This window comes from Homarus americanus, unplaced genomic scaffold (assembly GCF_018991925.1).
Source record: "Homarus americanus isolate GMGI-L3 unplaced genomic scaffold, GMGI_Hamer_2.0 scaffold47177, whole genome shotgun sequence".
Taxonomy (NCBI): Eukaryota; Metazoa; Arthropoda; class Malacostraca; order Decapoda; family Nephropidae; genus Homarus; species Homarus americanus.
Genome location: NW_024723484.1, coordinates 960,573 through 1,104,751, shown reverse-complemented (window position 1 = coordinate 1,104,751; position 144,179 = coordinate 960,573). Strand labels below are relative to the sequence as shown.

At 39.4% G+C, this 144,179-nt stretch overlaps 1 protein-coding gene across 2 annotated transcripts; it reads right to left on the bottom strand.

Moving 5' to 3' along the window:
* Positions 1-31,282: 31,282 nt before the first annotated feature.
* Positions 31,283-119,759, bottom strand: LOC121863482 (insulin-like growth factor-binding protein complex acid labile subunit). Of its 2 annotated transcripts, XM_042362156.1 has the most exons (3): positions 119,256-119,759; positions 60,078-60,225; positions 31,283-34,847 (listed from the first exon to the last, which is right to left on the bottom strand). In XM_042362156.1, the coding sequence occupies exon 3, from the start codon at positions 34,696-34,698 to the stop codon at positions 32,587-32,589; it is 2,112 nt and encodes a 703-aa protein (XP_042218090.1). In that variant the 5' UTR covers positions 34,699-34,847; positions 60,078-60,225; positions 119,256-119,759; the 3' UTR covers positions 31,283-32,586. The 2 variants fall into 2 exon arrangements, with proteins under 2 accessions (XP_042218090.1, XP_042218089.1); XM_042362155.1 differs by lacking the exon at positions 60,078-60,225.
* Between the last annotated feature and the right edge of the window lie 24,420 nt (positions 119,760-144,179).

The window sequence follows — 144,179 nt, the reverse complement described above, 5'->3', positions numbered from 1 at the left end:
ATGTTGAATTAATTTTTGTGGTAATGTTGAATCTATTTTAACTTAGATTATTGAGTTCTTTAAATCCTCTGTATCTCTTATCTTTCTGTATATAGATAAGAACAGACAAATATGATAATAAAAGTAAAATGTCCTGACGTCATAGAGGATTTATCGCAAGGTTGTTTTACTGTGGTCTTAAAACAACAGTCAAACGCGGTAATGAAATTAGTAGAGCAGAAAGCAAACTCACCACCGACCACAGTCCTGGCAGCTACTATTATTAAAACCTTTAAACCATTTCGTGATGCGAGAGAAAAGTGACGTAGTGTTGGTTTATTTTTATCTACAATGAAACAATGATGTCATACATGAGTGTAAGGAATAAAATCTAAGAAAAACATGATTTTTTAACAAAGATTTCTAATTAAAGTGTTATTAAGATTATTTTTTTTAGCACAACATAACACTAATTAATATGTCATATTTTTAACCATCTTTATTCATCTGTTGACTTTAATGTATTTGTTTTTCTGTATTTTTTGTAGTACTTAAAAATATATCATTTAACAAACACAGTAAACGGAAATTTATTGAACTTGATGCTGTTTACGTTTATTTATCTATTTATTTATTAATTTTCTCACGAATGGTAAAAGTTGTTGTGGAATGCGACTGTGTGTGTGACCTGTTTTTGTGTAGTCTGGTATGGAGGTTTAGTAAAGGGGCGTAAGATTTTGTAGATTAAGTAAGCTTATCAGCGACCTGGAAGGATGGATCTATAGCACCTGTTGAATTTCCCAAGGCTTGTTATTTTTTGTACGACCCAGACGGCTCTGAAGAGTACAATTATTTTTTTTCCATTTTTTTTCTGTTTGCATGATTCTAAAATTTTTGTATGGCTTTTTTTTAGTGGTCTATCGTAATTTTGTTTTCTGCCATAAGGCTTTTTATGGTATCTGTGGTTGATATGCCCCAGTACGTTTTCTATAACCCCTGTGAGGCTATTACGGTGCTAGACAGTGCACAATTTAATGTGGAGTGCTTGAAAGTAATGACCGAGGTCTTGGTGTGGCTCTCCTATACACGGTAAAGCAAAATAGTGTCTCCTCGAGCAGTCAGCAGCTGTCGACGTTCCGTTCCGCCACGGAATAAGATGCTTATGGAAGAAACGAACTTTCGCCTTACAAATGCTAGAAGTCGAGCTTTTTTTTATGTTAAGAAGGTAAGTGGTGAGGGGGAGGTGTGGGAGGTGTAGACGGCCCGCCACTTCTTAGTCCTGGCTGAGGCACCCAACCATTACGCACTCACCCTTTACCTGCCATCAGTTAAAAGCCTCTCCTCGGAGTAAGTTCGTCTGTCCGAATTTTTTGGGGGATTGTCTAGCCTCATACTGTACAATGTTTATCTGGGTAATTTGTTATCTTAAAATGTAGTTTTCTATCAATAAATAAATAAAACAAATATCCACTGAAATATAAACAGAAAAACCTTACCCCTCCTAAACCTTATTCCAAATTCCCATACCCTCCTACTCCTTACCCCTCTACCCCTTACCCCCACCAAAAAACAAAAGAAAAAAAAATCCACCGCCAGCAAGAGTTACGTTATGTCAGGCTAAAACCCTTGTCGACCTACTTCTGTAGAAAAGAATTAATGTCGCCGAGAGAATGATTTCTACAGAGAATTTAATATTTTATGGTAGATGCATTTTAATATCGTCAACTTTGGTTCTCGTCGACAACTCTGGGGCGTAAGTTGGCGGGACACATCACACTGATATTCGGGAAGCAAGTTGGGACGGAGTTGAGATCTGATTTGGCAGTGCGAAGCTTAGGATGAAGTTTGTCGGGACCTTCGCCTGCCTCCGTCCCTCTGTGTCCCACACGGCTGGGTGTACACGTGTGAGTATATCCCGTCCGTGTTAAGGTGCCTGGGTGTACTGTAGACGCGTGTACGTATCTCCTCCTTGTCCAAGATACACCTGGGTGTAGACGTGCGGTCGTGTCCTCACAGTTTTCTTCTCCGTAACTCAACTGTATTTGTTCACGACATGTACTTGATGAGTCATCAACTGGATAAACTTGTTACTTATTGAGAAGTTGTTTGTAAATTTTATTAGACTTCTTCAATTTCTCTTTTTTCAGGAGAGAGAATTATGAGTCTAATAGTCTTATACTGATGAGCCTTCGCTGTACTAGACAAAGAATTCATTTGTTCTTTAAAAGGAAAAATGCTTCAAGTTTATGCATGTTATAATTTCTTTACCTTTCTTAAAAGGAGAATGACAGTCATAACATCAACTCTTACATAACTTCTGTCTTTTTGTAACGGATTTATGGTCGCAGCGCCTCAGCCTCAGGACGAGATCACGTAAATATTACTCAGTGATTTCATGATTGCTCTTTTCTGTCAATAAGAGCAGTAGGTGTGTGTAGGTGGGTGAGAGAGACATGTGACCTGAGGGAGATAGAAAGCTCTTGAATATTGATTATGTGCAGCATCCTTGGTCGTGGCCTCTGAGTGGCGAGGAGCAGAGCCAAGACGTTCTTCTCACCTGTCCCTTACCTCACCTCACCTGAGCAAAACTCCCGAGGTATATTTTCGGCCTCGTTACACTAATGGGGTTTCTGAGACATAATCTTCTTGTCTTAGCATGATCTTAATCGCCTTAGATAGAGACTTTAAATATCTTTAGCAGGTTCATGAAGGCAATTATTATCTAGCTGTCTATGAGATCTTTACATAACATGTCACTATCTATGGCTATTTTTTTTTTTAATAATTTGTCTTGTGGTCGACTCCAAACTTATTCCCATACATGTCTTCCTTCAGAACTGATTCCTTACGAGCTGTTTCAGAAGTATTAGTGGTCTTATATGTGTTAGCTATACAGTACTGCACCATGAAGTTTAAGCTTCTGTATGATCTTGCCGCCAGAGTGATATTTAGATCCCTCATACGTAATTCCCTTTGGGTAATCACCAACTCAGTCGAGCTCCGAGAAGGAACATCAAAAGGCTTTACAGATTTTGACATTTTGAGTGACTAGTTAATTGGCACAAGTCGTCAACATCAGACTCCATTTAAACATAATTTTCCTTCTCTGAAAAGTGTTCTGTTCAGGCACAGTAGCTTCTAAGAAGTGTTTGCTGGATGTGGTAAAATACAATTTTTCCTCTCTTCATAAAAGTGTTATAAATAAATTATACTGGCAACCTCACGGAGATTCACTGTACTAAGGTAAGTGCCAGTATTACTTACATGGGGAGGCAAGTATCTCAATACCTGCAACAGGTCATGGTTTCTCGTTTGTTAATAAACTCTTTAAAACCAAACTGAAAGACATTACTTATACTTTGTTTACCGGGCACCAGGTCACAAGTCATACACCTTTAACAGTTGATAATAAATAGGTTAAAACAATGTACTAACGACAATAATATCGTCTACCTCAGGAGTTTCTTTTTGTCTTGTTCCATTTACTCGTCACCACTGATGAAAAATAAAGCAAACGTCGCCGGTGAATCATATGTGAGTCTTATTAGTGCCTCTTGTCCCACGCAATAAAAATAAATCCTATTAAGAAAAGCTGTTGTTTTTGTGTTTCTCGTCAGCAGTTCTCATAACTACTCTCGCAGCTCACCGCTGTTATAGTCACTGTCAAGTAATTGTTGTTTAATATCCAACAACATTCACTACCACAACGTTTTAATATTTACTCATCAAACATATTCTCTACCATCATCGTTTTATTTTCCAGTTGTTTCTTGTAATAACTTTGATGTCTCGCTTGTTGATGTTGCTTGTAAAGATGACTGATCCAAAACAAATACTCTGATACTGAATATGCTCGAGTCTGTAAATGTATATATGTATATGTATGTTTTAGAATGGAGATGCTGTATGTACCGGGTATATGTTGGTTGTTTTGTAGGCAATTTCAGGGTAAACAACAACAAATCCTGTTCACTTTAAAGGTTCAATAACACTAGGCATTACTAATTTACCTTTCCATCCTAGCGTTTGTATTTTGATCAACAGGAATCTATATTCAGTTACCCCGATGTCCTCTAACATTGCCATCAACATCAGAGAGCGAATACCTTACGATTATGTGCTTCATGACGTCATTTTTAGCGTCGGTGACTGGTGTATGTGTGATCTAGACTAAGCGCTGAAAGACTAAGCTGTTAGAGGCAGTCGTACATTTTAACATCAATATATCGGTTATTGTTCTCGCTGGTCATGGCTGGAAGTGCTGTAGGTGTTGCTACTGCAAGCAACACAGCTAGAACATCAGATTTCTTAACGTGGACTCTTCTTTCATCATGTTTGCATTGCAGTATATACCTGTGTCCTGATTTTTAGGTTCATTTGTTATTCTGTTTTTCCCTAACTAAGGATAAATGTTCGAGTTTAGTTCTGGTAGAGTCCTCGTGCAGTTCTCATGTTATTTGTGCTGTATGAAATTTTCGGTTTGTACAACACGTAACCTGTATTGCACAGAACACACACTTCCGATGATATGCCCAGCTCCGGATATGAGCGGCCTTCTCGGTAAATAATCGCACGTGTACTTGCTTATCCTGCAGGCACGCTAGTTTGAAACACGAATTAATATCACTAAACATTCGATATCAAACTAAAACATTGCTGAAAACGAGTTTGAAAGATAAAATCATCCAACGTTCATTTTTATAATTCAGCAACCTGTTAAGAAAAGACTTTTACAAGCCGGGGAAGCCTATTGGAGAGATCTTGTACAGAAATAGCGGTTTTTAGCTATTCATAAAGTCTAATAAGAAATGCGGAGAAGAGATGATGGTATAAGCAGGTGAGGGAGGCGGCGCTCATCACGCCATAACGAGCGTGTATTCAAGAAGAAATTTGTTAACGATCAAGGAACGAGGTTTGGAATGAGTTCCATTCTTTCATCTCAGTAAGATAATTGCTGCTTTCTCTTTTCTCGGGTTTTATCGGGTATGCGCGCTTTTATACTATTCAGTATATATATATATATATATATATATATATATATATATATATATATATATATATATATATATATATATATATATATAGATAGATAGATAGTTAGATAGATAGATAGATAGATAGATAGATAGATAGATAGATAGATAGATAGATAAATTCATGGTCTGTTTGGTGTTGATGACATATAGTGTGAAAATCTCCCGTGGCCATGAGGATCGTCCCAATTTAAATTGGCAATCTGATGTATCTGTTTGTTTGTTGGTTTGTCCGTTCACCTATGCATGTTTACAGTTTTTTAAGATAGAGCTGAAATTTGGCGTGCACAAAAACATCAGATGTGTCCAAAAAGTTTAATTTTGTTGGGTTGACGGGGGGGGGTAATCCATAGAGTAAGATAACATTTCCCTCGCCCTCAACAATGGCTACTGGCCTAGCAGACATAGGAACACCCACCAACTCCACAATTTATGTAACACAAAAACTACTTCCCTAGCAAACCCTAGTGTTCGCAAACCTCAGTATAATTCAAAACATTCATAACATAACCCAAAAACGATTAGAAAATTTAATTACCCTGAAAATTAAAGAAAACAGAAAAAAATAGAAGTTATCGTACATGAAGCCAACAGTCAAACATCGTTCACTTAATACCAGACAAAATCATTTGAAAATTATGTTTGCGTTTTACCTTAAGTCAAACAGTTAAGTGCGTTCTTATATCTTCAGTTACGATTAATATTCACTGTATAAACCTTTAAGAATTATTACACTGAGTCACATGTCGTAACTCCCCCAGAAGTGTTAAGAAGGAATGTTGTGGTCTTGGCCCCCTGTGGGTGGTGTCCTCCCTACCCCCCTCAATAAAACACATGACTGGTTTTGCTATACGGCCAAGGTTTTTAAGATAAAGAGCGGAATTTTTATATGCTTATGTAAATAGCCAACAAAATACTCACAAACGCCTAAATTGGAAGGAGGGGGATCCATTCCGCAGGGGCCGACCCCCACCTACAAGTGTGGCCAATGGGCACCACCACAGTTTTTATCGTAAAAGCTGAAATTTGGTATGATAATTTTTTTCAATTGCGCTTAATTTTGGCCAAGGATAGGCCTGAGCTACCCCTCTAATTCTAGGACCCGGGAAACGCCGGGTACTTTAGTTAGTGTATATATATATATATATATATATATATATATATATATATATATATATATATATATATATATATATATATATATATATATTATAAGGCCTGAATTTTTACTCCAGTGACCTGGACCTTCCCTACTTCTGCCCTATTCATTAGTGAGAGTGTGCGCCTAGACACTGCCTATTGATGTGAAACTTGGGAATATTTTAGATTTCTCCCTTTCTCGAATGTAGAAGAATATAAATTTCAAAGAAACAAACTTCATTCTTGATATTTGCTTTGATTTATTTAGAGGTGGAAACCGCTTGGCTATCCTCGTGAGACATCTTCCATTTTGGAGAAAGAATCATTCATTTGTCTCATGACGTAACGCTGGGGCAGAAAATAGTCGTATACTCAGGCAGTCTTTTACACAACTGCAGTGTCACTGTAAATATCACATGTAAATTTACGATCCCGGAATTTCTCTTTTTTTTTTACTTCGAAAATATATAAAACTCAAACAAATTGACGATTTCCAAAACTGTAAAGTTTAGAATATTTCACCATTATTGTAAACTCGAAAGAACATGAGAGTAAAAGATAATATCACTAGATTATTGGACGTGCTGGAGGTATTCAGTATTATGCCCAAATACCTGTGAATATAGTTATCACATACACCCGAAGTAAAATCTATGTGTGTGTGTGTGTGTGTAGAGAGAGAGAGAAAGAGAGAGAGAGAGAGAGAGAGAGAGAGAGAGAGAGAGATTTTCCATTACTATTATCCACGTCTGTGAACTCTTCAATAAGTCATTGTGCTCTGTTCTTCCATTGTCGATCTTAACTCACCCAGAAGACACACACATAAAACTCCTGGAACATCTAACATAACCCCTTTATTATTGTCCTTTGTTGTGGGAGGGTTGATTTACCCCCACATTTAACTTTAACCACCCCTGTCTTGAGTTAATCAGCTGGCATTTTTCATCACGAGCGGCTCTTAGAAAACAGTCTTCCGCTCCAGTGCTCTACCCCTGAACCGCTCTATTACTACACACTAAGTCCATTCATCTCTCTCAACTATTTCTTCAATCATATTTTTGTTGTGTATATTCCTACGAAATATTCATCATAAAAATGAAAATCTCACAAAGGAAATAACATTCAACAAGAAGGAATTACTCATTTATCTAAGTTGAGTCATGGAACACACAGATGAAATGAAATCGAGGTGACTAACAACATTCAGATGACCTGGAATATAAGCCGACGTCATTCATCTTTACCAAATTTATAAAAAAAAAGGAATTCCTTACACATGGGGCCATATTAGTCCCATAGGATTTTGAAGGACCTTGACAAATTCCATGAAAAGGATGGTAGGATGGTAGGTCATGGAAAATAATACCATATGTGTGAACGATTCTTTACTTTCACCTCTGAGACGAAGGGCCTCGTAAACAAAATCAACCAGTTGTTCCCCTTGTGCGTGTGTGCTTTGCTTATAATTTCTAAAACAAAAGATTCTCTCTCAAGATCTGTGCAGGAAATTATAGTAAATAAGAAAAAAGTTAAATATGTCACAATGAAGAGGAATAAGCATACCGTTCACATAATAGAGACTAAAAGTAAGAAAAGGGAAGTAGGATAAGGAAGAAGAGACAGGAAATAGATTCAAGAAAAAAAAGTTGTACCCCGAGTGAGAGATATGTGGAGTCATGTTCCTGGCACGACCGAAGACGATATTTTGATAGTCTGTTGAGTTAATGTTTTTTTTATCATTCAACACCTGTTTTATCGTTCATGTTTTGAAATGTGTGTGTGTGTGTGTGTGTGTGTGTGTGTGTGTGTGTGTGTGTGTGTGTGTGTGTGTGTGTGTTTTGCCTTCGTCCATTTACCTTCTGTTATGTACAGTACGTACATGCGTGGGGAAATATACATCATGAATAAAACGAAAAAAAATAAAAAGTACATTCATAAACGAAACACTCATTAAAAGATCATTATGTCGTAAAGAGGATGATAACTCATAACGACCTCAACCATAAAAATGAGAACAACGAAACACGAAAACAAGGATCAGTTTGTGTGTGGGAGGTCAATAATATGAAGAAGAATCAGTAGCAGTAAGGAGACGCCGGGAGTCTTAGTCGGATTGACGTTCATGGATTCCAGTCGTTGGAGCTCACGGAGATCTAGCCGGATTGTGTTAGGCGAACTCTTGTTGACAATCCCTCCCCGTCAAGCAACACTGCTCTCACTTCTCTCTCTCTCTTGATCCGTAATGTTGAAAGATATAAGACTTTATGGGCGTCTCACGGCTCAGGGGGTGAAGAGGTACTGAAATGTTGTCACGTTTGCGGTTGTTTATCTTGCACTTTATCATTATTATTATTATTATTATTATTATTATTATTATTATTATTATTATTATTATTATTATCATTATTATTATTATTATTATTATTATTATTATTATTATTATTATTAGTAGTAGTAAATAAATGGTGGCGAAGGTGTGGCTATTGGGGGAGGCTGGAGGCCACGTAGTAGTAGTAGTAGTAGTAGTAGTAGTAACAGCAGTAGTAGTAGTAGTAGTAGTAGTAGTATAAATACAGACTTTGAATGCTCCCAATTTTTCAGGTATCATAGTTACTGACATCTACGGTATTTGTCTTTAAATCAATGCATTTTTCTGAGTTTCTAAGCCTATTGTTAGGTATTCTTGTGTGTGTGTGTGTGTGTGTGTGTGGCAAACTTTAATGTCTGAAAATTTCAATATGTTACCGTGAAATAAATAATTGGCAGTTACCCCAGTTCATAATAGCAGTTGGTAGTAAATTCTTGCACAAAATTTACACCTTAAAGGTTATTGTAGTAATGATATAACCCAGAATCTGATATATTGCCTACGTCTGTTTGGGAACGATTTTACTGATATATACAGCACATATTGCGAGCTATTTGAGTTGGTGTTCATAGTCGAGGATGAAAATTCTTTGAAATTTATAGAGTATTTGTAAACAGTAATGAACAGTTTTCTGCTATAATTGTAATTCAGAAGTCTACAAATACATGCATAGGTATTTACACACACACACACACACACACACACACACACACACACACACACACACTAAGCTAGTTGAAACCCTTCAAATAAATCTTTTTTTTTAATATTTTATATAAAGACATTTTCCTCTAATATAATACTGTTAGAAATGTACACGACTTTTAATAAACTCAGTATCATAGAATTATTTAGTTGACAGTGTTGACCATGAAAAAGTTCAACTATAACAACAAACAGAGAGGTTAGTTTCTTCCAACATCATTTCTTCCTCGTGTTGTATTACGCTCCTTGATGTTCTTTTAAAACCGGCGAGGCATTTTTTTTTTCACACTCTTCTGACTATCTACAAAACTAATATTTTTCGACTCTGCCCCAGGCCGGCGGCGCAGTTCTTCATTCTTTTTATCACACAAAAATTCTCTTCTCGCGCAAACTGCCCAAGTTTTTGACAATCCTTTGTTCCAGCCGCTCGTGTACGTGCACAGTCCGCCCCATTAGGGTAATTGCTCCTTGCTTCAGTTTTTATTTTTATTTTTAGTTACTGAAATTTTTTATGTTTATTCTTCAATCGCCGGAGACATGACTAACTGTGCGGTTATGAGAGATGATTAATACTTCTTCAGTGTGAGCGTTTTGAAATTTCCAAGTCAAAAGTTTTCTGTTGAAGATGTTAAGAGTGAACAGCTCCATGATAAAATGAGGAAAATAAAGCTCCTGTTTTTATCCCCTTTTCAACATTAACATTATTCATTTGATAAAGAATGACAACCTGAGAGGAATCAAGTTACAGAGACAGCTCGAGATAATCTATGATTATTAGGCCATGAAATAATCAGTCATCAATTATATTATCATCAGATGTGATAATAATCTTAAATGTCAAAGTTAATTAACATCTTGAAATATAAAAATACCAAATTATCAGATTATCGCGATAAAACTCTGTTATAATTCGCCCATTACGTTGATTACATGAATGCTATTTATTTGAACCCCCTAAAAATTTTATATTTGTATAATGAAAAACGCTACGGGTAAACAATTGATAACACCAGTAGTCCACACAGGAAGCTGGCAACAATATTTTTTATATTTAAGTGACTTGCCATCATGTAGGGTTGATTACTGTATACTGTAATAGTGGTGTGGGTTACATGTTCCTCGTATATCTATGTTGCTATCTAAGTATAATAACGTGATCTTGTGAATATTATTAAACACAAGAATAGTAATAGGGTTTTTTTTGTGAGATGGAAACAAATAACATAAAGGGGGTGTCATAGCCTAGGAAGACAGGGCATTCATTCAGAGCATCATCAATATTAACTACACAATATATGTCCCGTTATGGTCTCCGTCAGAAGGCTGTGTGGTGGCGGGTCAACAGACGTCATAGAAGCATGATATATATACATACTTGATTATGTACCTTCACTAGACATGATGCTTCTATATCAATAAGTAAAAGAGTGAGCAGGTTCTCTCTAGCTGCTGGTCAGGTGTCCATTGAAGTATGCCTCTCTGATATCTTGCTGGTTTATTGTTAAAGGCTTCCCTGCTTATAGTAAGTCTTAACATCAGTCCTCCGTCTTACATCCTTACTCCTCTTTACCATTAGTCTAGACAGTTGCTTCTCTTCTTCCTTCACGTGGATCTACTTTGTCTCGTTTACGACTTTCTTTTTTTCCTGACCTTGATGTATGGAAGAGTCTGTATTGTTTCCTGGGCGGCTCATCTTTTTCCCTTTACAAAACAAGTGACCGTCTCCACGACCTGTCTCTTCTTGCTGCCAGAGTAAGTTACGTCGTACAGTGTTGGTCCCGTTAAAGTGATCCTTCCTCATCCTTCCATCATTTTTTTACCTTATATTTTTTGTCTCTCGAGGATGGACGGTCACAAAGAGGAGGAGTATAAGGAGAATAATCTCAGTGCTATGATACAAGTAAAAAACTGATGAGAGATTTATTTATTTTTTTATAAAAGTGACATTATTTTCCAGCACATTCCAAAAATGTAATATTGTAAGATAAAGATTATTTGTTGATTATTAACCACATAAATTATAGGAAAAGTAAGTATCTTTCTCTGTTGATGGAATTATAATCAAAAGACAATAGTTTTTGTATTATTATTAATTCTTCGTATTATTAATTGAAACAGTGTAAAACATTAGGCACATAAATTAATTTGCTCACACACACACACACACACACGCTCGCTACCTTCAGCCTTCATAGGGTAAGGACGTGTGTAGTCGGCGCTGCCCTCTAACGCGGCCGTGGTCTCTTGACCATGGCGACAGCTGCCAGCCTGGTCTGTAGGGCCCTCCCCTTACCCATCTCCTCCTTCCAATCTGGATTTATCAACATCCTCACACCAACAGTACAATGCAAAGATTGACCATCAACCCACAACTGATATACGAAAGTGACATTTTCAACTCGAAAGAAAGAAACAAATGTTAGTGACAATTGGGCTTAGCGGTCAGTGTTGACCTGACCCTTGACGTGACACACCCAGCCCGCGGTACACTCGCCACCACCAACACTAGATGAGTACCCAAGAAACACTCCAAACTACACCAGGAGAAAAGTGAGGACTCCCTACTCCACCCAGGTGGGGAACTATGAATTACCAATTTTGATATTTTTGGAATAAATTTAAAGGATCTAAACTAGCTGTTGTTGACCAAGTGAACGACCAGCGAGAGGGTAATAGTCTTTTGTACATCAAGTAACTATTGTATATACCTAACAACCTTCAAGAGTAGAGTACACCCCCCCCCCCTCCACATCGTTCCCTCTGGGCCTGTCATTATGTAGCATAATGTTGCAGGATTTAATTAATTTATATCCATCTAAAGGCTGTTTTCTCTAAGCCATCCCACACACACACACACTCACACTCTCTCTCTCACCGAACGGGCTCAGCTTACATTCACTTTGCAGGGAAACATGCTCTAAATTATATACACACGATGCAACGGTTTTTTACTATCCCGAAAAATATTTCATGAACATAATAAGTGTATGATGTCTACAACTTGGGATATTATTAATTTTCTTAAAAGTTATATATATATATATATATATATATATATATATATATATATATATATATATATATATATATATATATATATATATATATATATATACACCAAAGGGCCAAAATGTGTAGTCCCATAACGCTTAATAATAACAGACCGTCTCATCACACTGCAAAAGAAAGATTAAGTCATTGTGTTCCTCTCATAGTGTTATTGTCATGCCAGTTTATCATTACTTCAACATATTATTAAACACAAGCGATAGTATGTTGCTCGTGTGTCGTGTGAGCCTGAGATAGTACCAAGCACTTTCAATAAACTAACAGTGAAAAAGGTATTATCCATGTTTAGCAGTCTGCCGCTCACTTGCCATAGTCATATAGCAGTGCGTCACGAGCGTATATTAGAGCGTAATGCCATCATCAGTAAACGCCGTACGTATTATGACACTCGTATCTTAAAACTGCGCAATAACACCGCATGTCACTTACGTTATTGCATCATATTCAGCGCACAGGATAACGTTTGCGCCATATTTCCATAATCTCATTTGAGTCTCGGTAGTTTTGCGTCGGTTAGGCGTATATTGCGTCCATTTACACAGGGAATTTACGCTGTCAATTACGCTAGTCCGTGGCAGCTGAGAGAAGACGACACCAAGAGCCGGATTCTCAAAGGCTCCTGCGAGGAATTATTATTCCCCCACTAACGGGAAAAAGAAAAAATGGCGTCGAAATAACACTCAGACTGTAACGCACCTCTGTACACTCTTGCAGTCTTATTTTCGGAGGGAAAATTAATCTTACGAACCATTGTGTGTGTGTGTGTGTGTGCCGGGGGGAGAGGGTATTAGCGTCCTCCCTAAGCTAATTATGTTAAGGTATACAGAGGTCTCTCCGTCCTTACATCACCAGCCTAACCACACGCACACACACACACACACACTCGCACTCACACACACACACACACACACACACACACACACACACACACACACACACACACACACAGAGTAGATACAAAGCCAAGACACAAACATGAAAGAATAAAGAAAGAACCAGAGAGAAACGCGACTAAAAATGTTCACCTCACCAGACAGAGGAGCCATCGTGGTGATAAATGTTAGCCATATAAACAGACTTGCCTTAAAAACGACAACATTTTCAGGGAGACGGTGTGAGGGAGCCAGACATCGTTCATGGGTTTCGAGGAGCACAAACCTGACCATTGCACTCGCTCGGTAACGATTTTCCTTCCACCTGACCTTTCTCTCGTCCTTCCACCTGACCTTCCTCTCGTTCTTCCACCTGACCTTCCTCTCGTCGTTCCACCTGACTTTCCTCTCGTCCTTCCACCTGACCTTCCTCTCGTCCTTCCACCTGATCTTCCTCTCGTCCTTCCAAGACCTTCCTTCACACCTTACTTACCTAACAACCTGTCTTCCAACCTTCTCTTTATTGAGCCTACCTGTGCTCTCCCCTCTCACCTTGTGTGAACTGTATCTCACCTTTGTCTACCTTATCTCTCCCTTTCACCTCATATACCTGTCCCTTCCCCTCACCCTATCTACCTATTTCTCTCCTTCACCCCATATAGCTGTCCTTTCTCCCTCACCCTATCTACCTGCCATTTTCCTCACCCCTACAGTTGGGTGAGAGGGGTGTAGGTAGGGTGGAGGGAAGAGGCAGACTCCCCAGGGGCTTGTCGTCGTTGAGGGTGGAATTTGGACCATAAAGCAAAGTGATGGCTCCTTATGGACCAGCGGGACGGTGAGGCGAATTATTGGGAGGGGGACGTACCAATATCTTGAGGCCTCTCTCTTGATTTATATAAATGCCTCCCCATCGGAGCCACAAATAACATCCTCTCTGCTCGACCGTAGAACACATAAACTGATTATCTGTGAGAACGAAACCAACGTTTAAAGACCTAATTTTGGATTTGGTGTTACTGTAACTAGTTAATAGCTCTGTAAGGCGGCACAAACAAGCCCTATTTTTCTTGATGTATAACTAGTTAATAGTTCTGAAACACGACCCAAATAAAAAAAATTGACCCATAACCTGATAGTAATAGTAAAAAGCAAAAATAAAATCTAATATCTAAAGAATTACAGAGGAAAAATAAGCACATCAAGGTTAAGTGTATCTGATTTCGGTTTTGTCTGCTTAAACTACCATCTAAGATGTAAAAAATAAAATTCAGACAAATTATTCATCTATATTTATCGTAATTTTTTTCATTTTAATTCGTCGTTGCCTTGACCTTCACACTGAGGTTAAGCTATACCTATAGCCCGGGAGCTTGACGTCTTCTAACAGATAAACACGCAGTGCATCAAACAGTGTTACTTATATACACCAAGATTCATGTTAATCACCCAATCAGGTTTTCGTCAATACGATTTTCCTAAATGTTGTTTATTAAATGAAAATTCGAAAGAGGGAAGCAATTTATCAATGCATTTTAATGGCTCTAAATTCCATTAGACTTTAGTAAATGCGAGGCGACGTTGAGCATATTTACCTCACCTGGTGAGAAAAAGTAGTTTCCTCACCTGCTGAGAGAAAGATTGAACCCGGCGGGAGATCTGAGACGTCTAGCAACCCGGGTGTTGCAAAAGACTCGCCAAGTTTGTCTTAAAATTTCCCTAATTTTCGTCAAGATCTCTTAATTACGGTGGATTTTAAACATCAGCCGATGACGCATACACAACTCAGTCACTCACAGCTACAGGCATACACACGTCTGTACACGTGCATTAATGTATTCTAGTAATGAAAGAAAAACTTCCATAAACTAATGGAATATATAAATCAGCTTCTCTTCCTCCTTCTTGTACCAATTGCGGTACGGGACCGTTTTGTTCTTAACCAGAGGTGATGGAGTCTACGGCACCACACTGATCCACGTCTCACCTCAGTCTAGGCCAGGGACTTACACGGTAATCACCTTATATTTCCCATTGAATATTCCATTAGTTTACGTCGTATGTTACCCGATTATATTAATGAATTGCTATGAAAATCTTAAACTCGCTTATATCTATACTGTATCCATTACTAGTACTGATTACATCCTTCCGTTTTGCAGTGTTCAATAGGTGTGTCTTAAGTGCCTGTTAAACTGCATGGTAGGGATATTAAACTGTGTAGAAATAGACCAAACCTTTAAATATTGTCAATAATTTTATAGAACACTGCATTTTATTCTTCCTTGATGCAGATAATAGAGTGAGTACATTATAAACTTTTAACGTTGATTTACTGCACCTGAGTTATAGGAGGCTCTCACGAACATCTGTGTAGTGGGTCATTCACTTACGCTCCTCGCTGCGGTGTTCGAATGTTGAGATAAACTGACATAATCAATACATTTTTTCTCTGCCCTGACAGCATGAACCTTGACGCTACATTATGAGAGTCGTTGGGGGTCTGCTCATATTCTCCACAAAGATATACTTCAATATCTTCTCTGTAATAATATATCAGTGTATCTTATTTATGAAAGGAAATAATTTATATCTGGCAAAGTTTATGTTTACTTGGTCAAGGGATAAGATTCTGGTATGAGCCTTATAAGGGATTTTATAAACCTTTATTTCATACGTATTGTTATCATTGTTAGATGACAGAAAGTTAGCCAGTGGTGTGTGTGGGTGTGTGTGTTTGTGTGTGTGTGTGTTGGGTGGATGAGAGTTGTCACCTCCACACACGGGAGCTATAAGAGGTCGTGACTCTCAGCCAGCAGAGAAATGTCGCTTGGCTGTTCCCAGAAAGAAAGATATATTTTTTCCTGGAAATATGAGACACTGAGGAAAATTAATATAATTCCGCCAGCGTCGTATTTGAGACCAGGAACGACATGTTGCCCTTATTGCATATTACTGTTCAAATGAATTGCTTCCCTAAGGAACAACGATCCTTACAAACACGGTCACACGTGTATATATATATATATATATATATATATATATATATATATATATATATATATATATATATATATATATATATATATATATATATATATATATATATATATATATATATATATATATATATATATGAAGTCGACTTCCCTTGGGGGACGCGTTTACGTAAATAAATAACCTCACCAATGTATGGATATATAATTAATAAGCACTATATTTATTTGCTAACGTAAGTATAACGCACGTATATTACTATAAAAACTAATATTCTAAAACTGAACATTGTACTAACTCAAGAAATAAATATTACTAAAATTAATTCATTAATATACAGATTAAAATTGCTTTTAATGAACAAAAACACAGAACGTAAATGTACCTGTATACTGTACACGGATGATCAAATGCGTTACATACCAGGGTAAAACAAGAGAGAAGTCAGAGGTGCTGAGGACTGCATGGCTGGACTTTGTAGGTTATGAGTCCGCTGTGACCAGTGTCATGTCGTCTGGGTTAGTTATTGAGATAATTTGTTTCACAACTTTCTTTACGAGTTGTATTAAAACATAAAACATTGCGTAGAAAAGGTTTAAACACATAGATCGAATCCCTAATATTCTGTAGTCCTCAATTGTTTATTTGTCAAGTGTAGTTGGTGTAATCATCTGTAATGCGACGTGTGTTGATCAACCAAACGACAAGTGAGGGTTAGAAATACTATACATCAAGATCACTCGTTATAGATCGGATGAATTATTGTCCAAACCATTATATTCAGCTATCAGACACCACAGCCAAGCATGCGACCACTCTGGTGGATATTTTGATAGTGAATTATGAGAGGAACAGACCACAGTAAACCACATCTATTATAGTAACAATCACAGAAATTAATGACGTCGTACATTTTTCTTTTCTCACTCAACACGTATCACCAGTACCTCCATATATATATATATATATATATTGTGGCCTTCCTATTTGTCAGACTTCACAATCCTTACAACTTTCCCCTACGACATCACACGAGTCAGATCAGAGTTGCTCCTCACACAACACTGGTTTACACTCTTTTTAATAATTGATATGTAATGTATTTGCTCGCCATGTATATTTGTCTTTAGTATATGGTTCTGAGTCTTCGTTCTAGTAATTTTGCTGTTTTGTTAATTCTATGTTTTTTTAGTTATTGGCATTTTCTTGGTTTATAATTCAATTTTAACGCATTATTTTATCGTTTTTATAATTACTGTATCTTTTGATGTAATTATATACCTGTAAACTGTACATGCGTGTCTGTGTAAATCCTCTTTAGTCATCGTGAGCAAAATTCAGGGTAAAATGAATCGATGAATTCAATAAAAGGTAAATTCATCATAGTTGTGCATATGTTAGTATGAATACTGATTTTTATTATCGTGAATCAGACTGGTGTAGGACGTGTAGCCCAGGACCCATCATGTGCTGTTGACGGCTGCCTGACGACCTGGTGTACGAGGGCAACAATAATAACCCGGGAAAAGCAAATAAAGAGAAACAGAAACGGGGGGGGGGGAGATGGTATAGGAAGGGGAAACAGGATGTGAAGAGATAGGGAGAAGTGGAATGGGAAGAGACGAGGGGAGATTAGGAGAAGAGGGAAGAGAAAAGGGGAAGGGGAGATTGAGGAAATTAGAAAGTACAAATAGGAAGACTAGAGAATATTTATAAATATATTTATGTGGACGTGATGCTGGTGAGTGATGTTGGATTGATAAAAAAAACGATACACTGTCATTAATGATTTGTAATTGTGTTAATAGATATGGTCTAGTATGTGTGTGTGTGTGTGTGTGTGTGTGTGTGTGTGTGTGTGTGTGTGTGTGTGTGTGTGTGTGTGTGTGTGTGTGTGTGTGTGTGTGTGTGTCCCTTTCACTGTACACTATCAAGTTATCCAAATCATTTTATCACTATAGATTCACACAATTTAGCCTCTCCCTTCACCATCACCATCATCCTCCCGGTGTAAATCACCATCACCATTACTACCACCCCTTCCATCAGTCACCAATACCTCACACTCTTTCACCAACGGCTTCACCAAAACATTAAACGCTCCTTATAACTTCCCCATCCACGCCTCCTCCTCCTCCTCCTCCCCCCCCCCCTGCTGCTCCTCCTCTTGTCTTACGGGATTGTCGATGATTTATATATTTATTTATTTTTCACTTTAGAAGTCAAGAATAAGTCGTTGTGCGAGAGCTACAAGAGGGATATCCGGCCATAAATCTTTATAAAGAGTTCCTTGTGGGGCCGTCGACGCTAGGTTGTGATATCTGACGACAATGACAGCAAAGAATATTGTCGCGTCAGACGTTTTTCTTTTGTCTCTGTGTGTTGGCACCGAGCCCAGAGTGTCAGACCCACCGATTGTGGAGAATTTTACTGCAGTCAACCCAGCGCTTCAACTGTCCTTTGTCATATAAAATTCACCATTGTGGTCCAGAGAGGATCTTCAGTGTGTATGAAGAGTGGCATTGTTAAGTACACAACACGGATATATTTGTGTTATCATGGATAAGTCGTTTGTATTCCTTCGAGAGTTTGTTTACATTTTGTATGGTCATCGTGGACTAAGTCTGCCTATGGTAATCTGCTTCGTCACTTACTGAGTTCCCTCTTAAGGAACCTTTAATCTTTTTTCTAATAATCTCTATTTTTTTAAGAAAAAATCCTCAAGACATTCCATCTTCCACACTCAGGGGGTGAGTCAATTTAAACTGGAAATTTACCTTTGGATGCGACTCTCCTGCATGAATCAGCTTCCATAAACATTTTATCTTTTACGACGGAACAAAGATATTCTGCGAACACAATAAATTTCAATATCAAGACGAAGCGTGAAATTTCAGAAGATTTTAGGCAAGACAGCGCTGTGTGAGACTGCTCGACACTAGTGGATAGATATACTTTTTTTTTACCTGAGTTCCTCGTATATACAATATAACAGGTCAGATGGGTTCCGGTGTTTATAGAGCCCAAACTATCTAATACTTAAACATTAGGGTTGAGGAGGAGCCTTAAGAACCCCAAACATATTGGATTCCGGTCCTAATGGGTCCCACCATAAATGATTAGTGTAAGTTTGGTTAGGTTAGGTTGGGGCCTACTGTACATGAGGAGCGTCCTTCCTCGTACATCACGTCAAACTCTCATCACATTTTAGGCTGTAGGGGAGGAGCGTCACAACCCTTCCTGCTGTTATTGATGGTCACCTGATTTTTCTTTCATGTGACAAAATTAATTTGTTCTCTCTGTGTAATTAACCAGGAAGAAAAATTCCCGTGTCGACGTCAGGAAAGGTAATGAAAAACATATCTAACATAAAAAAAAAAAAAATATATATATGTTTTTATGAAAAATTATTGCCACCGGCCTTACGAGTATATATTTTTTAATTGAGAAACTATTTTTCTGTGACTAATTGGAAGTTTATAAGATAAGTATTCCCATGTATGATGAATCAGGCAGTATGAGGATGAACATTTGTGAAAATCTGTCTTTTTTTTCCGTGAAAATCATCAAAGATATATTATACGCCATTATCATCTCACTACAGATCACGTTACACAACGGAAACACCACAAGATCATCACAACCAAATTTAACCACTAAACTATACTGCTTCCTGGCGACGACGAGTGTTGAATTTTACCACAGTTATGACCTTGACCTTTGGCTCCAAAAACAAGAACCACCTTCACTGACTGTCGTGGTAATTCCATGTACAGTAAACAGATATTGTAGATGCTGCCTCCGCTCCAGTCACGGTGCCTTCAGTGCTTTCCTCTCATGGCTCCGTTGACATGAGACGCACTTGTTGAAGAAGCCTCTGTGATAAGCGTGGCCTCACTGTTCCCAAGTACCTGTCTGTCTTCTTCGATGTTGTGCCTCTGAAAGCTATCGCAAATTTTAAGAGCAGTCTCACGCTTTTTTATGGATTGGCTTCTGACATATATAGACTGCGAGAGAGCAAGTTATGTGAGTGTGTGTGTGTGTGTGTGTTGTTATTCCACTGGCATGAGTAATACAAAACGTCTTCACTATCTTCAAACGAATTTTTCAAACCAATCACTTTCATTGTCTTTATACTTATGTCTTCAATAATTCCTGGGAAGGTATATGTGGTTTCCGATAATCTCCCAAAAGCGGGGAAAACTTATAAACTCTCATGTATATCGCTTCAGTGACCCTCATTCATAGTCGTAATGGAAGGGGGAGAAGAAATTAATAACACAGCGGGCCTTCCTGGGCTATATATTCCTATGATATATGTACCCATAACACAATGGCCCAACAGTAGTGAATTCTCTGGTATTACACTTCATGCCAGTCCACAATTTGCTATAACAAGTCTGAAAATAATAAGTTAAACTGAATGTTCATCTTAATAACAACAATGATGTGAGGTATTGAGGTTTACCCTGATTTAAATGTCAACTTTGAATGTTTGCTTACTTCAGGTATAGTCATTTGCATATAAAGGTAATTTAGGTGGATAAATACAATGGATTGGTATCTGCTGGGCTACGTACAAGTACTCTAAAACTGCGTGTGTTGAGTACATTATCCACTTCTCATTTATTCCTTGACATAGAGGTCTTCTGTGGCATATAACGAGTCGGGGATAATTGATATAGTTTCTTAAGGAAAGAAGAATTTCATTGAATATAAGATTCTATATAAACCAAATTTACAACATTTAGCTCTCATTCCAGCCCTCATAGCTCACCCTGATACCTGCCCCCTCACCCCTAGTCCACCACCCACCACCCAAATCACTCGCTCTTATTCTGTCACCCTTCACCCCAAACATATTTTTATGATGTAAGATAATTAATGAACTAATGATATATCTTTAAATCATTTACGTTTAACGTGTTTGATGTGTGTAATACTATGTTTGGTAGATGGAATTATTTCCTCTCTCTCTTTTTCTCCCTCTCTCTACACACACACACACACACACACACACACACACACACACACACACAGATAAACCAGGTTAATGGCACACACACACACACACACACACACACAGATAAACCAGGTTAATGGTTAGACTTCATGACCTTCACCGCGGCTAGTGAATACAAATCCTGTAGTAATAATAAGTAAACAGACGCCCCCGTATTCCTGGACCACCACAATACTCACCTTTGTTACGGCCTTAATTAACCACTTCTCGTCAATACCTGGAGAAGACCGAGACCGGAGAATCATGGGTGTTAGCAGGTTATCAATTGGTGGAAGATCACTTGGTGCAGAGATATTACTAAATGCTCTAGTGATTGGGAGATTAGACGGCACTAGGATATCGTCCTTTATGGGTCGGATTACCTTCAGCTCTGATGCAAGTAACCAAAAGGTAAACAAACAGTGTACCATTCACTCATATCGGAATTAGTCTTAACTATTATGTCATAGAGAGAAACAAATTGACTCGTATACAGTATATGTAATGTTAGGACTTGGAGAACCAGATCCCTATTAGGATTCTTGTCACGGCCAAGTTCTAATATTGTGGATCGATAATTTATGGAGAGGTACAGTGGAGTTGCAGTAAGACTATTAGGACATAGAGACAAATAGGACACGTGTCTTTTACTAACACTTGACGATTCGGACATGGTAAGAGAAGAATTGGTAATAGGGAGTCTGTTGATATAATTGTTGGAAGATAGGATGGGAATTTGATAGGATGGTGAAGGAAAATCGTGAACAAATATCAAACTATCATTTCTCTCTTTCGTAACAGCTTAAACGTTTGATGACAGGAAAGTTTAAATGGTTTTACGTTACTTAATATAGATGGAATCATGAAAGAGTAAACTGCTATCTATTTTTCACACATTTACACTCAAGTTGTTTAGTAAGAAATATCAGTATAAGTACAAATTTAGCTGCACAGATCAGAGATTGTAATTGATACACTAATTAGTATCTTTAAATGTGGTAAATTAGTCCACCACTTTCTGAAATATTATCCACGGTGGTGAAGTTAGCCGCCCAGCTCTCCCGATCATTACATATTTCACGCCTATTACTTTCATTGACTCAGTTATCGGCGGTGGTGGAGTAGATTAATTATAACGTGTTGTGAGAAGCCATCCAGCATGATTAAGGGTTACAAGTTTTGGTGATAAGGTAGAAGATGTTTGATTAATTGAATTAGTAGAGGTGGAAGTCTGGTGTAGATTGATTAAATGATGGTGGATTCAGTTGTTCTCGATGGGTATAGTCTCTCTCTCTCTAAAATTACCTATGCGAGTGACTATATATATCTACCTGTGTCTCGTGTCTTTTATTAAGGGTAAGACTAAGTCATTCATTATCCTCCTGAAGTGGCACATATTGTACCACTTAATAAAAGAACTTAAGCTCAACATGATACTATAACTAATTTATAACCCCATAACAAAACCTATTTAGAACTTTCCTGAAAATATGTAAAGAACAAAAATTAATTTTCGTAAACTGATATAAATTTATTTTCCGTCACCTTCCTAACACATTCATAAGGTCTGCTGTGTTGTTCCTTCCTTTACTCAGAGAAATAAACAAAGCGATGTGCTGTATTAGAGTAATTATTATTCTTTCAGTTTTCTATTGTGTAAAGACTGAATTCGTCATCTCTCACATCGTTAAACCCAGAAGACAGTAAGGTAAATTTGTCACCCGGAAAATAATCACCGTTCCAGAGCGGCTCATGACCACCAAATGTGTCCCGACGTCTGAAAAAGTAGCGTGCTATTTTCCTTGACCTTCGCTCATAAGTCAGTGTTATGATGTGGGCAATGTAAACAAACTGGTGCCTCGTGTTGATACTGGGAGCTACTCGCTTCACTCACCCCAACCCCCTTTTCATTCACTCCCACAATGCAACGCGTGGGGAAGTATGTTTACAATCGTGACGTCACGAACGGCGAGGTCTCCTTCTTTGGTTTTGGTATGTGTGCTGCTTTTGAAACACATAATGGAGTGTATTGTGGGACGTGATTCAGATATAAGAGAGAAACTGAAAGCACGACACCTGCTTATAATCCAGAGTAGGCCTACAATGCTGACGAGATGGTCACGAGTAACACAAATGTAGTATTTAATTATAACCCTTTAGTCTGACTATCATACTGGACGATAAATAAGACATTTCTTAACAGTGTTGACAAATGCCAACACGTTGACGTAATCTTTCGGTTAAAATCCATGAAAAGATGTTGAATATAGAATTATCACAATTTAAAATGCCACGACAAGCTTATTTTGTTACCTATTATCATGTATTTTCTGGTTTTTAGTTCCCATAACCAACTTCCCAGGTTCCCTTAACAGTGTGATGAGGGGTTTATGGCTTAAGTCTAGTGATCTATGGCCCCAGAGACTTGAATTTAATGCTCTGAGTCCAAGGTCCAATATGTAGGGTGAAGAGTATATAGGCCAGGTCCCACAACACAACTCCCTGGAGATCCTCGGGGTGGCCATTGTGGTGATTTACACAGGCTGAGGAGCACTACGCTGGCATTGTCCAGGTGCCACGTTAGTCTACGGTGTGGGAGAATTATGGTGGGTGGTGGGCTGTGCTAGAGGAGTGATGGTAGTGGGACTTACCTCTCACAACCTTACTGCCTCATTTCCCCTTACTGTTGTTCACTCTACATTTACAATTGGTAATATCTGTAGTAATATTACCTTTAAGGGCTTCTTTACGCTTGTATATATCACATTACATCACATGACTCAGTTTTTCATTGATGTAGAATTATGTTTAGGTGATAATGCGATAAATATTGAACCACGGGAGTAAAGTCGAGGTTCATTACAATCTAATTACGGTCTTAATGGCTTTAAGCAAATTGTATTGTGCATAAGTCCTGGATTATCCTTTATATATTTTCTATGTTTTTTTTACTTCTTTCACTAATTTTCTTTCTGTCTTTCTTTTCACTTTCTTCTTTATTTATTTCTTCATTCTCCCTTCGTTTGTACTTCTTCATCCATCTCTTCTTTCCTTTCATTTTCTTTCCCCTCTCTCTCTCTCTCTCTCTCTCTCTCTCTCTCTCTCTCTCTCTCTCTCTCTCTCTCCTTTCCCTGTGTCTACTTTCAATAATTATTCACCACACAAATAATATTAAAGAGGAGTGCATTAACCCCCAAACTATATTAACACGACAAAGTCCATCACCATCATCTAGTCGTCTTCTGGGTGTGTGTGTGTGTTGGTTCCCTGGCGGGGCCGCTCATGCACACACCATCCTCCTCTCTTCTCCCCCCCCCTCTTTCCTCTCCCCCCCTCACACCTCCCACTTGCCTCCTGCCTTAGATAACGTTATTTTTCCTCAAGTTGTCGTTGGTTATTGCGTGCGTTTGAGTTTAATTAAAGCGCGTGCTACTCTGTGCTGAAATGTTTGTGTTGTGAATCTGTAATTGGATTTACTCGTAGGCAGATGAATCTTTTTTTTTTAATCTTTTTTTTCGTTTTCTTGCAGTGTTTTGTCTTTAATGTTTTCTTTAATGTTCGTTCTCTTTCTCTCTGTTTTTATTTTATTTGTTTATTCATTTGTTTTGCCTAATTAATGTGTCCATCTATCTATCTATTGGTATTTCTGTCTATTCATGTCTATTTTTTCATTGTTTCTTTTATCTGTCTATTTCTCTGTCCGTCTCTCTCTATCTCTGTCCTTCTGTCTGTCTGTCTGTCTCTCTGTCCTGACTGTCTCTGGTATCTGTCTGTCTCTGTCCTGATTATCTGTCTCTTTGTCTCTCTCTGTCCTGTCTGTCTGTCTGTCTCTTTGTCTCTCCCTGTCCTTCTGTCCCTTATGTCTCTCCGTCTCTGTCTGTCTGTCTCTCTCTCACATAAAAATCCCCAAGAATAGAGAAATGGTTTCTCGTTGGTTAAGTCATTCATATTTAAGACTTTTAAGACTCTTATGTTGATTATTATCAACTACGCTTTACAACACAGACAGATTCTTTATCCATTTATATCACGAATATTTCTCTTTTTTAAAGTTGTCCCTTCCTTTCTCTTCTTCACACTCATCGTTCTCATTATTTTCACTTTTATTCAACTCTTTTCTCCGGTATAATCTTTTATCATGTTTCTTTTATTCTTCTTTTGTTTTTGTTTTCGTTTTTTTTTCTACTTCTTTATTTCATGTCTATTTTTTCATTGTTTCGAGTGGCTGTCTATATGAATCTGTCTCTCCGTCTCTCTCTACCCCTCTGTCTATCTTTCTGTCCCGTCTGTCCCGTCTGCCTGTCTGCCTGTCTTTATTTTATCAACTGGGATCTTTCCCCTCATTTTTGTTCTTTTGTTTATTATATTTAACTATTTTTCAGGGTATTTACTGTATATTCACACGTACATCTCATTTATGGCATCCAACTCCCATTTATACAGCATTAAGTGTTACTCTAATACCAGGTGAAAATATAGAGTGTCCCCAAAAAGTATTCTCATTTTTGTCCAATTCTGTCCTACAGCATTGCATCACAGCCAGTCCTTTGTAAGCGTGGCTTCAGTGACACGAACAAATAATTAATCTGTAATGTATTTATGTAGAGTTGTTGTTTTTTATAGTCCTCTTATACAATACAATTTTATGGTATATATAATTACACTGTCAACTTTGATCGTAAATTACTGGACAATACGAAATTCACCATTACCATTATTCTAAACCAATAGGATATTTATATTTTAATACGGTTCACTTCTACGTCACCAAATGTGTTTATGATTTACCTCCAGCAGATGTATGTTAATTTTTTTTTATTCATTATCAGTAACATTCACTACAATCATTATTATAAGTACCATCATTCACCACCACTACCACTATTACCACCATCATGTGTTAGTATCATTTACCACTACCACCACCATCATGTGTTACTATCATTCACCACGATCAACAATTGTATCGTGGTGTCATAATTTATGCTGTACTACTGCAATCACTATAGCAGCCATTATTACAGGCACACACACACACACACACACACACACACACACACACATACTTTACCTTATATCACTCTCAGATACTTGAACCTCTCCTCCTGTCATCATTAAATTGACAAAATTCTTGTTTACAGGAAATCCTCACTAGACTGTACTAGGACGAGTCTTATTCATCTTCAGCATCAATAAAAAGGTGAGTATATCATAGAGCCTTCAAGCTCAATGAGATGTGTGTGTGTGTGTGTGTGTGTGTGTGTGTGTGTGTGTGTGTGTGTGTGTGTGTGTAATAAACGTGAACTATCATCCTTCAAGGGTTTCATACCATCATTCTGAAAGGGTTAATCTATCATTCTTAAGGTACTAGACTATACCATCATCCTCAAATGGTTAAACTATCGTCATTAGAAACTTAACAACATCTATACATCATAAGTAACATCAAAATGTCTATAAATCTATACATGAAAATCAGAATTACCTCAATGATTAACTCTTCTGGGTAAAGGTGTGTAAAGACCCTACAGGTAATACACACTCACTAAGCTTAATTAATATTCCAAAAGAGATTGAAGTTAAGAACATTGATTCATAATCCTGGAATTACATAGAACGGCCATTACTTGATTAAACTTACCAATGTCGTTATATTATCGATGGTGTGAAGTGAGAATGACATTTAATCGAATAATATTTGGTTTGTTTTAACTTTATAGGAAGTTGAACCAAATTTAGTCTTGGTTTATTTATTTATTTATTTATTTATTTATTTTGTTATAATAAGGTGATGTATGGAAGGTTAGGAAGTAATGTTGTAAGCTATATTCATCTAATGATTATTATTTACCTGGATGGACCGGGAAAAACCTAACCTAACCTAACCTAAAGTTAATATTTTGGAAGAAGAGGAATATTTCTTAACTTCATCAAAGCAGAGAAAGAGAGAAGAGATGAGACATGGAGTGAGACGGAAGGAAGTTGAAAGGATACTAGAAAATAATGGAAGAGGAAAAGGAAAGACATACTGAGACACATTGACTGGAAAAAAATATATAATGAGTAAAAAAGGAAATAGAAGATGAGAAGAAAAAGAGAACGAGAAAAGGGAAAAAAAGAAGAATTGGAGGGAAAAGAAGAATAGCAGGGAAAGTTAAAACAAAAAGATGAAAAGACAAAGAAAAGACCCAAAAAATGTAATCGTAAGGTTAAATAAGTTAGGGTGCCTAATCTTAAGATGCTCATAATCTGGATGGAGTGAACCTACCGTACTCATTTAATAGGTCTTCTTACTAACAATACCAAAATATTACTACTGTCATCTCTAATCCACTTAAGAGAGCAACATTATTACCAATCTGCGAGCTGTGAAATGCTGTTGGTGTCCTTGTCAGCATTCGCACTAACCAAGACACCTGATGATTAATGCTAAATTACCTCTATTGCAGTTGTGCATAAGAGCGTTATTAGGGGACGATTCCTGACTGTGGGGACAGTCTCTAACTATCTCTTGTGTTAATTGTATGTCAGAGAGAGAGAGAGAGAGAGAGAGAGAGAGAGAGAGAGAGAGAGAGAGAACAATTACAAATAAAAAGGAAAAAAAACGAAGTAGAAGATGATGAAGAAGAAAGAAGAGAGTGAAGTAGAAAAAAAAATTAGCTCCGAAATTAATGCAAACAACCACCTTGTTACATTGCGTGAAATATTAAGTTCTAATTTGCATGATATTTGACAAGGACTTTGATATGCAAATTTAATTTCTCCTACACACAACGCCTGGTGCGGCCGCTGAAGAAAGTCGTTTTAAATATTTGCTTCACATTAAAGACACAGTCAGGGTACATTTTTTATTTTTTATTTATTTATTTTTGGGGGCGGGGAAGGGAGGGGAGAGGGAAAGGGAGGAGAGGGAGGAAGAGAGGGGAGAGGGAAGGTAGGCGAGAGGGAAAGGGAGGAGAGGGAGCAAGAGAGGGGAGGGGGAAGGGAGGGGAGAGGTTGCATGAAAGGAGAGGGGGAGAAGAGAGGAGGGTGCATGAAAGGGGATAGGGAAGGAAGGGGAAAAGCAAGAGAGGGGAGTGAGCAAGAGAAGGGAGGGGGAAGGAAGGGGAGGGGAGGGTGCATGAGTGGGGAAGGGAAAAGAAGGGAGAGGGAAGGGAAGGGGTAGGGTAGACAGTGGGTATTGGGGCTGCAGGAGGAATGCTAATCATGTATTGTGCAGCATATCTTTCTTCATTTATACCATTATGAAGATTGTATTCGAGGTAAGAAGGAGAGTTTTGTTGAAGGCAATTACTCCGCTGGAAACAAGTGTGTCTCCCAGGATATAAATCTCGAACAAGAAATTATATTAATGCTGTAATCTTTCTCAGTTTTGAAATGTGTGTGTTGGGGATGAAAGTGTGGGGGTGTAGGTGTGTTTGTGTGGGGTGTAGGTCTGGTGTGAAGGGTGTAGATGTGTGTGTGGGGTGTGTTGGTTGGTGTGGGGGTGTAGATGTTTGTGGGGGGGGGTGTAGGTGTAATAATAATAATAATAATAATAAACGGTTTATTAATAGACTTGCAGCCGGTGGCTGAAAATATACACTTACATTAGATTTAGACATAATGATATAATATGCATTGAATACATTTACAGGGCTGTGCAGTACATAAATCAGGAGTTGTGTATGTGTGTGTGTTTAGGAATGGAGCTATGTGTGTGTGTGGGGGGGGGGTGTAGGTGGAGTCATCACGGTGTAAACGAAATAATTCCTCTTGCCGTTGTTTTGACATCCCACCCCTAACCGCGCGTGATTACCTGTATTGAAAAAAAAAATCACCTTGGGCTGAGGCGATGTATGCAACAGTTGACTGCACGACTTGACGCTCATCAGACTAAACGGTTCCACCTTCCGTCAATTTGTAGTTAGTTGTGTTGAATATTTGCATCATTACAATACGGCTTTGGTTATCGACTTGATAGAGATCTTTTATTTGCTGAAGAGAGTTTATCGGAAATATGCTTTTTTGGTTTAATAATATACGCAAGAGGCGATTTGGTCTCTCTCTCTCTCTCTCTCTCTCTTTCTCTCTCTCAAAAATGTTATCACAATTCTATATCTAACATATGAAACCAATTGTAATTGTAATTATGATCTGAAGTGGCTAGTGGCACTCGAACATGAGCTCGAGTTGTTCCTTCTCTCCCCCTCGGCATCTTTCTCCCGGGTAATTGGCGATCTGTGACCCTCACTGAACGTTTTTGTCTTTTTTCTTGTTGTTTTTCATATAATCTTTTACTGACTATTTCGGTCACCTTTGCCATATATCTTGTAATAATTAATACTGTAAATCTTTCACTATTATTATTATTATTATTATTGCTGTTGTTGTTGTTGTTGTTGTTGTTGTTGTTGTTGTTGCTGTTGTTATTATTTTAGTTATTAATATTATTATAATTATTATTATTATTATTATTTTATTATTATTATTATTATTATTATCATTATTATTTATAATTATTATCATTTATTATTATTATTATTATTAATATTATTATTATTATTATAATTAATATTAATATTATTATTATTATTATTATTGTTATTATTATTATTATTATTATTATTTTTATTATTATTATTATTATTAGTAGTAGTAGTAGTATTATTATTAATATTATTATTATCATTATTATTATTTATTATTATTATTATTATTATTATTAGTAGTAGTAGTAGTAGTAGTAGTATATATTATTATTATTATTTATTATTATTATTATTATTATTATTATTATTTATTAATATTATTATTAGTAGTAGTAGTAGTAGTATATATTATTATTGTTATTTTAATTATTATTATTATTATTATTATTATTATTATTATTATTATTATTATTATTATTATTATTATTATTATCTTATAGATATAATACAAAAACAATATTTTATCTTTCTATAATATCCTTTATACAGAATATCAACACTAGATTATCCTTTTTAATATGAAGCCCCTTCCCCAAAAAAAAATAAATCAATATAAAAAAAAGGTAAATCCCTTTTGATCCCAACCAGAAAACAGAGGACTTAGTCCCTTTACAGAGGTTCATCTCCCAGGTATTCTTGGAGTGGGTGTTTCTCCTCCTCCTGCCAGTATTAATTGTTTTCCTGGAACTCCTCATTACTCAGCAATGCAGATTCACCTTATGGTCCTGATTCTCTGGGAAACACCAAATGCCAGAGCCCCCCCACGCACATGCTACCTGCCTGTACGACTACACACATTCTTTGTCCTCGACAGGTATAAACATTGTATATGTTCTTTGCTCGGGCGCTGTGTACAAAACACTCATACAGATATTCACACACACACACACACCGAAGTGGTGAGCAATTCATCACCCGAGAATGGTGGTGATGGTGTGCGATGTTTGTGTTACTGTCTTCACCCTTATCTTAGGAGAGTCTCCCTAAGCCTCCAAACTAAATAGCCAGAGAGAGAGAGGAGGGGGGTCACATACAGTATATATATCATTTGAATGTAAGAGAAAATTATACTCTCATTATACAAACCTAAATTGCCCATTTCCCTCCTTTTAGTGATCAAAGTGAACGTCTATTACTTAATTACCTCTTTCAAGACAATGGATACAGAGTTCTTAAGCATGTTAATACATTTCATTCTCCTTATATTACATAGACAACATCTTTTTCTATGTAGATGTTTTGTAGTTTATCATTTTAATCCTCAACATTGTATTTCAGTAGATCACTGTTCTTATGCGCACAGTAGCTAAAACAACTATCTGTGCATACTTTGTGGGAAACAATATGACACCATGGACGATAAATATTGGTATATGAGGGCTGTCACTAGTCACACGTAAAATTTCGGAGCATGTCGACCCCCACCTGCACAAATAGTTGTTTTAGATACTGGGTACAAAATCCAACTTACTTTAATGCGTAAGATCTGTGTAGTATCCATATATACACTTCTTGCTAATCACGTATAATTCAACGTGCTGTGAGTGTAGGTGTGACATATAATCTTGTTTAGTTTTCCAGTTTCAACCATTTCAACATATAATCTCTATAATGTTATCTGTGAGGAGAGGTAAATGAAATAACATTACTGAAGCATAATCATAGTTTAATTAATGACAAGAAAAACGTATGTAGTATACAAAATGTCTCAGAATTCTATACCCTTTAAAATGGATGTAAAGGCAATTCCTCCGATGTTTTGATTTTAGTCTTATAAAGGTGCAGACGAGATATCCCGATTGAAGCAAGCTTTAAAACCTAAGACAATGTGCAAGTCAATTATGCATACGTAAGATGCACGTCTTAATAATATCTGTACATAATGATAAACGTCTTGGCTCGTCACACACCGTCTGGACTAGTCTGTATTGCAACTGTAGCAAAACACAGTGTGGCCAAGAAAATGGCTTAATCATTCGTGATAATATAGTATTGTGCTTTGTCTACCGCTTGTTCATGAGCAAAGAGGAACTGGGATGTGATTTATTTTTATTTTTTTACAATATCATGCACAAGAGAAACAAATGACTTATAACAGTAACTATATACTATTCAAATGAATGTAAGAACGTCACAGTATATAATAATAATCAAAGCTTCATTATGAAAAGCTGATATAAGTGAATAACCACAAAGTTCCAAGACCCACAACCATTGTTCCAATGTCCAAAACTTATCACGCTATAAATGTTCTTGTAGCTAATGCCCAACAAAAGAACAAGCTGCTGGCATTTTCTCGTTATCAAATTATGTTATCATAGATTCCCTCTTGTTCACTGTTAAAGCTATGTTGACTAGGCCTGTTGTAGATGTGGCTGAGAGTGAAGACCCCGGAGTCGCTGGGGGGAAGGTGCCGCCCGAGACTTCTGCTGTTCTGGGAGGGGGTTGCCTTCCCTCCTGGCTCCTTCATAGAACCTGCGTAGGGATTCTGGTCCAGAAACTCACAGGAGTAATATCCAGAATCTTTGGATGACTTGTGGGCTGTGCCGTTGCTGCCAAGCTTGGGTCTGGCGTGAGGCTCAGCGTATATGTGAGAGTTGTGGCGGCGTGGTGTGGTGGTAGCGCCGGGAGGTGGGGTGGGTGGCAGGTAATGTGAAATACGCTGACCACCGTTTCTGCTGCTGCTACTGCTGCTGCTGCGGCTGCTGCTGGCGGCTCCCCCTACACCGTTCTCGAGTGGAAGGACCCCAAAGTGTCCTTCTTGGTTGGCCCTTGTTGGGGACTTGAGCGAGGAGAAATAGTCTTCTATTTCTTTTCTTCCATGATGGGGCTGTCTCATGGTTCTGCTTTTGTTACTTTCCTCCGCTGACATGGAGGACTTGAGCGCCTTGGTTCTTTCAATTAACTCGTCGTGGAGACCAGAAGGCGGTGGTTGATCTCCACCGAGCTCCTGTCAAATGACTGTCACGGGAATGTGCTGGATGCCACGAAGAGAATGAAATGTGTATTCTTCGTCCTCAACCTGCTTCTGGTATTCCGGGTCTTTCCAGGTCGCCACGATCTTCTCCGGCCAGTTGTCGTGGACCATCGCCTTCATCTTGCGGCAGTTCTTATAATAAAGAACACCAAAAGCCACTAGAAGGAGGATGAGAGCCATCGACGCGGCAGCACAAGAGGCCACCACCACTACGTTATTGTAACACTCAAGATCATACTCGGATAGTTCTGAGAGGCTTCTGCCCCTCAGCACGTCTGGCCCGGCGCACGATATCTCCTCGATTTTTAGCGAGAGGCTATTGTTCAAGCTCGCTTCTTGCAGCCACTTTATGGAACAATTGCACTCAAGTCTATTGTCCCGAAGATCAAGTGACTGGAGGCTGGTGGAACTAACAAGAGAGCGATCAAAACCTCTTAAGCCATTACCCCTGAGAACCAAATGTCGAAGGCCAGTAAGAGGCTTAAAGACGTCACGTTGGAGAGAGGATAATTGGGGGTTGAAACTGAGTACAAGGGAATTAAGTTTACTGAGACTAGCGAAAGCTCCACTGTCGATTAAGGAAAGGTTCTCACATCGTGATATGTGCAGACTCTTAAGATTAACCAATTGGGAAAAAGGGTCGAAAGGTAATGACGTCAGAGGATTGATCCCCAAATCCAGCTCCTCAAGACCCTTGATGGCAGGTAAGATGTGGCTGGGCACTTCAGTGAACGCATTGTCTTTTAGGCCTAGAAGTCTTAGGGACTCCAGCCCACTAAAAGCCTTCTCGTGGATGTGACGCACTTTGTTATTGCTTAGTTTCAAGTTAATTAGACCCTTTAGACTTTTGAAAGCAAAGTCCTGAATGACCGTAATTTGGTTTGAGCACAGATCTAGGTCTTGAAGCTCTTTAAGGGGTTCAAATACAACACTGGAAATATCCTTAAGCTCATTCTTACACAAATTAAGTAATTTCAACCCTCGGAGTTTCATGAAGGTATTGGCAGTAAGATTCTTTATTCGGTTATTCGACAAGTCAAGAGTTTTCAGTTTGCTAAGAGAACTGAAAGCGTTATTTTCCAGAGTTTCTATGTAATTATCACTCAAATCCAGAGTAGTGAGCTTCGAAAGTCCAAGAAATGCTCTGCTCTGAATCTTTGAAACCTTGTTATTATTTATCACAAGTGTCTTGAGAGATCTTTGCGAGGCAAAGTTTTGTGAACCAAGCGATACTACCTCATTATGCGACAGATCCAAAAACCGAAGCTCATTGTAAAATATAAGTCCTTCCAAAATTGTCTTGATCCTGTTGTGGCTCAGGTGTAGTTCCAGGGTTCCAGGATGAAGCAGTATTGGGATCACGTCTAGGTCTGCTTTGTCACAGTGAACCAGCAACCCCACGTCGTCACATGAACATCCTCGGGGACAGAAGGCACCGACGGGACTCAAAAGCGTCACCATGAGTACCAGTGCCACAGAGTGCAATCCATGGACCACTGAAGACCAGGCAGGCGGTGACACCCAGGCCCGGGAACTCCCACTGTTTGCCTGACCCGGGAGGACTGGTTGAGTCTCCGCCGGCACTGTTTTGTATCCCCGGGGTTCAGTGAACCACAGCCGGTGTTTTCTTCTGCTTCTGTAGGTATCAGGAGAAGTCAGCAGAGCAGGTGAGTCCTCTTCAGTTTGGCAGTTTTGCCCACAACTCTTCTCTGATTTTATTCCGTCCGTTCTCCTGTTGTCGTTGTTGGTAATGTAGCTTTTGTTGGTAACCTTGGAGCGCGTCCAGGGAAGTGCGAAAGAAGAGTTGGTTTCGCTGGGTTTTACAACTTGCCTGGCCATCTTTGGACTATTTGATGAATCACGAGACGAGAACATTGCCGAAAGCCCAAACTTAGCGAAAAGTTTTCTTCTGCCTTGAGCATGATCTGTGAGAGGCTTTCGGTGTAAGTTTCTTGGGCTGTGTGAAGGAGTGGACGGGAAAGTGCTTTCACATTTTCCTCTGCCCAGAAGGTCGTCCCATTCTGAGTCATCACTTAAAGTGGGATGATGGTTGTTGTACAGAAGAAGAGGTGTCGTGTCTCGTTCCATCTTCGCCAGCTGCCCCCAAGCACCCGCTACCTTACACCTCCTCTCAGGGTATCGCGCCGTCAGGAGGAGCGTCCAGAGGCGTCGTAACCAGAGGCATCTCCACTCTGCCCCTGACTCGGAGTCCCGGAGTCGACGGCAGTGACACTCTCCTGTAAAGATGAAAAAAGAAACAAATTAATATATAATGCATCGTGCACTGTTGTACTGAAAGCGTAGAGTTGGATTCTAATATTCCAATAGTCAATTGTCATAGTATAGGATACACTGTATATTGTACAGTGTCAGGGGTACATCGAAACACATATAATCGTCTAAACCAGTATTAAGATATCATTGAGTGACAAATAGAACTGTTATAAAAATAAAAATATATAAAGACGATAATGATAAAAAATAACGCAGTCATGTTATACATATAAATCAGTGATAAAAAAGCTCCAGGTGTTTCTCCATTAACTAATTATTGCCCGATATTACGCGAGTAAAAATCTTTCTTCGTCATGATCATCTTGATGACTGATATCCCCGGTTTTTGTATTCATCATCACCAGCCCACTGTCACCATCACAAAATATTCACCAACTTCCGTCTATCGACTTGGATGTTTTCCCTCTAAACACCCGTCGGATTATAACTTTTCCAATTTCTAGGCTGGCGTAGTAACTGCTAAATTGAATTTCCACTGTGTGCCAAAGTTGTCCGTGGAATACTGTGCGGCGTGTGAATGTCATTTGGGACAAGATGTGGTGCACTTCTTTCCCTGTAAGAGCTCCCTACTGATCACAAGACGAGATAGTTCCAGTTCTCGCCTTCTTGTTTTATTTATCAAGTAACATAAAGAAAAAAAAAGTCAAGAAACATATTTATATAAGCTATTTCGTATTGTAGAAGTATTGTTGATAAAAAAAATGATGAATAACACTATATGCAATGGTTCTTTTCTGCATGTATAATGACGTTTAATAGTCATAGATAAACGTATTTTATTCATGTAAACGCTCATTATTCATTATCATCATTACCGTGGTCGTGTTAAAAAATTATTATTGTTATATATTTTCATAATAAAACAGTGAATCATTATATTTGTTCGTAATAAAACAGTGAATCATTATATGTGTTCGTAATAAAACAGTGAATCATTATGTGTTCGTAATAAAACAGCGAATCATTATATGTGTTCGTAATAAAACTGAATCATTATATGTGTTCGTAATAAAACAGTGAATCATTATATGTGTTCGTAATAGTGAATCATTATATGTGTTCGCAATAAAACAGTGAATCATTATATGTGTTCGTAATAAAACAGTGAATCATTATATGTGTTCGTAATAAAACAGTGAATCACTATATGTGTTCGTAATAAAACAGCGAATCATTATATGTGTTCGTAATAAAACTGAATCATTATATGTGTTCGTAATAAAACAGTGAATCACTATATGTGTTCGTAATAAAACAGTGAATCATTGTATGTGTTCGTATTATAACAGAAAATCAGTGTTGTAGTCTCCAAGTACAAAAATAAAGAGACAAATTTGAACATGACAAATGACTCCATCTCTACGTGGTGACAACACGACACAACACATTGGAATGGGATGGCAACGGAATTTGAGAAGGCCATTCTCTCCCTCTCTCCCTTTCCCTCTTCCCTCCCCCCCTCCCCCTCCCACTTCCTCTCCCTCCTCCCCACCACCACAAAGATTAAGGGTGTTTCACTCATTGACATGCGCCGCCCCCCAAGACGTCCTAGCTCCTCGGTGGTGAAGTTTGACGTCCAATTTGAATAACAACGTCAAAAGGATTTTCTTTTGCATAATTTCCGGTAATCTCGACATATGTCTTTTGTGTGCGTGTCAACATGGGAATGTGTTTTTTTTATGTTTGATTGTTACGTGTGTCAACAGGACTTTCGACACCGTTGTATTGTAGTGTTAGTATGACTCATTTTTGTCTAATCTGGGTGATCTCTGCGTATGTATTTTCTTGTTTTATATAACGTGGTTTGTTTCGAAATGTGTTTGATGCTTATGTATCAATGATAGTTTTGGTAATATATATATTGTTCTCTTCTACACACACGTTCACTGTGGCTGTCAGTTGTACTACGTGTTTAATAAAATACGTTGCTGCTTACATATCATTTCTTAATATGATATGTGGCCTTTATTCGAAATATGTGTTATGCACGACATAAATTTGTGTGAGTATTGTCTTAAAGGTGTATACCAGGGCAGTGCACTCGAGGGAGGAACGGTATGCAAATCAACAAAGATAAATCCTTATGCCGTATGTATTGGGTAGACAAACACATACATTGCACACGTAATAGATGTTTTATGCATTCATACACCGTGGGAGTAAAATATATACATGTGTTTATATATAAATTCTTTTAAATGGAACAAACACACAAAACCCACACATCCATAAAAAAGAAATAGCCTAACTTTGTGACTAGACTAACTGATATGTAAAACGAAATATTAATTTTACATAAATGGAGTTCCGCTTCCACTAATCCTTCTCTAAAAATAACTCACTCTCTGTCTCTATATATATATATATATATATATATATATATATATATATATATATATATATATATATATATATATATATATATATATATATATATATATATATATATATATATATATATATATATATATATATATACATAATGTCTAAACAGGTTTATGTATACAAAAATAATAAAAAATATTCAAGTAGAAACACACATCTAAAGACATCCGGGCCAACTGGCAGCAAACATAAACAAAAGTTCATGTGCCGCGTCTATGCTACGTTGCCGCACTTTCTGGCTTTACGAGGCAACGCTGCAACAGCCGTAAAAGTGGTGTGTGGGCACGGCGGCCGCGGGTGGCCGGGGAGATTGTGGCTCAGGGTGAGTTAAGGCTGTGGGGCAGGCCGAGGGATGGATGAAGGAAGGCGGTGTTGGTGTTAGGTCCTACGAGGAAAGGGGAGATGCTTACTGACATGATAGGGGAGGCTAAAAGAGGACGAGCTGGAGGAGGATGAGACGTGTGTTTGTGGTGGTGTGTTTGCCAGTTTATGTCCCGCGGGGTGAGAAGAATGGCAGCAAAGAAAGTAGAGAGAGATATATAATCAAGGAAAGTGAGATGTAAAAAGACGGAGGGAAATAAAGAGAAAAATATACACAAAGAGAGAAAAAGAGATGAAAGAAGAAATATAATACAGAGAAATAGAGATATACGAGGGAAAGAGACGAAGAAGGATATAAACAGAGAGATAGCAAGAGAGAGAAAAATATGAAGACATAAAGAGATATATAACGAGAGAAAGAATTAAAAAGAAAGATAGACTTAAGGAAAAAGAGAGAAAATCAAAGAGAAAGATAATAAGGGTATATCAATCCCTACCGAAATAATATATTCTTACTGAGAACACAAAACTGACGATTAGAATTTGCAAAAAAAGTAATTCAAAACATGTAAGTATCCGCGTGGAACTGGCGGACTTATATTAGGTAAGACTATTCTCTCTCTCTCTCAGGGATGACAGATTAAGTTAGGAATAAAAGATTAGTCAGGTGTATAAACAGGGCTTTTTTTATACACACAAAAAATCATGCGTAAACACACACACACACACACACACACACACACACACACACACACAGATACCCACATATCCACAACAAAGACGTCCTCCAATCAATTTATCAGTGAGGGGAGGGAGGGAGGGAGGGTCGAGTCCATAGAAACTCTGCTAGAATACGACCACTCACTAGGCCAGGATTCCCACCAACTCAATGTCCCGGAAAAATTATCTAACGAGGCATGCCACGCTCCAAGCCGGCCCATGTCTGAAGCCACCTCTTGAAGGGCTTTTTTTTCATGGATTTCCGGAGAATTCTCTTCTTATTGGCTGTTATCGTGACCTAAGACTATCTAGCGACCAATCACAGTTAAGGAACGTGGGTGAGATACAGTACACGTCTTTATGGTAACCAGTCAGGAGTATGCTATAATTCTTGTGGGTAATCCAATCATATCGCAGAGCACCATCTCTTGTCCCAACTAATCTTGACTTGTGGCAACTGTCGTGGCAACTAATCAAGATACAGAGTATGGTGGCAATTAATCGTGGTTGGACATCTGATCTGGCACCTAATCTAAGCTACCAATAGTGGCAAAGAACATCTGGCGTGGCAACCAATCATTACTTAGAATATCTCATGTGGCAACCAATCGTAGCTAAGAACCCCTTCCGTGGCAACCAAATCATAGTTAAGAGCTCTCCTTGCATCGCTGTAAACAATTATAACTAAAGAATACCTCTCATAGCAATTAATCACCCTGAACAGCACCACTCATGGCAACCAATCATGTTTAAGAGCACATTACGTGGTAAACATTCTATTAGTGGCGGCTCAGGCTATCAGCGCTCGTGGCTCCTTTATCTCTCTCCCAGACTGAGAATCATCAAGTCACACCTGAGTTACATCGTATTCAAGTACTCAAGACAAACCTTTATTAGAGCCAGGTGAACAATATACTTAGACAGAAAAAATCAAATAATCAAACGAACAAACAAACTATATAGCAGTTCCAATTATACCAGTAAGTTATATGACGATCCTATTAATATATAAGGTGTTGTTTGTATTAGGTTTTTATGGTGTACTAATTTACCTCAGGTGTGATGGCGTTACCTGTCCTGTGATTAACTATGAAGGCACTTAAAGGTTGGATTGAAAATAATTCCTCGTGATAACTTGACAGACTTTTTTTCCATATCCTTGTGGATTCGTTAATGTAATTGTCAAACTCCTTTTCCCTACCTTAAAACGTCTATAGAGGAAGTACAAGGCAGTTCTACCCTAATATCCCCGTTTTGAAATAAAAAAAAATCCACCCAAAAACCTCAATGAGATAAGAACAAATCCTCTTGTCCAACTTCAAAGGTCCATAATGTGTATACAGAACCCGCTATTCAAGGCTGTAATCCTCGTTCCTCCCTTCTCAACTTTGGTTAGGTTGGGAATCTACCAAAACTAAGACCCAATTTAACCTACAACTAATATGTGTTATTAATCATTAAGAAGTGATACCAATTGCTTATGAAGTTTGACATTACCTTTCTTATCACCTGTGTTTATCATTTTATTGTTCACTGTTCACTGCACACGGCGGGAGAACTAACGGATGAATAGATAAGATCTTCATTCACTATTCAGTCACCACTACGCGGCATTTCAATGGTTGATAAAAGAGTACAGTCAATACTCTATCACCGTCCAAAATAATCAACACTATTTACAACCAACGTATACTGACCACAGCAAAGACCTCCCCACCCCGCCCCGCCCCGTCCCGTCCCGTCCCGTCCCGCCCCGCCCCGCCCCGCCCCGCCCCGCCCCGCCCCCCGTTCTCCACCACCGCACTGTTTACACCTCCGTATCACCGTCCTATCCAGGTATTAATCCCCTGCAGGCAAAAGTAGGAACAAACGCACGTGAATTTTCATCACCGGCAGCGTGTGTGTTTATTTTATGGAATTATGAGCATTAAGTAATGAGAGTTGATGAAACGTTGAGGCGCCTCTCCTGGACCGTGACGATACACTCTTTCAATATTCATATAATAGGTCTGATTTATTAACATATTATGCACAATTGTTTATGCAAAATAACACCGAAATTTATTCTATCGTCCGTACCACATTCATTTTATTGCCGGAGTGCGCCCGCCCGTGAGAGCAAAGTGGATATATTCGCTATGGATTTATGATAGCGAATTTTAATTAAATCAAGTACAGCTACGTTGTGTTTAGTGTTAAGGGTTGTATGGCGACTCAGTCCAGTTGAAATATATTGTTTTACATTTCGGTAATTCATGTTCAACTTTAAGAACGACAAATTCCACAACTCGGCCACTGTGTTATAAATCCTGTCATTATTTTCACCCAAACAATAGAGTATATGTAAAATTAATGTATACAATTCAGATAGTTCAGATTTGTATCTAACTACGTGATTTCGACACAAAAAAAGTTGCAATTGTGAATCTGGTTTAATTTTGTAACTGGGTAATGTTCGTTATTTTTGTTTTATTGCTAATTGCGCTTTTTTTTTAAATATCAGTCTAATCAATATTTTTTTCCACTATTAATACAGGCATTATTCAGAACCATTTGACATAAACGATATGATCTGTTTTACATCAAAATGAACTCGTGATATCTAAATAACTATACACGTCATATATATCATTCATATATCACAACTAACGTATAATCACAAAAGGTAAAATATTCATATATCCGTCAACACATATATCAGGGTTCGGTTTCATAAAGATTTAGAAAGATAATTTTACTTTCATGTTTGTGGTAATTAATGTATCTATATATGGTAGAGTCTTAGTTTGGTTTCGACGCCATGATGGAGTCTTTATTTTGGTTCCTCAGCTTAAGTGAATCAATATACGATCCTTTGAGAATTTGGTTCAGATCCACTGTGACTCCGGATTCATTTCATCAACAAAGGATCAACATGTGTGTGAAGTAGACCAACCACCCCGGGACTTTGAACGACAGTGAGAGACAATAATTACCCGAAGATCCATATTGGTGTGATCTAAATTAATTACTTGTGTTTCTATTTTCATAATCTGTTATAGTAAAGCTCTAATTTCCTCTATTGTTTAGTGTGCTTTATTCTAATCAAGGTATTAAAGTTGCATTACATCTATGGGGAGAATTGTTGATTTAAAATACCATCGTACTGAAATTGTAAATTTGATGATGTTTGTGAAGAAAAATCCGTCGTTCTTATAAAACTCTCCGTGAAAACAGGGCAAGGATGGCGCCCTGACAACACCTCGTCCGGCCACTTTCAAAACACACACACCATCTTTCCTTGTCTGTTTCATGCCTGGAAAATTGCCGGAACATCACAAAGCCTTTTCGAAGTGAATATGAAACCTTGTGAATTTAGAAAAAAAAAAATTCTACAGCATGTACAGTACACACATACAGTTCCCCTAGAGTTTACACAACCACTCAGTTTACACAAAATCTCAGTCTTCACAACCCTGCAGTCTAAACACTTCCAGAGACTACATACCTACACAGCTCCACACACACACACACACACACACACACACACACACACACACACTTTCCAGTACCCCTTTACTCACTCTTCCACACACAACACAAGCACACGCTACGAGTGTCCATTTCCGTAGTAATGGAACAATTTGCTGTACATTCACGCGCACTCCTGGGGACAGTGCTGTACTCAGGGTGATGTTTACACTCAATCATCATTCTACGAAGCACACACATTGGATTAGCGTACAGGATTTAACAGCACGAGGTTGGCTCAAATTAGTCAGTAATTAACGTGAAAAGTTCTGAGAGGGGCCATTATTTTGGTAGGTTAATTTGAGTTATGTAAAGTAAATTGGCAAAGCTTTCTGAATAAATTGGAAATTACTGTAATATTATACACGGTCTGCTTATCCGATATTCCCCCTCCTAAGTGATCACGATGTTCAGTAGGTGTTTTATCAGAGTATCTTTTATTATTATTTTTTGTTTTGGTGTGTGCTGTACTTCCCTCCCCCTGTGCATAAAGCCTCCACCAACAGGGAGCTGATCCGCGGCTGTGGGTTAGGGTTGGTGGTGGTGTGGTGGTAGTGTGGTAGTAGTGAGGGTTAGGGGTGGTGGTAGTGTGGTAGTAGTGAGGGTTAGGGGCGGTGGTAGTGTGGTAGTAGTGAGGGTTAGGGGTGGTGGTACTGTGGTGATGGTGGTAGTGTGGCTTTCAGTCCCTCTGCTTCAATGTCCACTCTCTCCCTCCCTTCCTCTTCTTCACCTCCCGCTACTCCCTTCCTTTACTCTCGTAGCTCTTCTCTATCCCTTTTTCCTCTTTCTCCTTCTCTCTCATTTTCCATTTTCTTCTTTGATAGTACCATTCTACTTCTTTCTCGGCGTTTCGTCTTCTCCTTTACTTCTGCTTCCTCGTTTCTCTCCTGTCCCTCTCCTTTGCATCTTCTTTTCATTCCTCTTCTTCCCCTTTTGCCTCCTCCTGCAAAAACTGATTTACTCTTGCTCCTTACTGTCTTCTTCTTCTTTTTTCTTCTTCTTCTTCCTTCGTCCCTCTCCTCCTCCTCAACCTCCCTCTCCCTACCCTAAACGCCATGTATCCCTCCCTCTCTCCTTCCCCTTTGTAACTCCCCCTTGCCTCCCCCAGCTTCTCTCCCCTTGCCCCTCTCCCAGCCACCTACCCCCAGTCCCTCACCCCTGCCTCCCTCCCCCAACAGGTCACGGGCGGGGGTTGTAAGTGGTGTTGCGTTAGACAGTATGTTTGGAGTATCAGTCCAGGTGTCACACAGTTACTCTGTCCATGTCAGGTTGATGGACGCGCACGTGTGTATAAAGATGGGGGGGGGAGGTTCCTGTTTGTGTGTATTAAAGAACAAGTTTGTAAATGCTCGCGTGTGTTTATGTGTGTATGTGCATGAGTGAGTGTGTGTGAGTGCTTTTTTCATGATTTTTTTATGTGTTTTTTTTCTGGTTATGAATGCGTTTGTGAGGGGGTTGTCCGGGACTGTGTATTTTTGGAAAGTCTTTGTATATGTGAGAGACAGTATAAAAGTACCACGAGTGTGTGTGTATGTTTGTAAGGGACTTTAACGTAGAGGAGTACGTGTAGTATTGTTATAAGCAGTAGTTACCGTAATCATTGATGCCCTTCATCTTCATTATCATTGTATCAAGTAAACATGTACATTTTTATCTTAGGCTCACGTATAAGAAAAGGTTACCTTCTCCCCGCACACTCACCATCCTCCCTACCTCACACTGAGTCCGTAGCTTGTACCCTCTCCTGCAAGAATATCCTATGATTCCTGCTTCCCTCCTTCCTACAACTATAACTGTATCCTATAATCCCCCCCTCCTCCCCCTCCTCTTGCAACTGTATACCATAGTTCCTGCCCTGTCCCCCCCCCCTTACCCTCCTTGCCCCTCCCACTCCGGTTCTCGTTCCCTCGTCTCTATGAAAGTTTTGATTTGATCCACCATCGATAGGCGGTTTTCGCTTTTATGTAAAAAAAAAAAGTTTAGGAGTATATATTTACTTTTTTATGTATTTTATTCAGTTGTGCCCGTGTTTCGTTCTATATACCTGACTGTCTTGTTATGTGCAGGATGTCTGTCTGTCTGTCTGGTTATTTCGTTTGTCAGTTTATTGGGCTCAATCTTCTCGCTCTCTCGACACACACACACACACAGATACACACACACACACACACACACGAGTGTAATCAACAGAGAAACTCAAAGTGTGAAGTCAACAGGCATACTACCAAACAGGGAGGTATTAACCGCCTGGGAAGATATTGGAAGCATAATGTGGTGTCTAATGATAGACCCTGCTGCCATATGGCATCACAAAACTTGTGACCAAGTCCCAGGTTGCTGATCTGATTTTCTGCCTCATTTATATATAATTGCAGGGTCTCAATTGTTTCTCTTACCATTGACAACACAACATTGTTTCTCAACCTTGATCTTTTTTTTTCTTTATGCTTCTTTATTATTATTATTATTATTATTATTATTATTATTATTATTATTATTATTATTATTATTATTATTATTATTATTATTATTATTATTATTATTATTATTACACTTTCGCCCTCCAGGCCCCGATGTGGGTCATTGACCTGTGCCCGGGTGGGCTAATCCCCGTAAAAAAAAAAAAGTGTTAACAAAGTTAATGAAAGATATAAAATAAAACAAAATTAAATAAATAAATAAATAGATAATCATAATAAATGAAATAAAACATAACAATCGTTTAGGACAGGCTAACTACCTACCAAACTACCTCGTTTAGCGACCACAAACTACCACAAACTACCACCACCAGCACCGTCACCACCTCTTCTTGACTCCTCATATACTACTCCCGCCAGTCGACGTGGAGGCACCGAGCTGTGTATTATTGACTCCTGCTTCACGACAACAGGAAACCCGACACTCTTCAGAAAGAAACAATCAGTAGAACTCACGCTTGGCTTCAGTGGTAGGTCCGACTTTACACTTACTTACTTACTTACTTATTAACTTGTTTATTGTTAGTGTTAGTGTTTCAGTTGTCGCTATATCAGTGTTGTTGTTTTGTTTGTTTTTAGGATGTTGTACTGATGGTTATTGTGGTACCCGGAAAGGTCGTTAACGAAGTAAAAGAAGAAGAAGAAGCGTCAACGTGTTTCTCTTCGTCCCGCTTTACAAGTAAGTTCTTCAACCCTGATATAATTTACTGTATATTGTCAACACATATACAGTACACAGCGATGAGAGGTGTATTAGGCAGTAAAGTCCCTCCCCCTTCTTCCCCCTCCCCTCCCTCCTTCTTCCCCCAAAGTAAAACTGTAGTCAAGCGTCTTTCCACTATTTCCTTTTATTTCTCATCAGTAATTTTGAAACTGATGGTAAACGTTTGGCGAATCTTGTCCCAGGGGTAATGGTTAGCCAGTGCATTTGGCTAGTTGTCCGGTCTTTCTGGGTTATTCCATGACGTTGGCTCAAAGAGCTCGATAACTTAGGTCGTAAGGTGTGTTGGTTGTGTTAGTGACGCTTTCTTTATGTTAAACGGATTCATGTCGAGGCTAGTATTATTATTCAGTATGTCGACTTATTCATCATATTTCTCCCTTCTCCCTTCCTTCGGTAATATAAAAAATGGTGATAATAACGATAATAACAGGTAAACTAGAGCAAACGAATCCTGAGAATAGATTAGAAATTATTGCTTAATGAGTAATGGTAATCTCTACTAATGATGGCTCGTCATTATTTTAATCACTGCCCATAATACGAATCGAAATGTAATTATTACAGATGGGAATATAACCCTGTGTAATGAATGCTGCAAATTATCACTGGGGGGAAATTCCTGTAATTTGCAAGACTTGAAATATTATCATGAACGATATGAATGACGTTTAGAAATAGTGATATAAATAGGGTAATATTAAGAAAGTATTATTTTTTGTCAGATAAATATGGTAATTGAAGAAAGTATTATTATTTGTAAATTTGGGGAATTAGGAATGCTTTATTATTTAACTGATAACAAGAGTGATAACGAATTTTAGATATTATAGAGAAAGGAGTGTGTTGTCAGGTATATAATATAGTTATAGGTTAACAAGGGGATTATCGATCTATGTGTTTATGGATGATAATATATATTGGTAAATATTTGTGATCATAAGTAAAGAAGAATTATAGATAAGCAAGAAGAATTACGGCTAAACAAGGGCGATTATTAGTAAACATGAGTAATTATAGATAGAAAGGATTGATTATGAGTAAAAAAAGGAAAATACAAACAAGTGGAGTTATTAATATGTGGGTAAACAAATGGGTATTATGTAAACAAACAGCGATTTGGGGAGAAAAACGCGATCATAGGTAGACGAGAATTATAGGCGTGATAACGAGTAAACAAGTCTAATTATAGATAGTATTCCATTTAAAGTTACTCAGACTAAACAAGCGTGGTCTAGGTAGATATATTGATTATAGGTGAAGTAGTCATAGGTAAACAATGTGACTATAATGTGAACTAGTATGATTATAGATGATGCTCTGGTCACATAAATTCAGCTATCTAATGGTTTAACAATATGCAAAATTATAGGGCATTAAACCATAAGTACACGTACATGAAAATAGAAAAAAAGAGGATAATTTTAAAAAGCAAGCCAAATTATAGATACAAACATAGTAGAGTAATAGGGAATAAATATTATACTAAAAATGCATAATCATAGGTAGGTCTAATCAAGATTATTTACAGGGAACAAAACAAAAACTCGTAATTTCTATAATCAAACGTAATTATAGATAAATAAGTTTGAGTGCAGTTAAAATGTGATTATAGCTAAACAAGATTAATGATGGATAATTAGGCGTCGTTGTACCAAGACAGTACTATTATTGTTAAGTGTGATTATAGGAAAATAAACTTCTCATAGGTAAACGTACGTGTTTATAAATAAACTCTATGATTACTAACTACCTAATCATTAGTAAATTCCTGTTATAAATAGACAATAGTGATTATAGGTCAACAAATGAAATTATAGGTAAGACACCGTCCATATTCACCCATAGTTAAGAGAGAGAGAGAGAGAGAGAGAGAGAGAGAGAGAGAGAGAGAGAGAGAGAGAGACCTATAATTGAAACGAACGAGGAATGTAGCGCGTGTTATACCTCTGGTTCATCACAGCCGTGCTAATTATAGATGCTGGACACGTGGGTGAGCGCGATTATTACATTGGCTACCTCACCTTAATGAGAGAGATGAGAGGGAGGGAAGAGCGTGCATGTGAGAGATGAGAGGGAGAAGAGGTAGCAATAAACAGAGAGAGAGAGTAAGAAAGGAATAGGGAAAGAGGAGAGAGCGGTAAAGAGAGAGACGGAAGGGAGAAATAGCAGTAAAGGGAGAGGGGAGAGAGCGATAAAGGGAGAGGTAAGAGGGTGGAGACTCGGAAGCGTGAAGGAAAGGGAAGGACGATGAGAGAGGCTGGAGGATTGGATGGAAGGGGAGGAGAGAGAGGTGAGGGAGAATAAGAGAAATGAGAGGGAGAGGGGGAGGGTGATGTATATAGTAGATGGGGAAAAGAAGAAGAGAGGGTGCTGTGAGTGGTGGGAAGGGAAGGTGGGAGGGGAAAGAATGAGAGAAAGAAGATGAGAAATGGGTTATTTTCGAGAAGAGATTAAGACGGGAGAGTGAACTGGAAGAGTCGTAGAGAGGAAAGAGAAATGGAAAAGTGGGATGTAGAAGAGAAATGTAAGTGAATAATGCATACGAAGGGAGATGGATGAGAGAAAATAAAGAATAAATCGTCAGTGATGTAAATTGGAGAGACATCATCGATAAAGAATGACAGAGAAAGCGATAAGGCGTGAAAGGGGTGAGACAGGGAGAGAAAGAGAGAACCAGGCTGAGACAGATTGCGAGAGAGAGAGAGAGAGAGAGGTACATAAGGGTGATGTGATGAGGTCAGAGGTCGATTTGCTGCTTAATTTTGTTATGCTAATCACCTCTGCTTATCACTAATCCAGTATGGTAATTAGGCAGCTCGCGAAGTCCAGGAATAATCTCATTGTAGAGCTTACCACTGAGGAGGAACTCTTTGTAAATTGATGCATAACACACACACACACACACACACACAAAGCTTCCATCTCTGTTCTGAAGAGAGGTAAGCTGGTAGGGGTGAGGGTCATAGGAGTGTGGTAGGAGAGGGAGGGAAGGAAGGGTGAGGAAGGACAGGGTAGGTGAGAGAGAGAGAGAGAGAGGGGAATGGGAAAAGAGGAAAAGTGTTGGAGGGTGGAAGGGGTGGTGGCAGGGGAAAGAAAGGGAGAGGGGGAGGTAGAATGGTATGGAAGAAGAAAGGGAAGGTGTGACAGGAGAAAATGGAATTAGATGAGTAGGAAGGAATATATATATATATATATATATATATATATATATATATATATATATATATATAAAAATAATAATGGGAAAACAATTAAAATGGGAAAGGGGGAAAAGAAGATAAAGGAGAGTAGAGAGAGAGATTAGAAGAGAAAGAGAAAATGGAAAGATATAATGGAAAGGTAGAGACAAATGAAATAACGAAGTGGAAGGAAAGGGAAAGGATAAGAAGTACGAGAAGAAGGAATGGTGAAGAGAAAGAGACGTTGCTAATATAGAGAACTAATGGCTCAGAAGGACACATTGTATATTCCTCTGCACAATATACAATATAGTTAATGGGGGGTCATTGTTAGCAGGAAATTTACTGGTAGTGTGTGTGTGTGTGTGTGTGTGTGTGTGTGTGTGTGTGTGTGTGTGTGCATACTTGTTCGTATCTATGTATGAGCAAGTGTGTGTGTGTGTGTCTGTCTGAATGTGTGTTTATGTGTATGTGTGTCGGTGCATATTCATATTACTATTATGAAGGCTAATTGTGGCCATCAGCGTCACCCAACCCTCATCTCCCCTCACCTACTAACCCATATGAACCTCCCCCTCCTCCCCCTTCCCCTCCTATCCTCTCTGATCCATCACCCCACTAACCCCTAATCAACCTCCTTCCCTCACCTACTGACCTCTCACAACCCCTCCCTCTCTAACCTTCGCCGCCTTTACCCTATACACATCATCATCACTATCTCCCCTCACCATCACCTTCCCTCCTTTTTTAACCTTTCCAACTTACTGACCATCAACACCTCCCCTAACCATTCCTTCCTTCCTTCCTTCCTTCCTTTCCTTCCTTCCTTCCTTCCTTCCTTCCTTCCTCATCTCCTTCCTTCATTCCTTCCTTCCTTCCTTTCTTCTTTGACGACCAATCACCACACCACACATCCTAACCCCTCACTCACCTTTCATCACCCCATCCCTCCTCAGTATTACCCCCCTCCTACACCTTTCCGCCCCTCGTGTTATCATGGTCTCACTTACCAAGAGGACAATACAACTTCCCAAAACATCGTCAATTTATCAACCAATTCATCCACACCACCCAGGGTATTGCCTCTCCCACGTTCGCTCCAAAGTTCTCCCATCATCTCCCCTTCACGATTTTCCCAAAGTGGTTGAGGAGGGGGAGGGGACGGAGAGGTAGGGGTGGGGAGGGAGAGAGAGAAAGGAGGTAGAGGAGGAGGAGGAAGACGAAGCCACATCCAGGCGGCTTCGTGCTAAGTTGAGGTATTTCCTGAAGACGAAGAAGTGGGTTAACTGAGAGAGGAAGGTTGTGGAAAAGTTGGTTAGGAGGTGGAGCAAGTGAGTTAACTGAGAGGAGGGGAAGCACGAAGATGACAAATAGACGGAAAATAAATAGAAGAAGGAAGAGGACGATGAAGAAGGATTGGGAAAAGCCGTAGGAGAAGGAAGAGGACGAAGACGAGTGGGGGCTGGAAGTGGAGAAGAAAGGGTAAATTTCCTTATGTAGGTTTTATGAAATTGACGTTTAATGAATAAGTAATCTTCATAATGATCATTGTGTATAAAATTTTGGTATAGTTTCCTTTAGTAGACACACGGGCTTAATTGTGTAATTCTTAGAAATGCTGTACATACAACCTGGTTTGTATTCACGATAGTCCACTGAAACTGGATCATCTATATCCTTTATGTAAGAAACCTCTCTACAAAGGCGTTTTACCCGTATATGTTAAATAAAGTAAACCCCACGATATTCATCCCTAGAGTTTTCAATAAAATCTCCCTATGATGCCTTTATACTATAATCCGATACGAATTCATTCTGTTAACTTAATTCCCTTTTCGAATCTTTTATGTGGGTTCAATAATCGAATCCCCTTCTTCTTTGGAACGAGTTCTAAACGAAATATTAGAATTTTCTCTGAGAATTCCGTCCTCAGATACCGCCATTACATTCACCCTATAAATCATAACCTTGAGATATCTCTGGCCATCCTTCAGTAATATTACATTTAAATTTGCTTCATAAAGTTCGCGCGACAATCTCCATAAAATAGAGAAAAATCAAGTTTCCTTTGGAGTATATTCTGCAGTTACGGTTTTCTTCGTCTCCGTTGTTTATATATATGTTGTATATATGAAGGGAGGGAGGGAGGGAAAAATAAAGTAATCGTGGTAATGCCCATAAACACGAAAATTGAAAAGAAGAGAAGGAAGGGAAAGTATAAATACATATACTGTACACACGACTCCCCTGATTTCATTTCCCTAAATTTAATCTAAGGTGAATAGATCGGAGGCAAGTTAACACAGCTAAAACTCTCTAATACTGAAGGTACAACAGACACCATTGATCCTCACAATAAATGTGCCAGTAGACAGAGAGCCACGCGTCGAATTGTAAAATCACCATCGCTGGTGCTTGCAGTTTTCTTAGACTTTTCTTCCCCGAAGCCGCAATTCGAGCTCTCTTTCTTGGGGAAATACTTTTCTGGGAATCATTTTGCTGAGGACTGGCAGGACGTCCATCCCGGGGGAGGTAAGACACACACACACACACACACACACACACACACACACACACACACACACACACACACACACACACACACACACACAATCCTTACCATATTCTCACCCTACCAAGCTCTTCAGTATTCACACGAAAATAAATTACTACCTTCATGCATTCATAGGGAAAAATCATCCTACTCTCCCGTTAAGAAGCGTTTTACTTCAGAATCATTTTACAAGTTTGATTTCATACCTTGTAAGAGAACTGTGAATGATGTTTTTATGTGAATGTTCCTCGTGAAAAGGAATACGAGTTGCGAAAATTATTGGAGCAGCTTCACAATACTAATGCTTCGATCAGTCACTACATATGTGTTTGTTTATGTGTAAATGAATGTCTGTAGTTTGTGTGTGTGTGTGTGTGTGTGTGTGTGTGTGTGTGTGTGTGTGTGTGTGTGTGTGTGTGTATATATATATATATGTGTGTGTGTGTGTGTGTTTAAATAAAGCCAAAAATTTTCATATGAATATTTATGATAAATACCAAGCACACTATCAAGTAATGGCTCGAACAGCACCGTGCTGCACTTTTAGATGTGTATGCAAAATAGTTCCCTGGAGCTGATTGTGTCATTGTTTTTGTTTATATAATAATTGAGCTAAACCTCTTATCTGGAGTGAAGCAAAAACCGCCAATTTAAAAGGACCAATCGGAATTAGTCTGCTTTTATCATTGTTCACTTTTATTGGTAGTCCAAGCTCTCTCTCTCTCTCTCTCTCTCTCTCTCTCTCTCTCTCTCTCTCTCTCTCTCTCTCTCTCTCTCTCTCTCTCTCTCTCTCTCTCTCTCTCCCCCCTTGCCTTTTCCACTGTGCGATACCTCCCTTTTTTTCTCTTCCTTTTTCCCCTGTTTCCTGAAAGCCAATACCAGCTCTTACTTACCGTTCAAATAACCATACACAGACACACTCACACGAATACATACATACATACATACATACATACACAAACAAAGATTGAAATATATAACTCCGATTGGTCCTTTCAAATTGGAGGTTTTTGTTTCACTCCAGATAAGAGGTTTAGCTCAATTATTATTAATATTATATATATATATATATATATATATATATATATATATATATATATATATATATATATATATATATATATATATATATATATATATATATATATATATATATATATATATATATATATATATATATATATATATATATATATATATATATATATATATATATATATATATATATATATATACATAGTCAGGAACATCCCTCTTATCCTCCATCACAGAGCGACCCAGTTTCCCCGGTCCTCTTCTGTCCATACCCTAAAGTTATTTCTCACTGTTTCGTCCTTCTGTCTATCTATTTCATTTGTTCCTCAACCTATCGTTCTCTTCATTCTGTGTCATTCTTTTCTTGCACAATGTTCCTGTGTGTGTCATTCTCCCTTTTTTTCTTTTGACCTATCTCGTTATATCATTTTCTTCTATTTTCTCCTTTTCTCTTGCTTTACTCCATCCACTTTCCCGTTCACCTATTCCTTCCTCCGTTCCGTTTGCCCTCCCTCGGTGCCTCGTGGGCTGGCTGACCCCAAGTGTCACCTTGTGTTAGCAGTAGGAGCACGTCGATGAGGATACACCACAACCACCCGATGGAGGACGTGGTCAAATCAATACCTGGCTGCTTTAGGTGCCGGACCTCGACATGTTCACAGTGCGTTGGGGAGAGGGTGTTGGGGGGGTCGTGGTGTGGGGGAGGGTGTTAGGATAATGGTGTGGGGCAGGGGGTGTTGGGGTAGTGGTGTTGGGGGAAGAGGGTGTTGGGGGGTAGTAGTGTTGGGGGAAAACCTTCTTTACTGCCCTCTTGGTAGGTAGTTCTCCTTTTTGTTAACTTATCTTTCCTTACAAAAGTGAAGACGAGTTTTTTCCTGACCAGAAGGAGGATGAAGGAGATGACGGGAGGTAACAAGTATTTTTGGGTTTCCGGAAGGAGGTAAAGTTAGGTGGAAAAAGAAAAAAAAAAGATTAATGAAAGGTGAAACTAGGTTGGATTAAGACTGCCGGCTTTGTGCAGGGCGAGTTATCCCAAGGGCCCATAACGAGGCAAGTTTACCCTTCTAGCTGATCTCTGAAGGTACAATCATCCCGCCTTCCCTTTCTCCACCCTTCCCCCTCCTTTCACTTCCCTCTACATCAAGATCATCCGCTCTCATTCTCTTAAAATCTCTTCTTCCTTCTCTTCTTCTCCTTACCATTTCCCTCCTTTTCTTCTCATCTTCTCACACTCAGCCAGCTCGACAGGTTGTAAGACCATTACACACCCAATCAGGTTGAATCTGCCATTTAGTGGAGGGTTGGGGCGGCAGGCTTGTTGTCAATATGCTCACGTCATCTCACACCTCAAAGTTGAGTTCTTGGCTCCTGATTCTCAAACTGGTCGCTCCTCAGTACTTAACCTCCTCGCCTTTAACTTTTCGACACACCACCAATCTGTCTTGTCCCCTCGACCTTCCCGTCTGACTTTATCTAAGTCCCTGACCTTCACTTCCTGCCTTTTATATCTTCCTCTCTAACTCTCACCCAGTACTTGACCATCCTCTCTGATTTCCACCTCCTTTGTTTCAAAATTATACTATAACTTTTACCACTCGAGTCTCCATCCTCAATATTTAACCTTCGATTATTTTCCACAGTAGCCTCCTTATTTGGTCCATACATCCAGAGACCTCACCCTTCTATTTTATTTTTTGTAGCTTCCCCTACTCCTCGCCCTTATACGGTTCCTCCTCCTCCTCCTCCTCCTCTTCCCTATAACTCGGGACATTCATTATATTTGTTTACCTTCGTCCACCTCTTCTGCGCCATCGTCACCTCTGGGTTTATCTCTCATTAACTCACATTCCTGGGGTCTTTCATTACAGATTTCCCTTCTTATCTACCTCCTCTTGATCGCCGCACCGTAAAGACGATTGCCAGCACACGTAGTCAATAGCGCCTGGCGTTTCCTCACTCCCCCCCTCCCCCCCTCCCGCAGTTTTCAGTGACGCGCGCATAGAAGCTGTCCACTGCTGAAGGGAATTTTACATTATAAACATCAGCTATTTCGCTTTCAGTCTCCTTATTCTTCCTTATCATATATCTCTATCCCCCATTCTCTTCCATAATATCTCGCCATCCTAAACCTGCACTACCCTATCCTTACATCCCCACCGAGAGCTGCAGGCCCTACACACCAGTATTCTGTAGACACAACAGCACCTTCATTGTTTGATCCGATCGGGGCCACCAGATTTACACACACACCTCGCTGGGAAATCCGCTATTGAGATTTGGGCCCATTGCTGCCGGTCCTGTTTACTGCTGATCCACCACACAAAGCTCTCTCTTTCTTTCTTTTTCTCCCTTTTTATTTATTCTTTATTTTTACCTTTCTATTTTTCACCTATTTTCTATCTCTCCCATTTCTTCACTTCTGTTTATGCATTCCCTCACCCCAACCCTCCTCTCCTCTCGAATTTCCACACCATCTCACCCCACCCTTTCTCCCCTCTTCTATTCCCGTCCTTCTCGCTCTCTCTCTCTCTTTCTCTTTTTGTCCACTCCACGTCCCCTCCTCTCATCCTCGCCCCAGTGTCCACACCCCTCTCACCCTCCCCCACGCCACCAGTTTATCTGCTATAAATTCTTGCTCCCATCTATAAACTCTCTCTCTCTCTCTCTCTCTCTCTCTCTCTCTCTCTCTCTCTCTCTCTCTCTCTCTTCACACCTTCCTTCACCTTCCTCCTCTCATCATCCTCCATCCCTCACCTCCCATCATTCTCCCCCCTCCTCCCATCATTCTCCTCTCTCCCCTCCTCCCATCATCCTCCATCCCTCCACTCCCATCATCCTCACCCCTCCTCCCATCATCCCCCCCTTCCTTCCTCCCCCTTCCCTCCCCTCAACGTCCTCCCCCACACGTACACAGGAGGGACAGCATATCGGGAATGGTAGCAGAGAGACACACAGTAAACAGCCTCAATCTCGCCACGGGGAAAAATTTTCCTATGTTATCCTGAAGGACAATGAGGCCGTAAAAATGAGAGGGCAATGTGGTGGAGGAAGAAAGAGAAGATAGAGAGAGAGGGGGAGAGTGAGGAGAGGGAAAACAGAAGGAGAGAGGAGTGGGGGGTAGTATGAGTGTGGTAATGGTAGAGAAAGAAGAGAGAAGGGGAGAGAGAGGGGAGGGAAAACAAAAAGGGAGAAGAAGGGGATAGGGTGTGATAATGGTAGAGAAAGAGGAGAGGGAAAAAAAAAAGGGAGAGAAGAGTGGAGGTAATAAGAGTGTGATAATGGTAGATAGAAAGAGGAAGAGATGACGTAGCTCTGATGTTATTCTGTGTTTTTCTTGTGTTTCGTATTTATCTGTTTTTGTCCTTTGATAGTTATTTGTTTGTTTGTTTGGTTGTTTTAAGGGAGATATGAGTAATGCACTTCATTCTCACCGACTTATTAAATTGTAACATTATCATGAGAACGTTCAGTGATATTTACATTAACTATATATTGCAACATTCTCATAACAAGCAAAATATAACATTAGGAAATATTATAACCAGTTCATGTTTATTTATTATCGTCATTTTTATATTTTTTTGATGTTATATAATGATTCATGAACGCATACGAATTATATATATCTGATCAATCTGTTAAAATTAATACGAGTTTAATCGCAATATATCTTGAAAACGAGGGATATTTAGATCCAATTAAAAATATTTAATCTTGAAAGTAATTAATTATATGTAATAAACTCAGATCTTTTTAGAAACCTGTTTACTTACTGTGAGTTTGTCAATTATTCTGATATGAGTTGCGTTGCCTTGGAGACCATGTGTGTGTGTGTGTGTGTGTGTCAGAAAATTAATTGATTTTACACATAACTAAAAAAATAATTGAGTTGAAATCTACAGAAATAAAGCTTAAACAAACTCCCAATCCCTTCTCGTGTCATTTCCTTCTGATGAAAACCCAGGCAATAGAAATTTTTATTATCCTACTTGAGATGGCAAACAGCTCATGGTTTAGTCGAGGAAGAAGACAAAGTGAGATATTGATTGGTATGCAGTTTTGGTTCTACGGGTTGGCTGTGTTAAATCTTTTATTGATAATGGACGTTCAGTGCATGTGAGGTGTGGATGTTGTGTTTACGGTAATTATGTGTGTGTGTGTGTGTGTGTGAGATGTTCAGACGAGAGAGAGAGAGAGAGAGAACTAAGATGGGAGCACAGAGAAATAGATCGACAGGGAAACGGACAGTAGAGAAACAGACAGACAAACAGAGGAAAAATAAAGTTCCAAAACAACATGAACTCCATATGTTGTTTGAGAGCCTCTTCTTCCTCCTCCCCTCCTCCTCCTCCTCCTCCTCCGCTCCTCCTCCTCCTCCTCCCGGTGGTGGCACAGCTTCCCGTTCCTCCAAATAGCCTCCTTCCTCCAATTTGGTACTCCTCAAAATATTTTCCCTCTCTCCAGGCAGTCCTCCCCTTCCCACAAATTATCTCCCCAGGAACCACTAACCATCTCTCCTCCAACCGTGTAGACTCCATATTTCCTCCTCAGCCCTCCTCTTCTCTCCCTCCCCTCCCTCCTTTTACCCTCCCTCCTCCTCTCTCTTCAACCCTCCTCTTCTCTCCCTCCTCCTCCTCCTCTACTCCTCCCCTTCATCCTTTACGAGTCCATCCTCGCTCTCTCTCTCTCTTACCTCCCCTTCAAAAACGACTCTTCCCCAACCTTCTCCTCCAAACTCCAACACTCTCCCTCCCTCAGCTATCGGGGAAGGGGGGAGGGGGAAGAGTTCAGCCCCGGGGGTAGATATGTTGTATTTTATGTTTGAGGCGGGAGGAGGAGATGGAGAGAAGGCGTGTTGTTGTTGCCTTTGTGTCTGTTATGAGTCCTGCTTGTGTCAGTGTGGTTTCTCTCTCTCTCTCTCTCTCTCTCTCTCTCTCTCTCTCTCTCTCTCTCTCTCTCTCTCTCTCTCTCTCTCTCTCTCTCGTTATCATCATCAACATCTTGTTTTGCCTTCAGTTTTTCTCGTTTCTACAATTTTCTGTCCTTCTCTAGTTTTGTTCCTCACTCTTGTCTCCCCTCTGATTCCTCACCCTTAATCCCATCTTTGTTTTTCTATTCCTTATTTATCTTACTTTTATTCATCTATTTTCCTTCCCTTTCTCTTTATTATATTCATCTTTAGCTCATTTTTCACATTTTCCTTCTCTTTTAGCCTTTCACTTCTTCCTCGAATTTTGTTTCTTCTCTCTTTTTTCCTTGTGTTTCTTTCTTATAATTTCCTCTTTTCTTCCTCGTTCTTACATTCTCCCTTTCTCCTTTATCTGATTCCCTCCTCCTTCTCCTTCTTCATCTTTCTTATTGCTTCCCATTCTTTTCATCTATCGTTCTTTCTTCTTCTTCTTCTTCTTCTTCTTCTTCTTCTTCTTCTTCTTCTTCTTCTTCTTCTTCTTCTTCTTCTTCTTCTTCTTCTTCTTCTTCTTCTTCTTCTTCTTCTTCTTGTATTTTTCCTTTTAGTTTCCGGCTTTGTAATGTTTCTCCGGTCTGTTATTTTTCCATCTTCTTATTTTTCTTATTCCTCCAGTTTCTCTTCGTCCTTCCGTTATTGTTCTTCCTTCTTTTACTTCTCTTCTTTTCTTCGTCTTGCGTCTCCTTATCTTTTCCTTCTGATTTTTCTCCTCCTCTACCATCTTCTTCTCCCTTACCTCCAACCACTGCATGTCATGATCCACCTTCCCCGTCTCCTCCTTCATCCTGCTCCTTCTCCTCCCCCTCTGCCTCCCCCTCCATCCCACTCCTCTTCTTCCTCCTACCCCTCCTTCATTCGATTCCTCTTCTTCATTCGGCATCTCCTCCTATTCTTCCTCATTCACCCGGTTCCTAACCCTCCTCCTTCTCCTCCTCCTCATCATCATCATTGTCTTCCTTCATCCCTCTCCTCCTCCTCCTCTTCCTCATACACCATTTCCTCTTCCTTCCTCGCCCTGGTCGTCATATACATGGTAATAACACTCATATCAGCACTTGGCACCGGCTTGTCTTCCAGCTCAGAGAACCCTTGACAAAATTACGTTCAATTTACCTTAGACAAACATTATATTAAAACGGTAAACATAACTACCACAGCGAAGTTTGGAGGGACATATGCCGGTAGATATTTCTTATGTATTATATTGGTTAATTAAATGCAGATAGGGAAGCGTCCTCTAGTTTGCAATATATTTAAGTGCAATAGGAGGTACACGTTATTGCAATTGAGGTCACTTGAGTTAATGTTGAGGTTAGGTTAGGTTACGTTAGGTTGGGTTTGGTTATTTAAATAGGGTTTATAATGTGTGTTATCTGGCACTTGATTTTTTTCTACATAGCGTTCATTAATCGTCACTGTTCTTCATGTTAATATGCGTTAGTTTAATTATGTTTAATTCACTTACCTGTTAATTAAGTGATTCATGTATGTATTGATTAATTAACTGATTAATTAATTTATTTATTTATTTATAATTTATCTATGTTTATTTGTTTCTCACCTTTCTGTTTATTTCTTAGCTTATGATTTTTACCACACGATTTATTTCCATGTTTATTCAATTTTTTTTTCTCTCTCACTTGTATATTTCTCATCCATTGTGTGTATATCCCATTCTATTGTCATCATATCTAATCGTATGTCTCTCGCGCTAACAAGTGGCTTTTAATTAATGTCATTCCCGACTCAATCTCATGTTTACCTTACATTTAGTATATTTTCTCCTGTGTGTTATATTGTTGAGTATATCTCGTTCGTGTAAGTATATACCTCGTCTTGAGAATAAGATGGAAATGAAGAAGAGGAAGAAGCTAAGTATATTCATAAGAATAAGAAGTTATAATAAGAAAGTGGAAATATGTGTCAGAGGAAGAAAACGCTGCCATAGTGAATAATAAAACATGTGTAGAAGATAAAGAAAAATTAATAATTATTATAATAATAATAATAATAATAATAATAATAATAATAATAACACTAATAATAACAATAATAATAATAATTAAATTAATATAATAATGATATTAATAATAATAATAATAATAATAATAATAATAATAATAATAATAATAATAATAGTAATAATAATAATAATAATAATAGTAATAATAATAATAATAATAATAATAATGATAATAATAAGAGGAAGAAGAAGTATATGCGTAAATTAGGGAGAAATATTAACAAGAACACAGAAAATAATATAAGAAAAACAAATTATAATAAAATACAGGAATAAACCATAACAAAGGCTTCACTCTGAGACGAAATAAACCAAAATATCCCCAGACATATTTCACAAGTCTAATCTCACCTTCAGAATTTCACACCTGAACCGGAATAACACGAGAGGTGAAATCTGTGACGTAGTGTGACTTTACGTTAGACAATTCATCCCTTTAATTACATTAGGCCATTGTAATCAAGATTGGATTTCACACTGGATCACATTTCGGTTGGAATTCCACAGTGGCCTTGTAATATCTTCTACCATAGGGGGGGGCGCCACCATCTAAATCCTGTTATCTCTCTCTCTCTCTCTCTCTCTCTCTCTCTCTCTCTCTCTCTCTCTCTCTCTCTCTCTCTCTCTCTCTCTCTCTCTCTCTCTCTCTCTCTCTCTCTCTCTCTGTCTCTCTCTCTCTCTCTCTCTCTCTCTCTCTCTCTCTCTCTCTCTCTCTCTCTCTCTCTCTCTCTCTCTCTCTCTCTCTCTCTCTCTCTCTCTCTCTCTCTCTCTCTCTCTCTCTCTCTCTCTCTCTCTCTCTTAGATCGCTTATTTCAACCCCCTTAACCCATAATATTTTCTCCAGTCAGCAAGGACTATTATGTGGAATTGCCAGAAGTGATGGAATATAATATAATCAACAAATATTTCAGGTTAGGTCAACAAAGGGCGAGGTTCTTGTTGCTTTACGGGATAATAAAGTTGTCCTTACATAGTGTGTATACGATTCGGTTTATTTTAGTTTCTCGATATAGTGCACAGAGGTCTTCATCACCTGGACCTACTGTACAGGAGACGCATGCTTATGTTCTTCAGGATTACTGTGTGTTCCTTCGTGAAATTGTGAACCGTAACGCATCCCAGACACTTTATATACAAAGCAAAAATACAATTGAATAGAATCTAAAGCGACAAGATTATTAAAAGTTAGTCACCCTCAGAGCTGTATTGTCACCTGGATGTCACAAACAAGGATTGACTCACAAAGAAACACTCAATAAAAAGCTCGAGATATACCTCACTTGAGCTGGGAGGCGTGACCCGGACCTTCTCGGCTCACACTCGGGTTTGACTCGTAAATGCATCTTGAGTGGGTAGTAAGCCTTGTATCTTAGGCGTGAGAAGGTGTCCTGCCAACGAAGATTAGATTCAAATTCTTCTCTTCCTGTAAATATTTTTAACTTTTAGGAGCTTCTTAAAACACTGAACAACAGTCAGTACACCTGGATGCTATTTATACATGCAGCCAGTTATTTCACGTAATAAGTGTGACGTAACCTAACTTGACCTAACGACTGCATGCTTTACCTAAAAATAAGTAAAGTAGTATTATATGACTTATTACACATATATGCGAGTATATACACCAAGAGTGTCAACACCGACCATCATCACCACATTATCATCACCATAATAACATCATCAATACCAGGCTACACCATCATTATCATCACAACAACATCAACACAGACTACACCACCATCACCATCACCACAACAACATTACAGACTACACCATTCATTATCACCACAACTAACACTATCATCACAGGCTGCATTACCATCATTATAACAACAAACATCAACCTAAAAAAAAACACTTTAGTATCAGTAAAGCGCTAACTTTTTTTTTTAACAAGCTGGACCTCGTTAAGTAGTACAGAGGCAAGAATTCATACGTAAATTCTAAGCAAACACAACAAAAGATAGGCGTAATTATGCCTTAAAGCACGAAGCTGGAATTGTGTGTCTGTGAGAGCGGATTAATGCGTAGTATAAACTTTCTAACTGCACTAATGTTTGTTGTCCTTGTGGCCTTTAGAGTTTTTATTGTTCGCCTCCACACATTGTTGGAGTATAGTTTGTGACTCTTCTCCAGCAGCTTGAAGTGGGAGGGTAGGGGGGAAGGGTAGGAAAGCAGTGATAGTTGAGGTGAGGGGGTGAGAGGAAGGGAAGAAAGTTAGGGGAAAGGAAGGAGGGAGGGAAATGGGGTGGTTTGGAGGGGGTGGATGGAGGAATTTGAGGAACGGGGAGGGAAGTTGAGGGATGGGGAGGAGGTGGGAGGAAAGATATTGAGGGGAGAGGAGGGAAGTGGAAGGGATGGGGGGTGGGGGTAGCTTCCTTGACGCTGTTGCCACCACCACCACCACCAGCTCACAACCATCGTAATCTTACTATCGTCACCAACACCAACCACTTTTGAAATATTTATCTCCATTATTATCACCATCATAATCATAGTCACTATATCACCATAACGAAATCTACCACCGATGCTCTCCTCACCACCACCAGTCCACCACCACAATTAACTGTTTGTAGTGTCTGATCCTACCCTGAACTGCGCCACACATGACGTATTTAACTGCATGACGCAACAGCCAGTCACACGATACGCGGACGACGGTGATGGCCAGACACGTACACGAGGGTGAGTCAGCGTCACAGGTGAAAAGGCCTGTACAGTATTTGTTAACGTAGATGTAGCTGAGAACGTCACATCCTGCTACAGACAGGTGTTAGGGAAACCTCTAGGTGATCTGTGGTCCATCAACAGCATGACAAGCAGGTTACACCACTGTCACACGACCTGGATTAGTTTTACTTCATGCCCGTTGTAAATTTGAAAAACAAGTATTTATTTTCACATTTTAGCGTTCTATTAACAAATGCAAACATTATTCCAAGCGGATTATAACATCATCGCCCCCAGTACATCCCACACACAGCTAATGTTCTTATTTACACTGTTGGTGGAAGTGCTGCCGTAAAAATCTGGTGCTTTAGGCCTATAAAATAACCTATCTCATTACCAACATTCTCTAAAATTCAGCACGAATTATTCTTTATCACTACGGCCATTACCAGGACTTTACTTACCATAATGGACGATAAACATTCATGTTAACTCTGGTAAAAGACTTTTACTGATATTTTTGATCATATAACTGAACGAATTTACGCATTCAAGATAACGAGAGTTCTCTCAAACTAGCAGTGAAAAACATCAAAAATATTACTTGAAATAATGTCTAACAGATCGATTTAAGCAGTATTTTACAAGTAATGGTTCTCCTTCACCACAATCACCTTTCTTATCAAACTCACCACCACCATCCCAACCCTCACCACTATCACCACCACCACCATCCCCACTGTCATCACTACCATTCCCACTGTCACCACCACCACCCCCACCCTCACCACTGTCACCACCACCATCCCCACCACCACCATAATCAAGCCCCACTCCCCACATTTCCTCCCTCTTCCCTTCATCAGAATATTTCCTCACTCATACCTGCCAATTTCCGGCCTGCGCCTTCCACAGTCATCAGGTTATTCCGATTTCCTCTTCTTCCTTTCATCACCTTCTTCCTCTCATCAGTCTCTTCCTCATTCTCACCCCGCCACAGTATGTTATTAAAACTCTCTTCAAATCTTCTGAAAATATCGTTTCTTCTCCCCGAATAAATATACAAATATATTCTGTTATGTTTTGTTTTTTTCAATTTGTCGGCTGATTATTTTTATCTCTTGATCTTTACTGTTTATTGACTTTTGGATATTTGATAAAAACAGACATCTTTCACTTTTCTAATATCATCTACTCTCCCCACACACCTTTGCCACCTATCTTTAATTTGGTTTTCTGTTTTCTTCCTCCTCCTCCTCGCCCTTCTTCTTCCCCTCCTTCCTCTTCCTCTTGGCTTCTAATTTTCCTTTATTTGGCAGGAGTCGCCTCGTCAGCAGGTTCCCTTCATCAGTTATTCCCACCTCCTTCAATATTTAGCGGCCCATACGTCAGCCCGCTCCTTCCCAGTCCACCAGCCCTACCCCCCCAGCCCCCCCAGCCCCTCAGCCCTCAGCCCTTGTCCACCCCTCTCCAATTCCCCTCCTCCACTCCCTTTCCCGCCTTCTTTCATTTACTTCCCTACTTTGTTTCCTCTTCCACAGCTTCTCTCGCACCCCTCTCCCCCGCCTCGTTCTCTCTTCCCTGCTTTGCTCCCTCGTTGTTTACTCCCATGTTTTACCTCCCTAATTCTCCTGTCCCCTCCCTAAATCCCCTTCCGCAATTTCTCTCCCCCTTCTAGCTTACTGCGGCAAAATTTTCTCCCTCTCACTTCCTCCCTCCCTCCCTCCCTCCATTCCCTCCCCCTCCTCCTCCCTCCCTCCCTCCCTCCCTCCCTCCCTCCTTTCCTCCCACCTATCTTGCTTCCCTTCTTCTGGTTTATTCCCTCCCACCCTGTCCCGTTTCTGCCTTCATCCCTATCTCCCTCCCCACCTCCTTCCCCTTTCGTCTGATTCTCTCCCTCCCTCCTTTCTTCCCTTCTGTTTCACCCCTCTTCTCTCTCTGTTCCTCTTTCCCTTCTTCTGACTCTCTCTCCCACTCTCCTCCCTCTTCTCTACAAAACTTTCCTCACCTTTACGTATATCTATATTTCTCTCTCTCTCTCTCTCTCTCTCTCTCTCTCTCTCTCTCTCTCTCTCTCTCTCTCTCTCTCTCTCTCTCTCTCTCTCTCTCTCTCTCTCTCTCTCTCTCTCTCTCTCTCTCTCTCTCTCTGTTGACTTATCCTCTTCGTCTCCTTTCCCCTCCCACATCCGCGTTGGTATTTCTTTCTTTTTCTTTAGTTTTTGTTTCCCCTCTACCCTTCCCCCTTCTCTCCATTCCCTCTCCTTTCAGAAAACCCCTTGATCCTTCCCATTCCCCTCTTCTCTATTTTCTACACTTCCCCAACTATTTTTTTACTCTCTCTCTCTCTCTCGTCTTTTCTTCAGGATATCGCGATGAAATATGCCACAAGATGGGTGATATTTCCGCTACCAATTTCCGGCCTTTTTTTTCCCCAAGTCTAAACTGCTATTCGATAAGGTAGATTTTTTTTAACCTTGTATGATATAGTAAAAAAAAATAGGTGTGTATATTATGTATAATTTATAAACGTTTGATCATTTTAGTTATTGGTTTCAAGTTACTTTAAGGCGTTCCGTGTCGTGATTAGGTTATGTTAGATTAAGTTAGGTTTGGTTTGGTTAAGTTTGGTTTGGTTAGGTTAGGTTAGGTTAGGTTAGGTTATGTTAGGTTAGGTTACCTTGATATAATATAACGTTATTCGCTTAGTCTTATAATCTTCATATAATATTACTATTGATTTTGATCCTTTTATTCTTATAAACGAATATTCAAAACCTAACCTAACCAACAGTGTTAATTTACATGTATGTTTGCTTCACTAACACCAGACTGGAATATATACCTACGGATTTAAGGAATATCCAGGTGAGTTTTAAGGATATTCCTAATCGCTTCGATATCTAGGTTCCAAAATGGCAATATACTCTTTAAAGGAGTAAATAAAAACTCCACTCCCTCCTCTACCTCCACTCCTCCAGCCGCTCTACTCCATCCTCCACCTCTCCATTGCTGCCTCTACACCCCGTCCTACCCAGTCTTTACTCCCCTCCCCCTCCACTCCTGCCTTTACCCATCCAAACCCCTCCACTCCCACCTCTACCCCCCCCTCCACTCTTGCCTCTACTCCCTCCTCCATTCCTACCTCTACCTCATCCAAACCCCTCCTCCCACCTCTACTCCCCTCCCACTCCCACCTCTACTCCCCTCCCTCCCTTACTCTACACCCCTCCCCTCCCCCTCCAAACACCTTGTGACACATTTACAGCTGTAGAACAAAAGTTTTTACACTGGCTTAAGTTTTTACTCTCGATAATTGGTAGTGAGCGAGAAAGTTTACGGGAATCATTAAAGGATTTATCCCCGCCTGTGTAAGTTATTATCTATTCCCTGTCTTTATTCACGCTTATCTCCATTCGCCTCCTTCGCTTTTTATTTATTTGTACTTTTTTTTTTAGGAGAAAAAATATAGAGGAATGATGTATATGTGAGGAATTTTAGTAAGGAATACAACATACACGTTAATGGATGGTTTACTGTACACTAGATAGCGTGACTAGTGCTTCTTCAGAGACTGGACATATACAGGGCAAACCCACAACAAATGCAGTAAGACAACACGTAAATAGGTCATAGAGAGAGAGGGAGACTGAAATAATGAAACAAACAAATAAAGAAAGAGAGAAAAGAAGAAAGAAAGAAACAATCAGTCAAGCAAACAAAGAGAAATAGAAAAAAGGGGAGAGAGAGAGAGAGAGAGAGAGAGAGAGAGAGAGAGAGAGAGAGAGAGATTAATAACGAAATTAAAGGATAAAAACTTTTCTGACTGATGAATGGAATAAAAATCAACGAAAATTCAATCAAGAAAAAACACAAACCTAAACATTATTCGCAATCAAGACGATAATTATAACTCACCTAAATGACACTATAATAAAAAGAAATACAAGAAAACCAATAATTGCGGTCAGAGTCATCGAGGCGAGGCATCTTCAGAGGGAACCGCAGACCCTCCCACAATCAACCTCCCAAATTCATTAATTAAATTTCTAAATCAGGGACGTCAATAAGGATCCCAGAACGTCGTTGATATTATTCATTTTAGTAAGTGAGTCCGTTTCCTCGCGTTATTTTTTTTTATTTTATCTATTTTTCATTTTTTTATTTACTTCCGTCACGTTTTGTCTTGGGGGGATTTGGTGTGTGTTTGTGTCTTTTCTTGTTTTTCTGTGCTTGTCTTTTTGGTGTTTGTGTTTACGTGAGTGTGTTTATGTCTGTTTAGCATATAACTATGCGTATGTTTTCTTAGTGTTTGTCTTCGTGTGTGTGTGTGTGTGTGTGTGTGTGTCGCTTATATGGATGATTATGTCTTCACTGTTGTGTTTGTGTGTGTGTGTGTGTCTGTCGTATTTGTATGTTGGTGTATCGTCTAGGTATGTTTTTTGTTCTGTTTGTATCTGCCTGCATTGTCCTGGTGTTTACTCGTGCATTTGTTTATTTTAGTTGTGTGTGCGTTGTGTGTTTGTTTTATCAACCTGTTTATTAGTCTATCGTACGTGCGAAAATAAGTAAATCTAATAACTGTCTCTGATCACTTCCATTATCTCTCATTTCCGGATTACCTAAGAAAAATTTTCGTATAGGAGACTACAAGAAGAGAAGTATCTTCGTCCTTACTGCATCAAGAGGTCAGAGACTTTGACCCCGATGTTGTCACAGTCGTGGCCTAGCATCAATGATGGACTCTTGTCTTAGTGGTGCCACGGGATCAAAGGCCGCCACACCAGCTCCATCGTACGTTATATTTTCCTGGTTGTCCCGGAAAGTCAGAGTTTGCATAAGACTCTGCAGACGAACTTCAAAGAGAATTTTTCCTTATAGCCGATTCTTGGAAACTTTTCCCAGATATATTTGTATTTTGTTCTCTCTTTTCTATATAATTTTCCATATCTCCATCACTCGTGTATATATATATATATATATATATATATATATATATATATATATATATATATATATATATATATATATATATATATATATATATATATATATATATATATAATGGAGCGATAGAAGCAGTTTCACTAGAGAGAAAATTTTTATTCCTGAAGAAACATTCAAACATTTAAGAGTATACGCTGGCCGTCATCATTGAACACTGTCAATATTAAAACAAGACTAATTATTCAGATCAAAGCGCTTATTGTGTGTAGCAGTCATAGATAAAAGCAAGGAAATATAAGGTGAAATATATATGTATAATAATTGTAGATGCTGTACTGTATACACAGTCTATGTGTACACAAGTTCTTTGAACAAATCAAACTAACTTCCGTTCTCCATGACTGAAAATCGTTTTGTGTTTACAGTTGAGGACAGCGTGTACTGACCCACTACATGACCCACCGACCGTCGGAGGTCACAAGGCACACCAGAGCAGTACAGCCCGTCAGTATCAGTACGAGGCAAGTGATAATTAATTTGAGTTATTCTTTCTTTATACGTAAGCTCTCCGGGACGCACTAATTTAGTTTACATACTGTACCTGGGTCTACAATATAGAATTTGTGGTGTTTTAGAACTTGATCATGCTTCTTGGAATGTTATGTGATTGGGAACACACACACACACACACACACTTGTCACCTTCGGATCATTGTCCAGGTGTTGCTGTTGGACACCACAACAGCAACACACCTACATTACCTCACACGGAAGGCTACAAGACCAGCCGATGTCCATCCATCGAAAGCACTATCAGAGTCAGAGTTAACTTGTACATTCACCCCAAGTTTATTTTTTATTTTTATACTGAAAGCTTTTGTTAGATGAACCACTTCCCAAAGCAACTATATCTAATACCGTATACAGTTATAATCTCTATCCATTGTATATTTTCAACCTATGGCTTCTGGGTTTGTTTAACACACACACACACACACACACACACACACACACACACACACACACACACACACACACACACACACATTTCTATTCTTGAAAGTATATATTTTTTCTTGATTTTCACTATATTAATACTTATATCACTCGTTTGCATGTCTTGTGTTTGTGTGTGTGTGTGTGTGTGTGTTGGACAACCAGTTATATGGGTTATAGTCGTGTACGTAATGTAAATATGCGCATTACTTGTCCGCTTTCATTCCACCTTCATGTTATCTGTCTTTAATCCTACCCGAGGTTAATCCTACAGTGAATAAACCCATCTGTTTGTAATCCCACTGTGTTTAATCGCTTTGTGGATGATCGACTTTGCATATCTCTTTCATAACATAAACTTGAGTATAATTATATATTTTTTTTACTAATATTTATGCCGCTATATTATTATCATTATTATTATTATTATTATTATTAGTAGTAGTAGTAGTAGTAGCTAAAGACATCACATATTCATAATGACACAACAAATTGCAAATGTCCGTATTTACGTGAGCGTCCGTCTGCTCAGCCCGGCACAATCAATCACACGGGGAAATGGATTCATTGATTAATTCTGCTAACTTCATCAGCCATTCATAAACGAGGCGCCTGTAGGTGGGAAACGGTTTAGGGGGTGGCGAGAGGAAGGGCAAAGGGGTAGGTGGAGGTGTATAGTGGGAGGGCGGGAAGGAAAGTAAAGGGGTGGTTTGAGGTGGTAGTGGGTGGGGTGAAGGGAGGGAGGATGTGGGAAGGGTAGAGGAGTAGTTGAAAGTGGTAGTGGGTTGGGAGGGGGACGAGAGGAAGGGTAGAGGGGTATTGGAAGGTGGGAGTGGAAAGTGGTTGGATGGAGAGATGGAAGGAGGCAGGGGGGAGAGACTAAGGGAATTGAGGGAGGGATAAAGGCTTGATTGAAGATTGCAGTGGTAGGTGGTGACGGGAGGGGTGGGGGTGTAAAGGATGGTGGAGATAGTGAAGGACTGGATGGTAAGGGTGAGTGGTGATCAACGTGACGCTGGGAAGTGATGCATTATGGTGAGATGGTGAGTGAGGGGGTTTTAAGGGTGATGGTAAGGTATGGCAAGAGTGATGGTGAGTTATAGAGGACACACACACACACACACACACACACACACACACACACACACACACACTTGATTTCCATTAATAATTAAAGATGTCCCTTTTTTCATCCAATCCCAATGACATCCTTACCCCTCCATCACAGCCCCTCCATCACTACTCCTCCATCACAGCCCCTCCATCACTACTCCTCCATCACAGCCCCTCCATCACTACTCCTCCATCACTACTCCTCCATCACAGCCCCTCCATCACTATTCCTCCAACACAGCTCATCCAACACAGCCCCATCATCACTACTCCTCCAACAGAGCCCCTCCACCACCACTCCTCCAACGCCACCCTTCCAAAACTCTTTATCACAAGCGTTTTATCCTTGTCTACTAATCACTTTCCTACAAAGACGTCTCACTCACTGTTTTGCCCCACCAACTTTGTCTCTCTCTCTCTCAAATTACTCACTTCATCACTTTCTCCCTTGTGACGCTCTCTCTCTCTCTCTCTCTCTCTCTCTCTCTCTCTCTCTCTCTCTCTCTCTCTCTCTCTCTCTCTCTCTCTCTCTCTCTCTCTCTCTCTCTCTCTCTCTCTCTCTCTCTCTCTCTCTCTCTCTCTCTCTCTCTCTCTCTCTCTCTCTCTCTCTCTCTCTCTCTCTCTCTCTCTCTCTCTCTCTCTCTCTCTCTCTCTCTCTCTCTCTCTCTCTCTCTCTCTCTCTCTCTCTCTCTCTCTCTCTCTCTCTCTCTCTCTCTCTCTCTCTCTCTCTCTCTCTCTCTCTCTCTCTCTCTCTCTCTCTCTCTCTCTCTCTCTCTCTCTCTCTCTCTCTCTCTCTCTCTCTCTCTCTCTCTCTCTCTCTCTCTCTCTCTCTCTCTCTCTCTCTCTCTCTCTCTCTCTCTCTCTCTCTCTCTCTCTCTCTCTCTCTCTCTCTCTCTCTCTCTCTCTCTCTCTCTCTCTCTCTCTCTCTCTCTCTCTCTCTCTCTCTCTCTCTCTCTCCTCTTTACTCCCACATCTCTACATTTCCATATTTCTCACTGACACATTTTTCTCTTTATATTCTTCATTCATGTTTCTTATTATTCGTACGCGTGTCTTACCCCAGCTATTTCCTTCTCGCCTATCAATTTCATGTTCATTTATTTCCATATTTCTCACATAAATATTCCTCTTGCTTATTTTTCACATTTTTGTTTGTATTTTTTATCTATTCCTCATTCTTAGTGGGTTTCTTATTCCTTATTTTATCCCTTTTCTTCTTCCTTCTCTCCCCCCATCATTATCCTCATGCCTTCTTCCCTTTCTCAATTTTTCTAACGTTCTTTCTCATCTAAATATCCTTTCTCATGCCCCCTCATACTCCTTCCTGTTCTCTTTCCCTCCCATCCCTTCATATTTCCTTCCTCCACAATCCTCCATCTTTCTTTCCCTCACATCCCTCCATCGTTCTTTTCCTTACAATCCTCCATCTTTCTTTCCCTTACATCCCTCCTACTTTCCTTCCATGACTCCTCCACAACACATCTCCCCATCACTCTCTCCCTCACAACCCCTCCATCACCTGTCCTTCCATCGCTCCCTCCCTCACACAAAAGCCTGGCCGTCAACCCTCCCCCCCTCTCACACCCCTCCACAATTCTCGCCATCACGAACAATTTCAATATTTCACAGTCGGTCCGGAAATCACTTCTTAACTTCCTCGCCTCCCGCATTCATCATGCCCTCACAGACTCAATTTCGCTCCCATTTTTACCCTATTATTCTTTTTCCTTTTGGCATTTCATTCCTCTCTCTCTCTCTCTCTCTCTCTCTCTCTCTCTCTCTCTCTCTCTCTCTCTCTCTCTCTCTCTCTCTCTCTCTCTCTCTCTCTCTCTCTCTCTCTCTCTCTCTCCCATTTTCCATGTTTTGACGAATCACCCTGCATTTGCTTTCATCAATTTCACTGTTTCATATATTTTCAACTTGGTTTATTTCTCGTCTGAGCTAAGTGGAAACTGTGACAGTTGGGAGGGAGGACAAGAGCTACTCTACCTTTGAATATAGATTTTGTTCCTATTGCCAGAGGGAGCAAGATGTGATAGTGAGTAAATTTTCCTTCAATAATGGTATCCTTCAGTATAATATATGTATATACAGTTTCATTAAGTACAACTACTCTCGGGGTGTGAACAAAATCCGCCAGGTGTGTCCAGGCAACATATGAAGATGAACAGATGCATAATATCACTGACATAATACATTATCCTCTCAGCATAACACACAACTAAATTAAACGCACTGAAATTATGGTGTGGAGGCTAACTAAATCCCGTGTCTGAGTAGAGCAACAAATGTATATCATTAGGTCTCAGCCGTAAAAAAAAAAAAGGGCTTCATTTATTTAGTAGTTCCCAAATGTACCGTCCATCCGTTTTACAAAATTACTGAAAGCTTTTACACTAGTCGTAGCCTGAATTACCAACTTTCAAGTCCTATTTAGTCTGGGCATTAAGGCTGCATGATGCTTTATATATACGATTTTCTGGGCTGTGTTTACCCAGGCTGTTGTGTTTGTTTACCGTGTGTTGTGTTACTTGTTTCACTCTCTTTTTCTTGTTATCTCTCTCTCTCTCTCTCTCTCTCTCTCTCTCTCTCTCTCTCTCTCTCTCTCTCTCTCTCTCTCTCTCTCTCTCTCTCTCTCTCTCTCTCTCTCTCTCTCTCTCTCTCTCTCTCTCTCTCTCTTTGTATTTCTGTATTAGTCTCTCTTCCTCTCTCTATCGACTCTATCGATGTGTCCCTAGCTTTCCTTTCTTCCTTCCTTCCTTCCTTCCTCATTTCCACCGTTCATCCTCCTCCTCCTCCTCCCTCGCTGCTCTCCACTCAGGCAGCTCCTCGCCATCATCCCACATTAGTCATGTCAGAGGGCCGGAGTCACTTCACTCGAGCGAAGCGTCTTTCATCCCAGCTCCCACCCTTAATAACGCGTCATTCCAGGTCCTCACAGCAACACTGACATACTCTCCGTTAGTAATTTTTTTATTTATTATAATTAGATAGTTACCTGATTTATTACCTAATTTTTGGTAATTATTCATATCTATCTTTAAAAGCGACTGTTTAGACGAGTTAATATTTTCTGAATTTATGACCCATTAATCAATATATCAGATTATTATTGAGTTTACTTGTTAGAATTTAATGTGTTTTTTTGGCCAGGTTTTAGAAATATTAGTTTTTGAATTGTGATTTTTTTTTCATTATTGTTTTTGTTTGAAATTAATCTTGTGTGAAAGATTACGTTGACTGGTAGAAGAAAATGTAATATTTTTTATTATGTTATTAATTGTCATGGATAGTTCAATAATACCAGGGAGAGGATAGATGTAATACATTCTCCCTGTACCCACCAATACCATGATTTGACCACCCTATCCCCCATCCACTCTACCAATAACACCTCTCCACATCCACCCATCCACTGCTGCCCTCTCCCTCACCCACCTTCTCACCCCTTTCTTCATGCACCCACTAACCCCACTCCCCCCCCCACCACCCCTCCCCCCCTTGTCAGATCCAACACCCCCTTCCCTCACCCCCACCTCCGAAAATAATAAAACTAAGCTCATAAAATTGAAACTTGGCCTCGTATCTACTTGGTTCTTCACTCAAGTTTTATCTACTGTGTCAAACTCGGTCGAGGCGGAGACTCTTCCTCAGCCGGTCACCCCAGCCGAGGCCCCGTCAGTACCGGCTTTATTTTTTTACCGTCTCGTTTCGGTTCTTTTGGTATATAAATATTTTTTTTACGCTGGTCTTTTTAATCATCGCTGTTATTGCCTTACCTCACTTCTTGCTTAGTTATTCTTACCTCACCTCTCACTTCATTATTCTTACCTCACCTCTCACTTCATTATTCTTACCTCACCTCACACAAGTAACAAGGGCGTAGAGTAAAGGTTCATGGTTGCGATAGTGAGAACTCGTCACACGTACTTCGCGGTGTATTGTGATCAACTGACTTTTCCTCAACAATATGACACTTAACATTGTCCCAGTAAGAGCAAGTGGGTCGAGGTACCAAGACTGTGGCAGTGAGCTGATGCTTTGACAGACACATATTGTTGAACGTGTGGCGAGGGTTTCCTGGGACTCAAGTCAATCTCTCTCTCTCTCTCTCTCTCTCTCTCTCTCTCGTGTGCCTGTTCGACATGTACAGGTGACAAAGTTATTGCTATCCGGTCTATCTTGGATTCTGAGCTGAGGACTTCACTCTTCTTTTTTGTCGTCGAGGTAAATCAATACACAGTGGTGGAGGTGAGGTCATCGTCTCTGGTTAATCCTTCCGAGTCTGGGCTGAAGAACTCCACTCTTCTAATTGTTAACTAACTAAGCGGTGGCGGTCACACGATTTTTGTTTTATTTCCTTGCTTCTTCCTATCTTTCTTGTCAACTTTAACTTGAAAATTGTTAATTGTAGGTCATACACTCATATCTTATTATACTGTTAAACCATGTACCTTGAGCTCTTTTATCCAGAATGTGCTTGACAATCCTATCAAGAATATAGGTTCATGGTCAGTAACGTTACCATCTATTGCTCACTGCCATTTGCACCTCCCCTAACTATCGCCGAGTTGGAAAAAAGAGAAGTGTGTCCAATGTAGGAGGAGATGTGCCAGTATTTTACACTAGTGGGTCATAACTGGCAGCCACCATGCAAAATATATGGCATCGATGACTGTATCAGGTAATGGAATATGGGCCAAGGTCACCATCACTACTTTCTGGTCATCACGAGGGAGAGTTCTCGTGTGGTCAGGCGTCGTTCGTTTCCGATCAGAATAAACGAGATAATTGAGACGTTGTTGAGGACGCGGGTGAGTGTGTAGACGTCCTGTTGAGTGTCCATGTACGATCAGATTTTCTCCTTACCAGGTATAGACAGTAATGATCTTGATGAATGTCGCTTGGAATTTCAACTTAAATATTCTTCTTCACATTTCAGCTTTCTGACTTGACGTTAAGCCTCGTCTTCAAAACTCTCTCTACCGTTGTTGACGATATTGTTGCCGCTGAACAAGCAAATTGTAATCCCTGTCGAATCCATCAACCGGGAGTTTCCGTCCATCTCGTTAATCTAAGTGGAATCATATCTTGTCATTCCTTTTACCCGGTTTAGCAGCTCAGTTTTCTGCAATACATTTAGGGTAGAGATATCAAACACGGCTCAAATGAAAGATGAATATATCTTGTTCGACAAATGTAGCTCCTGCCATTCACATGGTGTTGTTGATACTGTTCTATACAACTAAAGAAGACGAAACATGGAATTTTTAGTCTGCTGCATAACGCTTAAGGCTCATGTGATAAAGATTAAACTTTCTTGAAGTAGACAGTGCCAGAAACATCATCTTAATATGAAGAAGTACCTCACCTTGGCTCAAAGGGAAATGGTGTATAACGTATTTGTTTTGGGAGGAGTTATTTTTAGTATTTATGTACACACGGTAAAAAAAGTATCTATCCACACACTGTGTCAAACAACATGACACCACGGACGATGGATACTGCAATATACCAGCGTGGGGCAAGACCAGTGGGCATATCGCAATAGCCATCGCCCGTGGTATTATATTGTTGGATGCAGTGTGTGGATAGCTTCTTTTTTACAGCGCCTACCCGTGCTTACCATCTTTGTCCCTCTCTGATATACCTGTAAATATTCATTTAAGTATTTTGTTTCTACCCATCATGCCTCTCTTTAGCTTTGGTTAATATTTATAATACATAAAAAAATAATTGTTTCTTCCTTTTCCAATTACCGTCAACCTTGTCTGCTCATTTCCATCTCTGTTAATGTTATCCAGCAACACTAAACACTCAGAACGATAAACACCATAAATCAGGAACACGAATGATATACGGATCTAGACTCATAATGTTAATGCAGGAAATGTTTATATCAAATGTACAATAATAATAATAAGTGGCTATTTCGTGACAATAATTTACTGATTAAAATGTTAGAATCACTAAAGGATGTATCAGGATATACTTAGTACGTGATAAATACTGCCTAAAAAGAGGGAATTTTCGGAACTAAAACATATCGAAAAACGTGTAACGCAAGTAGACAAATATTTACTGAAGACCAGACTACAGATTCAGGACCTGGCAGTGTACACGTCGTTTTTTAGTTTTACTGGAATTTCGTTATCGATTTACCATTTGTTATTGGTCCTGGAAGTTTATGGCAACTCTCTTCAGTGGAAAAATACTTGTTTTTATCATTTCGTTTTTTTTTTATTTATTTGTATGTCCTAAAACATGTTTACAGTTTGTATCATCACTGTGTGAGGTGTGGATGGGGGTATATGACCTCTGGATATCATTATAACACAACTCTAGAATATTAAAGGCATAGAAGATTACCCCCCTGCCCGTCCGTCCGTCCGTCCGTCCGTCCGTCCGTCCGTCCGTCCATCATTATTAATCAAGCTAACGACCCCTGATTGACTTAAAACTTTTGATGAGGTTCACTTACAGTATGTCACCTCGATTGTCTTTGTTTTAAGTGTTTTTTTATTGTAACATTATAGTCACATCATATCCTGTGGTGATCCAGAGAAATGATGTGATGAATAATAAAAGACATTGTATATCTGTTTTGCAACTCTGCTTTCGAAATTACTGTAAATCCTATTCGGACCAAGTGCTCACAGCTTGGACATGTATGTGCTCCAGTTTAAGTTCATTTATTTATTCCTCCACCCTATCCACTTTTATTTTTTCTCCCTCGCTAAAGTCGAATTGTTTGGCTCTCTGTTTTCCCCTAATTCCATTCTCTTGATTTTGTATAGCCATGTTTGTTTACCTTACTCGGTGTTATTCTGCCTCTGCTTAACTTGACCCTACCAGCCTCTATAGCCACTCTGCTTACACTTGATCACTCTCTTTAAGCCGATTCCCTTATTCACTGGATGAAGACTTTCCTCTACTAAGCACTTTCTTTATCGTAATTCATGCTCTAACGGTCTAACCCAATGTCTATCCTTTCCACTTCTGTCCACCTACATGCCATCTGTCCTCCCATAAATACTTTCGTTATCTATTTAACCCCCTAAATATCCATCGTCCCCTACTTTATAATCCACTATTTCATCCACCTAGTCATCTCTTGTTCCACTTTCTGTTTCTCCTTTCCTCCTATCCACTCACCATTCACACTCACGTAATCTCAGTCCCTGTATATATTTTTTTTCACGGTAGTTTCCTTCCTCGTACTGTCCTTCTCTACTCTCCCTCTCTACTCTCCCTCTCTTCTCTCCCTCTCCCTACCCCTACACCGTGCCCTATATGTCTCTAAATCCGCTAATTCCTGCACATATATATATACCCTCATCTCTAATACAATTTCCCCGTCACTCTCGCTTTCTCACTCTTTCTCTCTCCTCCCTGGAACTCTCCTTGCGTCATTCTGTTTCGAAGTCACCCTTGCTGACAGTGTATTCTTGGTGCTTTCATTTCTTCTTCTTCTTCTTCTTCTTCTTCTTCTTCTTCTTCTTCTTCTTTTTAAAGCTTGGCGTCGTTGGCATGTTGGTGTTGATGTTATATACTGCATTTATCGAGTATCAACACCCCAAAGAACTTCTAACATGTACAGTACTCTTAACTTAGATCATAATGCAGCAGCAGCAAAGACTATAAGTAGCATCAGGAACAGATGGGTAAGCAACAATTAAGGACAAAACAATTATATCGGTAACGGGACCAGCAAGAACAACAGTAAAGTACTAAAAGATATCATCAACAACAGCAAGAAACGATAGCAACAATAAAAGGACTAAAATATAACACCATTAACAAGAATAGTAAACAACAGAAAAATAGTGAGTTACAACGGTGATGAACAAACATCAACAACAGGAAACAGAAACAACATGACATGGAGTTTGGAACAACAACAACAACAACAGAAGAGCTGAGAGGACTAACACAGGCAGTGGGCGGAGGTAAAACAGAAGCATCGGCAACGACTACTGAAGAAGAAGAAGAACATCGTCAGCAGATTTGGAGTCTTGGTGGTGTGGCGGCAGCTGTGGTAGGAGCAGAGATGCAATAATAACACACCACTTTCTCTCGCCACATGTGAGGACGTTTTAAAAAGAAAATGATGTATTATGTTCTTGTTTATTTTTCTTTTACCCTTTTCCCTTTAAAGCAATGAAATCAAAGGGAAGAGAAACACCAACAAAAGTAAGAAGAGTGGGTAGCCGCAGCGACAGTCACCACTAGCAAGTATCGTACTGAACACAACAATAACAACAACAACAACCACCACCACAAATATCTAACCATATGCAACATTAACCAACTTCAAGGATGGAAAACAAAACAAAACCGCACCACCACCACCACAAACACCAGTTCTACCATTATTAACAGCATCACCGCATACCAATAAACAACACGGGGGGGGAGGGGGGGGGTACGGTTGGGTACGGTTCTCCCAACGCCTGTACAGTAGTAATTCCGGTCACGCCGTCTCAAAGTTGTGCTGTCATCCTCCCTATCGTCTTTTGTTTCATATTTCTTGCGTTGAGGGGTTGGGGTGGGGTGGGGTGGGGGTTTGTATTTCTTAAGGCTGTTTCCCTGTGTGTGTGTGTGAGGGCGATGTTATTGTGGTGAATTCTGTGGGAGTGCGGCTGTGGACTTCATGCTGTCTGGCCGAGTTTCTGTCTTGGCGAGTATAGACGCGTCTTGTCGTTTTCAAAAGAACTTTTTCGTCAGTTCTGATATGAAAGGGTGTGTGTGTGTGTGTGTGTGTGTGTTTCTCAACTGGGGTGAAGGAAGGAGTGTATGCTTGTGTTTAAGGGAATTGTTGTGATTTATGTTGTTGAAATATGAAAATTATCCAAATTATCTATAATTCTATTAAGATTTACTCGAATCTCATAACCAGAGTTCCTTCCCCTCGCCCACCAATCCATGTTCTTAAGCTGTACACGCTTTAGCCATACTAACCATGCATGTCACATTACCCTTACACGTCATCATCTCGTTCACCCTCACACCCCATTCTCTCCTTCACCCCTCCCACCTCACATACCAGCTTATCCCTCACACACCCCCTGTCACACCTCATTCTCACCTTCGTCCTCTCAACCCTCTCCCACCTCACTCGCCTGTTTCCCCTTCCTCCCTTCTCTCACCTCCCCTCCCCCTTATCTCCCCACCCCCTCATCTCCCCACCTCCCCTCGTTAAATCATTCTTCCCACGTAGTTTCCCCTCTCGTTTGCCTCTCATCGGCGCGTTTTTCTTCACAACTTTCTCCCCTTTTATAAAACCCGTCCGCGGCACCTGAACTTTCTCCCCTCGGCCGCATTCTCTTCCTTATTCTTTACTCTCCCCTCTTCCTAATTCTTTACTTAACCCCTCTTCCTCTCCTCCTTTCATAATCTTCCTTATTCTTTACAAACCCATCGTTCTCTTCTTTTTTATTCTATTCTCATTATCCTCATCCGCCGTGTTCACCTTTTTTCCAATTTTTATTCGCCCTTTTTCGTTATTGAGCACTGCCCTCCACATCTTCCTCCTATTCCCTTCTTCTTCTTCTCTCATAAACCATTATCTGTATCATCATTGTTAATTAGGTTTTGCTTGCTCCTTTCTTGCTGTTTTTTTTAATTTGCTTCATTTTTTACCTCTACTAATTTAATTGTTCTTCTTCCCATTTCTAGTAAATTTTCCTTCTTCTTGTTCTTCTCTTAATTTTATTGCTGTTGTTGTTGTTGCTGTTGTTGTTCTTGTTGTTGCTCTTCTTCTTCCTCCTCTTCTTTTCTTTTTGTTGTTTTCGTTGTTCTTCCTTTGTTATTCTAGTTTTTCTTCTTTTTTAACTAGTTTTTGTCTTTTTTTATTCTTCCTCTTCTTATTCTTCTTCGTCATTTCCCAATATTCTTTATACCTTTCTGCTTCATCCTCTATTATACCCTATCTTTATTCTCCCTCTCTCTCCCTCCAACACACAATACCTGTCGTCCACAATTTGCGATTCGCTCAGCCAACATTTTCCTTAAACGACAACTTGTCACTGGCCTTCCTATATTACTTCGTCCACCAGCCCCTGTCCTTCTCGGCGACACTTCCCCCCGGTCACTTCCCCTTGGCTACTTCCCTTGGGTCATCCTCTTGTCTTACCTCCTACGAGTTTTTTTTATTTGGGTAATTTTCGGTTACTCTCTCTCTCTCTCTCTCTCTCTCTCTCTCTCTCTCTCTCTCTCTCTCTCTCTCTCTCATTCGTCCCTGAAGAGCCTTTCCTGGTCACTTCCTCGCCTTTGGTCAATGTCTCTGCTATCTACTTACCTTGGTATTTCTACTCTTCCTTCGCTACTTCTTTTGGTCACTATCTCTCAGCTACTTACTTCTTCTGTTTACGCCACTAACCCCAACACCACCACTACCACCCCCCAACACCACCACTACCCCCAACACTACCCCCATCACCGCCACTACACGCCACTACCCCCATCACCGCCACTACCCCCAACACCGCCACTACCCCAAACACCGCCACTACCCCCAACACCGCCACTACCCCAACACCGCCACTCCCAACACTGCCACCCAACACCGCACTCCCAACACCGCCACACCCCCAACACCACCACTCCCCCAACACCGCCACTACCCCCAACACCGCCACTACCCCCAACACCGCCACTAGACACTCCTCTACAAGACGTTCGCTAACTTTTGTCGTGACTTCCAAATGTAATGACAGATGGAAAAAAATAATAAAGGGGAAAGGAAAGAGAGGGAAGAAAGGAGTAAAGAAGGATTTATGGAAGTAATAAGTGAATAAAAGAGAAGGAAGAAAGGAAGGGAGAGACAGAGAAAGAGAGGAGATAGAAGGAATCGTAACTGGGTAAGGAAATGAGAGAAAGGAGACAGAGAGACACAGACAGACAAGCAGTATGACAGAGACAGAGGTAGGAAGGCACGGTGACAGGTAGAGAGATAAGGAAACAGAAACACACGGAGTAAACAAATAAGAATTAAATTATGTAGACAGGTGTGAGACAAGGAAATAGACAGGTAAGAGACAGAGATGAAGATATGTAGGAAGACAGAGAGAAGTGAGAAAGAAACCCTGGAAGACAAACGCAAAAAGAAGGGAGAAAGGCAGAGAACGAGAAGATTTGTAATAATCGGTGGAAAAAGGAAGGGACGGTAGGTGGATGTGGTGAGGGAGTGAGGGTGGATGTGGTGAGGGAGTGAGGGTGGATGTGGTGAGGGAGTGAGGGTGGAGGTGGTGAGGGAGAGACAGCAGCAGCAGGACGTGGCAGAGGCGCGGGACAAACACCACCACCTCCCCGACACCTTCCAGATTATTTACCGTTTCCCAGGAATCCATTTCTCATCGATTTAACGGTAGAGTTTCATTTTTATAGAGGCTTCAGTGGAAATCCGGCAAGGCCTCTCAATGGTTGCTGGACCCGTCTGTCTTGATGGACGGGTGAGAGAGAGTGGAAGGAGGTGAGAGAGACGGGGGAGACCAGGACAGGGAATGAGAGACGGGGAGGAGGACAGGGAGAGGAGTGAAGGGGGGGTTTAGAGGATAAGATTTATGACTTAGGAAAGGGAAGAACGTTGGATTTATGACAAGGGGGAAGAAAGGGAAATGACAGGATTTATGACAGGGGAGGAAAGGGGATTTGTGATGAGAGGAAAGGAGAGAGAGAGCGTGGATTGGATTCATGTATCTCACATTATCCCTTTGATGGATTTAAGGTTTTATATGAAGAGAACGGTGAGATATTTGACGTAAAGTAACTTATTGCCCGTGGGAGGTGTACCGTCTGGGGGGACTGTGTGGTGAGTAGCTGAGCGGAGGATATCTTAAACGATTATTCCTGGAGTGACGTCAATTGTTGGGTGACGTCAAGTAAACACTGGACGTTGTTTACATGACGTGTGATAATTACTGTAGATAGGGGCGTTACTAGGCCCTAGTTATCCTTTGAAGTGATATCATTTAATTTATCCTCAATCTGAACACCTGGTGATTCGCTAATCCTACAACGTTACCCTGTCGTTCCTCACCTGCAATTAACAACCCATGGATATCATTAACATACAGATCCCACATGCTCTCTCGGTCTTTCCCTTCAGTAACATCGATCAACACAGCCACAATCCTGACAAGAAACAAACTCCCCCCCCCCACCACCCCCTCCAAACTTGACGACAGCCACAAGGAGCCTCCATAATCCTGGCCGACGTTTCACGCACCGTCGACGTCCTGGTTTTCTCTAAGAGCAAAATCCGATTTAGTTTTAAGGTTCCGGACGCAGCCAAAAATAGCAGCTCAATGTTCATGTTTTCTTTTGTCCTGCCTTTTGTGGTCTATAGGGGAATAAATGTCAATATGAGGAAGGAGGAAGATGGGAAATGTTGTGGTTGGGTAGTGGTTAGGAATAGTGGTTGGGATTGTGGTTGGGATTGTGGTTGGAGTTGTGGTTAGGAAAATAGATCGGGTGGAGTTTAGTGGTAGAGGCTGAGGGGTATTAGTTAGGGTAGTGGCTTAAGGTGTACTTTGGACAATGGATTAATGACTAAAGGTGTGACTGAGAAAGTGGGTAGGGAAGTGGCTGGGAAAGTGTGTAATAATAATAATAATAATAATTAACGGTTTATTGAAAGTTCTGCAGCCCGAAGGCTGAAAATATACAATGGGCATAAATGACTTATTACATACATTGGTGGTTTAACAAAAGCCTTCATTAGAGAAAGGTGAAGGAACATACAGTGAACATACAGATTAATGTAGGTGTTGAACAGCAAACACGTAGTGTAGTAACTCCCTCCCAGATGGTGTTAGGAGGGACCTCACGTGGTGTAGTAGTTCCCTCACAGATGGTGTTATGAGGGGCCTCACGTGGTGTAGTAATTCCCTCACAGATGGTGTTATGAGGGGCCTCACGTGGTGTAGTAATTCCCTCACAGATGGTGTTATGCGGGGCCTCACGTGGTGTAGTAATTCCCTCACAGATGGTGTTATGAGGGGCCTCACGTGGTGTAGTAATTCCCTCACAGATGGTGTTATGAGGGGCCTCACGTGGTGTAGAATTCCCTCACAGATGGTGTTATGAGGGGCCTCACGTGGTGTAGTAATTCCCTCACAGATGGTGTTATGAGGGGCCTCACGTGGTGTAGTAATTCCCTCACAGATGGTGTTATGAGGGGCCTCACGTGGTGTAGTAATTCCCTCACAGATGGTGTTATGAGGGGCCTCACGTGGTGTAGTAGTTCCCTCACAGACGGTGTTCTATGAGTGAGGTGTGGTCCCAGGCCTTCCTATCGTAGACGGATTAACACATCGCTGGTTGTTGGGTCGGGCCGTTATCACTGGGTACCTGGGACCTCACTGTGTGAAGGTCAACTTGGGTACCACTGTTACTGTTGAGTTGTTCTCACTGACTTAAGCACTGTTCACCACTGTTCACCTCTGTTTAACACTGGTTCCATTCCTTTCCTAAATGAAATAGTAACTTCTGGCGTGAACTTGTTGATATTCCGGTGGGGAGGAGGGTTCAGGGGAGGGGGTTGGTATGGGCCAACATAACAGTTGACCTGGCTGCTCCGAGAGGAGCGCCAGGTACGTCTTGACCCTTCGGTGGTGTGTGTGTGTGTGTGTGTGTGTGTGTGTGTGTGTGTGTGTGTGTGTGTGTGTGTTTTATACAAACCTTATCTCTTATTCTTCTAGTTTTAATTTCTATAGCTTAATATTATTCCCCTTTTTTTACTCCTATTTAATGTTTTCTTTTTCTCCTCAATTATTAGATTTCTTCGGTGTGGAGGATCAGTTCTTCCCTCACTTCCTCCCAGCTCCCACAGTCCTGGAGGAAGACGAAGACTCCTCCACGCTTCCTTACACTCGCTCTCTCTAGGGATATGTCTGGACGCTGGTGGGCAGTGAAACCTTCCCAGACCTAAGGTACACTGTTGTATTTCGTGTGTGTGTGTGTGTGTGTGTGTGTGTGTGTGTGTGTGTGTGTGTGTGTGTGTGTGTGTGTGTGTGTGTGTGAAAGAGAGAGAGGTGGTGAAATGAATAGCTAAGGGGTAAGGCAAAGGAGAAAGGGAAGAGAAAAGAGCATGAGGCAAAGAGAGAGAGAGAAAGTGTTGAGGATGGAGAAGGCAGAATCCATTTCCTGGGTGGGCGTTGTGCCAAGTAAGGTGGTGGTGGTGGTGATGATGGCAACGAGGGTGGGGGGAGAATGGCAATTGGTGGTGATGGTAGGAAGGCAACATCTCCTACCCCCTTCCACCCACACACAGGGCAACCTTTAGTCAGGCCTTCCGAAATAGCCGGTGTTGGGGCGGGTGGAGAGGGGGGGGGTCGATTTCGGCTGGTGTTGTGTAAGAATTATATATATGTTTTGTGAGTTTGTGAGTTTGTGTGTGTGTGGAGATTTAATGTTTATATATATTACATATTACATATATTCACTAAATATTTACTTGTACTCGTATGTATATGCGTATTATAAACATATCTGTTCTTACATGTTGTACAAAATAATATACTGTCCAAAAAAAAAAAATCTTTGCACGTAAGAGCACATGTGGTGTCGGCGCTAAATTTTGAGTTTATTCCCAAGTTGGTACAATAGCCCAAACAACGCCAGAGTTAGCCGGGCTTATTTGAATATTCAGACCCGTCGTAATATATGCAAAAACTTTCTAAAGGTCTATTGGGAAACATGTCACGGGCGTTAACTCCTGAAGGCTGAAAAACTGGGTTATCCCATTGACGGTAAATTTGGGGGCGGGGGCAAGGGGGGTGATAAAGACATCGACCTCCCAGTGATGACCAGAGTTCGACTGTGAGGATGAAGGCAAATAAAGCTAATAAAACCATAATTCGTCCCATAATGAGACAAAAATTGACTCTTGGTCGCTCGTGTCAGCTGCCAAGTTCCATAATATATCTAAATCCGGGTCAATAGTATCCGTCCGGGTATAGCAGTGACCCACCACATTCACTAAACTCTAAAATAAAAACTTGTTGGGATTGGTTCACTTGGTCCACAGCGCGAGGATCACCAAGGTCGTGAAGTACTCCCCACAACACTAACTGGACGTAGGTCATGGCTGAATGGTTTAAAGGGATCTATTTCCTCCGCCATTAACTTTCATTTCTATTTTATTTTCAACAATAACTTTCTCTTTACTTTGTAGATATGTTTGTTTTGTTTCACTTTTGTGTGATATTTTAGGTTTGTTAAACTCAAATATCGATTAATTCATATACCTTTAACATTAAAATTACTAAAGATTTCATTTCAGTCTTGGGTTAGGGAGGCGACGGTGCACCAGTTGATCAAAGATGTTATTAAATCTTAAAAATACCAAACGATAAAGTTACTAACCCTCAAAACATAATTAATGAAAATATCTCACATGTAGTACAGTCAATAGAATACTTTATGCAATCCGGAAGTTTTTTCTTAATAGTGAGAGATATTAGTAGACAGCAAACAGTACCGAGTCTGACATCCTGAGTAAAAACATAGTGTAATATTACCTGAAGTTCATACTAGGAGAAGAGTAGACCAGTGGAGCTTTTCGTAATAGTTAATATTAAAGAGAAACTATCAAAACGGATAGCAGAGACTGATCGTTGTTTTTATCAATTTAAATAAACAATTGATAATAATAGACAAGATTTGTATACCCTTGGCAACTTTACACACACACACACACACACACACACACCAATAAACTCCATGCATCACCACAATAATCCACCGGGTGTGTATGTGTTTACTGTAGCGAGGTTGGTATATGTTGTGTCCTCAAAATATGTGTTTTGTATCGGGGGACACCTGTCACACCTGTCACACCTGTCACACCCAGGACATCAGGGTACGTCGCCTCATACACCTTTGTTACGTCATCATAAACATTCACTGGTGACTAGACATGGAGTCATTAGTGTGTCCTTATGTATCTGAATTAACCTCTAAAGTCAAAACAGGTAGTCACCAGCCTGTTGTCCATCGTTTCAGGAGATTGAATAGTACATCTTCAAAACACTTGTTCGTATTTTTCGCAGACATACCTTGACATTACATCACGCCAAAAAAACAAAAACAAGAATGACCTTCCCTCCTCAGAACAGTCTCGGGTTCTCTGTCCTATAAACAACAACAACACAGGTCCTGGATTCCTTCTGCCATTTATTGTCTCTTCCAATAACATCTCCAACCTAACCTAACCTAACCTAACCTAACATAAATGGAAAGTGCCCCCCGTCATTCTGCGTCATCTCATCTTTGTTTTACCATTCCCGCAGAAAGTGAATATGCGTGTAAAGTCTTTTAAAATCACTCTGAAGTTTCACCTTGAAATTCAAATCAACGCGTTCTCTCTCTCTCTCTCTCTCTCTCTCTCTCTCTCTCTCTCTCTCTCTCTCTCTCTTTGAAATTCAATATGCTGTGTTTGTCTTGCGTAGATTTATATACACGTTATATTTTCGCGTCAGTAAAGGCTATATAGTATATCACATAAGATAAATATAGGATTAAATAAACATGATATGAATAAACTTGTCATGAGATGAATAATAATCTATATTATTGTTGTTTTCTCTACCATCAAGAGAGATATATTTACACAAGACATATAGTGTCTGCTTTCATAACATATCAAGAACACGTAAAATGACAAAGCCGCAAGGAGATGCTTAACCACTAAAGCTAATCTAATTGCAAACGAACACAACCTTTCCCAATTGACCTTTATCTGTGGACTTAACCTAACCTGATCTGACCCTATTGACCCCATCTGTGGAACTAACCTAACCTAACCTGACACTTAAAGCGAGATGGGCATTCTATGTATGTTTGTTTTTTGTCTCAAATTAATCTCTATTTTTTCTAAGAACTCTCAACACTGACCGGAACAGCGATAAGGGATGGGTGATAAGGATGTTATGGGTAGGATGATGAGCGAATGATGGTAGTAGGATGCTAGGAGGAGGAGGAGGAGGGTGGGATGCTGGAAGGAAAAGAATGGTGGGATACTAAGAGGAAAGAGACGCTGGGAGGAGGGTGGGATGCTGAAGGTGTAGGAGGATGATGGGGATGGAATGCTGAGGGGAGGAAGAGTGTGGGATGTTGGAAGGCAGATGGAAAAAGAATTAGGGTAGAGGACCAGAAAGAGAAGGAGAAGCTGACGTAAAAAAAAATAAGAAAGAGAGAGAAAAATAGAGACCTTATTGTCGCAAATTTGACACAAAGAAATATGTCGTGAGAAAAAATCGAAATATGACCACGTCGAATATTAATAAATCGAATGACATGATAAATTAATCGATTGACGAAAATAGTGAAGAGTGGTAGGCAAAGATAATAAGGCAAATTAGATAAAGAGAAATGGGTAAAGAAATAAAGATGTGAAGGAACTATAAGAATGAGAATTAGACAAGAGAGGAAAATAATATGGTCTGACGATTGGCGCCCACAACCCACCATTCTAAATGTCATCGAATTGTCTTTGTCAGTCCCTCTGAGTTTCGGTATTATGAGATGAATAAAAAATGAAATAATACAAAGTAGATAATAAAGGATGGAAGCAATACTACCAGAGAAGAAACATGATAAATGATAATGTATAAACGGAAGAAAATAATAAAAGTGATGAGAAGAGTGACCGATAAAGAGGGAGAAATAAGGAAGTACTGTATATAGGACTTAGAGAGAAAAAAAAAGAGAAGTATTTCGTGAGGGAGAATACCTAAATTTGCAAGTCACTGAGAGATAAGATACGAGAATATGCAGATGATGATAAAAAATATATATAAAAAAATATAACTCCAGAGGGAAAGTGCGATGCGAAAGAGTTACGACAGGACATAAAATGGAATGAAAATACTTGGCGTACTCCCTCACCCGAGACACGCAAGCTGTGGTCCCCCCCCCCCCTAGTGTTACCTCTTAAAAATATTCCTTTTGCCCAGATGGTAAAGGTGTGTGCGTGTGTGTGTGTGTGTGTGTTAGTTGGGATATTATATGTTAGTACTTAGTGTTTGTTTGTTTATTATCATTATCATCATCATCATCATCATCGTCGTCGTCATCATTCCTAACGATGTGTCTTCACCACCACGTCTCTGACTTAAATTCAATCTTGTATCTAGTATTTATAATTTGCTCGCGCGGACACACACACACACACACACACAGAGTTAATTAACAAGCCTTCCTAGATCCGGTTGAGCAGATCTGGTGTGATGTTTTACGTGAGCAGCGGCTGATAAGAAGTGCGCCTTCCTTCACTAACTCTCGTCCAAACTGGAGCCGAGTTGCTGAAAACAAAACACTGGGGAAACTCTGCTTGTTATCCGACTCCTTCCTTCCTGTTTATTTGCCTTGGGTGGTTTTCAGCATCGAAGCTTTTATTTTTCTATAGATGGGTTTGTTGGTTGGGTTCCGAAGCTTTTATTTTTCTATAGATGGGTTTGTTGGTTGGGCCTCGAATCTTTTATTATTCAGTGGATCAATGAATATTAATTTTTTCGTTGGAGTTCGTATGATAATTTCTCGTTTTATAGCCTGTTTATTGTTGTTGTCTTATTATTTAAAATGTGTATAATCTCTGGACCATTTCTGTTATGAATTATGTCTTCGCTGTTAGATCATAATGACTTAGTTTGTTGTGGTAAAGGCGAATGTATGAATTGTCTTGTGTCTTGTTTCATCTGTTTGTCATACGGTTGCTGGGGTTGTGTTATGCCCCTTGATACAACATAGTGATATCCATGTCCATCTGTCCATCTGTCCGTTCGAGGAAAAAATGTCGTTTCCGTTCAATAACTTAAGACAGATAGACAGATCGAGGTAAAAAAAAAGTCAAAAAATGTATCCAAGTTAACCTCAGTAATGAACGTTTTCTATATTTATTTACCAGAGTTATGTAAAGCCCTTACTGCCACGTCATACATCACCTTCAATATTTTGTCTAGTATTAGTACTCGTGAATATTGGAGTAGGATTTCAACCATTAAATCTCACAAAGTCAAAAAACTTCAACTTCTAGTCGGAGTTTTGTTATATCGTGTAGTATTGGACATTGAGTTGTATATAGTTTAAGGCAGGTAATTCATCAACCCAGGTGTGTATTATCTCAACATGTGACAACACTAACAAGTACATGGTAGTTATCTCTTAGTGTTAATAAATACATTTTAAATATCTACAATCAGGTTCTTAAACGGGAATAAATTTTTTAGGTACATTGAAAAAAAAGTCACAGTGGGCTAATTAATTATTCAGTGAGGCAATATTATACAAAGGTAAATAATTTATCTCAATGGATTATATTTACATCATGGTCTGACACAACACAAACAAGCTCGCCATCTGGAATAACTTTTTAGTCCCATTTGTTTTTAACTTTAAAGGAACACGAACGTCATAACAGTAAGCTCGTATATTCTGTTTATATATCGTCTTAACTCCTTTTTCATGTTTGTATGGGGTGGAACAAGGAGGCACAGAAACACAAAGAATGATGGGAATGATAGGAATCATAGCAGTGAATCATAGCATTAAGAGTTGTTCACAATGGTTCATATCACTTCACTACTTTAGGTGGTCAGGTCTTGAAAATATTCTTTAATTTTATCCTAAAGGTTGAATTGATGAATTTACCTTGCTCAGTAACAGTGTGTGTGTGTGTGTGTGTGTGTGTGTGTGTGTGTGTGTGTGTGTGTGTGTGTGTGGGGCCTCCTGTACATACACGGGTTTCCGTAATAACGCAGCCTCCCGATGTGTCAACACTACACACAGCTCCTAACCTCTGGCGGAGGACGGACAAAAGACTCATCTCCCTCCCGCTAACAAACACACTCTTGCTTCAGAGTATGTGAAAAATTGAAGATTTCCTCCAGCCGTAAACAACTTCAGCGCCTCAGCATCTCTCTCTCTCTCTCTCTCTCTCTCTCTCAGTGTAGAATAAGGGCGGGGCTGATGACAGGAATGAGAAGTATATATATACAGTATATATATATCATGTAGATCCACAATGAAAACGTAGATAAGATAAATCTTGATAAAATCACACAGGGAAAAGGGAAACAATGGATCACCTTAGTTTTCGTCTTTATTCAAGACTTCTTCAGAGGCAACTGAATTATATATATATATATATATATATATATATATATATATATATATATATATATATATATATATATATATATATATATATATGAAACTGATTACCCTAATCTTACCATTTAACAGCTAATGCATTAGCTTTCACTCTTGGCAGGACGATAGTCCACCGGAGGATTGTTCCATCATCGATAAGTGCAACTTACTGTGTGTTCCTAAATGCACAAGGGCAAGGGTACAAAGAGTAAACCCACCCGGGATCGTTCACTGGCGAGTACTGGAGTTATGAAGTTACTTGCAGAGATCCTTAACACACATGCACATACACTCACGCTCACACACACACACATACACCTTACTTGTACATTCACATTTACAACATACATACAACGTAGGCTTACATAAACCATAAGAAGTATAATATACTTTCACCCCACATAAACGTACACACACACACACACACACACACACACGTACATATGGCACGGATTTTCTGGTGTGTGTGTGGTTGAAAGACATCGGTTTATAGACCACAGAGTCAAGGAGTGTCCATCTCACCTCCCACTCTAGACGTTTAAGGCTCGACGTAACCGAAGCCTTCCTCTCACTCAGACAAACACACCCCAGCAGGACGAGTCGACGATGATCACATGTTGGGATAAAACGACAAACAAAACAAAAATTTGCCTTGCGGTTGGTTGAGTGCAGTTGCAGGCAAGACAGGCGTAACGAACATGATGAGGAAATGGCTTGGCCTGATTTTGCCATTGTCGAAGGAGCTGAGTTTTAAGACCACTCCTGCCGTTCAGCGTAACATTCACTGCTCATTCGCGGAGAACGTAAAGTTGTTTCGGCAATATCGCTGCAGGAGGAGAGAGTCTGTTGGTCGGAGAGTGACAGCTGATGGAGGCGATTGAGAATATTAATACGACCTTTGATGACCTCCAGCTACTTGATCAATTGGTTTCTCAATTTCCCCAAATGCTGGACGGGTCGCCATAAATCGGTATTTCGATTTCCTTATGCGACATTCTGTAATTGGAAGAGCTGAAACATGGCCCCGAGTGGAGGTGAAGGAGGAGGAGGAGGAGGAGGAGGAGGAGGAGGAGGAAGGGGTGGTCTTGTGGGCAGCGAGGAGGGTGCCTGTGTAAGTCAGGGCCAAATTACAAGTTTAAAATAGAACTCCGGAAGTTTTTGGACCTTGTTTTTTGGCATCGTCCGTGCAAGGGAAGGAAGAGAAATAATCCGAGAGAAAGGAAAAATCGTGAATGCAAGAGAAAAGGCAAGGATGGGGGGGAGGAAGGAATAAAGCAAGAGATGGCAAAAGAAGGTAAAGAGACAACGACAATAATCAAGTAGAGAAAACATGGTACGTGAGGGTCGTCTTAGTCAGCTGAGGCCAAGATACTGTCACAGGAGGAGGAAGAGGAGGAGGGGGGGGAGGAGTTGGAGGAGGAGGAGGAGGAGGAGGAGAAACTTTTAAGAAATCAAGCCACAGGAGAGAAAAACAAAATTCAGGCAATTACCTCAGAGCGAATTAACTGCTTGTAACGGCAAATAACTCACACATTAATTAACCAATGGACGAAATTCCTCTGAATGTTGTTTGTACTCACCTGATCACTTTGTTTACGTTGTGTACTGTGTTTATAATCTATAATACAATGTACTTTTTTTCGTGTTTTTGTAATAGCAATGTATGTAGAGCCGCCATTATATTCGAAGGCCGTGTTGTTAATGAGGTCATATCCAATGTTTCCCCGTAGTTAAGTAAGGGAGGAGGTGGAGTGGGTAGCAGCGGTGTAGAGAGACTGGTCTATGTAATGTAATACCAGTAATTTCTCTGTTAAATTCGCTAACTAGAGCAAGTTAAATAAAGCTCAGAACAACACAGGAGTGATGACTATGCATCATATTATCGTACACATGTGTCAAGTCATTCACCAGGTGTCAGGTGTCAAATAATAAGACTGGTTGGCATTATTGAGTGGCGAGTCATGTCAATTCTTAATCGCATATTGATGAGCCTGTTGACGATGTTCTAATACATTTTGCCAAAGTCATGTCTGAATTGTCAGAGGTGTGTCAGATTGACTGGCTAAAACTGACTTATTCTTCGACATTAATATCATCGTCTGACATCTTCGATTATACTTTGACCTTTGATAAATTATTTCTTCTTATGAAACTACCCGAAGCTATTTATAAAGGAAAACAAAAACAACCTTTCCCTTACCTCTGTCACACTTTACGGTAGGTCAGTGTTGCCCGAGTCATTGTTCAGCTGCTACACCACACACTTTAAACTGTTTCTTTTCAATTGTCTTGTAATCTCTCTCTCTCTCTCTCTCTCTCTCTCTCTCTCTCTCTCTCTCTCTCTCTCTCTCTCTCTCTCTCTCTCTCTCTCTCTCTCTCTCTCTCTCACACACACACACACACACACGTACTAAGAGACAAACAACCCGCACATTAACATAAACAAACACAGACAGACAGACATTCACCACTCTTAAAGAATGTGTCTTGTCTAACAGTTGTTGTCTAATATAGGAGCTATAAGCTCTTGATGACTTAAACCCACCAATAACCATATCATTATCCTCGAGGGAACGGTTCAATGTATTCAAAGTGCTGGGACATCATACTCGAGGGATAGTGTCAGGATAATTAAGGAGTAATGTGATAGTACTCGAGGGGATAAGGTATCTTAATTAAGGAATCATTAGAAGTCACTAAAGACCTAAGATGCTGAAACTCCTACATTAACAGTGTAACAAAAGAAACTACATCCTCATCACTAGTGAAAGTTAGGCTGAGTGTTAACACATTACAACAAATAATTTTCTTAACATTAAAGCCTTACTCCTTATCTTCACTTAACCAATTCTCATCACTAGGTTCACCCTCGCCTCTCCCTCACGTGAGTCATGACACAGACGTATCCACCCAGCAGTCATCATACTTCTACGAATGTCACATACAATCCGAATTTCACCAGAAGTAAAATAATAAATAAATAAAAAAATAAATAAAAAATCTTGAGAGTGTGCAGAGTGACTTTACAATCCGGGGATCAATAAGGACCTCTTATGTCACAGGAAGTCCCGAGGACCTATTCACGACCTGTAACGTAGGTGGGGAGAGTTGAAGCTGTCTAGTGGAGGAGGAAGTGGTGGTGGAGAGCGCTGATGTTGAGGTTTTGAAGCTGTCATGGGTGGAGAAGGTTGATTATGTAACAGATCTGATGTGGAGTATTGTGCTTCAGTCTTTGTATGGATCAGTGGTGGATATTTCTCTCGTGGAGGTTTTGGAGCTATATAAGAGAAACTGGATGGTGGATTAGCGCTCAAGCGGAGGTCTAGGAAGTACCTGGGCGGAAAGGGACGTTAGGTAACTCTGACGTCACGAATTTGGAGCAACGTAGGCGTGGAGGGAGGCTTGTATGGCTCTTCAGTCGTGCCTCGTATTCACACAGAGTGACACTACTCGGCTTCTCTTCTTTGTTTACCTTTTACTCTCGACTCTGAATAATGTAGGCCTCTCTCTCTTGACGACGGAGCGAGTCTGGCTTTTGTGTGTGTGTGTGTGTGTGTGTGTGTGTGTATGTATGTGTGTGAACATTTCCCGTGTACAGCATATCTAGAGTCCCACCATCCTCCTCACTCGTCTCCAAATAACAAGGTGCGAGATCCTTGTCTCTCCACGGTCACTCTCCCACCCATGTCTCTCCACTTAATCTTCCTCTCCTTAATCCTTATTCAGCATTCATATTTCTGTTTAAGACAATTTATCTTAATTTCGTCTTTCGTATATTTAATAAAAGGACGTATCTTGTTCATCAACGTTATTCATGTTTTAATAGGAAAATGCATCTTCTCTCATTTTCCTCCTCCCGAGCGTATCCTCCCGACTTTGCCATCCTGAGCGCTGTGTTTCCGGTTGCCCAAGAAATGCCAACTTTTCAAAATTCAATTTCACATCGAGAAAAAGTTCCCTACACTATTCTGGAACACATCCCGGGCGCTGTGTCTATCTTGGGGGCAAGCTTGGTCGCCCTGGGATCTCTGCTCTATACGTGTCTATTCCGGACCCATCGCAGACGCCCGTTTTTCAAGCTTTAAAGCAGACCGAGTGAAGCAGGGGTTCCCTCACAAGCTGCCTGGCCCGCCCTTACAGCACGCACTTCTCTCTCTCTCTCTCTCATTTTACGTAAACTCTCTTCCCTGCTGACCACTCCATGTTTCTCTCCTCCCCCTTTCGCCTCATTCTGTATCCTCTCCTACACTAATATATCTCAATTATTCATTTTCCCTTATACCGTTTATTTAATGATGTCTTCCCTCCTCCTCATCTTCCTCCTCTTTAACAACTCTAAATACGTGAGTGTTTACCTGAGGTCTTCATACAGATGTGCTGTGAATTTCCGTCGTTCTGTTTTCGCAGAAAAATACATAACCACACGATACATGACAACTACGACTAATAGTTTTTGCTTACGGTCCATAACTGAATTAGGAATAGCGTTTAACCAGGGCCACGACCCACACTCCTTCATCTATGATACAACCGACAATATAATGGGAAAGACAAAATATCTTCAAACATTTATCTACGGAATGGAAATAAAGACGTATTATTTACATAAGTATTTGCTCTACAAGGGCACCATTATCCCTGCAGCTAGGTAGAGATATTTAGCATAAACTCCATGACCCAAAATAAATATCTTGAACAAACTGCAGACGTATATAAAACGCCATTTCCTTTCCCTACAGATAAAGTCATGGATAAAAGAGTGTAAAAACATAATGTTTCTTTATATCAGATAAAGTTGAGGATAAAGAGAGTGAAAAGCACAATGTTTCTATACTACAGCCAAAAAGTCACTGATAAAACAGAGTGAAAAACACAGCTCCCCGAGGGCTGGGTGTGCCGGTGCCCCCGGACCGCCACTCCTGGACGGGAAAAATAAAACTTTGAGGAGTATAATTGGTTCCTTTTGAATCTGGTGCGAGGCGTCGCCGGCTGCCCGTAAACTTGCGCGCGTCTGGCCCGAATACGAAACACTTAAACAAGAGTCACCGGGGCCACGGGGTCACTGAAGGCTGCGGCCGCCGGTAGTGAAGTTGTGTGGGGAAATGTTGGCACCTGCTGGAGGCCTTAACTCCTGTCGCAGGGCCCATATGATATACTGAAACCTGTAATAGCACTTGCTGCAAAGACAAACGTATTAGACAAAACATGTGGTAGATTATCACACACACACACACACACACACACACACAGATTTTAAACTTTCAAGCCCCTTACTGCTTGATGCGGGATGAGTGAATACAATATCAAATACATACGCGTAAACACATACAAATATATAATGTGATTCTTTCTTGTGCCGGTTTATGTTTGAGATGAATATTTCATATATTCGGTCATATTTACATAAAATCCTTGAGCCTTTGACTTGGAGCGAGAAACAGGAGAGATGTGCATCAAACAGTAAGGCGCCTTAGAGCCCGGTACCTGTGTAACATACCTCTGACCCTCCACCGGGCCATACACTACCCTGATATAATTTACCAATCCTTTACACACTTGTTAAATGTCGGAGTCTTCAGGTATGTCTGGTTGTTCATAAAGGGAAAGTTATCGGAAATATGTGCAGAAGAAGTGTGTATAAGAGAAAGCGTAAGGTCTACTTACAGTTGGTTTCGTGCATGATAGCTGTAATAAGAGGTATATAGCGCCATGTATGAGCTGTGTCATGGATATATTACATGACTCTCGGCTGTGAGTGTGTGTTGGTTGTATGCATGACCTTGGTGAGTATAATGCGCCTTAACTGTGGTTCATGAGTGTGAACTGAGCCACGTGTCAACACAATGATCACCACACGAGCTTTGAAGGTGTTTATACTGTGTACCAGATAACATTATATATGAACACAAGGTGAAGTAAAGATATAATGATACGTTTTCTCGCATTATTTAACCAGGAAAAACTTAATGGCTTACACATCACAACCCAAGTTTTTTATGAGGCTATGAAATAAAAGTATAAAAGAATTTGGAAGAGTAGTGAATGACATCTCGCCGTTTTTTGTTTTGGTTGACTGCTTGTTGTCAGTAACGTTTAGGTAAATATATAAGGCCTTGACACGGCTCATTGATAAACTCTTTAGGTCATGAGATTTTCATAACATTACTTCATCTTTACACCGATGATGCTGAAATTCTTATGATGAGAATCGATAAAGAATGCCTAAATAGAGACATAAAGTGATAAATGACGAAACAATTCGAAATAACTTTTGTCATAAATTTTTCCGATTCCTGATTAGTCATCCCTCTTCTTCCCTTTTATGTAATGAAATATAGTAATTAATAACACATGGGCTTAACCACCCAACACTACTGACGCTGAAACTTTATATATTTTCATAAACTTTGGGGCGTTATTTGTTGAGCTATTGTAATAATTTTGTTTTTCAGAATACTCAAATATAAAATTTTACTTTTTTAAATAAATGAATAAACTAGTGTACTGTACAAACTTTTAATAACGTGAGCTCATACAGCTTAATGAAATGTAGTCGACGTCCGTTTTTGTTCCGCTTTATTTCTAGTTAAATGGTTTCCACCGTGTCTGTTATTGTTTAGTTGTTGTGAAGCATTATAATGATATCACTGGACCTGCCTTGGATGTTAGTATACCACAGAGGATATCACTGAAGTATCTTAATTAGTATTTGGTTTAAAAAGACATCGTGATGGTGGATACGACCCGCCGTCCTTACACGATATAAACAATACGTCAGCCTCTACCTGTGACGTTGTTAGCTCTCTCTCTCTCTCTCTCTCTCTCTCTCTCTCTCTCTCTCTCTCTCTCTCTCTCTCTCTCTCTCTCTCTCTCTCTCTCAGTATTACAGATACACTCAGGGAGAACAAACGAAGAGAACACCACCAAAAATATAGTCAGTATTTCTCCAAGCAACTCAAGGCATCCAAGAAAGGCTTTTACTGCCGTTAAATGCGACATGTTTTCTCTTTAGAATGGGTGCAATTCCGACTAAGTGACCACTATAACCGCGACCAGTTTAGTTGGGCGGGACCAGTGAGGGTGTAGAGGAGGAGGAGGAAGGGGATGGAGAAGTACATTACAGTATAGTATATGAGTGGCTGAGGACACGCACTCTGGAATTTTGTTGCTTCTGTCAGGGGAGTGTTTGTTGAATACCTCTGTTACTTGTTTTGTTATATTTGGTAATTACCTCAAACTGTTTGATGTTCTTTATACCTACCGGTACTTGTATATATAAATTGTACAAATGTTATAGAAAATCCAAGTTTGTTTTATGTACTGTATCTCACGAACCTTGTTGAATCTCGCGTCTAATAAAGTGTGTGTGTGTGTGTGTGTGTGTGTGTGTGTAATAATAATAATAATAATAATAATAATAATAATTAACGGTTTATTGAAAGAGCTTGGCAGCCAGAAGGCTGAAAATATACAGTTACATATTTGGGGAATGGGTTTCGAATTACAAATAATATACAAGTAACATAAGTGACACAAATAAGACATATAATAACTAGATGGGGAAAAGCTCAAACTACAGTTCATTTCAACATAGTGACAGTGCAAGGAGTAGTGTTTACTGGGAGTGAATACACTGGTTTATTACAAGTTATTGATAATTTTTACAATGGTTGGGACTGGGCTGTTCTTATAGCGATCAGTTCGTGCACGTATGGGCTGGATGCGGTTGTGGTGTCGAACAGCAATTCTCGGGCTAGGGATCTCAGGTGGTAGTAGGAGCCGGTGTCGAGGATGGTGTAGAAGCTTCTTACCAAATTTGCAGATGAGGTCGTGGTGATGGTCAGTGAGAGTCGAAAGGGTCAGTGTGTTGAGCGCTTCTTGATATGTGGAGTAGGAAGGGAGAGAATAATCTTGCATGCCCTCTTTTGCACTTTTCTAGGTGTTTACGTTGTGTGGCATTTAGGGAGGAAGACCAGGTGGGGAGGCATAGGTGAGCTTGGAAGTATGAATGTTGTGTAAACACTGAGGAGCTCGGGTGCAGGAACTCCGAGGGACTTGAGTCGGCGGAGGAGGTGGAGACGGAAACTGGAGGATTTGACAACTTCACTGACGTGTGGTTTCCAATTTAGTTTGTTGTCTATGGTGACGCCGAGGAGCTTCGTGGAATCTACAACCTGGAGTGTGTTCGGACCTAGAGTAATGGAAGGAGGTGGGACAATGTCGGAGGAGAGGTTGATGTGCATAACCATGGTCTTGGTATGGTTGATGGTGACATGGTTGTTGGTGGCCCAGTTTTGGAGACTGTTCAATAAATCCTGAAGGGCGGTATAGTTGGGAGCAGAATTGTTGACGCTGATCCCAATGGTGGAGTCGTCGACATATTTCCAGCGAGCAGGGGTTTCTCTTAGGGCATCATTGATGAGCATAAGGAAGCAGAGTGGTCCCATCTTGGTGCCTTGGGGGACGCCACAGGTGAGTGACTGAAAGGTGGAGACAGCCCTCGGAAGCGTACAGCTTGGCGTCGGTCACTGAGGAAGTCTGTAAGCCATGGTATAAGACTTCTCCGAAGCCCGAGGTCAATAGCTTTGTTGATGATTATATTGTGGTCGACTAGGTCGAATGCTTTAGTGAAATCAATGAAGGCGACAGCTACAGACGTTTTTCGTTTCTCGAGATGGCGGTATATGTAATCGAGAAAGCTGACAAGACAGTGAGTGGTGGAGGAAGTTTTCATGTTGCCAAATTGCTGAGGGTCTACGACTCCTGCAATATCAGCATAAGCCCAGTCGAACACAAAGCTTTCACAGATTAGGCTGGGTATTGGGGTGATTGCAATAGGTCGTAGCTGATTTAAGGATTGTGGACTGGTTGACTTGGGCACTGGTGATACATAAGAGGTCTTCCAGTCAGCTGGGCATCTGGCTTGACTGAGAGAAGCATTGATGATGGAGCATAGGGGTTTAGCAAGCTCCGGGGAGAACTCCTTGAAGAGTTTCATTGGTAAGTCAATGGGGGTGGTAGAGCGTTTTAATTTTAGTTTGTCCAGGCGTTTTGCTACTTCAAATTCTTCTACTAAGTGTGTGTGTGTGTGTGTGTGTGTTTGTGTACATTATTATATTCAAAGAAGGATAACTAGGTTGAAAGGTAACTGTAAGTAGGTTCTCCTATTTCTTAAAAGTCATTCAAACTTATGGTGCACACTAAGATTTGGGTAACTTTTGTCTCATTAATTTTTCAGCAACTTTCCATTCGGTCTTAACAATGTAAGGCAGCTGGGGACAGTACCACTTACTAAAAGTTATTATATATTTCACCTACATTAAGTCGACTTAAGATAAATGTTTTTAGTGAACAGAAACAGAAAGCAATAATGTGTAATGTGTCAATAGTTTCCAAGTATGGTAATGGCCGACTATTTGTTTGAATCTCATTAAGAAAAGATTCACGAGGTTTTGCGATGCGAGAATCATCATAACGTTAGAGTACAAAGTCGTGTTTTTATCTCTGAAGTTTATCAGTTTGAGTAGCGATAAGTACGAGGCGACAAAACTCTTCATTTTTTAATACCACATAACATGACTGAACAAAGTGTCTTTCGCACATTATCAAGAAAAACACATATACTGGAATTATGTGTGTGAGTGGCAGGAGATTGTGGTTCATGGAAGAGAAAACGCCGCCATCAGCACAAGTAGTCGTTCTGGTGGTTTACGGCGCCGTCTTGAAGTGATAGTGAGTAATACAGTCAGTAGTGGAGGTAGTTGTGTAGGTGGTCGTGGAGGTAGTCGTGTAGGTGGTCGTGGAGGTAGTCGTGTAGGTGGTCTTGAAGGTGATCGTGAATTTAGTCGTGGGGATGGTCGGGGGGGGGATCCGGTCGTGGAGATGGTCGATGGGAGTAGTCATAGAGGATGTCGGGGGTTGAAAGTCGTAGGGAGTGGTCGTACTACACACCCAAGAGATACTGCCCTAAAAATCACTCACTCATGACCTATCTTAAAGGTTACGCTCGTCTTGGTCCAGTGGGCAAGACTGTTAGACTGACGAACACCCTTTCACTAGAGACATAAAAATTAGTCTCAAAAATCGCCAGGGTTTCCACTTTCTTCTTATCAATTTTCTTTTTCATTGAACGTTTGATGAAATTTTCCCCACTTAGATATTTATAAATGAGTAATGTATTCATCCTAATCTTTGTTTATATACATCCAGGACTATTTTGATATGACTAATGGAAGACACACACACACACACACACACACACACACTAGTGACTGGCAACATCAGCTAAGAGGACACATTAGTCTACGTCTGATACAGGAAGGAGGGAGGTACTCTACCTTATGGCATCTCGGGGGAAGGGATAAAAAAAAACGGGGAAAAAATCGTTTTGCTCGCGTCTCCAATCTCAGTAGTAGCGTTAAGAGGAAAGTAATATTTTACCATGTAGGTTTTGGATTCAATTCCTAAACGGCCCGGAGGAGTAATGATGTACTTGCTGTCCGTGAGATGGTGGTGAGGGTGAAGGAAGTTTTAAGCAAATGAAAGTTGTGCATTAATATTCTTAGTGTGTGTGTGTGTGTGTGTGTGTGTGTGTGTGTGTGTGTCCCAGTAAACCTCTGGAGAGTGGAATATGTTGCTTAGATCAAATTATTTCTAAATTATGACTTCATGACGTGACCATAAAGCGAGGTTAGGAGAGTTATATTCTAAGTAATCATGGGTTGAGAAATTTTTGTTGGAGATAAGAGCAAAGCATTCCCTGCACTTGGTCTGTATACAGTATTGTTAAATGTAAACATACAGTCAACTCACAGCATCCTTTACCAGGCACAATTAAAGAGGCGAATTCATTTTTTTTCACGATGTAAAAAAAAAATATTTTAGTCTTCATATGTAAATTATTCTTAAGCTACAAAAAATACAAATATAAATATGATGGATAATAATAATAATAATAATAATAATAATAATAATACTAATAATACTACTACTACTACTACTACTACTACTACTACTACTAATAATAATAATAATAATAATAATAATAATAATAATAATAATAATAATAATAATAATACAACCTTCCAGTGATTTACGGTTGTGTCACAGGCGTATTAAATCCGCATTATCTTTATTAAGCAAGACAAACTACCTCAACATGTGGAAAAGTTCACAAAGTATAAACAAGCTGGACTGATCCTCCTTAAGGGGCACCAAAACTGTCCTAAGCTTAACTAAGCTGTAGTAAGCAGATCATAGTAGCTTCTATTACAGGTAAATCTTCTTTATGGCTGACATATGGTAGGTCGGGAGATGATCTTCTGTGCCCCTAGTTTACGCTAGAAGACACCTTGGCTTCAGTGCTTGCCTGTATATTAGGGATGTTGTTAGGGAGGAAGAGAGAGGGAACCAGAGAGAGAGGAGAGTCACACAACATGGATAAAACAAGGTCAAAGGATGTTGGCCTGAGGAGAGAGAGGGAAGTAACAGTGTCATGGAACGTAAGCCTGAGGGGACAGAGAGAGAGGGGGAGGGAGAGAGAGAGGGAGAAAGAGTGTGTGCGTGTATGTAGATGCATATCTGTTTGGGTAACATTCACTCTGCTGTAAAGGTGTATTAAGATACACAGACGAGGCTGGCTGGAGCTTTTATGTGCCTCTAATAAGAGATGGAAGGGAGGGAATGGTGAAGAAGATGGAGATAAGGATAGCAAATGGGGAAGGAGCTTTGATGGAGAGGCTTTGTGGTGTAGAGGCCCTTGGGTACACCCCCGACAGGAGAAAAGCCCAACATAGTATATATATATATATATATATATATATATATATATATATATATATATATATATATATATATATATATATATATATATATATATATATATATATATATATATATATATATATATATATTGTTTTCTTTCTCTAACTTTTTGTAATGTAAGGTTTCTGTTTTCTTCGTATTTTTCTGTGGATATTGTAGTGACTGTATGTGATTATGATTACATATAGGAGGTTTATATTTGTATCTTTGTGTGGAGGTGTTTACTGCATATGTATTGATGTATGTGTGTGTGTGTGTGTCTAATGCTTTTTTATTAGCACTAACCGACTGCCACACACACACGCGTCTCAGCATTTCTCGCCATTAATCAGCATAAGGTAAATCTCTATTAAGTTTGTCACAATTAGACAAAAGATATAATGAAATCAGCAGTGCCGAGGATGATCTGGAGGAGGAGGAAGGTGGGGGGGGCTGTAGAACTTCGTCAGGCTTGGGGAGACGAGCCATGACAGGTTACATCTTTCTGTGTTGCAAATTAAATTGTTCTTTATCATATTCATTTTAAATCTGTACATTCCATCCCTTGTGTTTTTATTCCATCTATCTTTTTTCTTTTTCTGTGTACTTTATAATTTTTCTTATTATCCATGTATTTTTCTCTAAGTTTCGTTTCATGCTTTAACTTCCTTTTAAAGTCTTTCCTCATCCTCGCTTACTCTTATCTACTTTATTTCTTCTTTTCCTACCGTTGTTACTTTCCTTCTTGGTGTGTGTGTGTGTGTGTAGCATAGGATGATGTATCGTTGAATATTGAAATAATGAAAACCGAAATGATGTCTTGCTCTGGCATCCCCCGTCTCTTTTGTGGCAACTTCGAAACCAAAGCAGATATTCTTGTGGTACGATATCCCAACGTACGTACACACACACACACACACACACACACACACACACACACACACACACACACACACACACACACACACACACACACACACACACACACACACACCACAAGTCTCTCCAATATGATATTCGAGAAAAAGCACATCTGCAAGAATAAGACCGGAAGCAGGATAAGTCCGCAACAGCCACGACCAATAAAGAAGACGAGCGGCATCTTGACGGCTGAATCCAAAAAAATCATTTCGAATCCATGAGAATCTCCGAGGAAGCGAGGGGGAGGCCGGTGGATGGAGAGGGAAGTGAGGAGTGGGTGGAGAGGGAAGCTGATGGATGGAGAAGGGGTGAAGGGTGGGTGGGAGAAAAGGAAGGTGAGGTGTGGGTGAAAAGGATGGTGAGGGGAGAGCGGCGGGGTGATTGGAGTTGGAGACAGGGTGGGTAGAGAGGGAGGTGACGTGGAGAGCGAGACGAAAGTAGAGAGGGAAGGATGAGAAGCTGAGTAGATGAAGACTGTGTAAGATTGTGTGAGGGAAGAAAGATGGGGGGGATGAGAAAGAAAGAACATAGGGAGAACAAACAGAGAGAATAACAGAGGAAGAGTGTGCTGATGACTGTGTGAAGTGGAGAAGAGAGACGAGGGAGAAAGAAAAGAGAGAAAAGAGAGTAGAGAGAGGAAGCTTGAAGATGGTGTAACGAAAAAGTAAATAATGAAAAAAGGAAGTGGGAGATAAATGAATGGAGAGAAAGAGAAGGAGGGATGATGAAGAGATGGAAGAGGTGAGGGACAGTAGAGAGCTGGGGTGTGCTGGAGAGGGTGCGAGGAGGAGGAGGAGACGGGTGGTGAGGGATGGGGTAACGAGAGGGAGATTATGGGGGAGATGAGGGAGGGATCAGGGAGAGGCTGTAAATTGGGGTAGAGGCTCGGGCAGGTGAGACGTGAAGGTGGGAGAAGAGGAGACAGCGTGACGAACGAGGAAGGGAGGGAAGGAAGGTGGATGGCGAAGGAGGGACTAACAAGATGGGGATGAAGGAGGGGAGAGAAGGGGAAGAGAGATGGGTGGCGACGAAGATCAAACCGTGGATAAAAAACAAATAGAAAACAAAATAAATATAAAAGTAAACACATGGAAAGAGAAAACAAAGGAAAAAAAGAAATGTAAAAGTAAAACACGTGGGAAAGAGGAAGAAGAAATACCATACAAGGAAAAAAATAAAAATAAAGACAAAAAAGAGAGGTGGAGATGTAAAGGTCAACAACTGCAAAGAGAAGTGGAAAGAGACACACAAGAAGAAGGAAATATGGAGAGAATTAAGAAGAAAAAGACGTTGGTAAAAGAACAGAAATGGAAAAAATAAATGGAACCACAACACACGAGGAGGAGGAAGACTTGAGAAACTACGGAGGAAATGTGGAAAGTAATAGAGGCGGCAATATTAAGAAAAGTAATAGAGGATTTAGGAAGAAAAGTATTAAGTTATAGAGGTTATAAGGGGTAATGGTGGAAAGTAATAGAGGAAAGTAATAGAGACGGCAAAAGGTAAACATGGAAAGTAATAGTAAGAAAGTAATAGATGTTGCATGTGGTAAAAATGAAAAGGTGAAGTGGAAAGTATTATAAAAGAAATAATAGAAACTGCGGGAGGTAACAGTGGAAAGTAATAGAGGCCGGAGGAGGAGAAGGTGTTCTATATTACACCAGAGTAAGGACGCCGCCTCCTGAAGCACCCAACACGACCATCCTGGGAGACAAAGGCAACTAATTCTTCAAGTCCTTTTCCTCACTTCCTCTCAAATCTCTTTATTATCTCAAACTTTATTATATATTTTTCTTTGTGATATTTTTTTTATTTTTTTACTTATTTATATTGCTTTTTTGTATTAATTTTTATTTTATTTATTTTCTTGACTTTTTTTTGCATTGTAGCGTTTCTAACTTCTACTCATTTCGTTTCCTTTTTTATTTTAGCGTGTGACTTATTTATTATTTTCTGTGATTTTTATGATATAATGAAATTTTCACTCAGTTAATAAATTTTAACCTCGTCTCCTCCGCCGACTACTGTGTGAATGTGTAAATGATTAAGCTTAATAGTTGTAAAGGTATGACTGGCCACCTCGCTTAAGGCAACACCAGTAAGTTACTTTTAATATATATGACTTATTTTTATTGTTACACTGTCAAGCTCAGTCCATTACTGCTACATCTTGACTATGTATTTTTATTTATAGTAAAGGTTATTAGTACTGTAATTCTGAATCTGTTTATGCTTGCTTTAGTGATATAATTACCATAAAAGAGTCCACACTACCCGTAGGTTACACTTATATGTCTGAAATTTTCACACTGATACTTAATATCTTCACTAAGACTGATGCTTCAAGAATAAACTCTCTAAATTTGAATCATACCTCTACTGCAGCGGACGCAGAAGGGCGATACTCTCATGAAGGTTTGGAGTCAAGCAAATCCCGAAAACTCGGGCAGGAGCCAATGTTTCCTCTCTAAATATGAAAAATGAACAACTTCTGACGGTTCTAGGCGAGATTCACCACTCTTTTTTGTTTTCAAAATTTACAAAATCTGTCAGTTTTATTTGTTCTTGTTTTTTTAGAAGTAACTTTCACACGTTGTGCCCTTAAGAGTGTGTACTGTATTATGGTGTAATGACGAAATACTTTTATTTAGTCTGAAAATGTCTTATATATATATATATATATATATATATATATATATATATATATATATATATATATATATATATATATATATATATATATATATGGGCTTAAATTTTCTTTCTCATTTTTTATTCGTATGTTCATCCTAGAGCGATTTATGAAAGAGGACGAGGAGCCTCGCGGCTATATTGCCTCAGAGTTTTATGAGAAATCTTGTTAGTGCGTTTTTAAGACAATCTCATGGCTTTATTAATAATGCAATGTCGTTATGATACATTGCTCATGGAAATTAATCAAGTTTTATTAAGATAACAATATTTGTCAGACACAACAAGTGATGAACTTTGATGTGGTGACAGATCCATCATGACTGTCTGTGTCTTTATGAGTATGTGTGTGTGTGGGGGGGTTGGAGGGGGGGTAGTATTCTTCCTCAAAAACCATGATAGACAATAACATAGTTTTTTGTTCTATGACAGCTAAATTAATCGTCTGGTAAAGGTTAATTTAGAAGTGGTATATAATAGACTGACAGACTTTTCTTAAGACGGAATAACAGCAAAAACTCTAAATGCCCTTTAAAAAAAAATGCAATATCTGTATTACTCATGAGAGACCAGTAATAAGAACTAAGTTGTCTCACTTAACCACAAAGAGATGAAACGCTCACCAATAGATTCATCCCCTTAAGAGCGATCAGTAGTAAACACCTCAAGTGATTACCGGAGGAAACACATTATCGCCAGCTATATCTTCCCGATAATCAAATTAGAGTCAAGATTTAAGTTTTGCCTCAGAAACCAAAACAACACTCCAGAGGCCAAGTTGATGCACTACAGGGTTATCGAAAAAGAATACCTATAGAATAGATTTTAAATAATAACATACTATAAAATCTGGGTATTCTTTTTTAATGACCCTGTATTCTCCCAGATGCGCTATAAATCAAGTGTTAAAATTCCCCACCTCAACACCAGTCAACAACCGAATTCTTTCTTTTTCGGGACAGCCAGTGATGAAGAGTTGAGTTCTCCCCTTTCTACCCCTTACCCAATAAATATTCGTCCTGGGCAGGGTCTCTCTCTCCCTCCCCGGTGTTCAGACCAGACACCCTCGATGCAAACCCAGGTAAAACCCCCAGTAAATCTCGACCGGTTTGTATATTGTATATCAAACAGAAGCGAGGGAGGTAATGGCGGCCAGAAACCAATATATCCTCTTTCACTTTTTGGTAGCAGAAGTGGGTGGCCGCTAGATCAGAATTTGCTGCTGGGCTGTCGAGTGGTACGGCCGAATGTAACTCAAGAGTAAGTGTGTGTTTTCTTCTTATTGGTGGGAAAGGGTGTGTGTGTGTGTGTGTGTGTGTGTGTGTATGTGTGTGTGTGAAGGGGAAGAAGAGAGGAGGTGGGAGGGGGAAGCGAAGAGGTAGAGGCAGTGGTTGGGGCATGGGAAATGATAGGAAAACGAGAGAGAGAGAGAGGGGTGATGAAAGGGTAAAACAAGTATATGATAAATAGGAAGATGTGATAAGAGGGATGGGAGCAGGTGTAATAAGAGCTAGACAACCCGAACAATAGGAGAAAATGAAGGAAGAAGAAAAAAGTGGTTCTTGGTTCTCAATATACAGGTTTTTCTCTTGGTTTCATTCTCTGCTTTAATAACACCAGCCGACCTTCAAGGCTTTTTTTTCTCTTCTCCGCTCCAAGTCACAACCAGTTCATAATTGTTGTGTATCGTGGAGCTCTGACAAAACATTACCACGGATTTAATGATGTGCAAAAGCTTTAGGACGCAGTTTTACCATAAAGATCATCAGCGTCTAATTTTGCATCTTTACGGATTTCACATTTCAAGAAAATATGTAAGCCTAATACAAACGATGGCCAGATACGAAAAATATTACTAGGAAATCAAAATACTTGGCCATTGTGTGTACTTGATCATTCCTTGTACCTGGTCACTGTGTGTACTTGGTCATACCTTGTATGAGGGTATTCATTATACTTGATTACACGTTGTACCTGGTCACTGTGTGTGCCTGACCATAGCGTGTGCCTGCTGTCCAAATTAAACACCTGAATAGTGTCTACAGCGTGGGTCTTGCTATGCCGGCAGTGGGACCCCACTATAAGCCGGGGGCCATGATTAAAGCGGAGGCCATACTACAGAATCCACCACGGAGGTCACACTATAGAGGCCGCTACGGAGCCACACAATAAGGGCCACCTCCGAGGCCAGAACTACAGAGGCCATCATAGTTGAGGCCACAAATCGCGTGCTCAGTGTGGGGTAAAAGAGTTTCGTGTGTCTTAATGAGTGTTAGTAAGTCTTCACCAGGAAGATGATGACATAGGGGAATTAGGGAGGGAATATAGGAGAGGGGTGGGGAAGGGAAGCGAGGGGTAGAATGTAGAAGGGGGGGGGGGGTAAGACCGTCCTGGGAAGCTTTGCCATTAACAACACTCGTCGACAAAGTTCTCCTTCGTTACGGTCGTGCTAAATGGTCCAGGCCGGTAGTGGTGGTGTAACAGCTGTTGTCGTGAGCGTAGTTATGAACGTTGTCGTAGTTATGGACTTTAAGTATAGTAATGTATTGGGCGTTAGTATGGTTCTTATGGACGTAGGAGCTAAGTATAATAGTGTACGTAGACATATTAATAGTGTCGGATATGGTTAAGTACATAAGCGTAGTTTATGGACGTTGGCCTTATTGTATACTGTAGCTACGGACATAGACGATGTTTGGTACTTCTCAGGTGGTTATGGCTGTCGACGTGGGTGTTATTTATGGACGCTGGGGCAGATTTTGGTTAAAGGAGGACGGGTCTCGGGTCAGGTTAGCTAGTGGTGGTGCTAGAGTGTGGGGAAAAGAGATGGCCAGCGGGTACACCTCCTCCCCCTACAACCTCCTCACCACCCCCTTCCTCTTCTCCCCTCAGAGACGTCCCCCCCCCCCGCGCCGTGATTTACTCGGTGCCACCACAACACAATGGACCTCTGGTGGTCTCTCACACCCTTCCTGACCCGACGCAATTTAATATACACCTGTGCTTCCCCTTCCTTTATCTCCTTGGTTTATCCTTAGCATCATATTTCGCTCTTATTTCCAACCTGTATAAACTACAATGTCTCTGGGAATAGGAATTAAAGCAACTCTATAATTGCTTAACTCAGTTTCCAGATAATTTTCTTTCTCCTCTCCCTCTTTAAGTCTCGCCTTCCAAAAAATAAGTAACTAATCAAACACCCAACTCTTACTTTCAACTTCTTCATTTAATTTTCATCCTTTGTTGTCTTTTTCCTTCTGTTTCATACAACTCACGTTATAAAATTATCGTGAAATCTAGTCATATTTGTCGTCTGTCAACTCTCTACTTAACTTCACTATCAAAAACAATTACTGTTTTTGCCTCACCTCGTGACGGGAACTATATCTTTGCACATAATTTTCCTCCATTTTTTTTGTTTTGTTTTGTTTTGCTCGTCTCTTCGTGCAGCAAATATAATATCTAATAGGCACGTGTGTGGGAGTGTACAAGTATGCCTGTTAATATTAGAGGGGACTGAGGTATAATGGTTAACGTGAGGGAAGACCAGCACTATGGTCTGCCTCCCCCACAAGGACACCCTCGCCACCAGGCCTTATTGCCCTCCCGCCCGAGGTTGGGTTGGAGACCTGGGATTCTCTCTAATTGGGAGAAACGTTTAGGTCGCGCAATGCTATTAATTACTACCTGCTGTGTGCCCAGGCTCCCCCGGAAGCCGGTAATTGGGTCTTTTGCCCGGCACTGCAGTGCTTATCGCTGCAGCACGGAAAAAAGGGAAGGTCCAAGGAATTTCTGGATCGTACCTTATTACTGTGCCCCTTTCTGGCTAGACGACACCGAGTACGTATTATTTGGTGTTCGGATTACGTGTTGTCTCTATCCAGACACATATTGCCTCTGTGAAAGCATGCTGTCTGTATCCAGATACATATTGCCACTGTGGAATGCATGCTGTCTGTGTCCAGGTGAATATTGCTTTTGTTCAAATGCTTACTACATTTTTCCGGAGAAATATTGTTTTGTGTCTGGATACATGTGGCCCACGACCGGATACATGCAGCCTGAGAGAGACAGAGAGTACGGGAGAGAGAGAGGGTATGAGAGAGGCAGAGAGAGGGACAGGGAGAGACAAAGTATTAAAGACGCGAAAATATTTATATTGGTATAGCGTCACGTACAACCTGTACTCGAGCAACCGAACACTTATACAATACACAGCGTGTGAACATAAAGTTGTGATCCTCTTCCACAGGGCGAAGCATTGTTTTCCCAGTCTCTGTTTTTTCCTCTTTTTTTAAATTTTTATTCGTCACTCTTTTTAACTTGATCCAATCTAAAGGAGAGAGACTATACGGGAAGTTACGTCAGCGGCTCTACAGAACGACCCTATAGACTGACCCTACAGACTGAGAAATACTAAATTTAGAATGTTAAACTAGTTTTGTTTTACAGAATTTGAGGTGAAAAATTCTAGAGTTTGTGGTGAGAAATATATCAAGTAATAAATAAAATAACAATCCGAAATTAGAAGCTTACTGAATAAAATAATCTGTGAATTCATATAAAGCATTTACACTTTCAGTATAAATAAATATAGAAACAAAAATGGTTGAGGCGTAAACAGTCATCCATTTTTCATTATTCCAACTCCGAGTATCACGTTATTTCCTGTTTGTTTTATTAGCCACTACGCCTGAGCTGCTCATGTTACGGTCTTCTCGCTCTTTATGGCCTCTCTCAATGAATTTTTACTACTCTCAGAAAACTCTCAAGCATTTGCCTTCATGGTGGATGTTTCACCGAATGGAAGCGTTTATCGATATCTTTGGAAACTCAGTTCTAAATTCTGTCTTGTTAGGATCTCTTGTGTACAATCCTGCCAGCAACATTCACTCTTCCTTGAATAGATGGTATGTATTGACCCCCTCCTACCCCCCCTGCCTCCTGCCTACCCCTCTTACAGATATTATTATTGCTATCCCTTTAAAATCTTAAGTATTTTACAAGTCCTCTTTTATGAGAACAATTTATACGTCACCACACCGGTTTCATCTGTTCAGTCATTTAACCGTACATCATAAAGCCTTTTGAGGATGATGTTTTTATATTGGGTAATTATTCTCTTCTAAAACTTGTTGGAGGAGGCTACGAGGGGAAGACCATCTGACTCGTTTTCTCTGTTGGTATTTTAATGGGGGACTTTATCAACAATTATATTTACTTCTTTTTAAGTCAATTTACATTTTTAAACCACTAAAAAATCAACCACTAAGCCCATTTCACAAACGCAGTATATAATGAGAACAAACCATTCATCAAGTACATACAGTATAGTCACAAGAGATAAATTAGTTGTTCTTTGGTCAGTTTATTCCTTCACGTCTTTTATTTCTCCTTCACACTTCATCTTCTTTTGTTCTTTCCTGTCATATCCTTATCCCATTCCTTTTTACCCTTAATTACCCCTCTCTTTCCTACTCTACTTTCTTCTTCTCCACATCGCCCTTTCCTCTCTCTCCTTTTCCTTCTCTACATCCTCTTCCTCATCGTACCCTTACCCACCTTCTCCACCACCTCCTCCTTCACCCTCCATCTCCTTCTACTCCTCCTCACTCTCCTTTACCACCTCTCACAAAATCACAGCAAACCTGAAAAATTAAAACTCGGGTCCAGGAATGTTTGGTGTCAGCACTCAGCTATTCCATTTGTCCCGGTGGGTTGTACATGACAAACTTCCACGTGTGACTCTCTCACACTGCCACGCTTTTGATGCTGTCCCACTCCTTTAGTCCTCTCCATTTTCATATTTCAAATAAAATACACGAAAAAAAAAAGAACTTTATAAAACATTCTACTCACTCAGTGGCAGTAATTCTGGACCTAGCAGAGAGAGAGAGAGAGAGAGAGAGAGAGAGGGTGGAAACTCTGATAATAACCATAGACTACCAACGGTGGAACGTGTCCTCTGAAATTAACTTCTAGACAAAGAAGTTGTAGTAATTAGAATAAGCTGGATAAGACCCGGAGATGCGGAGTCCTCATGACAACAGTTAGGAGAGGTCGTGAGCGACCAACTCCTCTGTTTTAATTAATTTTGTCTGGTGTGAGAATATCGTCGCTGTTGGTCGTGAGTGATAAATACTTCGTTTTTATATTTTTAGATCCACTCAATTTTACAGTTAATATTCGGAAGCTTCTTTCGGTGTTTGTCTGTAATATATTCTGAGTTTATCGTAAGAATTCAAAGACGTCCATCTTTAATACAGCGTTTGTACCAAGTTGTGGCCGCTCTGGATGCCGTCTTCCTGCTAAAGGAGAACCTTCTCTCTTAATTCAGTACACTACATACTGTTTCCTTAGTGAATAGTTTGTGTCTCCGTGAGGTATGTAAAGTAATAGTTGAGACTAAGTTGTGCTGGCAGTGGATACTGAGGAAACTAAAATTCTGATGCAAATGTTAATATTGTGCGTGTGGTCAGTGTGTTAACCCCAGGGAACATAAAGAAAAAATACCACCTTTTTGATAAAGAATTATTTTTAATTCGTAATTGGAGCATGTCATAAAATTTGTACGGATAACTTTTCCTTTACTAAGTTAATAATTGACGCATCTCGCCTTCATTCCAGTAAGCGTATCGGGAAAAAGTTTTAAGGCTCAGCCATAATTTATATTTAGTGAAAAAAATATGCTGTTAAAACTATCCAATATAACGTATATTTTCATATTTCAATTATCATTCCAAATATACTGTATATTGTCGGAAGAAAAATAAATATTATAGACCATTAGGTATTCTAAAAATGATATTAATTATTCAGAGTTATCACTAAACTTTTGACATTCATTTATCAAAAATTCTATAAAAGACATTATTCTTTTGGGAAGTTTTTTAGCATGAATATTTCAGCGCAATTCTAGACTTACGAACACAGAAGTTTTTGATATCGGGCACCAGATCTTCCCCCACCCCTTCCTCTCCATTCTGACCCTTCTTTACCCCTTCGGACGCTCCTACCCCCCTCTCCCTCCACCCCACCTACAACATTTTCCCCTCCTAATTCAATGTGCTTCCCCTCTTTTATGGGTGTCCCTCCTTCCCCTCGTTCATGGGCCATATCCTCCTTCCTTTGTACTATACCGTCTTTTATACTTGACTATCCCCTATATCCCCCTTGCCATCCATCCACCCCTCCCTATCCCCCTTCCTCATCCATATCTCCTCTCCCACTCCCCTCCATCCCACCCATTATTCTCCTCTTTTCCTTCTTGAGAGAGCTCCTCGACCTTCCTCCCACTTTTAAGGACATCAACACCTTCCTCGTTAAAGTTGTCCCCTCACCACTTCCCACAAGGCTATCCCTTACTCTCTTCCTCCACTGATCCTATTCACTTTCTTTACAAACGTCCTTTTCCCTACTATCCAAACGTCTCACTCCTTTCTATTCAGCAATGTACTATCCTACCTGTCCACAGTTTACACCCTTATCCTCCAACGCTATGCACCCTCTCCGTCTAAGTTAACACCCTTCCTTCTCTTAGAACACCTGCCTATTCAGTGACCATAAGCCATTCTTTATCTTTTGACATCCTGCACTTCTACCTTCACAAAGACACCAGCCAGCTCTTACAACTCTACACGAGCATCTTCACTTCTTCCATAAAACATTCTCACTCAACACAAACCCCAAAAGTTCAGCCTCTATGAGAACATCTCACTTTCATTTCACCAAAAGAATTCCTCAAACACTTTCTTTCACTCTTTGACATTCATGTACTTCGTTTCATCCACAGATTCTTCTGCTTCACCTATGACCCTAAATATAGCCGCTCTTGTAAGGGTATTCACTCTACTACATCTGCTTCCCTCCTACAGACCCCGTCAGACAACTTCTCAGCTCTCTCGGCCACTCTTACTCAAGGAGATGGATCTCACTTAATTTTTTTATTTGTTTTTATTTTTTTCGAATTCATTGTCAAGTCTACGAGGTTAGAGATCTTAGTTGCTCGAACTCATAGTACAGTATATGTCCCCCACGTCATTTGTTGCTATATTTGTCAGTTCATTTTTTACAGCTGTCAATTCAGATTGCAAAATGTCATTTATTAACCTTCGTACGTTACCACCAACTGAAAAACTGTCCATTCGGGTACTCAGGTGATTGTTTACTTTGATATATCTGTGTACACTAGTTTCTGATTATATATATATATATATATATATATATATATATATATATATATATATATATATATATATATATATATATATTTACTTTAACAACATCAGACAATTTCATAATTTCTATGATTTCATGTGTTAATTATATATTTGAGACTCACCTTTGTTGCAGGTGAAATAAAAACTGCGTATATATTTTCTCCACTGTGTGCTGCATTTAATTATACACTCACAAAAAACTATTAATTAAATAATTAGTCTTTGAGCATTGGTATTGCTCATGGAATTTTGTGTGTTGTTATGCGCCTGGAATAGAAAATACATTTTACTATTATACCAGAGTGGGTATTATTTTTAGCTGAATCTGTGAACGCGTTTGTGTTTGTTTATGTGTGTCAGTGTGCCCGCGTCTCTTGTTTGGGAAGCAGTATTGCATAGGAGTGTCTCACATGAGTATTTCTTTGTTGGTTTGTTTATTTGTTGTCTTGATTAAGTTTTTTTCTGTATCGATGTGATGTTACATCTGTTCTTTATCAATTATGCTTTAATGTGTTTGCTAAATCTGAGTCAGTGTATATAAAATGTGGATTAAATTCATTATTCGTATATCAGTGCAGCTGTTTCAGGTAACTCCGACGGGAAAGTTTTGAAGGAAAAAAAATTCTTAGTGTAAATAAAAAAAAACGAAGTTTGAGTAATAAATTAAAGGTTAAGGTCAATTATCCGACAAGAGATGACTTAAACTGCTTCACTTGTTCCTACTTTACTCTCATTCTTACCTCTCCTCTCTTATTTCTTCTCACACAGACTTCCTCTTCCTGTCGCCCATTACCCGCTTCTCCTTACCATCTCCCATTTTCCTTAACATAATCCCAAGTTTTCCATTTTTCAAGGGTTTTTTTTTTATCCCACTCTTTGCATCTCATTTCCTCCTGCCATCTCCCACTGCATCTCTCTTACCCTGGGCTCTGAGGTCTGGTGTTCCGCCTTCAACACTGCAGCCTCAAGAATCAACTAAGTCTCTTTATTATACCAGCTTCACCCTCCATACAAGTGGATTTTTTCTATTTCCAGGCAAGATTCATCTCACTTAGGGCATCCTTGACCTTACTGTGTTTGTTGGAGGGGGTGTAGTGTGTGTCTGTGTGTTAAGTGGGTGTTAGTATGTGTGTGTGTTGTTTGATATTCTGGAGTAAGAATCGTTATTTGGGATAAAAATGACTTAAGCTCAGATCAAAGAGAAAGAGTGAGAGAGAGAGAGAGGGAGATTAAAATAAGCAGATGATAATCATAAATGTGTATTATATAAACATTAAAATATTACCTTCATACACACACCTGTTAAAACAAGTAAAGTCTTTGTACCTGTGGGAGAAATAAGTCAACAGAAGAATGTAATGGGGGAGAGATATAACAGTGATTACCTTCCAGGACCTGCAGGCGAGGATAGAGTTCACACTAGTCCATGGCCTGAGCGAGTTAATAATCTTCACAAGTCTGTCACCTGGAGGGGCTGTCTGTTTGTCTGTCTGTCTGTCTAGATGGAGTTACTGGATGACAGGTTAGTAATATGATTTGTTACATATTATTTTACCAAGTTGAACAATGTTTGTGACAGGTTCGCATCTATATTGACAGCTGGACTAAACTAGTGGAAGGATAAACACCGTATTTTCCCCATCTATCTGTTACCTCGAGTTTGTTGCGACAGACTGCCAATTAAACTTGACAGACTGATTTTCTCGATCAGTGTTAAGACTTACGTGTTAACAGTGGCGAGAAGTGACATCTGAGTGACTGACTTACTGACTGGAAAACAGGATAAAATATCAAAACCAATAAACATTAGAATATTTGTTAATAATAATAATTTGTTTATCATCATTATAAAACAAGAGCTTCAGGAATGACGTTTATAAGCAGATTGTTGTGATGGAGCTTAAGAAAAATAACAGAGGAGAGATATACCTTTCTTTACACAGTTAAACAAAATACGCTAAAATTGACGGTCTTCTTAGCGTAAATTTTACTCTTTTTTACTGTCAATTATTTACCGGCGCTTTAATGTAGATTTTAAGGAAAAAACAAATAAATAACCGTAAAATGGGTATCGGTCGTCAGTGAGAATTTACGGTCTTTTTGCGTTAGGTTTACTGTTTTTTTTTACAGTGTAGTTTCTTCTTTTGTTGTAGTTATAATTAAAAATAAACAAACACAACTACTAACAATACAATCAACAACAGCAACTGCCACCACCACTACCACTGCACTAAAAACTTGACTGATTGAATGCAGACCTTCACCTCCTCAGATCTTGCACAAAAGTTTTAACAAGGTGACTTGGAGTAGGAAACTGTCAAACACATACATCTCTTACACACACACACACACACACACACACACACACACACACACACACCAAACAAACATTCCCCTTAGCGGTAATGTAGTAAGCAGATGGATATTTCAGCTGTTTGAGCAGTTACAGTAAAGCCTTCCTTCATAAGAACGCGTGTGTGCGTGGGGGAGGTGTGTGTGTGTGGAAAGGTGCGTGTGTGTGTGTGTATGTGTAGAGAGAGAAAGAGAGAGAGAGGCGAGATATATTTCCCTGACCGCGGTAAGCTTAAAGAGGTGGTGCACAAGCCCACTCATGAAGTACCACATTTTATCCTGGGCGCTGTTGTTGGTCACTCCTCCTCCAGGTAAACACACAGACCCTTACCTGGCTAATTTTACTCTATATACCTCAAAACACACACACACACACACATCCCTCAGTGACCTCCACCCCCAAGCACTGGAAAGGTTTGGCAGTGGACTACTGCACCACCCTCGCCATCGCCACCTCCTGCCACCTGCAGCCCCCACCCAGCTCGCGCAGTCTGCCACTACAACAAAATTCAGCCCATAAGAGCCCACACCGATAGATATAAGAACAGCACCATCCCATCTATTGTTAAAATAATAAACAACTCCTGATTTATGTACTGTAAATGTATTCAATGCATATTATATCATTATTTTCAGCCACCGGCTGCAACTCTATTAATAATCAGTTTATTATTATCATTATTATTATTATTATTATTATTATTATTTTTATTATTATTATTACACACACACACACACACACACCACTCAACGCTATTACGTGAATGATTAATGTCAGATAAAATGTGTCAAAGTACGATAATGGTAAACGTATTTACATAAAGATCTGTAAATCATTATAAGCGACATTGTTACGTGTAGTGTTACTCTCTCTCTCTCTCTCTCTCTCTCTCTCTCTCTCTCTCTCTACTCTCTCTCTCTCTCTCTCTCTCTCTCTCTCTCTCTCTCTCTATATATATATATATATATCGATATGTGGACCCTAAAGATACCTTTAACTGACCTGTTCATTAACAAACGCTGTTCACCAATAACATTTTCCCCTCGACTATCTTCACTTAATCATCACTAACTCTCTGTTCCATTACAAAGGATCACCCACTTGTTGTTAAAGGTTAAACATCCGGCAGTCAGTCAAATGTTTGAGCCACATGTAAAAGAGCTCCTGTATTTCACTACTTCGAGGACAGGTATAGAATAGACTGGTAGGAACTCTTACGACGACCAAACGTTTGAGCAGTCAGCTATTTACCACTTCGCCGTGGCTCTTACATCTGTTTTATCGTCTTAGAGGAGTTTGTTTATATTTCAACGTGTGGATTGTTAATTTTTTTTGAGCAACTCTGAGAACTCTTTTAACATACGTATTTAAGCTCTTAAACAGACAGACAGTACGAATATCGCCTCTCGTTACCCGCGTAAAAATAGAAGTAATTAAAGCAGTCGCCAGTAATTGCAGGAATATAATGAGGCCAATAATAACCCTGATATAATGATCTTCTCTGTGTATTTATTGTGTGCTTATCAAAGTAAAGCAGTGATGATTACCGAGGGGGTGAGAGGGGGGTTGGTTTGTTGGTAGAATTACAATAGGTAATATTCTGCTTGACGATCAGAGTTTTTGAGAGAACGAATTATCAGAGAGGCTTTCAACACATTATAATCTAGAGGGGGGGAGGGGAGGCAGGTAGGTAGAGAGTGTCAGATTTTGCTATGGTGTAAATGGAGATGATGTTTACCTGGGCTGTTTACCTGAGACGTAATTATACAAGAAAATAATCAGCAGGTAAATAAACAGATGACATAATGAGAGTAATCTATCACAGTTTCTTATTAAAGTCAAGGTGTTAAATGATCTATTCAGACTTGAATTTTAGGCACTTGTACAGTCAGAACACATAACCAGTTATTCAGCCAGAATTTATAAAATCTTACTATCAGAAAACATGTAACTGTCAATTTATATGGGCCATTTAACCACATACACAATCAGAATATTTTAGTACTTGTAAAATCAGATCATTCAATCAATCATATAGTCATTTACATTTAACCTTACTATCAGATAATTTAATTACCCTTCTAATCAGAATTATTAATCACCTTTACAATCAGAACACTTAATCATCTGTACACTCAGAACATTTTACCTCCAATACAATCCGAATTTTAAAACACATATAAATATTCAGTCACCTAAACCAGTCAGAATATTTAATCACTTATACCATCAAACCAAAGCAATTAATTACCTAAACAATCAGTACAATTAATCACTCAGACAATCAGAATATTCAGTGAATCAAACAATCACAAAATGTAATCACTTATACACCCAGAACATATAATAATTAACTGAAAAATAAACATAACTCATCAAATAACCAATACAATAGACCATCAAATGCCCAACTATTTTATCTGGCCATTTAGCCAATCAGAATACCCCCATTAGTTATATAGAAAAATATATATTTTAAAACAGCACTGAATTCCATCGCTTATATACATAGAATGTTACATGTACTAACAATCAGATTAGCTCGTCGAATGCACCATCAGAACATAGCAAAATCGGAAAATCAGGATATGTAAATAACAAGATAGTCAGGATACGATAATCAAAATGTACAAATAACACGACACTTGAGCTTTCTAAATAACAACACAATCAGAATAAAATAATCAGAATGTATTTATAATACAATCAGAATGTTTAGATAACAACCTAATCTGAATGTCCACATAACAGCACAATCAGAACGTACTAAATTACAATCAGAGCAACTCGTTCGTGAGGCAATCCATGTCATACAAATAAAAACGCTTGAATAAGTTGGCACGAGTCTACGTGTGTGTGAACAGCTGCTGGGACGACCTACTCATCACCCCACCAAGCACCAACCACCTCAAGTTCCTACTCTTGTCAAAGGGTCGAGGAAGACGAGGTTGATCGACAATCAGTATCCAATCACCAGGCTATTCCATGGGAAACCTCGACAATCAGAACGAGTTACTGCCACTTCTCGACGTGGCTGTCAACATATGAATCATGCACGTCGTCGGGGTCATTAGTCCTGTCATTAGCAAAACGGTCCGGACGCGGATTGAAATTTGCATCCAAAACATGTTGCGAGGCCCGTCACTCAGGCACAGGTCAGGGAAGTTTTTCCATAATGGGATGTCTAGGGACTGGTAGCAATTCAGAGGGACATTTAGGGAGAAGCGCTGGAAGAAAAGCAATCAAAGTGGACCTGAAGACGACACACAGAGAAATACATTGCCGTGAGGTCATCTGGAGATGGAGGAGAGGAAAGGATAAACAGACTGGAAGGAAAAAGGAATAAGAACGTTGATCAAAAAGATAAATAGAATGAAGTACAGAGAGCGGGAGATAGATGCCCAACGAGCATGTACTAAGGATATCTGCATCACAGATAAGGATGAGAAAGACACACACGAGCTAGGGCCTTAACAGATGATCTACAACTAAGGTCTTCACTGCAGACAGTCGACAATAGAAGATCTGTGACAACTTGCATCAGTATGAGTGTTAAACTAAAATATACATAAATAATATAAATACATTTTCGAAACACATGAAATGAAGAACAATTAAAGGTGAATGTATCAATACTACGAGAGTGTAAACACGTGAGAAACATTTTTGTCTGGTGAACGCGAGGCAAAAAACATTTAGTGATGAACGCAGAAAAGCAACATTTTCGTAAAGTGTTTGGGAACTTGTACTGGTAAAGGAAAGTATTTGTTGGTGAAATGTAGAAAAACATCTTACTGGTAATCCACTTGGAAGAAATCTCTGCTGTTAAACGTATTTAAAAACGAACCGTGAGGTGTTACTGTTGTTATAAAAACCGCAGAACAGTGAACGCCAAGTGGAAACATCCTAAACAAACATTTGGAGAGACAGACAGACACAGCCAGGTGAGGGGATTATCATCGTACGGGGATTTAACTAACGAAAGACTACAAGGGTTGAAAGTTTACATAAGAACTTAATGAGGAATATTTCTGACATTTCTCGCATACTCGGTCGGCTGTATGTAGGTCAAGTGGCCCACTGATAATACGGAGGAAAAATATATTGTAAAGTCGTGAAAATTTTAAGTGATGATTTTTGGTTGGTAATTCCATGGCACTCAGTGGTTTTGGGATGGCAAGTTGATGCCTCAACAGTATAATGGCACTTAAAGAGTCGTTTATGCTCCAGTTGATTTAGTGAGAATTTTAAATTTAGATAAAAAAAAACACCAGAAATATATAACTACGGAGTAAAAAATTACGAACATATACATGGGTTTAACTTTATCTACCCACGGATTATTGCATGACATCTAGTGTTAATCTAGAAAACGTGCAGAGATCGAGGGAAGAAAACTAGGTGCACTCTAGAACACTATACTATACAAGCAAAAATTTAAATACTGAAATTAAATACGATTGCCAAAGACAGAATGCTGACTAGTTCGAGGAGATAGAAAGATGATGTCTAACAGGAGAAAACTAAGAAATGAGGAAGGATTTATGAATGACCTTATAAAGGAAGTATTGAGCGTGACCCGCTTACCTGGTGAGAGGCATCCAAGGCCCGGTCAGGCTAGGCGGGCCGGTGTCCAGTACAGAGCATCTCCCAGCTGGGCTTTTACTAAACACTCCTTATAGCGCAGTGCAACGTCAGCGGCTGTGACCACTGGCCATGATGGGGCTGTGGCAGCATCAGGGGAAACCTCACATCCAGGTGGGCTTCAGGTGTTATGCTCATCCACTGCACATCACTATTCATACAAAAGCAAGACAAGTAGTTGGAGTTAATAGCATTGTTGCTCCATTTTTCTTGGCTTAAATTTTCAAAGGGGGAAAATTTCTTATTCTTGTTCAAATTAGACTCCTCGATTTTCTACCTAAAAGACAACACCACTGAACTAGTCAAATAAATAGAGGGACCATCCATTTAAGTTTCTTTTATCACAAATATATTATGTCCAGGAGGATGACAGAGTAGGTTGATCTGCCGAGCAGCACGGAGGCGCGGGAGAGACTGGAACTAGCGCTCCGTACTCGCTGGATTCCAGACCGCCACTGACGACTCGGGCAAGCCCAGCTCCAAGAGCTTATGGTCAGCCAGTTGCCGGTGCGGGATTTTGGCTGCCATTAATCTGGAGTTTTCTTGCTTATTATTTACACAGGATTAGCATGGTATTTCACTTGAATCCTTTCCTGTCATTAAATTAATTCGCAATGGCAGTAGATTAAAAAACAAACAAATGAAGGTTGCAGACTGCCTATCCTGACTCCGAGAAACCTGTACATAAACATAATAACAAAATAAGACCACAATATAGAGGCCGAACACATCAACACCATTGGCCGTCGCACTTCATAATTTTTCTGTCTAATTCTCAAATAAAACAAAAAGATGCGTCCTTGGTCGTGGCCAAGCTGGCTGGCTGGCAGATCACGGGAGAGGAGGGTGACATGAGCGAGACTCAACCTCCCTTGGGCCAACAGGACACGCGCCTGCTGGGGTTGAGGTCACACACCTTGGCAAGAATTTTTGACAGCTGCGTCACTCTTGAGTTTTCAAAATGTTAAAGATATACTTTAAAAGTGCTACAATTACACCACTGTTGTTGGTGCTGTGACGATGGCTGGTTATTGGTCAGTGGATTGTGTCTCATGTTTATGTTAACACAGTAAGCTGCTGTCTTCATGGTACAATATACGAATATAATTCCTGTCAGATATACAGGACATGGAAGTTCGTTGGGTTAGATCAATATTAGTCAAAGATTACCGTGTCGAAGGATATCTGGAAAACAAAATCAGAAGAGTTCAGAAAACTTCTTTAAGATTGTGTTTTAATTACCTGAGAGGTGTGAGTCAATATACTGGGTGCACAACTATTCCGTTAATATAGGAAATTTATATATATATATATATATATATATATATATATATATATATATATATATATATATATATATATATATATATATATTTGGGTAAAGTTTAACAGACCAGAGTATTCATACTTGCACCCGCTGTGCCACGAGTGTCTCCAGCCAGGGATGTTATTTTTTCGCCACGCGTCAGTTTTCATGGACATTCTAAATTTTCTGAGATTATAAAATATAGATTGTTTTTAGCACTATCACAGAGGATTTGCAGGTGATGGGTACTTGTGATTTTTAAATATAAGAGAAAGTTTGATTATAATTTTTATCATTAATTAATGATGAGTTTACAATAATTTTTAATTGTTTACAAGTGTTGTGGGTATAACCGTAATTTATTATTGTGGGTATAACCGTAATTTATTAAACAACATCTTAGGCTTGCTGAGTTGTTTTCACCGTAGGTCTGTCATCAGGCTTGCAGGAGTTTGTATTTTTTTCTTTAATGTGTTGTTGTTGTAAAGCGGAGGTTTTGTCCTCAGTGTGTTTCTTAAACTAACTCTAATATCTATCTTCTTTTATGTTCATTATTGATTATAGTTACATTATCTTAATCTGTAGAATTTAAGTTTCTCTCTAAAATTTATAATGTTACGTAAAAAACAGTAATGTGGAAATAAGTTTACCACTGGAAATAGTTTTTAGCACTGGTGAGGCAGACATAATCACTTACTCGTCCAGAGTGGAAACATACTGGTTGTAGCACTGATGGTGCAGTTCATTACCAAGAGTGCGTTACCTCAGGACAGACACATCTTTCATATACATACACCTCTTTATGCTGTGTGTGTGTGTGTGTGTGTGTGTTCATACTCATACTACGAAATTTCTGGGATGATATAAATGAGCAATAGGCACGAAGGATGATCTGAAGAGAGTCTAAGGTTTCCTACACAAATATATGAATCCATTCCAAAAATTAAATGTACATAACGATAAAGACAATAAATCTGAATATGATAAGTTTCCCGCTACTAGATCTGTAAACAAAACATTTTAATCGATGTTATATAAAATTTCTGATGTTTTTCTTTGTATTTGAATGAAATGTAACGTGTAAGGTGGAGATGAATGATGAAGTGTAACGTGTGATGTGGAGATGAATTATGAAGTGTAACGTGTGATGTGGAGATGAATTATGAAGTGTAACGTGTGAGGTGGAGATGAATGATGAAGTGTAACCTGTGATGTGGAGATGAATGATGAAGTGTAACGTGTGAAGTGGAGATGAGGAATTTCATGAACGCCAAGAAACACATATGGAATCAATGGATGACCGTCTGACTTACGTGATCAGATTTCATAACCCATTACCTGGTGTGTGAGAGGTGGGATGTCTTTTTTATGCTAAATCTGGATGAAATGTGTTTATGTAGGCCAGATTTTTTATTTTTAGCTCAGGATTTTAATGGACGTTTTGTAGTTACCTTAAGATAATTTTGTGGGGGTGGGGGGGTGGGGGGTAGGGAGGGTAAAAGCTTTGTACTTAGGGAATTTTAAGTTAAGACGGGAAGCTTTGTACTGTCTCCAAAAGAGTGTTGTAATGGTATAAGGAATTTGATAATTAGGTATTGGTTTTTGTGCTTACATCAAAGCTCTGGAGTCATAATAATAATATAGTTTATTTGATTAACCTTTCATCCATATGTCCCTCTGTTTCCCTTTATTTCTCTCTCTCTTTAATAATGGATATACTTAAAATATACATTATTATCATCATCATCCACGCTCCTCCTCCTCCTCCTCCTCGCACACCACCATACAGTAATGGCCCATCAGCCAATAGGAAACCTGATCCCCTTCACTGTTACCAGAAATATTCAGCGAAGCTCCTCCCATTTGCTCCTTTATAATGATGAGGATAATACGTGCTTAGGATGGATAATACTGTACTTGTTGAGCATGATACGAGCTTTGGATGATACGTGTCGAGGATTATGCTTACACAGAATAATATGTACAGAGGATGATAATGATGATGATGATACGTGTTTAGGATGATAATAATGAGGATTATACTTGCTGAGAATGATACGTGCATAGAATGATACGTGCATAGAATGATACGTGCATAGAATGGCACGTGCTTAGGATGAAACGGGTTGAGATTGATAATTAGTGCTGAGAATGATCCGTGACTCTTACTTTCCTTTTGATAAGTAGGAGGTAAGTTAAGGATGATGATATGATTAGGGATGATTATTGTCTCATAAAATGCGTATTATTCAATATATTTCACCGAGTTTGGGGATGTTGTTTTGTGTTATTATATATTAATGTACTTCGACACCTAAGCTCTTGATGCACTAAGTCTGTTCACATACACAAGACCAACAAAATCAGTATGTTGTGTAACCTCTCTAGTCAACTACAGTTTAAATAGGGGAATCTATAGTAATATTAATAGACAAATAGTAAATTGGTTAGGGAAATTGGGTACCAAGATAATTTAAAAGAATATATAGAATAATTAAAAACAGAGATACAGATAATCTATTCATGAGAGGGAAGAAAGTAATTTAATACAAAAATATTTTCTTTAACGTACGATAATATAGAGATATCGTACATTGACTCCAGGAAGAAAAGATTCTGAGGGGAAATGAGAGAGAGCTTGTGAGAGAGATTGGGAGTGAAAAGGCAGTAGTGGCAATGATAAAGGTGAAATATAGGGAAGTTGTTGTAAGTGGGTCAGGTGTCGGGGGAGCTGTCTCAGAAGAGGAAGGCCGGGGCGGGGCGGGGCGGGGTGGGGTGGGCGGATGTCTTGGCTGCTGTGAACTTTGTGAGAGAATTTGGGAAGAAAGTATCATAACATGAAATCCCTACGTATGAAGAGTTTATGTTTGTGTTAAGAAGAAAAAGGTTATATAAAGATTAAACGGCTACTATACACAGATAAAAATTAGGGTGAAAAAAAATATATACAGTATATACGGCTTATAATCGTATGGTAAAATTCTCATTTAGCCTGCAGTCATTTCAAAATTTTCACGGAATAGTTTTCATTTTCATTTCATCTATACTTAAGTTTTACGTTATCTTATACCCCGTAGTATATACTTAGATTCCCCTCATTGTCGGGCCACTTGTTACGATGGTTCAAGTGGAAGGTATTAAAGATGGATTGACGGAAAGACGTGAATTTATTAGATAATTTGTGTGGGTAGAAATGACTCGTAAGTTTCCATGGCTACAATAAGGTTTGTAGAAGTGTATAGAAATAGTTTTAAGTATATAAGTGGAAAATCTAAGTGTTGATACAGAAGCCGTGAGAAGCAGTTGAAGGCATTCTGTTGCAGGGGCGAGACATGTGTCAGAACAAGCAGAGAAACGAGAGAGTTGTGTGTGTGGGGGGGGGAGGTGCAGGGGGTTCGAGTCTGGAGTAAGACAGAGTGCGTTACGTCTCAGTGATTGTTTAATGGCTTTCTTGATGGAGTAGTGATGGAGGTTTTGGCTGGCAGTATGTGTAGGGGAGATGACCCGGAGAAGATCGCCTTGGGAGAGGAAGAACGAGACAATGGTGTTTTTAAAGGGTAGGATACGACAGACCTACAGATATGTTAAGGAATTCTCAGAAGAGTTTGGAGCAAGAGGGAGGAGCTGAGTGTGAATTCCAGGTAAGAGCAAAGAGGCTGTGTGTGGGAAAAGGTAGTCAGGGGAGTAAAATATAGTTGGTTGTGAAAAGTCTGCCAGGTATTAAGTTTTCAAATATTTGCTGAGAACTTTTAGTGATGGGACGGAAAATTCCACACAGAGTTTTGAAAGGAAGGTAAATTTCCTCTAGCTGTTAGGCGAGTGATGAAATAGTGAAATTAAAGTGAATTTGCCTATAGCTATAACGCGATACAGTGAAGGCCGGGGCTCAAATTACGCTTATTTAAGATATATATATATATATATATATATATATATATATATATATATATATATATATATATATATATATATATAATATATATATATATATATATATATATATATATATATATATATATATATATATATATATATATATATATATATATATATATATATATATATATATATATATATATATATATATATATATATATATATATATATGTATATATTTTATGATGTAAAGTGCCAAGGGTGTGTGTGTGTGTGTGTGTGTGCAAGATATTTCAACCTGCAGATAACGCCAATTTAATTTAATGATTTTCAACAGTCTGACGTCCTGCATGGTTCACTACGGTTAAAAACAGGCTAATGCTAATTTCAATTATCACTCCGGACCCATAAAACCATCAGTCTCTTGATTGTTCCACGTCAACTATTTCAGCCAATCAGAACTGTAGGTGGAAAACTTTACCCTTTAACAGTGAGAAAAAAAAGAACTCGCTTAAGAACCAAAGTTTAATTAATTCAATTTTGATCGATTTTCATAAACTTTAGCAAATGAGATGAGCAATGACGAACGCAGGATTTTTTTTTTAATATTACAGAAATTAAGTATAGATGTTTACATGTGATTGTTGAGCACCGAACAAGAACTTCTGCTCTGCCCTTGTAGTTGTACACGTGATTAATCAGTGTTGTATTCTTAAGGCTGTAACATTACTCGACAGAAGAAGATATTAAATTTATCTTGATTACATCGTCATTCGCAACTAACATCAGCACATTACACTCGCTTGACTTCCACAGAATCGATCAGAGAGAGAGAGAGAGAGAGAGAGAGTGCTCAATAATAGTCTTTGTTCCCTGCCGAAGGGGGTAAAAAACACAGCATGAGGCACATTACAACTTTCATCCTTCATAACTACCCACTTGGTGGCCACGGCGCACACCACTAATCAATCGATATTGCTTTCCTAATTCTTGAACTGTTTAAATGTTTGCAATACGGAAAAGGTGTGCCTATCTGATTGTCTGCAGCATTGGGCGACGCTGGCTGAAACTACCTGATTGCGTGTAACAGCGGTAAACGTTGGGATGTTCCAATTTTATGGCAATGATGTTGGAAGTTGACTACCTCTTGCAACACACATCTTTAATAGACAATAACTGTTGCTTTTTTTCTTCTTCTCCCATTTATACATTTCTGTCGTTCCTTCCATCGTTTAGTCTCTCGTCACTCAACCCTCTAGTGGCTGATGGCATGCCTCCCCAAGCCCTACTAGGCCCCCAACTTAACTGCGTTATCATTTGGGCTCAGTGTAATTGGGCCCACGCTCTAGTTTGCCCCAGACCTATGGTGTACGGGCCCTAATGGTTCACCTGTAATTTAAGAGTTTATTTTTATTATTATTATTATTATTATTATTATTATTATTATTATTATTATTATTATTATTATTATAATTATTATTGGCAGGTAATATTTGTGTTTCCTGTTGTTAAAAAAAGGAAACATAAGATTAACTTTTCAACACGTAGAGCACACACAGGACTCAGACTCACAATATTAAATCCAGGCATGCACACACCCATATACAAATACGCAGACACATGTACACATACACTCAAACATACACTTTCATACACAGTTACACAAGTGAAGATACACATAAACAATGCAAACGCTTAAATACAATTCTCCTTTATAAAACATAACCACTTATCAGATTATATAACTCATCGCTCTGTCTTTGCCTCGCCTACACACACACACACACACACACACACACACACACACTAAAACAAAGGGCAGGTAGCATCATGTGCGTCACAACACCTCCCTTGTCAGCGAGGAACTTGAACTGTGTACCGCCATAACCTGGTTCCCGCCTCGCGTGTAAACCTGATAAAACCTTCACAATGAAATACCGTCAATCATAAATTCTCTTCCCCCTCTACGGTACAAACTAGACAACGGGTCGTTATCATAGGGCTAGTCTCTCTCTCTCTCCCTCTGCCATAATAGGAGTCAAAAGAGTTAGGTAGTTAAAAAAATAGGACTTCTTACCCTTGCTTTAGATAAGAGGAGTAATTTGAACCTATTTGAAGACTAAGTGTAATGGGAGAGTTAAACTTCGTATAGTGTTTTGCTTTAGCTGTCTGTGAGAAAGAATGTTCAATAGTTCAAAAAATTTTTGTTTTCTTTTTTTTTCGTTAAATAGATCGATAGATAGGAAAATTGATACAAATATTCATCACGTTACTGTAAAATCGTCATACAAGTTCAAATTGATTTAGCATTACTATAGTCAAGTTATTTAGTATCTTTAGAATTTTGTGTTAGACATTATAACACAACGGACGAAGGTTTTTGACAACTCTACTGAGACAACAGGAGTCACAGTATTCATTCTAAAATTCATCGGACCCATCCGTAACGATACTTTTTTGGTTGTGTGTACATAGATAGTGCAGGTATACAAATAATGTACACATCCACTGCAGTTGTGTAAAACATGTACAGTACATAGACAATGCAGGTATACAGACAATATAAAATAGACAGTGCATACATATAAACAATGTTCACAGAAAGTGTAAGAGGTTTAAGTAATCTGTAAAATGAACGATCGAAGATGAAGTCGGTTTTTTATTTTATGTGAGAGGCACAATTCACGGCAAGTCTGAGTGTTGGGTGAGTTTTGTTTTGTTTCTTCTTTATACCGGATGGGAAACTTAAAGTACATTTGCCCTGAACATAACAGTAAGGCCTCCAACACGTCGCCTGAATTGTAGAGCTATTTCAGTGTATCTAGTCTCACCGGGTCCTGTCCAGGCTTGAGAAGATTCACTGTATTCCCTCCTTTAACTTATCTAGTTGTCGACAGTAAGATGGGAGGAGACAGGTCATCCAGGAGAGTGCTGCAGGGTGGAGATGTGAGCAAACTTCTGTCTCGCATAGAGTTTTACCCGTCTTGTTATCTTAGTATATATGATATGGGTAGTTTAGGCTGCTCCCGTCTTTGCTTTATTACTGATACTATTCTCCAAATGGTTCCTTAATGTCATCTTCGTGGTGTGAGTATCAGAATATCGATATCATAGTTGTTTCTAAGTTACTCTTCATCCACATTAATCTACACTACCTGGTAATCATTATCATATGTGTATTCTTAGTGGTATATGTAACCTGCCATATTGTACCTGAAGTTGAAACAGCAGCGTGATGTTGGTGGATGGTGTGGACAGTCCAGGATACCCTTATTTCAGTATAGGAAGAAATTTGATTACGATTATATCCAGAAACAGATATTTTAGTTAAGAGAAATTAGAACAATAACAAAGTACACGCTCCATAACAGAGACTCAGTCACACCAATCGGTTAACTCTGGAGCACTCAGTAATTCTCGAGACCCATCATTCACGCGCCACCCTCAACGTAGTCAGTAAAGATGCGTAAAATATTTTTTCCATTGATTCCCAGAACATGACATTTTATAAACCTTGATACCAGATCTCGATCAAGAGTGCTAGCGATGACCAGTCCCAACACACAGCCTACCACTGAGTCATCGAGGGGTTCAGGCTACACAGCTGTTATCTAATAGCTTCTCTTCATCAGAAAAAAAAAATAGTTGACTTATTCCGCCTCTCTCTCTCTTTCTATATATTTGCTTTTAATTCAATCCCACTATGGTTGAAATATACGTTCACTTAAACCATGGGTCCCTTTCCTTCATCTTCTCCCCAAAAAACAATAATTGGTACACGTCACACTGTCCTCCAATTCTTTAAGAACAAAAATCAATTCAACTCACTAACTTTTGGTTAGAGTTGCGGCTTCTAATAAAAACGGAACACAATTTATTTACAGTTGGTGAGTGTGTTTTCTGTCCCTTTTCTGTTTTGTTTTTTTCTTTGATGATTGTGTGTAGCGTAGGTGGGGGTGATGGTGGCAGTGGTGTCGATGTTGGTGTTAGTGTTAGTGATGGTGATGTTGGTGTTGGTGTTGGTGTTAGTGATGGTACTGGTGATGTTAGCGCTATTCATGGTACTGGCGATGGTGATGTGATGTAGGCGCTCGTGATGTTGTGTTCAAGGTTGGCTTTTTACAGGTAGTGATCCTTACCCTGATGTTGTGTGGGTTTGGTGATGTAGGCAATGCAGATGTTGATGACGCAGCTAACTCAGATTATAACAATTTCAGGATTTTAGCGATTGATATTGTTGATAATCTTGATGATGTTGCCGATAAAATGTTTATGTTGGTGTGATACCTGTTAGAGTAATGAGATTCTGCTCTCTGTACAAATCAATTGAGAAAAACATGAACGAGATAGAAACTGCTGATATATTTCGCAGTATTTTACAAAACTAGCCAACGAAGGTGCCACTTTGATAAGGTATATACAGTACCATTGGCAAGGGAATATAATAGTAACAAGAGGACCCATACGACCACTAATCAGGAAAGAAAACGAGTGACTGTATTGTATATCAAGCGAAAATAACTTCATGGTTTTAACACGTGACAATTTGATTCTCTTACCCTCGTTTTTAGTATCATATTCTGATCCTATGGTGAAGTCAGGTGTCAGGAGATTCTCATGACAATACGAGATAACCCCCACTCCCCAATAAAAAATAAAGCCGTAATATGTAACTGTGATTCTAATTGCAACATAAACTTAATTGTAAAACCCATTCATATATAAACCCCGAGTTTCATGTTTAACCGTCAGTGTAACTCTAGTTGTTTTGTGCTTAGGGTGAATAACATTTTGTACATTTAGTATAATTCAATTTTATCTTCCTGTTGACAACGTAAACATACTAATTTGTTTTATATGGTGAGTAATCTTTATTATTTCCATTATTTTGAGTGATTTTGAATTAGAATTCGGAAAAAATAAAAAATAAATCTCAAGAAGTCGAAGAAAGTGGAGAAGAAAACTCTGAAGAAGAAAGAAATTGAAAAGAGTGAATAATAATAATAATAATAATAATAATAATAATAATAATAATAATAATAATAATAATAATAATAATAATAATAATAATAATAATAATAATAATAATAATAATAATATCATAAGAAAATAGAAAGAAAGAAAAAGATAGAAAGAAAATAAGAAAGAAAGAAAGAAAGAAAGAAAGAAAGAAAGAAGGCTAAGAAGAAGAAGAAGATAAAAAAAGAAAGAAGATGAAGAAGGAAGAGCTGGTGGCTTCTGGCTCCAGCAGTAACGTGTAATAAAAATGGTATACAGTTTATATACTGTTGCTGGTGGCCACGTGCGGGGAATGTGGTAATGCCTCTGGTAGCGTTAATACTGCTGATGGTGGTGGTGATGTTGTGATGTTGTGATGTGATATTAACGGTTGCAGTGGTGGTGATGCTGTTAATGGTTGTAGTGGTGGTTCTGTGATGTGCTGTTAACGTTGGTTGTGATGTTAGTGATGTGATGTACTTAGTGGTTGTAGTGGTGGTGTTGTGATGTGCTGTTAACGTTGGTTGTGATGTTAGTGATGTGCTGTTAACGTTGGTTGTGATGTTAGTGATGTGCTGTTAACGTTGGTTGTGATGTTAGTGATGTGATGTACTTAGTGGTTGTAGTGGTGGTGTTGTGATGTGCTGTTAACGTTGGTTGTGATGTTAGTGATGTGCTGTTAACGTTGGTTGTGATGTTAGTGATGTGATGTACTTAATGGTTGTAGTGATGGTGATGATGTGATATGATGTTGTTAACGTTGGTTGTGATGTTGGTGGTGAATTTTTTTGTGCTTATACTGATGTTGATGTTGGTGGTGATTACAAATCCCTCAAGTTGTTGTCAGTTTTATTAATGGTGGTGATGAGGGTGAGTAGCTAATGATGGAGGTAGTAGTGGTGGTGAGGGTGGTGGTGAGGGTGAGTAGCTAATGATGGAGATAGTAGTGGTGGTGATGGTGGTGGTGATGGTGGTGGTGGTGGTGGTGGTGGAGGTACTGGTGATGATGGTGGTTGATGGTTGTTATTATGTTGTTGATAATGCCCAATGTTGTTGTTTTGGTAGTCTGTTTGTAATTGTTGTTGAGTATTTTTTAGCAATGTTACCGCTGGTGTTAACTGCTGATGTTTAGCGGCAATATTGGTAACACTGTTGGTGAAAATAGTATAAATATTGGTAGTGATGATCTTGATAATGATGGTGTTGGTTGTAATAATATCAGTATTGAAGTTAATGTTATGTCAGTGTTATATTGAATGGATGTTGCTTAGAAAGAAAGTAAGAGAGAGAGTTACGATAATTTTGAAGCAACGGACCAAACAGCAATTTTGCTTTTCAGTGGGTCACAAATGCCGAACTGCAGCGTCGGTGATCGCAGTGTTGCGTTTCACAATATGTAAGAGAAGCGAATATAAAAACAAACAAAAAAGTCAGCGGCGCTCATGGTGTTGCAAAATCCCTGAACAAATCGTTACGCATTAAGGGAGATTTACACTCACGGTGTATGTTGTGTAAACTAGGTAACCGGGTTATCATAGTAAACACAAATAAAAAAAAGCTCGTTGATTTTGTGACACATAAATGTAATCAGGATACACGCCAATTTTAGCTGCAGACCTATCGACGCCATCATTGTCTCATGAACTGTATGTATGAAAACACACACATATATATATATATATATATATATATATATATATATATATATATATATATATATATATATATATATATATATATATATATATATATATATATATGTGTGTGTGTGTGTGTGTGTGTGTGTGTAGATACATAGATAAATAGATAGATACACGAGGTAAAGTATAAATGACTATGCATCATTTCTAACATAACTTTATCTAACTTAATTTAGGTTAGATAAGATGGCAAAGGCTGTATTATGGAAAATAGTCGATTTTACCATAGACATGCACTACATTCATTGCGATCCAGTTTAACCAGTCTGTTATCCCTAAATAACCTGTCATAATTACGTGTGTAAGCTGTGTAATATAACCCCAGAATGGACCGTGTTACACTTGGCTTATACTGTATGTTCACCAGCACCAACATTGCACGTGATATGTTTTTAGAGTTGAGAGGTCAAAGGTGAGGATGACAACTTTGACAGAGGCACCACTCGGAATGAATTCGACAACTTCCTCGAGTGTAGTCTAATGTGCCGAGTTATTGTTGTAAGACAGAGAGGGCAGACGTGAGTGTAGTGAAGCATGAAGTACACAAAAAAAAATAGAATAAGAAGAAGGCTATGTAGTTTCTTCATATAATTTAAGTGGGTAACAATGCTACCATGGACAAGTAGAGTCTGGTCTGGTGGCGGTGTCCCACGACTCAAAAATGTGAGAACCAGGAGACAGCAGTGAAAAGCTGACCACGGACAGCAAAAAGACATGAAAAGGATAACTGAAGGAGTTTGAACGTATATAATATATTTACTAATCCAAAGAGATCCACAGATAACACCAGCTACAGACACACGAGTCATAGACAGTGGTACACAGACGATGCCTACAACCTCATGCAGCTGCTCCTCCCGCCGTCGTGATGCTGCGGGTTATAGGATATTCCAGCCCTCGTAAGCAGAATGTAAGGAACCCGGGATACTGCTGGCACGAGTCCAAAATGCAGTTAAAATTAGCCCAAGTGGCAAATCTCCAAGGAAGAGAAATCTTTCTGCGGAGGTGATCCGGACAAGCTAGTGAGGATACTGAGATGCTATGGCTTACCAGGATATTACAGGCAGCGTGGAGACGAGGAGAGCCTTCCTGAGGGCTGGCAGGCATCAGAGGCGTCCGTGCCAATATGGAGGGAGGACGGCAGAGAGGGAGAAAGTAACAAATACCTCAGTATATCCCCGCTGAGCTCCTCGGGGTGGAAAACAAATTTGAAGGTGCTGGAGGTGAGAGTCGGGGTAACAGCCTTACATGAAACCCATAAAAATAAACTTACATTTCAAAATATTTATAAAAAAGAAGGATTTTTTTAACAATAATTACAAACTAAAGAGTCAATAGCATGTATAAATAACGATATGTACAATCTAAACTTACTGAAATGAACAACAGAAAAAAAACTACCATCTCTGATTCGAGGAAACTGAGTGAGAGAGTGCAGGAGAAACTTGAATCGTGTCTTTACATGCCGGCAGAAAACATTTGACAGAGTTAAAGGGATTCAAGTTAAGGGCAGCTGTGGGAGAACAGACTCGGATGACAGCTCCAAGACAACAAGTCTCGATTCTCAGTATTCCCACGTAAAATGTTTATATTAACTGGAGTCGTCAGAACGCATAAATGGCTCACTAACGCAATGCTAAAAGTGCTGCACCAAAAAAGATTGGAAGTTTTCACTGAGTTTAAGGTAACTAAATGTTGTTCTCAGTAAAGGAGAAATTTTTGCTCACGAGTCTATGAATTTTAGCGTAAGACTCTTGACAAAGGAAAAAGGAGTCTTCAGTCAATACAAGAGCATGGCACATACACAACAAGGGAACCTGGCTGAGAAATAATGGTAATACTATTATCATTACTACTATTACTGCTACTACTTCTAATAATAATAATTATATTAATAGTAACAATTATATACCAGTATTTATTATTACTATTGTTTTTAGTTGTAGTACTAGTAGGAAGCGTATTATAACTAATATTTTGACAAGTATTATTGGTATTAATATAATTTTATTATCATATGCTGGTGGAACCACTAAACGTAATAGATTGTAACAAACATGAAAGTTAGGGCAGGACCTTTGAGTTTTTCCTGAGGACTCTGGAGGGTAGGCATAAAAAAATTATAATATCCTCAATCAGTATTATGAATTAGCATTGCTGATATCCACATGAGCATTATACAGACGGAATCATAAATGTAATGAATACGAGATGCAAGTCACTGTTAAAAAACATACGCAATGACTATCAAATGAGAACTTAAAAAGGTATTCATAGCAGCGGTTAATTGAAAAGGTAAGCAATGGTTGTTGGCCGACTGTTTCTGAGAGATTAGTGGAATAAAGCCATAAAACAAAATAGTCATACGTTTATGCATGCATACATACGTAAGTATATATGCACACAGATATACATACCGATATGCATCTTTACAGAAATTCATTAACAAATATGTATGTTACGTATATATTCTAACGTAGTTACATTCTAGCATACATGTACAATGGCAGTATATCCCTGGTATGTTACAAGAAATGCGCATCTTCCAGCTTGTCAGAAGCAACACGTGTAATATTTGCTGAAATTATCACTCACACACAACTACCAAAATAAGCTGCGAATGTACTGTTCGTAGGCCCAGCAGACTCAAACGCAGAGAAACACTACATAACCAAATGCACCAGAATGCACCACTTTAAGGCATACCTCTCCGGGGGTCGCTTTGCCTCTCTGCCTCACACCCAATTTTACCCAAAGGAGCTCTGATGTATGCATACACATATATGCATATATTCATATAGAACAAGTGGAGCGAGGATGTCAGACAAGCTCTTGCGTCTCTCCCGCCAGCTGGACACTGACACACACACACACACCTACCAGCCTCATTCTCTCGGGGTCTCATGAATATAAGCTGCCGGGCACAGTAACACGGACTTAAATCTAGTGAAATATATGAAAGGATAACACACACAACAGAAGGTAATCTGAGATAAGTACAAACAGTTTTCAACATCGACGTCCGCTGAGTCAACGCCATTGTAAGACTGTAAACACAATGTCTTATTTTTCGTGCACCGGATAAAGCCTTGTTCTGTTTTGTTCACGAGCCGATATACCTTATTCTCATTTCCAGGTTACGTTGTTTACATGACCTTAATCACCATTACACTTTCTGCCATTGTACAAATATTTCAGCATATTTTCTCAGTGGATAGTTAAAAATCTTAAGCCAACTCTTTATCTTTTTAACGGAATATTTCACTTTTAAGGAAGAAAGTTATTAAAAAAGGAACCATATGATTCTTTTACCAGTTGTGTTTAGCTCTCGCTCTCTCTTTATTCATAGTATAATCTACATGTGAATAAATGAATCTAAAAAGGTGTGGTTGTTTATCAAGGTATAGTTAATATTATGAGAAAGAAGATCAGAGGTTAAGGTCAAAGTTCAACGTCACCTTTTAAGGGTTTAATCCAAGGGTTCAGAAGACAATGCGTATTTTAGTCTATATGTACCGTTGGTGATGATGATGGCGGTAATTGTGATGATGAATGTAATACTAGTGGTGAAGTAGATGGAAATTTTGTTGCTAATGGAGGAGATAGTGAAGAAATAGGGTAAATGTTATTGTAGGTATCGTGGAAGGCTGGGTGGGTAGGTGTCTAGACGGCCGGCTGGGTGTAAAGAGTGACAGGGTGGGTGAGGAGGAAGAGAAGATAAGCAAGACGGGGAGAGAGGGAGGTAATGGATGAATGTTTGAGCGAGTTGAGTAAGGGGAGGGAAGAAAGAGGGGAGTGAGGGGAAAGAAGAGGGAGGAAGATGTAGCTGGATGTGGTGTAAGGAGACAGTGAGGGGTACTGGGCTTGGCAACAGGGAGAGGGGAAAGGTTGCTAGGTGTGTGTGTGTGTGTGTGTGTGTGTGTGTGTGTGTGTGTGTGTGTGTGTGTGTGTGCAGGTCTAGCAAAGGGAGGAAGGAAGGGGAAAGAAGAATTGGTGACAGGTCTTGAAAGAGCATTGACTGAAGTGAATAGAAAGAAAGAAGGACATAGAGATAAAGGGAGAGAAATGATTGATGACTAAAGATAAAAAAAAAATCTCTCAAGTGAATGATAATGGACAGAGTATGGTAGTGATGATGGTGGTGGTGGTGGTGGTGGTAATGATGGTATACAGTGTGGTAGCAATGGTGGTAGTGATGGTGACGATGGCTGAAGTGTCAGATTAGTGCTGATGGTGATTTTATGGTGGTGGGCTTTGTGTGGTGATGGACAGTGTGGTGGTGGTGGCAGAGAATGGTTGGGTTACGACGAAAGGCAATTATTAGGAATGGAAGAAGGAGGAGGGGGGGGGAGAATCTGTAAATGGAAGAGAGAGAGAGAGAGAGAGAGAGCTATGACGCAGAATACTGACACATTATTCAACAGGACAGAGAGGGTCGAACACAGAAACAGACTTACCTGACTTTGAAAGTAAAATAGGAATAGAATCAAGAAATTGGATAATGTGGAGGAGGAGAATTAAATAAAATCGTACAGAAGGAAAATAGATAAAGGGAACGGAAAAGGAAAAGTGATAGGAAAAATAAAAAAAATACGGAAGGGGAGACGAAAAATTAAGTATAGAAGGACAAATTAGTAAAATGAAAATAAATATTGGTGAGAAGAAAATGAAAAAAATAGAAAGAAAATAATGAAGAACAAAGAAGAGAGTTTAGGAAAAGAAAATAGGAAGGAAGATGAATAAATGGATAAGAAAAAAAGTAAAAAGAAAAACGAAGAAATAAACGATGAGAAAAAAATAACCATGAAAAAAATATTAAAGACACATAGAAGAAAAAGATGAAGAAAGAAGAAACCGACAGGAAATGATAGGAAGAAAACGTAAAAGAAAATAAAAGAAAACGAAGAAGAAAATACGTAGACGACGATAAAGTAGACTACATAATATCACCGATTTTATAAACGAGACAGAAGAAAATGAATTTAGTGAAGAGACTATAAAGAGGATGAAGAAAAACTACAAAGAAATGGAAGGGAAGAGAAGAAAAGAATAAACAGAAAAGTAAAAAAAAAACTATTCAAAAAAGAACAATAGGAAAGAGCGAATTGAGGCAGACAAGAGATAGTGGTGATGAAATAAATTAAGGAGAAAATGATAAGAGAAAGGCGATAAAAAAAAACGAAGAAAAAATAATCGAGGGAAACAATAAAAACAAAATGTATATGATGGTGAGAAAGTATACATGAAAATGTGTATGATGAGAAAATACAGGCAAATAATGTGTATGATGATGCAAAAGTATATGTATAAATGTATATACCCGATAAGATATAAATTATAATGCGTGATATGAAGTATATATCCACACAGGCCCATCCACTAACACCACACAAACACACACAAAAAATACCTCTAAGTGTATATAATGTACATACAAAAACATACACATCTACACGAAAAACATACATATACACACAAAAACAAACACATCTACACGAGAAAACACACATACACACAAAAACAAACACATGTACACGAGAAAACATACAGGGAAAATGTATATATATATATATATATATATATATATATATATATATATATATATATATATATATATATATATATATATATATATATATATATATATATATATATATATATATATATATATATATATACTGTTTTAACATACATGTATACATTTTCTTATACACAAAAATATACGTGAGTGAAGCGGGACGCAGGATATAACTTTCACCGGTCCAAGAGAGTCATGTATACAAAATGGCTATTGGTGGTGATGATGGTGATGGTGGTAGTGATGATGGTGATGGTGATGATGATGGTGGTGGTGATGATGATGATGGTGATGATTGTGATGAGGGTGAAAGTTGACTAAAATGATAAATATTTTCATATTTTCATTTATCTCTTGGAAGAATTCAATATGAATTAATTATATTGAACTTAGTCTAAGTTAATATTAATCTAACCCAGATTCCTAACCTAACCTATCCTAGCTTAACCTAATATTAATCTAACCTAGCTTAACCCAACTAGACTTAACTTATACCGATTCCAAACTAACTTAACCTATCCCAACCTAACCTAACCATAATTTAAAGGTCTAACTTAACTCTATCTAACCAAGCATAATCTAACCAAACCTAAACGAACCTAACCTAACTAAACCTAACCCAAGTACATCTAATTTAACTCATTTTACCCAACCTAACGTACCTAATCCTAGCCAAACCCAATCTAAAGGCAGCCTCGTCAACCTAAACAAGAGCGACCCTTAGAACGTTGTGTGAGGCTTGGTTAGGTGAGTTGGGAGTTTGGTTTATTTATGCCCTCCAAGGGGTAAATAATTTAGCTACCCCCTGTATACTGGTCGTGGTCCTTATGTCCTACACAGTGTGGTTTAGAGTATGTACGTCTGGCTCCTGTAAGCAAGATATGACTGTGCGAATAGATTTATGTATACATGTTGGTAACTCCTCTAAGTGAGGCAGACGATTTAGAATTTGTACAGGGAATTTTGTTGTAAGGGTTAAGGGTCAAGCTGTGGATGTTATGTTGTTATAGACGGTTGTGAGTGTCGGCTGGTGTTCACAGATACTGGGGCAGCAACTCATATAACAACGCACACGTACAGTAACTACAAAAAATCAAAGTAAAGCTAAAACTTAAATATACCTGAGTAGGTTTCACTTTGTGACACGGAAAAATCTCCCCTGGAAGTATTACACTCAAGAGAAAAAAGAAGTAATTTCAGTGGGTGAGTTTGGTGATGCCCGAGGGACGCCTCCCGGGGCCGCTTTCATCAGTAATTCTCCCCGACCACCCAACCACTTCTAGCCGAATAAAGCCTTCCAAACATGCTCTTTAGTCTCCACACACATTATATATATATATATATATATATATATATATATATATATATATATATATATATATATATATATATATATATATATATATATATATATATATATATATATATATACACTACGTAATCAGTCATTTCACGGAATGAATTAAAACTTTAACTAATTTAGAGAAATGAATGAGTCACTCAGGTTGGGTTAGGTTTTACTTACAGTAGAACTAATGTCCGTATTATGTTTTTTTCAAGCATATTTTTTTTGTCTATGTGAAAAAAATGTGTTGTTCAGTCAATAATAGTGGAGAACAGAACAGTTGTATATGTAAACTATAGTATAAATAACAGCAGTGATATAAGTTATAAGATTGTTACAAAATACAAACAAATACGCTTGACGATTCATGAAAAACAAAGAAAACAACAGAAAAACTGAAAAAAAAAGCCAAGAGTGTCGCCTGTCTCCCTGAGATATATCCTGGGCACAGTGTGAAACGATTCTCGGTACAGAACAAAAACAGCAGAATCAATATGAGAGTCGCCCAGGCTGTCGCTGCCACTAAACGAGTCAGCGACGTGAGCGGCAGACCAACAGCTCCCCGGCCTGCCTGTTACACTGGACCTGCCACTACACTACGACCTTCCCCTCCACACCCACACCCACAGTGCCCACACCCACACCCAAGCCCGCTTCTCCTATCCACATCCTCTTGTATAACTTGATGAATTCTTTTTACCACACCCTGGCACCCACCCACTACCACACCCTGGCACCCACCCTGTACCACACCCTGGCACCCACACTCTACCACACCTTGGCACCCATCCTCTACCACACCCTAAGTCCCATCCTCTACCACACCCTAAGTCCCATCCTCTCCCATTCATCATTCAATTCCTCCACTACTTCTTATCCTCTCTCTCCTCTTTCCATTCACTCTCCACTACACTATATATTTCACCTTTTCTTCCCACACACAAGAACGATCACCAGTCCTTTCAGCCACCCACCCCCTTTTGCTGTTATTCACGCCCACAAACCCACCCATACTCTCCCATATTCCTCTCATCGCATTCTACACTAACTACCCCTAACCCCCAATCTCTCATCCAACCAACCACCAACATAACCACCTGCCACCCTTTCTAGAAGTTATATAATCCAGGATGTCAGTTAATTAATGTGCAACGACCTGGTAAAAGAAAAAAAAAATATATATCCTAATTATGATTATTTTTACAAACGTCTTATAACTTTTAGTCTGTGGAAATTCGTTTGTGGAACCTGACTTGTGTCGTGTTATACTTGACCGACTTCATGTAACATTAAGTTGTTCTCGCGTATTTATTAATTAGACTGATATTAAGGCTTATTCGATTTGGAGTTTATTTATTTATTTATTTATTTATTTATTCATGTATTTATTTTTTTATTCTTTAATTTTTATTTTTATTTTTTGTTTTGTTTTTGCAGTCACATTCATATACAGGTATAAATGATTATACGAGATATTGATAAATTATCCCTTTTGCATATAGTATTTGTACCCAATATATGTATAACCTTATTCATTAACATAGGACTATAAAAAGTACACACTATACGAATACTTACGCTAAATGATACTGTACATACACGTACACAGCATACAAATATATACACGAGAATATACATAGTTTTTCTGTATTATATGTTTGTGTGTTTGTCTTACGGCCTGTTACACAAACTTAAATGAAAGATGAAAAATTATGAAAATGAAGTAAATATTGGTTTCCTGGTCTTCTCGCCGCTCCACCACTGAGTTGGTTCAGTGTTCAGTTGTTTTAGTCAATATTTTTCCTCATAATTGTACTTATCTTGTTCTTCGTAATAATCGTATAGTACTGTACATGTGTCGGTCGGCCTAAAAAAAATATTAATTTGACTACGAATTATTCCCATTGCATTAAGCTGGAATATGAAAGTTTAACATATATATTTTTTTTGCAACAGCTATGTTAGGGAGGTTCATTTATTTATTTATTTATTTATCTATTTATTTATTTATTTATTTATTTATTTATTTATTTATTTTTTGTAACTGCTATGCTAGGAGGTTCAGCTTGATTTATGTCTGAAACCAGCATGAGAAAGGGTTCATGTTTTACTTGTAGAATGGGAAAAAAGGTTATTTTTTATGTTGAGCTCAAAAAAATAAAGAGGTTCATATTCTTATATAATAACAAATCGAAAATAATCGTAATTTCTTTTGATGTTTAGAAATAAAATGTAGGAGTGGATTCGTTATTATCCACAGTCAAAACGAACGTGAAAAAGAATATTTTCACTTTTCACCATTACAACTAACATAAAAATACACGTTCAACCTTTTTTCACCATGAAAACTACGGTAATGTAAAAAAAAAAAAAAAAGATCGCCCCTTTTTTTCATCATAAAAATGAATTAAAATTTTCTCTCTTTTTTACATTATTAAAAATATAAAAAAATCAACATTAATTACCTTCTTCAGGAATTTTTTTAACTCTATGGAGCAGAACAATAATTGTTAATTAACATCTCACAAAGAAGGTTGGCCCCGTCCCTGGTTCACTGGGAGGCCGACTCTGTGTTAGGTGACGTAAGGCGGGAATTACTGTGCCAGTCTTCACCCTGTAGCTTCCTCCTGTCACACTCGCACCAAATTAATCAATTACCTCCCATTATCTTACCGCCCACATGTGACATGCTGTGTACATGTTTGTGTTTGGGTGTGTGTTTGTGTGTATGTTTGTAATTGTAATGTGTGTCTATGTGGGTATGTTGTTTGTCTTCCTTGGTGAGCATGGTATTACCTATAGACCAACGTCAACAGTAATTGATATAGAAAGAAAGAAAAAATTAAGAAAATAATATTTTTGTCAGTTTCACCGAGCTGGAGACCTGTGTGGCCAGCATGATACAGCCTCTGCTATACTGTCATTTTCTCAAAACACCAAATTTACAAGATATAAACATAGACTTGTATAAAGATTTTGTTCATATTATTTATTGTACCGTTACCAGCTTTCCAGATTTCTGCTGATAAATATTGTTTTAGAAAATGGATGAAATTCTTTGCGCTTCAAGACCCGTCAGGGATGAGACCTGGTAGCTTATGGCTCAGTGTCTTCTTAAGGACTTCCTCAGCCTTTGGGGAGTAATAATAATAGATCCTGTGAGCGTGAAGTAGACCGGTATTCTTTTCCCGAGGGTTTATAATTATGTCTATAATCTGTTGGCTGGAAACATAAATTGGTTGGTAAGAAAGAGTCTGGTGATTGACAGTAAAGGTCCGTGAATTAATGGCAAATAGTTTGTTAATTAACAACATCCTACTGGTGGATAACAGAAGACTTGTAAATCATCGTCAAAAGAACAGCTGGTGGCGCTGCAGTAGGCCGACTCATAGGTACTGTACTTGGTTTCCTATAACGTTAAGAAATGCCCCGCTGTTAGTGTTGCTCGCTGGAATATCAACAATTTCACAGACATCGACTAGACATTGCAGAGTTTCGAGATGGAAGAGATATAGCAGCGCATCACTCCTGGAAGCGACATCAGACATAAGAAGAGACTAAATGTCTCCAAAACTGACAGCTGTGACGGGTGAGTGTCACCTGTTATCGCTGGTGACGTTTGCCTCCGAGGCCTGGCAGGATCTGAATGCCCAGCGACTCCAGGAAACGAAATTGAATTTAAACGTATATTTCAATTGCCATTAATCTCTGGCATTCTAAACAGCGGCACATTAATCGTTAGCTTATGCAAACGATTTATGCGTCGCTGTGTCTAGAGTTAAATTATTAACTTAAATGAAAACTGGGCAGCACAAAAACATTGTCATGTGCTGCCGATGTATCGTGTTAAGAGTAAACTTTCGTCTCGCAGCACCGAAATGATTGGTCCATTATGGCTTAAGGAATTGAAGACATCGACTAGCACTAGCATTAGCACCTTTAACTAATTGTGCTTCCAATTAGTGAAATTTCTGACTTCTCAGTTCCAGGAACAGCTTATGAAAAAATAACACTACAAGAACCGAAGGCCACATTTTGGAGAAGAACCAAAGAAAGAACATTTTTCACAGACATTGTCAGCCGCGCCGGGAGGTTTGTGTGGTGGAGTGTAGAGTAATAATGTACGGCAGCACTGTTGGCTCCACCCAGCACATGACAAATGGTCTCTCGACTGCATTACAAAGGCGCCGTCGATTCGAGCTCTGTGTGCATGAATTTTTTTTCCGATGGTAGTTATGAGAACTGAGATAATATATTACGGGAGACACTGGTCATATTTCTCAGCCTTTAGTGTGTAGTAAAGAAATTTCTATTTTTGTTTTTTATAAAAAAAGTTTATTGCTTTCCGTTTCTTTGTTATTTTCATAAACACATATTAAATAATTTGTTTGTGCGTAGAAATACGAATATACTGTAATTATGACGTACCCTGTAACCAAATGTTGTTATAAATGATGAGGTTGTTTTGGTTATGACGGTCAGATAATGTTATGCGACTTTCCAGAAAGGAAAAGGAAAAAAAAATGATGAATGATTTACGAGTGTTTTGTCGGCATACGCGTAAACATCAGACCCCCTTTATCGACAAATTATCGTCTGACTCGTACTAATGAGAACCTGGTGCTAGAATTTCACCCTCGCCAGTTATTATTTGGAAAGCATTAGCAGGATTACAATAATTTGGGGAATTAATTCTAAGTCAGTTTTTTTTTACGGGGATTTAGGTCTCAGCGTCGGACTATTTTAACTGGTGACGATGGACAATGATTACCTGGACACACCATCCTCACTGAACCACTTAGCATACTCATTAAAATGCTTCACTGCCTTACTGAAACCACACCGATGTTTTCGTCTTACCTTACGAATTCTTTTATTGAATCGTTGTGGTTTCCTCACTGCAATATACCAAAGTCTCCCAAGTGCGGCATTGTTCTCCTTGCTAAAATAATGCCTTCCTCCCTGATAACATTCTGGTATTCTAACTGGAAAAGTCTGGCTTCCTCACTGACACATTATGACTTCCCCGTCGAGACAATTAATCTCGTCCATTGAAATATTCCGACTGTCTCACTAAAATATTCTGGTTTCCTCCACGAGACATTCGGGGCTCTCTCACCACAACTTTCCCGTGTTTCTTAGTGGAAAAACTCCTTGACTTTCTCGGCGGAATATTTTTACCTGTGTTCCTCCTCCAATTGTATAATATTTTACGACATGTGTTGGGCGTGAACTTACATTCTTACTTTAATCCCAAACTCTTTGACCATCCACTTTGACATTTTTTTTCTTCCAGTATACAGTAAGAGTAGAATTGTCAGGTTAAGTTAAGCTTCTGTTTATACTGGGAAATCACCCCTTCTTTTCATAGCCAGTCAGAACCTCGGTCTCAAAATCATAAAGGGAAACATGATAAAATAGAATAAGGAAGAGAGACACTAAGTTAAGAGAGACTAATTTAAGTGAATTGGTAATATAAAAGATGGCTTCAAGATGCTCGATTATAAAGGAAGATGGTTCGAGTTGAAGTGTTGAAATAGTGATCGTAAGGGTTGGTGACGGTGAAGGGGAGGATGTGGTACGTAAGGGGAAGGAGGAAGCATAAGACAGCTAAGGTACCAGTGAGGTGAAGCAGAAAACAGTGATGATAAGGCGGGGTGAAGCCAGAGACGGTTCCGAGGGGTTACTGTGAAAAGGAAGCGAGGTTAACTAGGCAAGGAGGAGGATGATGCTTTGGATGGTGATGGATAAATGGGATGTAGAGAGATATATGGTGAAGAGCAGAGTGAAGGAAGAAAGAGCGAGGTAAAACGAAGGATAATGGAGAGGGATAGGATATGGATGGTAGAAATTTAGTGGGGGGAGGTAAGGAACAAAACTAAGGCAGGATGAAGCAGAGGGAGAAGGAGGTGAGATGATGTAGAGTGTAGACAATATCAATAGGTAGACTGTAGGTTTGTGTCCTATCTCTCCCACCCTGCATGCTTGGCGTCATACCATGGAGAATAACATCATGGTGAGGGCGGAGGTTCCAACGAGGAATAATAGAACAGGGGAGAATCTC

What these genes read in the sequence shown, in the direction of transcription:
- LOC121863482 (XM_042362156.1), bottom strand. Translation starts at nt 34,698, where the DNA reads ATGGAACGAGACACGACACCTCTTCTTCTGTACAACAACCATCATCCC.